Source organism: Salvelinus namaycush, chromosome 4 (genome assembly GCF_016432855.1).
Source record: "Salvelinus namaycush isolate Seneca chromosome 4, SaNama_1.0, whole genome shotgun sequence".
NCBI classification, from domain to species: domain Eukaryota; kingdom Metazoa; phylum Chordata; class Actinopteri; order Salmoniformes; family Salmonidae; genus Salvelinus; species Salvelinus namaycush.
In genome coordinates, this window is record NC_052310.1 from 39,304,316 (window position 1) to 39,448,494 (window position 144,179).

The window sequence follows — 144,179 nt, forward strand, 5'->3', positions numbered from 1 at the left end:
GCGCGTAGCCCATAAAAATCGTCTGTCCTCGGTTGCAACACTCACTACCGAGTTCCAAACTGCTTCTGGAAGCAACGTCAGCACAAGAACTGTTCCATGGCTAAGCAGCCACACACAAGGCTAAGACCAGACACACGACTAAGACCACACACAAGGCTAAGACCATCATGCGCAATGCCAAGCGTCAGCTGAAGTGTTGTAAAGCTCAATGCCATTGGACTCTGGAGCAGTGGAAACTCGTTTTCTGGAATGATGAATCAGGCTTCACCGTCTGGCATTCCAATGGACGAATCTGGGTTTGGCGGATGCCAGGAGAATGCTACCTGCCCCAATGCATAGTGCCGGCTGTAAAGTTTGGTGGAGGAAGATTAATGGTCTGGTGCTGTTTTTCATGGTTTGGGCTAGGCCCCTTAGTTCCAGTGAAGGGAAATCTTATAGCCTACAATGACCTTCTAAACAATTTTGTGCTTCCAGCTCCTGTTTCAGCATGACAATGACCCATGCACCAAGTGATGTCCATACAGAAATGGTTTGACTGGCCTGCACAGAGCCCTGACCTTAATCCCATTGAACACCTTTGGGATGAATTGGAATGCCAATTGTGAGCCAGGCCTAATCGCCCAACACTAATGCTGTTGTGGCTGAATGGAAGCAAGTACCTGCAGCAATTTTCCAACATTTAGTGGAACGCCTTCCCAGAAGAAGGTAGGCTGTTATAGCAGCAAAGGGGGTACCAACTCCATATTAATGCCCATGATTTTGGAAATGAGTTGTTCGTTGAGGAGGTGACATACTTTTGGACATGTAGTGTGTATATACGGTCGTGGCCAAAAGTTTTGAGAATGACACAAATATTAATTTTCACAAAGTCTGCTGCCTCAGTTGTTTGATGGCAATTTGCATATACTCCAGAATGTTATGACGAGTGATCAGATGAATTGCAATTAATTGCAAAGTCCCTTTTTGCCATGCAAATGAACTGAATCCCCCAAAAAACATTTCTACTTCATTTCAGCCCTGCCACAAAAGGACCAGCTGACATCATGTCAGTAATTCTCTCGTTAACACATGTGTGTGTTGACGAGGACAAGGCTGGAGATCACTCTGTCATGCTGATTGAGTTCGAATAACAGATTTTAAGCTTCAAAAGGAGGGTGGTGCTTGGAATCATTGTTCTTCCTCTGCCAACCATGGTTACCTGCAAGGAAACACGTGCCGTCATCATTGCTTTGCGCAAAAAGGGCTTCACAGGCAAGGATATTGCTGCCAGTAAGATTGCACCTAAATCAACCATTTATCAAATCATCAAGAACTTCAAGGAGAGCGGTTCAATTGTTGTGAAGAAAGCTTCAGGGCGCCCAAGAAAGTCCAGCAAGCGCCAGGACTGTCTCCTAAAGTTGATTCAGCTGCGGGATCAGGGCACCACCAGTACAGAGCTTGCTCAGGAATGGCAGCAGGCAGGTGTGAGTGCATCTGCACGCACAGTGAGGCGAAGACTTTTGGAGGATGGCCTGGTGTCAAGAAGGGCAGCAAAGAAGCCACTTCTCTCCAGGAAAAACATCAGGGACAGACTGATATTCTGCAAAAGGTACAGGGATTGGACTGCTGAGGACTGGGGTAAAGTAATTTTCTCTTATGAATCCCCTTTCCGATTGTTTGGGGCATCCGGAAAAAGCTTATCCAGAGAAGACAAGGTGAGCGCTACCATCAGTCCTGTGTCATGCCAACAGTAAAGCATCCTGAGACCATTCATGTGTAGGGTTGCTTCTCAGCCAAGGGAGTGGGCTCACTCACTGTTTTTCCTAAGAACACAGCCATGAATAAAGAATGGTACCAACACATCCTCCGAGAGCAACTTCTCTCAACCTTCCAGGAACCATTTGGTGATGAACGATGCCTTTTCCAGCATGATGGAGCACCTTGCCATAAGGCCAAAGTGATAACTGAGTGGCTCGGGGAACAAAACATCGATGTTTTGGGTCCATGGCCAGGAAACTCCCCAGACCTTAATCCCATTGAGAATTTGTGGTCAATCCTCAAGAGGCGGGTGGACAAACAAAAACCCACAAATTCTGACAAACTCCAAGCATTGATTATGCAAGAATGGGCTGTCATCAGTCAGGATGTGGCCCAGAAGTTAATTGACAGCATGCCAGGGTGGATTGCAGAGGTCTTGAAAAAGAAGGGTCAACACTGCAAATATTCACTCTTTGCATCAACTTCATGTAATTGTCAATAAAAGCCTTTGACACTTATGAAATGCTTGTAATTATACTTCAGTATTCCATAGTAACATCTGACAAAAATATCTAAAGACACTGAAGCAGCAAACTTTGTGAAAATGTATGTTTGTGTCATTCTCAAAACTTTTGGCCACGACTGTACAGTGCCTTTGGGAAATATGCAGACCCATTGATATTTTCTACATTTTGTTATATTACAGCCTTATTCTAAATGTTATTAAAATAAAATTTTCCTCATCAATCTACACACAATACCCCATAATGACAAAGCAATAGCTGTTTATTTTTTTATTTTTTTTTTGGTCATTTATAAACATTTTTAAAAATGTAACATCAAATTTACATAAGTATTCAGACACTTTACTCAGTACTTTGTTGAAGCACCTTTGGCAGCGATTACAGCATCGAGTCTTCTAGGGTTTCTCCCATTCTTCCCTGCAGATCCTCTAAATCTATGTCAGGTTGGATGCGGAGCTTTGCTGCACAGCTATTTTCAGGTCTCTCCAGAGATGTTCGATCGGGTTCAAGTCCGGGCTCTGGCTGGGCCACTCAAGGACATTCAGAGACTTGCGTTGTCTTGGCTGTGTGCTTAGGGTCGTTGTCCTGTTGGAAGGTGAACCTTCGCCCCAGTCTGAGGTCCTGAGTGCTCTGGAGCAGGTTTTTTAAGGATCTCCTTGTACTTTGCTCGGTTAATCTTTTCCTCTATCCTGACTGTTCTCCCAGTCCCCACAACATGATGCTGCCACCACCATGCTTCACCGTAGGGATGGTTCCAGGTTTCCTCCAGACGTGACGCTTGGCATTCAGGCCAAAGAGTTCAATCTCGGTTTCATCAGACCAGATAACCTTGTTTCTCATGGTCTGAGTCTTTAGGTGCCTTTTGGCAAACTCCAAACGGGCTGTCATGTGCCTTTTACTGAGGAGTGTTTTCCGTCTGGCCACTCTACCATAAAGGCCTGATTGGTAGAGTTCTGCAGAGATGGTTGTCCTTCTGGAAAGTACTCCCATCTCCACAGAGGAACTCTAGAGCTCTGTCAGAGTGACCATCTGGTTCTTGGTCACCTCTCTGACCAAGGTCCTTCTTACTCAATTGCTCAGTTTGGCCAGGCGGCTAGCTCTAGGAAGAGTCTTGGTGGTTCCAAACTTCTTCCATTTAAGAATAATGGAGGCCACTGTGTTCTTGGGGACCTGAAATGCTGCTGACATTTTTTGGTACCCTTCCCCAGATCTGTGCCTAAACACAATCCTGTCTCGGCGCTTTCCTTACAATTCCTTCAATCTCATGGCTTGGTTTTTGCTCTGGCATGCACTGTCAACTATGGGACCTTATATAGAGAGGTCTGTGCCTTTCCAAATCATGTCCAATCAATTTAACTTACCACAGGTGGACTCCAATCAAGTTGTAGAAACATCTCAAGAATGATCAATGGAAACAGGATGCACCTGAGCTCAATTTCGAGTCCCATAGCAAAGGGTCTGAATATTTAAGTAAATAAATAATGTAATAAATGTTTTTTATTTTTAATACATTTGCAAACATTTCCAAAAACCTGTTTTCCTTTTGTCATTACAGGGTATTTTGTGTAGATTGTTGAGGATTTTTATTTATTTAATCCATTTTAGAATAAGAATAAGAATAACAAAATGTGAAAAAAGTCTAGGGGTCTGAGTACTTTCCGAAGGCACTGTACATGGGGTACCATTACCGAGTCAATGTGCAGGGGTACGAGGTAATTGAAGTAGATACTGTACAGTATGTACATAGAAATAGAGATAAAGTGACAGATAATCAACAGTAGCAGCAGTGTATGTGATGAGTCCAAAAAATTTGTGCAAAAAGGTCAATGGAGATAGTCCAGGCAGGACATTTTTATCAAGCAATTACTACAGATGTAGGATCTTAATTTAAGCCAGTTTACTACAGCAGAAGAAAAACTGCAGCAATATGAAATGTGTATTATTATTTGAATTATAATGAATGAGAAATTTGTAGGGTTTGATAGTTTTTTCGCTCGGGCAAATCAAGTCTGAAATTTTAAAGTAGAAACTACAAACTTTAGAAGCCTTTTCAATTTTAGCAGAGATGCAGAGAAGCATATTTTGTTTATTAAAACCACCAGTCAGGAGGATACAGACAGCTCCAGAGGTATGCTTAAATATGCAGAAAAATAAACATATTTTTTTTACATAGAATTAAGCATAATGATTATGGCTCTAGATTGCAGGAAAAGGCTGTTTCAATTCTTCAATTTACCGACGGGCCCCTCTTCGGACCACCTCCCGGCCATCCTCACATACTTTGTGCCCCCCTTCAGATTTTTGGTTTGCATGACACCCCGGTGCACGTAGTGGGGCCTGGCTCCCACCCCCTGGAGTGCCAGGCCCACCCAATCAGATTGAGACATTATTTGTCTTTTTACCTAAACACCATCAGATAGAATTCATAGCGAGCAGTGAGTTATTCAGACTTGATTAAATATAACAGAACAGATGAACAGGAATGACATTCACTCTCACAGGATGGGTTGCCAAAAAAACAAACTAAAAACCACACCCCCAATAAGCCACGAATATGACTGCATTAAGGCTTACTGTATGTCACTGTGCTTCTATGGCTATATGCACCATGCCACTGCCTATTTCATTTGTTCATCTAGAAAACAAGACAGGTCATAATCCAGTGCCTTTATCACTGTCAACATATATTTAAGCTTTAATTAGCTTGAAAATGTGTAATTATTCTCTCAGCCTCATGGTAAAATGTGTAGAAAAGCAAGAGGTGAGCTATAAAACTGCACATTTTCCTCTCTGCCCCATGGCAAAATGTGTATAGTTGCAGGAAATTAGTTTAGCTTTGTGTAAATATGTGCACACGCATTTGTCCTTCCACACTCGGTCCCGGCGGAGCGCGCGCCTCAGCTTTCCGCTGTGAAACTCGGCTGTGAAGTGTGGTCATGTGACGGGCTAGCGAGCCCAGGCGAAGCACAGCCACACGGTTACATGAGACCGAATGCCAGCTTCATTGAAAAAGCTCTGTTATCGAGAGTAGAGACAGGAGGGACAGACGTTTTCAGTGTGCAGACACACAAATAACAACACGCAGAAAGCTCTGGGGAACTCGGCGAAAGGGACATTTTCACAGCCTCAAGAACCTCGGTAGGAGAAAGCAGAAGACACATCGTTTTAAAAGATAAATCAAGCGCAGTGGACACAGCGGGACTAGATTATTCATTCCGATAACTTCTATAAGGGCAACCGCCGTATATTTTTGTTTTATTTTTCCTTTCATTTACTTTTTTCTTTATTTTATCACCTGTCCTCAGAAAAGCTTACAACCAGACGGAGTTGAATTGCAGTGCAGTGCGTAAAGAAATTGAACGCAACAGCAGGAGACAGAACAGCTCACCGCATTTAGCCTACCAGCAAAATACAGTATATATTTTTTTTTCCCCATCCTTGGTTCTGCTTGGAGCTGATTTTTGTTAATTTTTTGGAATATGGTTGGGGAAATGGAAACGAAGGAGAAACCGAAGCCTACCCCAGACTATCTCATGCAGCTCATGAATGATAAGAAACTGATGAGCAGCCTACCCAACTTCTGCGGAATTTTTAATCACCTCGAACGGCTGCTTGATGAAGGTAAATTTGGGATCAATGTGTGTGAATAGACAAGCGCCCTAAATTAAGGTAACATTACATGTGTGGTAGCATATGTCACAGTCTGTGCATGGATCCCACATACGTATTCTCTCATAGTGAAAGTGCTGTCTCCCTTCCTTTTTACATAGGTCGACGTTGGGAGCATTTTTATGCCTCTGTGGACTGAAATCATAAGCAATGTATTTTACAGAGACGTGAATGTGTTGTCATCATTGGAAAAATCATTACATCAATGCAGACACAGCAGTAGGCTAGTCTCCAGTTCTGAATAGTTCCCAATAGCCTGGTTTGCATTCGTTTTATGCAAGCCTCCCAACCTTCAGACGTTTCACCCGAAGAGCACACCAGTACTTGTATTCTTGCGTGCTTTAATCCCACTCATGTTGACATAAAACATTTGATTAAAAGGTGAAACCCTAGCCTACCTAAATAGAAAGAAAGATTACAATCTGTTTGGTGATTCGCGTATTCTTCAGAGTTATTTTAGAGTTAACCTAAACTAGACATCGCTTTTGGACTCGATTTCAAGGTAACACACAATGCATGAGGTGGAGGGAAAAGTCCAACATTTGTCTGCATTTAAGACATTGTTTTTTAAAAGAAATGTTTAATACTTTGTCCCTACCTACACAGCCAATATTGTAACCAATTGCACCGTTATCCTCAGAGCGCAATGAAGAGTGAAACATTTCTCACTCCAAACCGTCTTTAAAAAAATAAAAACGATTTCCCCCTGAAAATATTAGAGAATATTAGTGAAACAATAACTACATTTCGTGTTTATTTATTTGGTGTCCTTCAACAATGTATATTCTAGTTGATATAGATAGGCAATAGTGCGTGTGAGTTGGAGTGCTAGAGAGACTGTTGGGGGTTTGGTGGATGAGGCGCCAGGGGGCTCCCACCGGGTTTCGTCTTCATCTTATTTTATCGCCCATCTCTTTGGGTACCATTTTCCCCTCATTCTGCTACCTTTCACTTTTTAAATTATTTAGGCCTACTAAACTATTTTATATATATCAAACTTTTACATGCCTCATTAGACCCTGTGAGGTTTTATTTGAAGTGATGATCCTCTTTTTGAGATTGTATGATTTTCTATTAATCGCAAGGCATTGCATACCCATTCACTATGGCAGCCTGCCTTGCGTTGCCTTCATAGGCTATATGCCAGCAATTTCAGAAATATTTTGGTGAGTTCAGGAGATTTTCTTAGCGTGCATGAGGTGCCAGTGAATTCGTTTATTTGGGTTATATCCTACAGTATTGGTGGTGGGGAACGTGACAATTGACTGCGTAATGTCCACAGGTAGAATTGCGCAATTCCTAGACCCTAGACCAGGGGTAGTCAACTATATTTAGCCACGGGCCAATTTTCATCAGAGCGAATGGTCGGGGAGCCAGAAAATAATAATAATTATAATTAATTGACCACAACTAAGTCCCCCAAAATATTGTCATACCTTGATTACATTGAGAAACGATCACATGTCTCTTTTTTTATTTGTGGGAATATTTGGGGAAAGATTTTCATAAATTACACCCATTTTTAGCTGAATTATATCATTTTTGACCAGTATTTTTTTGAAAATAACAAAACTGTCACGGGACCCCTGCCGTAGACCTATACCTCCGCCTCCTATTTCAAGGGCGCGTTCAGCAGGACACAACGTTTTAGAACGTTCAGACAGAAATATGCTATTTAGAACAGTCATGAATCTCTGACATGTAGAATAAGGAATCGGCTCTATTGGAGGTATTCCTATCTGCAACGTTCCCAATTGTTTTCGTTCTGAACATTACCCAGGTGTTTCTCTCATCTTGTCACGTGAAGAAAATATTGGTATTTTTAGTGAGAGGTAAGGTTTCTAACACACCTTTAAGAACGTCTAACCGCCCACGTCAAATCTAATTTACCATATGTGTGCAAAACAAGTGCTTTCTGTAGAGTTTTGCTGTTTGTCATGTGGTCAGTGGAAGGCTATGTTATACTGCAGCTGATTCAGGGCTAGGCCGTGAAGGAGAAACACACCCAACTTAGCCAAAGTGGATGTCCCCGCATATTATTGTCAATCTGTCATGTCATATGTTCACAAATCACCATCCTTAACCATTTGATTCTCAGCTCAGACGAGAGGCCCCACAGTCTCCGCCCACGTGTTCTCGAAGGGGTCTAACTTGTCTAGTGGGCCGGGTTAATCACGGACGCTCTCGCTCACGAGTTCCTGCTTTTCGCGTTGGTTTCGGTCTGAAGCGTCGGTGCTTGATGGAGCTGCAGGCCATGCTGGTGTGAGTGAGGGGGGGGGGGGTGAGGAGCGGAGGGTTTGGGTGGTGCTGGAACGCAGCTGTGTGTGAGGAAAGCCGATCCCTCCGCTTCGCACAGCACTCCCGCTCATCTGGAAAGATTTCTGTATTTATTCCACAGGACGCACAAGAAAGAGAAACGTAGGCCTAACGTGAATACATTCCCAGGGACCATAGGATACACACACACACACACACACACACACACACACACACACACACACACACACACACACACACACACACACACCGTGTGATATTGTGTGATAGTACAGCTGCTTAAGAAGTACAATATGGCACATGTAAAGCCCCCGTAGTACATTCGAGTTTCGATGCACTGTACACTATTCTGAAGAACTCTCTCCTTCACTTCCCCTTTCACTGCATGGCTGTGCTCAATACTAGGCACTAGGATTAGAACTGAGAAAAGCGTGCCTACGGTCTCAGCACTAATTGGATGGCCAATTTACAGAGACTCTTCATCACTCAGTCGTATAGTACACATCACGCAAATCAGATCATTTCCCGTGTGCGTGCCTGCACGTGAGCGTGCGAGTCCGAGTGGGTTCGCAAGTGTACATTTGCGAGCGTTGCTGTCAGTTTGTGTCTTCCTGTTAGTCTGTTCTGTATGTGGCTGATAAGCCAGGTCTGTCTAAGTGCTGGGATGTGATGTGCAGACAGACAGAGAGATATCTGAGTCAGTGCACGCACCCTTTGGCCAGATAGACCGTGGGGTGGATTGAGACACTAGTTTCACTTCCACTAGCACACTCAGGTCTGACCTCCAATAATACCACAAATGACATGTAGCTGAGGTGTAGTTGACTCAGCCCCCCCCCCCCACACACACACACCATTCCCCTTAGCTGTGTGTGCCTGTGCAGGTGCATGTGTGTGTTCTATTTGATCAACAGGACATTTTGTAAATAATAATAATTCCAATCATCAATTGATTTAGCCTATGTTCCACGTGCGTTCACTGTATGCGGACTGGATTAGTGAGTGACGCCAACCACTGGGCACAGACGTCAATTCAACGTCTATTACACGTTGGTTCAACGTCATTTCATTCAAAAGACATGGAGCCAACGTTGATTCGACCAGTGTGTGCCCAGTGGGCAGTGTTACAGTAATAGAGTGGGATGGATTATTCCTTGCGTGATCTGGCTACACGTATGCATCTGCGGTAATGTGTACAATCGGATTTGTTATAGGGAGGGTGAATTCACCTAGTATACAATATCCTCATAGCGCCAGTCTGTAGCTGTGCTTTTCCATTGCCGGTATCAGCCGAGCGACGCTAAATCACTGGGTTTTGCACACCTCAGCGTTATGCCGCTTTCTAGAGGGGGGGGGGGGGCGGAGAGGGCTGGCGTATAAAATATCATCTACAGCTTGTGCTTGGCCGCAACGTTGATCATACGTGACGCTCCAAGTCGGTGTTTTCTTCTCTCCTCTGTTGTGATCTGCTGTGGTCTGCGGTGAAGAATGAAAAGAGATAAATGAGTATGGAAACGCAGCCGCATCACTGGTGGTGATGGAGGGCTATATCTCATCCCACAGAGGATGCGTTTGTAGGAGATGGCTGTCTGATAACCCCGGTGCACCTGTGTGCAACGGCTGTGACTGAGAACTGATAATAGATTGTGTGTGCATGGGGAGAGTGTGCGGGTGTGTGTGTGTGTGTGTGTGTGTGTGTGTGTGTGTGTGAGTCCTCAAAAGGATAGTAAAACAAGGACATTTCTAGTGTGAGGCTAGTGTGAGGCATTTCGCCAGTCTCCACAAGGAAAAAGGCTATTGTGTGTGTATACTTAGTGTACTTGCTATTAGTTTGTGCTTTTCTCCAGTGACGTTCAAGTGCGGCAAGGTAACTCATCACAGAACCACTTGGATTATTAATAATACTAGCTAGGTGTGTCCTGGGCAGGCGATTGTGGTCAGTACGTCAGTTTCAGTGACATTACTACCGAACCATGTCTAGATCGTCATGGTCAGAAAGTATCAGTGACCATATGACTCAGGTAAAAGTTGTCCCAGTCATTACTGGGTATGTGAGATGAGCCCCCTCATCTGAGCACTGAGCCCAGCCCTGAGCTGTCATCTGTGAGTGATGTGTCTGCGCGGTGGCCCAGAGCAGACGACACAGCTGCGTACTGATGCGCAGACTGATGCCGCTGTTAGTGCAGATGAATGCTCTCAATGGACCGTCAGTGCAGCCAGCCATGCAGGGCTGCTCCGCTCTGTAATAAAGGTGATGAATTGAATCACTGCTATAGGTACTCTGGTACTCTACTCTGTATGCCCCAGCCCCAATACACACTCAAATGGATGGGAGGAGAGGTTAGTAGAAGAAGGATCTGTGAGAGAGCAAGGCCAAGGAGCTTATGATGAATAACTTTTAAGGTGTGTGTGTGTGTGTGTGTGTGTGTGTGTGTGTGTGTGTGTGTGTGTGTGTGTGTGTGTGTGTGTGTGTGTGTGTGTGTGTGTGTGTGTGTGTGTGTGTGTGTGTGTGTGTGTGTGTGTGTGTGTGTGTGTGTGTGTGTGTGAGTGAGAGAGAGACCCCACTGGGTGCCACTACTGTATGTTTTGTTTAACCAAAATGAATTGCCCACATTAACTGTATCCAAAGTGTTTGACAACTCATTTATCTTCATTGAGTTATTAGCTAGCTGTTATTGTCTTTTCTATTGATATGGACCACTAGCACATGAAACGACCCTGGGAAACCACATTGAAGAGTTCATATGTTTCACTAGAGTGACGGTTAACAAGAAACAAGTTTACTTCCCCAGGATAGTTAGTGGTTCACTAGCGTGACAGGAAGAAGACTCTAACAGGGGTCGTTAAACGCACTCAGCGTCCCAGAGAGACAGGAGCTGGCTGCGTCAGGGAGTGGTAATCAACACACACAGAGGGATCATTCCAAGGTCTCCTCTTCGCCATTAAACGTTGCGGAAGGATGCAGGTTGATGGTTGATCTCAGGTGTAGTCTCCTTATATCTCGTCATGTTGTGACTGTGTGTCTGCCTCTGACTCACTGTCTCTTTCTCTCTTCTATCTCCGTCTGGCCTTATTACTCTCTCTTTTTCTCTCTCTCTCTCTTTTTCTCTCTTTCTCTCTCTCTCTTTCTCTCTCTCTTTTTCTCTCTCTCTCTCTCTCCCTCTCTCTCTCTCTCAAGCATCAAGGAGTCCCAGAGAGACCAGAGAAACCTTCCAACTCATCTCACAATTAGACTAAGTGGTTCTATTCATCACATAATTGGAGTAATTAATTAATTTCAGAAGTGAAGTAGGGTTTTGGCGGGGGGCTCAAATTCAATTGATTCAGATCCTGTCCCTGTGTTGTGGAGTAACTGTTCCGTCTCTTACGTAGGGTATGCACTGCAGCATTAGGAGGGATGGGGAGAAGGGTACCTTAGGGATAAAGATGGCGAAGCCTGTGTTTTTTCGGTTAGTTGATACGGTGTGTTGTTGTCTATGCTTGCGTCAGAACCTGTGACATCTTTTGTACATGTTTAAAAAGCACATCTCACCCTCTGTATTCAGTCTGTATCAAGAGGTTAGAATTACAGCTAGAGTACCTCAACCTGACCGCTGTGGCAGATAGACTATGTATGATATTGGCTCATCATAGATAGAGGGCAGGTCCCTACCAGGTCAGTCGCGTGAAGCGATAGAGGCTTTCCCTCATCCCTTTAAACCCCCTAGAGTCGATTGACGCACCGGTGCGTCAATCTAAGTAGCATAATAAGAAATCCACATCAAAATCCGTCAGTTTAAGTTAAGAGATCTCTTTTTTGGGGTCATTTTGGGTCATTGGTCATTCCTTCAATTCGCAAGAGGCTGAATGTATCTCACAGGAGAAAGCATCCGAGCGAGCGGAAACAGCGCCCCTCCGTCGCTCTATGTGTAGGCCATCTATCTGATGCCGTCTGGGCTTCCCCAGTTATTTTACCCATGCACCGCTACTGCTATTATGACCACTCTGAAAAGGGGAGACTCTCACGAACACAATGGTGTTCTCTATGACCCCCACAAGTGTAACATGACTCTTCTGAAGGTAACCGGTACCGGTTTAAAAATACAAACGGAAGTATGAAGGTAGTTTGTGCAGTGCCTTCGGAAAGTATTCAGACCTTTGACTTTTTTCACATTGTTACGTTACAGCTTTATTCTAAAATTGATTAAATCTTTTTTTCCCCTCACCAATCTACACACAATACCCCATAATGACAAAGCAAAAACAGATTTGTAGAGATTTTTGCAATTTCTTAAATTTAAATATCACATTTACATATGTATTCAGACCATTTCCTCAGTACTTTGTTGAAGCACTTTTGGCAGTGATTACAGCCTCAAGTCTTACTGGGTATGATTCTACAAGCTTGGCACACCTGTATTTGGGGAGTTTATCCCATTATTCTCTGTAGATCCTCTGAAGCTCTGTCAGGTTGGATGGGGTGTGTCGCTGCACAGCTATTTTCAGGTCTCTCCAGAGATGTTTGATCAAGTTCAAGTCCAGGCTCTGGCTGGGCCACTCAAGGACATTCAGAGACTTGTCCCAAAGCCACTCCTGCGTTGTCTTGGCTGTCTTCTTAGGGTCGTTGTCCTGTTGGAAGGTGAACCTTCACCCCAGTCTGAGGTACTGAGCGCTCTGGAGCAGGTTTTCATCAAGGATCTCTCTATACTTTGCTCCGTTGATATTGCCCTCTATCCCTGCTGCTGAAAAACATCCCCACAGCATGATGCTGCCACCACCATGCTTCACCGTAGGGATGGTTCCAGGTTTACTCCAGACGTGATGCTTGGCATTCAGGCCAAAGAGTTCAATCTTGGTTTCATCAGACCAGATAATCTTGTTTTTTATGGTCTGAGAGTCTTTAGGTGCCTTTAGGCAATCTCCAAGTGGGCAGTCATGTGCCTTTTACTGAGGAGTGGCTTCTGTCTGACCACTCAACCATAAAGGCCAGATTTGGTAGAGTGCTGCAGAGATGGTTGTCCTTCTGGAAGGTTCTCCCATCTCCACAGAGGAACTCTAGAGCTCTGTCAGAGTGGCCATTGGGTTCTTGGTCACCTCTCTGACCAAGGCGCCTCAGTTTGGCCAGGTGGCCAGCTCTAGGAAGTGTCTTGGTGGATCCAAACTTTTTCCACTTAAAAATGAAGGCCACTGTGTTCTTGGGGACCTTCAATGCTGCAGACATTTTTTGGTACCCTTCCCCAGATCTGTGTCTCAACACAATCCTGTCTTGGAACTCTACAGACTATTTCTTCAACCTCGTTTTTTTTTTGCTCTGACATGCTCTGTCAACTGTAGGACCTTATATAGACAGGTGTGTGCCTTTCCAAATCATGTCCAATCAATTGAATTTACCACGGGTGGACTCCAATCAAGTTGTAGAAACATCTCAAGGATGATCAATGGAAACATGATGCACCTGAGCTCAATTTTGAGTCTCATAGCAAAGGGTCTGAATAGTATGTAAATTAGGTATTTCTGTTTTTTACTTTTAATACATTTGCCAACATTTCTACAAACCTGTTTTCACTTTGTCATTATGGGGTGTTGTGTGTAGATTGCTGAGGTCTATTTTTTGAGAATACGGCTGTAACGTAACAATGTGGGAAAAGTAAAGGGGTCTGAATACTTTCCGAAGGCACTGTATTTGTAAAACATAATATATATACAGTACCAGTCAAAAGGTTAGACACACCTACTCATTCAAGGGTTTTTCTTTATTTTTATTATGTTCTACATTGTAGAATAATAGTGGAGACATCAAAACTATGACATAACACATATGGAATCATGTAGTAACCAAAAAGTGTTTAACAAATCAAAATATATTTTAGATGTTATATTCTTCAAAGTAGCCACGCTTTGCCTTGGTGACAGCTTTGCACACTCTTGGCATTCTCTCAACCAGCTTTAGCTGGAATGCTTTTCCAACAGGGGTTGAAGGATTTTCCACACATGCTGAGCACTTATTGGCTGCTTTTCCTTCACTCTGGGGTCCAACTCATCCCAAACCATCTCAATTGGGTTGAGGTCGGGTGATTGTGGAGGCCAGATCATCTGATGCAGCACTCCATCACTCTCCTTCTTGGTCAAATAGCCCTTGCACAGCCTTCAAGGTGTGTTTTGGGTCATTGTCCTGTTGAAAAAAAAATGATAGTCCCACTAAGCGCAAACCAGATGGGATGGTGTATCGTGCAGAATGATGTGGTAGCCATGCTGGTTAAGTGTGCCTTGAATTCTAAATAAATCACAGACCGTGTCACCAGCAAAGCACCCCCACACCATCACACCTCCTCTGCGTCTCACAAAGACACGGCTGTTGAAACCAAAAATCGCACATTTGGACTCATCAGACCAAAGGACAGATTTCCACCGGTCTAATGTCCATTGCTTGTGTTTCTTGATAAGTCTCTTCTTATCATTGGTGTCCTGTAGTAGTGTTTCTTTACAGCAATTAAACCACGAAGGCCTGATTCATGCAGTCTCCTCTGAACAGTTGATGTTGAGATGTTTCTGTTACTTGAACTCTGTGAAGCATTTATTTGGGGTGCAATTGCTGAGACTGGTAACTCTAATGAACTTATCCTCTGCTGCAGAGGTAACTCTGGGTCTTCATCTCCCATTTCATGAGAGCCAGTTTCATCATAGTGCTTGATGGTTTTTGCAACTGCACTTGAAGAAACGTTAAAAGTTCTTGACATTTTCTGGATTGACTGACCTTCATGTCTTAAAGTAATGCTGTACTGTCATTTCTCTTTGCTTATTTGAGCTCTTCTTGCCATAATATGGACTTGGTCTTTTACCAAATATGGCTATCTTCTGTATACCACCCCTTCCTTGTGTTAATTGAAATGCATTCCAGGTGACTACCCCATGAAGCTGGTTGAGAGAATGCCAAGAGTGTGCAAAGCTGTCATCAAAGCAAAGTATGGCTACTTTGAAGAATCTTAAATATGTTTAACACTTTTGTGGGTTACTACATGATTCCATATGTGTTATTTCATAGTTTTGATGTCTTCACTATTATTGTACAATGTTGAAAATAGTAAAATAAAGAAAAACCCTGGAATGTATTCAACTGAAATTTGTCTTCCGCATTTAACCCAACATCTCTGAATCAGAGAGGTGCGGGGCTCTGCCTTAATCGGCATCCACATCTTCAGGCACCCGGAGAACAGTGGGTTAACTGCCTCGCTCAGGGGTAGAACGACAGATTGTTTACCTTGTCAGCTTGGGGATTCGATCTAACCTCTTGGCTACCTGCTGCCCCATGAGTATGTGTGTCAACTTTTTACTGGTACTGTGTGTATATATATATATTTCCTGTGTTTTCTTATATCTCCTAGATTTAGGACACTTCAAAACCTTGTTTCTTATGATAGATTTTTTTGACTGTCCTTTTTGCCATTTACGTCTTAGATTCTAAAGAATTACAGAGCGACTGCCTTTAACAAACGAATCCAACTTAAAAGTGATGACATACAAAAAGTGAAATACTTTTTTTTATTTTTTTTTATTTTTTTTTACTAAAGAAAGATCTATAAATGATCACTCCGATCTTAAGACCTTGGATCTACCCACAACAGCCAAAGGTCACTGGGTCAACGTGCTATTAGTTTAGTTATCCCTTCACAAGACTAAACACTCATCTCACGAGACAATCAATCTCTCTATTCCGTAGAGGAGACCGCTTCGGCTTTAGCAGCTCTCTGTATTAATGCGCATCATTATTCCGTTCTCCCTGCGATGCCAGCATTATGCGAGAATACATCAGTGTGTACTTCTATAATGCGTTCACATTTCTCATTTTAAAATCACTCTCTGCAATTGAAACCCCTTTCTACCACGGAACGTTGAGTAAGTAAGTCATCCGCAGGGTTACAGTATTACGGCTGTGTGGTGGGGGGGAGATGTGGAGGGATGGGGTGGAGGACTAAGGGGTGGGCATGAAAAAGAGCATGTGAAAAAAAATGGATGAAACCTATTTATTGAAACGTGAAAAAGTTGAAATGCTCAGGCAACGTGTGACCTCATTTTTTAGCTTATGTCAAATGATGGCTCGCTGTCTACCCTTGCTTTTCAAATCAAAGCGCATAAGTTAGACTGGACCACCTGTACGGATACTGCAATGTTAATTACCCTGCTGTAATTCATTTCAAAAGCCAATAAAGAATAGCGCTGTAAAACTGTGAGTGCTTCAACCTTTCAAGACTGTAGGTCTTCTGCGTCAGCCTCTTTTGAGCACGGGCTATTTTTCTTCCACTTCTCGACACAAAGTTAACGCTTCAACACATTCTGGAATTGTTGTTTGCTTGTGGAATCTAAAAGATTGATGTGTTTCCCCTCTGTCAGCAGCTCAAAGTTCAAGGTGTGGTAGGAGTTGGAGGTTCCTTATTTTCTCATTTGAATCTCATCACTTTCTGAGGTGATTTTGAAATGTTCTGGGCTGGTGCCCAAGTCCACTCTAAAGGACATTCAAAGGTATCCACCTAATGAACCATCTATTAGACCGCCTAGTTTAATGCTGATAAAGAGCACCAAGACCCGGCTGTGAAAAATGAGCAATCCTTGACCTCAATTATCTCGGCTCACTAAGGGCTCAAAGGAGAGAGAGATGATTCTTTACTCTTTTGAAGGTGGATTATAAGTGTCTTAAATTTTGGCTGCAAGATGTTAGATTAGTTGAAATACTGTAGGCCGATCTTTAGTTGGAACATTGAGGTTGAGAAGTGTGAATGATCTCTTTTGGATGTGTTAAGCTGAGTTCTCATACTGCTCACAACATGTGATTTCGGTCCTGAATTTTTATTTTTGTCCAGATGTGCAACACTAAATCGTTTTATTTAGGCTCTGAATTTTTGAATCTTTTTCTTAGAGCTAGCTGATAATGTTTGCCGATAATTTGGACGGATCCTCCGTCCGACCTCCCATCCTCAAAACATGTGATACCTGCGGCCACTCATTAACAAGCATTAAACCATTAAAACCGCATGTCTCGTGACAGCCCAACCCAATTATGTCAGCCTAAGCCAGAGCATGCAGAACAGCGCAGGAACTGGAGTTTCATCAGTATGTTGCTGTGTTCATCCAGAAAGGAAATCACTGAGCGCAGTTTGTATCTCGTATATTTGCCTTAGCTGTGTGGCTAAATCGGACCACGTTCCAGCATAACTGCCTACTAATGTTTGTGCAAGCTTCAACCATAGTTGTAAATGAACCAAATGTGGCCTGTTCAGTATCTCACAGTCTCGCATTTGCTCAGTGTCTCTCTGAGTCTCTTACATTATCTCATTGTCGCTGAGCGTCTCGCATTAGCTCAATGTCTCTGAGCGTCTCGCATTAGCTCAATGTCGCTGAGCGTCTCGCATTAGCTCAATGTCTCTGAGCGTCTCATATTAGCTCAATGTCTCTGAGTGTCTAACATTAGCTCAGTATCTCATAGCATCAGTGTCTTACTCTGTCTCAGTGTCTCTCAGTATCTCAAATCAAATCCTAGTTCACTGGTCACGTACACAGATTTGCAGATCTTATCGCAGGTGCAGTGAAATGCTTATGTTTCTAGCTCCAACAGTGCGGTAATGCCTAGAAACACAAAACAATACACACATAATAATAAAAAACTACAAAAGAAAGAAATGAATTAGCAATGTCAGAGTCCGGAATATGAATATATATAATTGTGTGTTTATAGACAGTACGGACAGTATGTGAATAGAACAGGTGTGTACAGCAGTAGTTCTATAGAATGAACCATGACTAGAATACAGTATATACATATAAAGTGTGTAAAACAGTATGTCAACATTAGTAAAAGGAGCAGTCTCTAAGGTACAGGGTAGAGTAGTGGGTGGTAGCCGGCTAGTCACAGTGTCTAAGGTTCAGGGCAGAAGCCAGCTAGTGGTAACTGTTTCACAGTCTGATGGCCTGGAGATAGAAGCTGTTTATCAGTCTCTCATTCTCAGCTTTGATGCATCTGTACTGTCTCCGCCTTCTAGATGGTAGCGGGATGAACAGGCCATGGCTCAGGTGTCACTCTAATTCAGTGTCTATCTGTGTGTCTTTCCTCCAGTTTGTTTTTGCCCAGGCCTGTAGAGAGATGGCAGTGAGCCCGTCAGGCCAGCCCCGGGGCATGTGGCATCCATGTCACTGTTGCGCTGTGTCCATATGCTTCCCTCCATGCTCAGCCCAGCACAATCCTCTCTGCTGGCCCACATTAGCCATCACCACTGAGAATCATAATTTCCTTTGTGTTAGCACCTCCTGAGGCAGCAACTGCTCAAAAGCAGCTTGCTACAGTATACCTGTCACGTTGGTATGAATGATTCGGGAGACAGGCGCAGGAATGCGTAATAGGTTATTTGAGAGAACCTATTCCCCATCAGGAGACTGAAAAGATTTGGCATGGGTCCTCAGATCCTCAGAAAGTTCTACAGCTGCACCATCGAAAGCATCCTGACGGGTTGCATCACTGCCTGGTATGGCAAATGCTCGGCCTCCGACCGCAAAGCACTACAGAGGGTAGTGCGTACGGCCCAGTACATCACTGGGGCCAAGCTTCCTGCTATCCAGTGCCTCTATACCAGGCGGTGTCAAAGACTCCAGCCACCCTAGTCATTGGCTGTTCTCTCTGCTACCGCACGGCAAGCGGTACCGGAGCACCAAGTCTAGGTCCAAGAGGCTGCTAAACAGCTTCTACCCCGAAGCCATAAGACTCCTGAACAGCTAATCAAATGGCTACCCAGACTATTTGCACCCCCCCACCCACTACGCTGCTGCTACTCTCTGTTATTATCTCTGTTATTACATAGCCACTTTAACAACCCTACCTGCATGTACATAATTATCTCAAATATCTCAACACCGGTGCCCCCGCACATTGACACATTGACTCTGTACCGGTACCCCCTGTATATAACCCCGCTATTGTTATTTACTGCTGCTCTTTATATATTTTTTTCTTCTCTCTTTTTAAAAAAACCTGTTGGTTAAGGGCTTGTAAATAAGCATTTCTCTGTTGTATTCGGCACATGTGACAAATAAAATTTGATTTGATTTATTCTTGTAACAATAATCGACAGGACAATGGTAAACCAAGGGCACACTTATACAATTACTAATCACTGGGAATAGGGGTCAGGTGTGCGTAATGAAAGTTCCGGAGGGATCCGTGACAATACCCATGCACTTACACACATACAAACACATTCAATACTACCTTATACATACAGTGCATTCGGAAAGTGTTCAGACCCCTTGACTTTTTCCACATTTTGTTACGTTACAGCCTTATTCTGAAATTCTGAAAAATTGTATTTCATCCATCTCCACGCAATACCCCATAATGACCAAGCGAAAACAGGTTTATAGAAATTTTTGCAAATGTATTACAAATAAAAAAACACATACCTTATTTACGTAAGTATTCAGGCCCTTTGCTATGAGACTTGAAATTGAGCTCAGGTGCATCCTGTTTCCATTGATCATCCTTGAGATGTTTCTTTAACTTGATTGGAGTCCACCTGTGGTAAATTCAATTGATTGGACATGATTTGGAAAGGCACACACCTGTCTATATAAGATCTCACAGTTGACAGTGCATGTCAAAGCCATCAGGTCGAAGGAATTGTCCGTAGAGCTCCGAGAGAGGATTGTGTCGAGGCACAGATCTGGGGAAGGGTACCAAAACATTTCTGCAGCATTGAAGGTCCCCAAGAACACAGTGGCCTCCATCATTCTTAAATGGATGAAGTTTGGAACCACTAAGACTTTTCCTAGAGCTGGCCGCCCAGCCAAACTGAGCAATCAGGGGAGAAGGCCCTTGGTCAGGGAGCTGTCCAAGAACCCGATGGTCACTCTGACAGAGTTCCAGAGTTCCTTTGTGGAGATTGTCCAGAAGGACAACCATCTCTGCAGCACTCCACCAATCAGGCCTTTATGGTAGTGGCCAGACGGAAGCCACTCCTCAGTAAAAGGCACATGACAGCCTGCTTGGAGTTTTCCAAAAGGCACCTAAAGACTCTCAGACCATGAGAAACAAGATTCTCTGGTCTGATCAATTCTTATGTAAATGTGATATTTCAGTTCTTATTTTTTCTCTCCATTTACAACATTTTCTAAAAACGTATGTTTGCTTTGTCATTATGGGGCATTGTGTGTAGATTGATGAAGGGGAAAAAAACAATTGAATCAATTTTAGAATAAAGCTGGAACGTAAACAAAATGTGGAAGAAGTCAAGGGGTCTGAATACTTTCCGAATGCACTGTACATATTGCATATACCGGTGCACAAACTGACCTGGAATAATTGTCTGAGCTCCTGCCCTAATCACGGTACAGTGTATCACACAGGCACCAGCCTTGCTATATTACTGTAGATATTATGTGTGTGTGTATGTGCGTGCTTGTGTATCCATCTGTGTGTGTGTGTGCAGTCGCTGCTGTCTGTGATTAGGCAGCAGGGTGGATGATGAGATCTGTCAGCCCTGTCTCCCTGATCAGACCGTGCATGGCAGCCGTCTGCACCAGCGTACAGGCGCTTTCAGAAATACTCCACTGGGTCTGCTACTAGGCTCTGCTAGCTCCACCACTCCGCCACACTGAGCTAATTGAAGTGGGTATGTGCCAGAGCAGGCAGTGCAGAGTAAGCATCCCCCCCCCTCCTCCCCCCTCCTTTCTCTTCCTCCTTTCTCCTCCTCCTCCTCCTCTTCTCTTCTTCGTGACAGGGATTTCCGCTGCTCGAGTGTCCCTGCTCATTTTCGGAGCGTGTGACGGCAGAATCGGAGCGAGGGATTTCAGGAGGCTTTCATTAGGGCACAGCTGGTTTGCGCCCAGCGGGCCCCAGAGTCAACAGCGACAGTGGGATATGAGCTGCTGCCCGATGTTTGGGCATCTAAATATGGCACCTCGTGCCCCAAAGAAACAGACCCCCGAGATGTATCTCCCTATTTGTCGTCGTCGTCGTCGTCCCCCCCCCCCCCCCCCCGAGATGGCATCATCACATACCACTGGAGCTGAAGTCCAACTTGTGATGGGTTGATTTAGCTGCGATCAGACCTCTGTAGGTGGACACAAAGCAGGTACACTGTAGAGAGAGGGAGGGAGCGAAGGGTGAGAAGGAGGAGAATTATTATTCTGCAGAAAGCGCAGTTCCAGATGGCATCTCTGTTTGAGCGCTCGCCCCCCCCCCCCCAGACTGAACCTTCACTCTCGATGTGGTCGCCACTCACAGAGCCCCGTAATTACTAACACAGAAGGGTGTCGGGACGATACTCTCTCTGTCTCTGTCTCGCACTCTGTCTGTATCTCATGCTCTCATGCTCTCGTTTTCTCTCTGTCTCAGTGTCTCTCACTTCCTTCTCTTTTCTGTGTGCACATCTTCCTCACACTTGTTTTTTTTTTGTGGCTTTTTTGTCTTTTTTTGCCTTTCTCCATGTCTCTGTTTTATCTCCTATCTGGACGTGTGTGTGTGTGTGTGTGTTGCCCTTCTCATAAAGGACAGAGATATCATATCGTATCAATCTTGTGAAGAACGCGACCCGCGTAGGGCGCCAGCTGATTACGGACACACACACATGCACACGCACGCGTGCACACACACACACACAATGCATCTGATAAACTGATCTCACGTACTGGGGATCAGCTGAGAAGCCCCACGTAGTCTCAGTTAAAGCACGGTAAACTCACCAGCTGCTTTTTCAGTAATCTGATCAATCGCATGGTACAAGTTGGCGTGTGTCCTCCAGGCTGCTAATTGAACAGAGGCATTCGCAGCTGTTGATGTTTCAGTTTGACGTTCACCAGGACCCTATATTTATTTATTTATTATTTTATTATTTTGCTTTATTCTGTTTATTGAACGAGCAACTGTTTAAGGTGTTTGATGTGGTGAGATGGTTAAGGGTTTGTGGATGAAAGCTTGTGCCTGTGAGAGTCATTTGTTCTGAGGCTATATAGGCTAATAGTTTGTGATGTTCAGGAAAGCTGAGGCTGATTGCCGCCGATATATGTGGCAGATGGTGTTGAATTGGAGGGTAAATTCATCTGGGTGTATTGATTCGGCGTAGGGTTACTCAGCTTACATCTCTCTCTCTCTCTCAGGATCACTTGGATGTGCATCGCAAAAGTCATCATATCCTTGTCAGATTGGCACTGTTCCTTAGTAGAGAAAATGTAACGTTACCTTCTTGAACTAAATGTGTGTGTGTGTGTGTGTGTGTGTGTGTGTGTGTGTGTGTGTGTGTGTGTGTGTGTGTGTGTGTGTGTGTGTGTGTGTGTGTGTGTGTGTGTGTGTGTGTGTGTGTGATTGTGTGTGTGTGTGTGTGATTGTGTGATTGTGTGTGTGCGTGAGCATGTGCGTGCGTGTGGTCACAAGTGTGTCTGTGGGCGCGAGCTAAAGTGTGTGTGTGTCCACATAGGCAGGTGGCAGCGTTGTGTGCTCAGGAGTGCAGTAGGAGTTGCCCTTCAGGCCATAGCAGGAAATTGATTGAATTCAGAGGGGTTTAGAAAGCTGACAAATCACAAAAAGAAAAAACTGGTTTAAAACGCTGTAATAACGCTGTCCATAAATCACCAGTGACAGTTTAATCATCCTCAGGACTGTGGCCTAGTCTGACCACTGGACAACACTCAGGAACTGGCCAAAAGAAAGTACAACCAAACATACACACACAATTCATTCACACCGATGTATGTCTCATAAATCAAGACATTCCTAGCATCAATAAACATCTGCTCACGGTCAAATATGAATCTGACAATTTAATTAAATTACCCAGCATGCTTTTTATAAGAGCACATCGTTTCCCTCAAATCATCCATTAAAATGAACTTAGAAATATTTTGTCCCTACATTTCCCCTTCCACTTGCATTAGCTGGGGTTGACTTCTTATACGGCCCTGAGCTCTATTTCATCTGAGAGCTTGAAACAGCAGTGCTGTGTGGCGTCCATGGTAGGGAGAAAATAAAAGCTGAAAGGGAGCCAATGTATCGCCTTTCTGCATGTTTCAGCCCTTACCCCCCCCCCCCCCCCCCCCCTCCATCTCAAGTGTTTTAAAGGCAGTAGTGGCATGCCAGAGGCTGGGTGGGAGAAAAACATGATTGTTATTTATGTACATAACAGACAAGCCCTATTCAGTGTGACATTTCACATGTAGGACTAAGCTATGTGTATAACTACGCCGGATGATTTACTAAGATCATTTGGTTTGGAATCCCCCCAGGCTCTGTCCCAAGGCCCCTTGGATTTGAAATTCTTTGCAATGCTCTAAAGTTGGTTTCCTTTCCCTCTTTAACAAATGCCTCGACAATACCCCTTACACCACAACACATCTAAATGAGCTTTCTTTCTTTTAGGTGTCTATATGTTACTGTTACTCCCACACGTTACAGTGACTTGTTGTGTGTGACATCTCCCAAAATGAAGCCACAGCAATAATCGCAACAATACCAAGTGCAGCCATTCCATGAGAGCATTCATGAGACCTGAAATACAGATGATTCCTAGTCAATACCACTTGCTTGAGCCAGTGCTTTGTCTGAAGTGGTGTAGAGTAGAGAAGGGTTTCAGTGTTGTACATTTGTGTACATTTTAGCCATTAACAGACACTCTTGTCCCTTATTCAGAGGGACTAACAGTCGGTGTTGTATAATTTACTCCTCTGGATCCTCTTGAAGGAAGTTTTCTCTGAGGGCTGTTTTCTCCCACAATGCTAAGCTTTGACCGTCCCAAAAATCACCTTCCATTACAATAGGCTCGTATAGCTCTCCACCAGCTGCAACCCCACCCTGCCATCACACTGGGCTCCCCGACATACAGGATGATGATGGGCCTCTGTACAAGGACCATCCTGCCACACTGGTCAAGGCTGAGGCTAAATGAGGAGGCATTTGTACCTCTGTGTGTGTGTGTGTGTGGGGGGGGTGTATCTATGTGAAGAAACCAATAAGTCATGGGATGTTGTGAGCGTATCAGTGTATCTATGTGAAGAAACCAATAAGTCATGGGATGTTGTGAGCGTATCAGTGTATCTATGTGAAGAAACCAATAAGTCATGGATGTTGTGAGCGTATCAGTGTATCTATGTAAAGAAACCAATAAGTCATGGGATGTTGTGAACGTATCAGTGTATCTATGTGAAGAAACCAATAAGTCATGGGATGTTGTGAGCGTATCAGTGTATCTATGTGAAGAAACCAATAAGTCATGGATGTTGTGAGCGTATCAGTGTATCTATGTAAAGAAGGCATGGCAATATGGCAGGCAGCCATCTCCATTGTAATTCCATCTCTCCCTCCTCCTTGGTTTGCCCCTGAGAATTGCATCAGAGGATTCATCTGTAATAGAATTAGCCAGTGTGTGTGCCGCAGCAGCAGCTAGGGATGGGTATAGTTCATGTCTTTTATGAAACAAACAGAGTTGGTCGTTTTAATTATCCTTTCCATCTTATTATAAAGCTCTCTCTCTCTTACTCTATCTCTCTCTTTCTCGCACTTTCTCCATATCTCTCTCTCTCTCACTATCTCATTCTATCTCCATCTCATTCTCTCTTCTCTCTCCCTATTCATCTCTCTTTCTCTCTTTTGTCTCTACCTAGCTTTTTACCTTCTCTCTCTCATTCCTCCACTCTCCCTCTCTCCTTTTTCTCCTCGGGGATAATATCCGTTCGTTTAAGAAATTGAGAGTTATTACCCCCTTCATTAAATGACAGAATGGATCTAAAGTCATTGACTGTGATTATCTGTCCTCCATCTCCCTGCTTCTCCTTTGCGGCGCACACAGACCAGGTGAATGACATATAGCTCCCACCGTTTGTTCCGATGTGCCTATTTTTCTCCTTTTCTTTTTCACAGTCTCTCTCTTTCTCCCTCTTTTTAATTGCTCAGTTTCTCCCTCCCCTCCCTCTGCCTGTCTGTCTGTTTGACTGTCTGTCTGTGTCTGTCTCTACGTCTCTCTCTCTCTCTCTCTCTCTCTCTCTCTCTCTCTCTCTCTCTCTCTCTCTCTCTCTCTCTCTCTCTCTCTTCTCCCCTCTCTCAGTCAGCAGTACTACAGTATTGACTTTCTGGCATCTTTCTTTCTGCCACAGAGAGTTTCTGAAACGAGGCCCACAGGCCCAGCAGTTAGACTTGTTTATTGAGGTCATGCCAGAGGTTACATGACTCCCCAGTCTGCTGTCTATTGTGAGTTTCGGTATTGCTCTGTAGCCTTCAAGTAAGCTTCTCAAATTGCTGTATATGTCATTTTTTTTTATGCCTCCAACTGTTGTTGGCACCCAATTCCTTAAACGTGTGTGTGTGTGTGTGTGTGTGTGTGTGTGTGTGTGTGTGTGTGTGTGTGTGTGTGTGTGTGTGTGTGTGTGTGTGTGTGTGTGTGTGTGTGTGTGTGTGTGTGTGTGTGTGTGTGTGTGTGTGTGTGTGTGTGTGTGTGTAATAGACACCCAATTCCTTACACTTGTGTGTGTGTGCCATTGACACCCAATTCCTTAAACGTGTGTGTGTGTGCCATAGACACCCAATTCCTTAAACGTGTGTGTGTGTGCCATAGACACCCATTTCCTTAAACATGTGTGTGTGTGCCATAGACACCCAATTCCTTAAACGTGTGTGTGCGTGCCATAGACACCCAATTCCTTAAACGTGTGTGTGTGTGCCATAGACACCCAATTCCTTAAACGTTTGTGTGTGTGTGCCATAGACACCCAATTCCTTAAACGTGTGTGTGTGTGTGCCATAGACACCCAATTCCTTAAACGTGTGTGTGTGTGCCATAGACACCCATTTCCTTAAACATGTGTGTGTGTGCCATAGACACCCAATTCCTTAAACGTGTATGTGTGTGCCATAAACACCCAATTCCTTAAACGTGTGTGTGCCATAGACACCCATTTCCTTAAACATGTGTGTGTGTGCCATAGACACCCAATTCCTTAAACGTGTGTGTGTGTGTGTGCCATAGACACCCATTTCCTTAAACGTGTGTGTGCCATAGACACCCAATTCCTTAAACGTGTGTGTGTGTGCCATAGACACCCAATTCCTTAAACGTGTGTGTGCCATAGACACCCATTTCCTTAAACATGTGTGTGTGTGCCATAGACACCCAATTCCTTAAACGTGTGTGTGTGTGCCATAGACACCCATTTCCTTAAACGTGTGTGTGCCATAGACACCCAATTCCTTAAACGTGTGTGTGTGTGCCATAGACACCCATTTCCTTAAACGTGTGTGTGTGTGCCATAGACACCCATTTCCTTAAACGTGTGTGTGTGTGCCATAGACACCCATTTCCTTAAACGTGTGTGTGTGTGCCATAGACACCCAATTCCTTAAACGTGTGTGTGCCATAGACACCCAATTCCTTAAACGTGTGTGTGTGTGCCATAGACACCCAATTCCTTAAACGTGTGTGTGTGTGCCATAGACACCCAATTCCTTAAACGTGTGTGTGCCATAGACACCCAATTCCTTAAATGTGTGTGTGTGTGTGCCATAGACACCCATTTCCTTAAACATGTGTGTGCCATAGACACCCATTTCCTTAAACATGTGTGTGCCATAGACAACCAATTCCTTAAATGTGTGTGTGTGTGCCATAGACACCCATTTCCTTAAACATGTGTGTGCCATAGACACCCATTTCCTTAAACATGTGTGTGCCATAGACACCCAATTCCTTAAACGTGTGTGTGTGTGCCATAGACACCCATTTCCTTAAACGTGTGTGTGCCATAGACACCCATTTCCTTAAACATGTGTGTGCCATAGACACCCATTTCCTTAAACTTGTGTGTGCCATAGACACCCAATTCCTTAAATGTGTGTGTGTGTGTGTGTGCCATAGACACCCATTTCCTTAAACATGTGTGTGCATATTAGACACCCATTTCCTTAAACGTGTGTGTGTGTGTGTGTGTGTGTGTGTGTGTGTGTGTGTGTGTGTGTGTGTGTGTGTGTGTGTGTGTGTGTGTGTGTGTGTGTGTGTGTGTGTGTGTGTGTGTGTGTGTGTGTGTGTGTGTGTATTTTTGGATTAACTGATGTGGTGGATTGAAGTTATCTAATCTAAAATATGTCTGTGTGAGATTGCATACATGTATTTCTTTTCGGTAATAGGGTTCCAAATGGCAGGCTTGATAGGTGACAGCTCTGATGACTTGGTATGCATTGTTTTGTTGTTGTTTTCATGCTCTTCTTGAACGTTTCCACACTCGTTGTAGATGGATGACGGTGGAAAGAGATACTCAATAATTCATTCGGAATCAAAGTCATTTCATACTCTTTAGAGACGAAAGCCACCCAGTGACGTTGCAACCATACATATGCATTTTAAACCTGTTTGTGGCCAGCTGTCTTCCTGCAACAGTGTATTCTTTCAGGCAGACTGTCACAGATGTGTTGTTTATGCGTGTTTGCCCATGGTCTTCTCATCATAATGGCCTTTAATCTGTGACCAGAGGTGTGTAGGTGAGAGCAGATGTGGTAAGATCTTATGTCTGTAGACCAGTTGGAGGTGGCTATAGGAGGTGGCTATGGGAGGTGACTATAGGAGGTGGCTATGGGAGGTGACTATAGGAGGTGACTATAGGAGAAGGCTATAGGAGGTGGCTATAGGAGGTGGCTATAGGAGATGGCTATAGGAGGTGGCTATAGGAGGTGGCTATGGGAGGTGGCTATGGGAGGTGGCTATGGGAGGTGGCTATAGGAAGTGGCTATGGGAGGTGGCTATAGGAGGTGGCTATGGGAGGTGGCTATGGGAGGTGGCTATGGGAGGTGGCTATGGGAGATGGCTATGGGAGGTGCTTGTCCCTATACCTCTCATACGGATGTCCTAAAACACTTGCATATTTCCTTGCTGCCACAGATGATGTAGTTGTATGAGCGAGTCTATGCCACAGATGGTGTAGTTGTATGAGCGAGTCTATGCCACAGATGATGTAGTTGTATGAGCGAGTCTATGCCACAGATGGTGTAGTTGTGTGAGCGAGTCTATGCCACAGATGATGTAGTTGTATGAGCGAGTCTATGCCACAGATGATGTAGTTGTATGAGCGAGTCTATGGCCCCGTTTTGGTCCTTCTTTGTTATGGTGTGACTGGTATCCTTACCAATCTGCCTTGCACTGTGTTGCGGAGTCTGCGTGCCTACAACGGTGTTGTACAGTACCAACTTTGTTCTGCCTATCATCTGACTGACGTGTTTGCTTCTCCTCCTGTCCGCCAGAGATCAGCCGGGTACGGAAGGACATGTACAACGACACGCTAAACGGCAGCACAGAGAAGCGGAGCAGTGAGCTCCCAGACGCAGTGGGCCCCATGGTGCAGCTCCAGGAGAAACTATTTGTGCCTGTGAAAGAGTACCCCGATGTGAGTACAATCTTTTGTCTGATTACACACACACACACACACACACACACACACACACACACACACACACACACACACACACACACACACACATACACACACACACATACATACGAAGATACTCACACACGGGTATCTCCCCACTGCTGCTAGCAGGGAAATACACACACACACACACACGCACAGGCACGCCTGAAGGACCACCACAAGTCTACGATGAAAAATGTATGTTTGCGTCAAGGCACTTTCCCTAGATGAATATGAATAATATAACTGTGGGTAAACTGGGTGTGGCTGCATTCAGTATCAGTCTTATAGGATTACCAAGTTCTTACAAGTCCTGGTGATCAATGTCCAAGTTACTGATTGGGTTAAGAGTTCTGGGTGCAGTGGGATTCTGACTGGGCACCGTGTAAACCCCGGCGGGGGGGGGGGGGGGGGGGGGGCTACTGTTATTGGACTGATCCGTCCACATGTGAAGAATAGTCTCGGCTAGCTATTTATTGACATGGGGTTGCATAATGGCACTCAACCGGTACTCCCAGCACTACATTGTTGAAAGATACAGTTTATATCAACCCATAAAGTTGCGAAAGTTGCGTTCTGTTTCGGTACTTAATATATTATTTCTGAACTGCTGTGCTGTTTCTTTACCTCCGTATTACTAGTCATGTAAACGTGTCGTGTCAGGAGAAATGAAGAAACAACAGAAATGCATCAGGCAGTGGGCACTAGGCGGAAGATTGCATCATCTACGCAAGTCCCCACTTTGAACTTACCTCAACCGCGCGCGCATGTTCTACCTCGCACCTGAAACTATCCGCCTCGTAGTTAACAAATCTTTTAAGCAATCGCCCTCAGATCGTGCTCGCCTTAAGCCTGGCCCAGGGGGAGCGAGCCGAGCTCCGAGCTGATTGATCCCAATTAACTTGTTCCTCTGAGTGGCTGATTGTTGCGTGGGCAGCATTAATGGAGTTGAGTCATCGGAGGTTTAAACACACAGCTCCAGTCCGGATTCGTCTACTGTATTTCTGCTGAGGTTTTAAGGCTTTTCAAAGGTTGTTTATGCCACCGTTTTTCACCTGGGGGAAAACAGTAATAGTTAAGTCAGTGTACACAGACCACCCATGATACAGACTGCCTCCTACTGACCACCTACTGGACAAAAACTGGCTGAATCAATGTTTTTCCCACGTCATTTCACCCCCCCTCCAAAAATTCAATGTGATGACGTTGAATCAATGTGGAAAACGGATTGTATTTGCAAAAGTTATAAATGTAAGGGAATTTCGTCTGTTTTTCACCCAACGTTTAACCTAAATCCAACGACATGGTGAATTTGTTGGTTGATTTCACGATGAATTCCCGTTAGTTGACAACTCAACCAAATGTATATCAAAACTAGACGTTGACGTCTGTGCCCAGTGGATTTTGTACAGAACTGCCTTTTTTGTTGTTGTTGTTGCATGTTATGAATTCACAGTAGATTGGGAATATGGATGGCTATAGATGGTATGAGATAATAATGTGTCTCTGCAGTCTGTCTGCCTGTATTGGATGTAGGTGGTGTGTGAAAATGTTGTCGATCTCTTGAGTCTCTCTCTCTCTTTCCCAGTCAGTGTTTCTTGGCTTGCTCTTCTAGTCTCCGGTAAAGGACAGCAGCAGCAGAGTGAGTGTCGATGCTGGTTGTCCTTGCTGCTCTGAAGGACCGGGAGGATCATTATTACTGAGGACAGGTTCATTAGGAACACTGAGAGATTATATGAGAGGGCTTCAAATAGCCCCCAGCTGAGAGTGCTGGAGCCGTGTGTGCGTGTGCGTGTGCGTGTGTGTGGTTTTGCGTACATGCTTATCATTACTGATAATTATCATTACTGACAATAAGAGTTGATAGTGTTCGTGACCGGGAGGATCAGTTGAAATGGCGCCGAAGAGGATGGCTGATGTTTTACATGCTCCTTACCAACTGTGCTATTTAGTTAGTTTTTTTGCGTTGTTTGTAACTTATTTTGCAACTTATTTTGTACATAATATTGCTGCTACCATCTCTTATGACCGAAAATAACTTCTGGACATCAGAACAGCGATCTACTCACCTCGAACTGGAAGAAGCTTTTTCCTTTGACGAGTCCGACGAGAAGAATCTACTGCTCTCCCGGGAACAGGCCCAAATCCCCGTCATTTGTGTGAAGAAAAGATGGAGGAAAACAGGGCGCAGATCGGGCTGCCTTCTGAGAATCCGTAGGCAAACTCCCACTGCCATCCGTTCTACTGGCTAACGTGCAATCATTGGAAAATAAAATGACGATTATAGTACCAACGGGACATTAAAAACTGTAATATATTATGTTTCACCGAGTTGTGGCTGAACGATGACACGGATAATATAGAGCTGGCTGGATTTTCCATGCACCGGCAGAACAGAGAAGAAGCTACGTCTGGTAAGACTAGGGGGGGCGGTTTGTGTCTATTTGTCAATAACAGCTGGTGCGCAATGTCTAATATTAAAGAAGTCTCAAGGTATTGCTCACCTGAGGTAGAATACCTCATGATAACCTGTATACCACACTATCTACCAAGAGAGTTCTCATCTATATTATTCGTAGCCGTCTATTTACCACCACAAACCAATGCTGGCACTAAGACCGCACTCAACCAACTCTGTAAGGCCATAAGCAAACAAGAAAATGCTCATCCAGAAGCGGCACTCCTAGTGTCCAGGGATTTTAATGCAGGCAAACTTAAATCAGTTTGACCAAATTTACCAGCATGTCACATGAGCAACCAGAGGGGAAAAAACTCTACCACCTTTACTCCACACAGAGAGATGCATAAAAAGCTCTCCCCCGCCCTCCATTTGGCAAATCGGACCATAATTCTATCCTGCTGATTCCTGCTTACAAGCAAAAACTAAAGTAGGAAGTACTAGTGACTCGTTCAATACGGAAGTGGTCAGGTGATGCGGATTCTACTCTACAGGACTGTTTTGCTAGCACAGACTGGAATATGTTCCGGGATTCATCCAATGGCATTGAGGAGTATACCACCTCAGTCATCAGCTTCATCAATAAGTGCATTGACGACGTCCTTCTCACAGTGACCGTACGTACATATCCCAACCAGAAGCCATGGATTACAGGCAACATCTGCATCGAGCTGCCGCTTTCAAGAACGGGACACTAATCCGGACGCTTACAAGAATTCCCACTATGCCCTCAGACGAACCATCAAACAAGCAAACCGTCAATACAGGATTAAGATTGAATCCTACTACAGCGGCTCTGACGCTCTTCGGATGTGGCAGGGCTTGAAAACTATTACAGACTCCAAAGGGAAACCCATACGCGAGCTGCCCAGTGACGCGAGCCTACCAGACGAGCTAAATGCCTTTTATGCTCGCTTCGAGGCAAGCAACACTGAAGCATGTACGAGATGACTGTGTGATAACGCTCTCGATAGCTGATGTGAGCAAGACCTTTAAACAGGTCAACATTCACAAAGCCGCGGGCCCAGACAGATTACCAGGACATGTACTCAAAGCATGCGCAGGCCAACTGGCAAGTGTCTTCACTGACATTTTCAACCTCTCCCTGACCGAGTCTGTAATACCAACCTGTTTCAAGCAGACCACCATAGTCCCTGTGCCCAAGGAAGTGAAGGTAACCTGCCTAAATTATTATCACCCTGTAGAACTCACGTCGGTAGCCATGGAGTGCTTTGAAAGGCTGGCCATGGCTCATCAACACCATTATCCCAGAAACCCTAGACCCACTCCAATTTGCATACCACCCCAACAGATCCACAGATGACGCAATCTCAATCGCTCTCTACACTGCCCTTTCCTACCTGGACAAAAGGAACACCTATGTGAGAATGCTGTTCATTGACTACAGCTCAGCGTTTAACACCATAGTGCCCACGAAGCTCATCACTAAGCTCAGGACCTTGGGACTAAACACCTCCCTCTGCATCTGGATCCTGGACTTCCTGGCGGGCCTCCCCCAGGTGGTAAGGGTAGGCAACAACACGTCTGCCACACCGATCCTCAACACTGGGGCCCCCCAGGGGTGTGCACTTAGGCCCCTCCTGTACTCCCTGTTCACCCACGACTGCGTGGCCAAACACGACTCCAACACCATCATTAAGTTTGCGGACGACACAACAGTGGTAGGCCTGATCACCAACAACGATGAGACAGCCTATAGGGAGGAGGTCAGAGACCTGGCAGTGTGGTGCCAGGACAACAACCTCTCCCTCAATGTGAACAAGACAAAGGAGCTGATCGTGGACTACAGGAAAAGGCGGGCCGAACAGGCCCCCATTAACATCGACGGGGCTGTAGTGGAGCAGGTCAAGAATTTCAAGTTCCTTGATGTTCACATCACCAACAAACTATCATGGTCCAAGCACACCAAGACAGTTGTGAAGAGGGCACGACAATACCTTTTCCCCATCAGGAGACTGAAATGATTTGGCATGGGTCCCTAGATCCTCAAAAAGTTCTACAGCTGCACAATCGAGAGCATCCTGACCGGTTGCATCACCGCCTGGTATGGCAACTGCTCGGCATCTGACCATAAGGCGCTACAGAGGGTAGTGCATACGGCCCAGTACATCACTGGGGCTAAGCTTCCTGCCATCCAGGACCTATATAATAGGCGCTGTCAGAGGAAAGCCCATAAAATTGTCAGATTCCAGTCACCCAAGTCATAGACTGTTTTCTCTGCTACCGCACGACAAGCGGTACCGGAGCGCCAAGTCTAGGACCAAAAGGCTCCTCAACAGCTTCTACCCCCAAGCCATAAGACTGCTGAACAATTACTCAAATGGCCACCAGACTATTTACATTGCCCCCCCCCCCCCCCTCCATTTGCTGCTACTCGCTGTTTATTGTCTATGCATAGTCACTTCACCCCTACCTACATGTACAAATTACCTTGACTAACCTGTACCCCTGCACACTGCATATGTGGGAACTCCTTCAAGACTGTTGTAAAAGCATTCCAGGTGATGCTGGTTGAGAGAATGCCAAGAGTGTGCAAAGCTGTCATCAAGGCAAAGGGTGGCTATTTGAAGAATCTCTACATGATTCCATATGTGTTAATTTATAGTTTTGATGTCTTCACTATTGTTCTACAATGTAGAAAATAGTACAAATAAAGAAAAACCGGTGAATGAGTAGGCGTTCTAAAACTTTTGACCGGTAGTGTATATTTTTTAAATTACAGATGTATGGATCTCGGTGTCCACATATGTAGCTACGACCTTGGCAGTTGTCATGACAGCCCAGTAAGATGGAGTCGTAGCTTTATTTCTGCAGTACCAAGGCAAAGCAGCAGATATGCCACATCACTTCACAGTCTTTAAAAACAGCCATTTTCAACAAACTAGACTAGACAATAAAAATCTAAGTAATGAAAAAGTTAAAATAATACTTTTCATTGTCGTCGTCCCCCTCCCTTTTTGAACACTGCTGCAACTCGCTGTTTATTATCTATGCATAGTCACTTCACCTCCACCTACATGTACAAATTACCTCAACTAACCTGTACCCCCGCACACTGACTCGGTACCGGTACCCCGTGTATATAGCCTTGTTATTGTTATTTTATTGTATTACTTTGTATTATTTTTTACTTTTAGTTTATTTGGTCAATATTTTCTTAACTCTTCTTGAATTGCACTGTTGGTTAAGGGCTTGTAAGTAAGCATTTTGCTGTAAAGTCTACACTTGTTGTATTCATCGCATGTGACAAATAAAGTTTGCTTTGATTTTGATTTGATTTTGACCTAGTTGAGAGGTGTGAGCAAAGCTTCTTCATTTTAACTCGGAATAAGGAGTACGGGAAAATGACATTCTATCATTTGGAGAGTAGTGTTTTGGTTGAGGGTGCAGCACCTCTTTGCTAATTGCTATCAGCTCTATGGCTCATCATGGAACTGCTTCAGAAGCACTCCAATTCTAGCACCAGGTGGCATGGGAGGGGGTAGAGAGGGATGGTGCGTGCGTAAATGTAGGGGAGGGGGGTTACTGAGGGATACCCATTACCTCCACCTGGGGGGTAATGGTTAAGGGCAGGCATGGGGTGCTACCCTGATGAGGGAGGAGGGTTAGAGGGAGTAATGGTGGGGTTTAAGGAGGGAGTGGAAGTGTCACAATCAAGGATAGGGTGGGAGAGGTGTTGATGTTTGTATTTATTATGGATCCCCATTAGCTGCTGCCAAGGCCGCATCTACTCTTCCTGGGGTCCAGCAAAATTAAGGCAATTATACATTTTAAAACAAATTAAAATGACAATATATTCATAACAGATTTCACAACGTAGTAAGTGTGTGCCCTTGATATGAGGGAACCTACCTCTTCAAAAAACATCTCAAATTGTGTGTGTGTGTGTGTGTGTGTGTGTGTGTGTGTGTGTGTGTGTGTGTGTGTGTGTGTGTGTGTGTGTGTGTGTGTGTGTGTGTGTGTGTGTGTGTGTGTGTGTGTGTGTGTGTGTGTGTGTGTGTGTGTGTGTGTGTGTGTGTGTGTGTGTGTGTGACTACTGGATTGATGAGTATCTGCTGTATCTCTGTTCTCTCTCCGTCACCTACTGTGAACCGTTTAGAAATTACAGCACTTTTTGTACATAGTGTCCCCATAGTAGGGGATCAAAAGTATTTGGACAAATTTACTTATGTGTATTAAAGTAGTCAAAAGTGTAGTATTTGGTCCCATATTCCAAGCACACAATGACTATATCAAGCTTGTGACTCTACACACTTGTTGGATGCATTTGCGGTTTGTTTTGGGTCTGGTTCAGATTATTTTGTGCCCAATAGAAATGAATGGTAAATAATGTATTGTGTCATTTTGGAATCACTTTTATTGTAAATAAGAATAGAATATGTTTCTTAACACTTCTACGTTAATGTGGATGCTACTATGATTACGGATAATCATGAATGAATCGTGAATAATGATGAGTGAGTAAGTTAGAGGCACAAAGATCAAACCCCCAAGACATGCTAACCTCTCGCCATTACAATAACAGGGGAGGTGAGCATTTTTGGCAGGGTATGATATTTATGCCTCTGTAACTTTCTCATTGAATGTTTTTCATAATTTATCTGCAGATAATCGCCAAAACGGAGCCTACCAGTATGCAAATGGAGGAGCCAAAAGAACGGCTCGCTCACCGATGCGATTCGGTTTCCGTTCACCGAAAATATCTGTTCAAAAAGAGCCGTTTGCCCATCACTAGGCTACACTGACGAGTCACTTTCACGGGAAAGGGGGATACAACCGAATGCATTCATGTGAAAATATGTTTTCCGCGTTTAACCCCAACCCCCTCTGAATCAGAGAGCTGCGGGGGGCTGCCTCAATCGACATCCAGGTCATCGGCGCCCGGGGAACAGTTCTTGTTGGGGGTTAACTTGTTCTGAAGCGCTACCGTGGGCATATAACTACGTCGTATGATTTATGGATCGCAAAGGAATATAGGAGATTGACTTTATTTCGGTCAGTTCGACACCTTTAATACACTCGTCAACGCAAGCTGTCAATCAAAGAACAGCAAATAGGCTATGCACCCTGACACTGTGACTGACTATAGGCCTACGAAACAGGCAAAACAAAAGAATAATTCACAACGAAGTGGATTTCAACTCGTCGTTACTGCTTACATTACACGGGGCGTGTAAATTCGCTCACGGGAGACGATGAAGCATCATGCTCTTCCTCCGTGGAAGAAATTCGACTGCAGCCAACCACAGTGCACAACGATAACACACGTACCGAGAGGCGGGACCGACAGCATTCTGACAAACCAGCAGTGTTTCCCTGTCATTGCTCGCTTTGTGATTGACAAGCGCCTGTCCTCTCCGAAGATCACTAGACGATGCATATTGTTCATTCTAGCGGGAGAAGGCTATAAGGACTTTTCTGACCCGCGAATTGAAACGTTTAAGTGAAAAGAAGCCTAGTTTAATTAATGAATTGGGGAAAAAAGTAGCTTACGGAGAACCCTGTTTCATGTTCAAACACACTTAAAAGATATTTGAAAGGTCAATTATGATAAGGTCAATAATCACACGAACATTCCCACACACACTCACCTCTTGAAAGAGCTATCTGGCCTTTCTTCCTGCACGCTCGCCCTCTGGTCCTCCGTAATAATGAAAACAAAAGACATCCTGCAGAAGGGAATTAGAGCAGAGTGCTATTAGAAGTCAGTAATTAATTTGCCTATTAAAGTAGCTCGTTTATCTTCATAAAACAATGAGATCAGTGTGAGTGTGTCCCGATCGGTCCAGCATGCTCTCGGTTTAAAATGGTCCTAATTACTTTCGGTTTTTATTGCAGTTGATGGAAAACATACTTAATCTCCACTGCCCAGATTGGATAAATAGGGCGAGTCCTTTAAAAGCAGATATTAGACATTCCATTAGCTTCAATGGATTTTCTCACTCTCCACTTCCCTCTCTCTCTTAGTTTAGGGGGAGGAGTGGAGGTGGGTTGTGTCGTTGTTGGGGCCACTGACTCAATCTGTCTCTGTCCTGTTGGCCTCTCCAGCTGGCTGCTCTGATCAATACTATGGATGGGGGTTTGGATCCACCATTTTACTGCAATGATTTGAACTTACTCCATCCACCCGGTCCAGTGTCCACCCGTCCACCCTAGAAATGTCGGAAATTGTGCAGTTGGGCCGAGAGACTTGCTTTATAAATACATGGAGGGTGGACACACATAAATACAGTATGTGTTTGACCCCAGTGCACCTGCTGCGGCCCTGTGTTGGTTCTTTAAAAGGAAGAGAATGCCCAATGTGATCCTGAGTGAGCTGCAGCTGCCATGTGGATCACTCGACGTCTGACAGAAAAGGTTAAACACAGGAAGTTAAGGCTGGGACGATACCAGTATCACAATAATTTTTTTCCATGGCATAAATGAGAACACAAAGCAGACCAAACTCTTTGGTCCCTTAAAAACCTGCTGTGTGTCAAATATAGTGTCCTGTAACTTTGAAAATAAATAAATGTGACTATGGATGACGACATGTCTTCCTAAAGAAGTGAAATTGTGTGTTTTGTTTCCTTGCCACGATACTAACGAGTATTTGCGATACTGGTATCGTCCCGGCCCTACTGGAAGAGGGACGTGAGGGGCAGGGGGGCACCCTCCACAAAGACTATTCCTGTCTGAAACACACTAACCCTACCAATGCTGATAACCTTCACGCAAATCCCCTCTCTCACATTGCCAGTCACTCGCCCAGATTTCACCTGACAAGATGGGAGATGGGATTCTAATTCTGCCCTTTTTTATTCATCTCGTCTCAAAACACACACTACTGTCCTCTCAACACACACACACACACACACACACACACACACACACACACACACACACACACACACACACACACACACACACACACACACACACACACACACACACTACTGTCCTCTCAAAACACACACAGCCTCACAATCTCCAATTCACCACCTCAAAACTACTCTGAGGCATTCATCACTGCCAAATGCATCAAAGTATTGTACTTGGCATGATGGGTTAGGAGACTTGGAACACAAAGCTGTGCAGAGGAGGAGAGGAGAGAGGGATGCTCCTAAAGGAGGGATATCAACATGCAGGTGACAAAGGCAGACCGGAGGGAGACCAGAGGGGGTTGAGAAGTGTTGCTTCGAGTCCACCTTTCACCTTCATGCTGTCACTTGCACTTTTTGTTGCGCCGGGTTGTGTCACTATGAATAAGTCAGATGCTCTTTCATGACCCGTTTTTTTTTTACGGAGGAGGGGATGTTTGACTATGACAATGCATTTGACCTTTCATGCTTTGGAATACTAGAAGGATTCCGACGGCTCAGATATTTTGTTGAAACGTCGTAGGTAGGGAAATTACAGTTTATTTTTTATTTTTTTAGTAGATGGTCATCGTCTACGTGACGATGGTGTTGAGGTTGATGGTGGCCTTCATCATCATCATGACAGTCAAGATGTAAGAGAGAGAGAGCCTTGCCTCGATGCGGAATCTCCTGGCAGCTGCGCCGATGGGTGTCCTCTGAATTGTAGGCTGAAAGAGATGGTTGTTCCGTGGCTGGTGTCTCTGTATTGCACCGAACACTACAGCATGGTACAGAGAGACCTGCGTCAGAGAGTGGAGATAACTGCTGTAGCCTGCCTTTTTGATTTCCCTTCCTGGTGAATTTGAGCCGAGCTGTACTTATGGAAATGAGGAAGTCCTGTGGTTCCTATGATTGTTCAGGCTCAAAAGGAACATCTTTTATCCAGGAGACAAGGACGCGTGATTGACTAGAACGACACCACTGACTGAGCTCTCGAAGCACCGTCATGCAAAAACCTGTATAGCTCTGTGATGCCCAATCAAAGTGAGATCGCAAAAGTGAAATTGTCTTAAATGGCAGGCATTGAGGATTATGCAGAAAGATGTCTCTATGGAGTGACCTGTGTCTCTATGTTGAGATATTGTCTTTGTTATTTCTTCTCGTTGGGGAGTGGTGTGTGTGTGTGTGTGTATTGTGTATAGGGACATAGTGCATGGCCGAGCAGCAGAATGTGCCCTTTTCAACCATGCCAGGTGCAAACTCCTCACTTTGGCAGCTGACAAACGGCTAAAACAACTAGGCTTTCAGCGAGGTGCTGAAACACAGAAGGACAGCATGGGGTCTGTTTATTCTGTACATCTCAGTTATTTAGAGGTTTGGAGGGTGAAACTGGAGATTCCACAATGTTTGTAGGCATTTCTTGTACATTTTGTACTTTCTTTCGGGTTCGTATTCAAAGATAAGCAAATGGATCTTCATGTTGCCGATGGACAGAATTTCCATAGCGAGGGAGAGACGAGAGGAAAAGGGGGAGGGAGAGAGCAAAATTAAAAGAAGGGCAGAGCACACGATAAACATTGCTCTTGCTCATCGCACAGTACATAACTTTGGACACGAGAGCCGCAGAGCCAACAGAAAGACAATATACACTGAACAAAAATATGAGCGCAACATGTAAAGTGTTTCATGAGCTGAAATTAAAGATCCCAGAAATTGTCCATACGCACAAGAAGTGTATTTCTCTCAAATTTTGCACTCAAATTTGTTTATATCCCTGTTAATGAGCATTTCTCACTTGCCAAGATAATCCATCCACTTGACAGGTTTGGCATATCAAGAAGCTGATTAAACAGCATGATCATTACACAGGTGCAGCTTGTGCAGTTTTGTCACACAACACAATGCCACAAATGTCTCAAGCTTTGAGGGAGCGTGCAATTGGCATGCTGACTGCAGGAATGTCAACCAGAGCTGTTGCCAATTGAATGTTTATTTCTCTACCATAAGCCGCCTCCAACGTTGTTTTAGAGATTTTTCCAGTACGTCCAACCGGCCTCAAACCGCAGACCAGGTGTATGGCGTCGTGACCAACATATTCATATCTGTGTTCCCAGTCATGTGAAATTCATAGATTAGGGCCTAATGATTAGGGCCTAATGAATTTATTTAAATTGACTGATTTCCTTATATGAACTGTAACTCAGTAAAATCTTCCGGACCTCATTTTAATGGATTGTCGATACTTCAAGCTCAATTATTTGTGTTGCACAGCACTTTGATAGCCACAGAGGAGGGAGTAACCATAGTAGTCCATATGTTTCCCACAGCTCTTCGTCACTCACATCCTGTAGTGTCAAGTCGACTCTGATTCAAAACAATGTCAAAGTGAATGTACAGATGTAGGATCTTAATTTGATCACCCTGTTGCAGGAAAAAAGTGCAGGAAATGTAAAACTTGTGGTGTATTTCAGCATTTTACACTTTTTACAATTCTAACTTGATTTTCCCCACACGAAAAATGTATCAACCCATTCACAAATGTCCATTCATTATAATTAAAAGCAAATCAAATTTTATTCGTCAAATGCGCCGAATACAACAGGTGTAGACTTTAACTGTTTTCTTTACCGTTAAGTGCTTACTTATGAGCCCTTTCCCAACCATTCAGAGTTAAAAAGTATAAAAGAGTTAAAAAGTATAAAAATAGAAAATAGGACCACTATAAAAAACAATAATGAGGCTATATACAAGGAGTACCGGTACCGAGTTCACATAATAATTCAAATTTCCTGTTGCTGCGGGATTATTTTCCTGCTGTAGCAAACCGGCTCAAATTAAGATCCTACGTCTGTATTGACATGAAGTGATCAGCGGAGATAATGGTGAATGCCAATCTTTAAAACCTTTCATTGTTCTTGCTCTGTTTCGTTTGAATCCAGTAGGTCTTGTTGCTATAAACTTGGCCAGTCAGTCCGTCTCTCTTGTCCTTTAAGGCCCAGGACCTGTCTGTGTGTCAGTCTCAGTCCCAGCTCATCGATATGCAGCAGCCCTCATGAGTCTTGACTGACAGGCAGTGTAAAGTCCAGTGAGGAGAAGAGCAGAGAGGAGCTGCTGATCGATGGGCGAACGATTGCTGAGCCTTATCTTGTCAGCGGCGTCTGGTCGCAAGACACTCCCGATATCGGCTGCTTTTCAGCCGCCATCGAGCGTCATTGTGTAAGAGCGCCAGGCGGGTGATGAGGGCGTGAGATTACAGCGAGGTGGGAGGGTCAAGCGACGGGCTACCTCGTCTCCATCATCGCCTTGTTTTCTCGTTCTTTCTCTGTGTTTCCATATCTTTGTATCTGATCCCGCTCTCTTCTCAACATGTCAGGGTTGAGAAAATCAGTTAACGTTTCCATTACAGATATGTTTCAACTGTCTACTATGTCCTCATACATATCAATGATAAAGTGTCCTGTTGTCTGTGTTGAAGAACTGCTCTGGTTCTAAGCCCAGGTTCTAATTTGTGTGTGTGTGTGTTTGTGTGTGTGTTTCTCTTGCAGTTTAACTTTGTGGGCCGTATCCTGGGACCACGGGGGCTGACAGCCAAGCAGCTGGAGGCAGAGACAGGATGTAAAATCATGGTGCGTGGAAAAGGCTCCATGAGGGACAAGAAGAAGGTAAGGCGAGCACACACACACAACCACACACACACACACACACACACACGACCACACACACACACACACACACACACACACACACACACACACACACACACACACACACACACACACACACACACACACACACACACACACAACCACATACACTCGAACCCAACCACACACACACACACTTGTTTGCTCTTGGGGACCTAAAATGTATATCCATTTAAAATCCTATTTCCCCGAAACACCTAACCTTAAACCTAACCCTAACTTTAACCTATAATCCGAACCCCAAACCCCTAACCCTAATTCTACCCGTAACCTTAAAATGTCCCCACAAGGGATAATTTTCTTGTTTTACTATCCTTGTGTGGACTTTTGGTGATTTCAGGCCACCACGAGGATGGAAGAACAAGACCACACACACACACACACACACACACACACACACACACACACACACACACACACACACACACACACACACACACACACACACACACACACACACACACACACACACACACACACACACTCAGGCATTATAAACTCACCCTCACACACAGATTGCTATTTACAAAGTAAAACCTTACTTCATTTTCTCTCGTTATCGATCATGTCAGCAATTGACCGCCCTAATCTCTTCGTCTTTTCTCAGATGCCTTCCATTGATACAGGCTCCAGTCATTGTGTAAAACTGGTAGAGTGTGTTTTCATGCTGTGTGCATGAGCAGTACTACTTACCCTCCAAGGGTGTGTCCACTAGTCTGCAGGGCCGTCTGAAGATCTCGGATATTTCCTCCTATTGGGAAACAACAATCATACCCCCAAGCTGCACTGTCGCTCTGAGAGGGGCAGGTGTTCAAACATTGTCCTTGGCCTCAGATCTGTGGGATCCAGCAGCAGTGGGGCTCGATGGGCCCCCAGTCCAGCCTGTCCCTGTCCCTGAAACGTGACCATGTTGGGGCGGTGTGATCTTCTAACCCTGGCCCCTGTAGGATGGGAGAGGAGCACTGGGAGGTGGTCTGGGACCAGGGGGACTTCCATGCTCCTCTTAGACATACATGCGCACGTGCGCACGGACACATAGACAAACACACACACACACACACACACACAGACATTTATTTATTTCCCATCTTTCTCTTTTCAGAGAAAGGTCAGTTTTTATTTCCACTGTATAAGCAGGGCCCTGCCTTCTATTTGGACAAGTGGTGTTAGTGGAGATTGTTATCTGAGCTCTTCCACAGAGTCCCAGTGGGGGGCGCTGGCAGAGAAAATAAAACAAGTGTCTCTGATATCCATGCTGTGGTCTCCTGCCCCCTTCCACGTCTGCTTCAGTTCGCCGTCCTGCAGAAACCCAGCTGCTCTATCTGTATCATATCTCCCACCACAGAGCGGGGTGAGGCTCTCTTTTTAGTTTCACCACCATGGTGTTAGTGATGAACTGTACTACAGGCTAAATCAAAACTACTGGTCTTCCTCGCATCATAAAGCACAGTCAATGACCCCCTCTTGTCCTTCCTCTGTTCGTCCATCTCTCCCGTTCCCAGGCTCTGTCTTCCCCTCCTTCCCTGTTTCGTTTTCTGTCTTTTCTCTCCGTCTCTCTCCGTCTCTCTCCCCCCCCCCCCCCCCCCCCCCCTCTCTCTCTCCCCCTCTCTGTGACTGAAGGGCGTTGTTGTTGCAGTGGTTATCGGGTTCCTCGCTACCTGCACGTATTTTATTAGATGACCGAGCAGCGCAGAGCGCTGGTGTCCTTGTCCTCTGCGTACTGTCTCGTGCCACGTACACACTCCTTAAGTGAAACAAATGCCTGCCGACACAGATTGGGTCTTGTGGAATGCGGAAGGCGGTGTGGAAACACAGCACCACCACAGCAGCCAGCCAATAGATAACCATTGAGCAGCAGCGTTCCCACACTAACTCACGCAACCATAGGATGTGTGTTAGGAGCTCCAGTTCTAGCAGGGCTACGCGAAACCACACAAAACATTTATACGCCGGAGTGGGGCTTTCTCAGTTACGACAGAACGTCCTGCTATATTAAAATTGAAAGTACCAAAGTTGAATTCTGAGAATAGGAATATAGCGATCGTTGGAGAGCTTGGTGTAAAGTCAGCCCGGGAAGTGGAGAGATTGGTGTAAGGTCAGCCCTGGAAGTGGAGAGCTTGGTGTAAGGTCAGCCCTGGAAGTGGAGAGATTGGTGTAAGGTCAGCCCTGGAAGTGGAGAGCTTGGTGTAAGGTCAGCCCTGGAAGTGGAGAGATTGGTGTAAGGTCAGCCCTGGAAGTGGAGAGATTGGTGTAAGGTCAGCCCTGGAAGTGGAGAGCTTGGTGTAAGGTCAGCTCTGGAAGTGGAGAGATTGGTGTAAGGTCAGCCCTGGAAGTGGAGAGGTTGGTGTAAGGTCAGCCCTGGAAGTGGAGAGCTTGGTGTAAGGTCAGCCTTGGAAGTGGAGAGCTTGGTGTAAGGTCAGCCCTGGAAGTGGAGAGCTTGGTGTAAGGCCAGCCCTGGAAGTGGAGAGCTTGGTGTAAGGCCAGCCCTGGAAGTGGAGAGCTTGGTGTAAGGCCAGCCCTGGAAGTGGAGAGCTTGGTGTAAGGTCAGCCCTGGAAGTGGAGAGCTTGGTGTAAGGCCAGCCCTGGAAGTGGAGAGCTTGGTGTAAGGCCAGCCCTGGAAGTGGAGAGCTTGGTGTAAGGTCAGCCCTGGAAGTGGAGAGCTTGGTGTAAGGTCAGCCCTGGAAGTGGAGAGCTTGGTGTAAGGTCAGCCCTGGAAGTGGAGAGCTTGGTGTAAGGTCAGCCCTGGAAGTGGTGTGATGTTTGAGTCAAATGGTGGCACAGCAGGTGGTGTCTACAGCCTTGGAGTGGGCGGGGTCTCAGCAGCGCTGGGCAGTGATTGCCTCAGTGTCTCTCAGTGTGACAGACATTAGTGCTCTGTTGTGTGCTCTGGTGCTGTGGGAAGGAGGCTCGCCAGGTTAGCTTAATGAATTGTGCGTCCATGACCAGTGGTAAGAAAGGCAGCAGACTATAGGACGGGGGCCAGATGAGGGCTGCACTGTGTGTCCCTGGCAGCAGTAGCAGCACTGCCGCCTCCTCGTCCTTCTGCTGCTGCTGGCACTGTAAGCTGGTGAAAAATATCACAGATACATACACCTACTCTACACATTCTGTTTGCATCTCTCTTTCTCTCTCTCTCTCTTTCTCTCTCTCTCTTTTTCTCTTTCTCTCTCTCTCTCTCTCTCTCTCTCTCTCTCTGCTTTACACACGTACATGAGCACACAAACATAACCAACCACACAGGCCGTTGTCCTTACAATAGCGTTCAGACAGACTCCGTCTTCAACTGCTCGAGGCCCTCTGGCTATTACAGTTATTATGGCTGTCAGAGTGGCTTCACACAGATCTACTCTACTCTAGTCCCATACCCACACTGCCTACTCAACTCGCACAGCACATCGCTTCTACAGTAGCTCCCCTTCTCTAAGACACTGTGTGTGTGTGTGTGGCTGTGTGTGCGTATCTCTCACTCACACTCTCTCTCTCTCTCTCTCTCTCTCTCTCTCTCTCTCTCTCTCTCTCTCTCTCTCTCTCTCTCTCTCTCTCTCTCTCTCTCTCTCTCTCTCTCTCTCTCTCTCTCTCTCTCTCTCTCTCTCTCTCTCTCTCTCTCTCTCTCTCTCTCTTTCTCAGTTCATTAGAGTCTGGGAATGACTTTCCAAGTTGCTCTGTTAAAGCAACACTGTGCATAGTACACATACATATCAGTGTTGTTTGTTGCATCAGTGTTGCCGCAGGTCTCCAAGCGACACTAGAGTAGCTAACCGTGCAGCTAACCTTGAGCTCATTGCTTAGCGGTTTGAATTAGTGTGCTGAATCTTAAGGTTCTCCTTAATTACTGTCTCCTCTTAGCATATATTCTGCCAGACAGCATGTCTGGCTCAGCAGGGACAATACTGAGCCAACCAAAATTGGTTCTGTGAAAGTTCCCAGAACATTTGTTAGGTTGACAAATGTTCTCATAAAACATAAAACTGTCCAGTGGTGCTGATTATGCACGTTTGTAAAAACATTTGCCTGTGGTTGCAAGAACGTTCCCAGAGCACGTTCCTTCTGTTCTTTAAAGGTTCCCAGAATGTTTCATTAGGTTGTGGGAACGGTCTGGTGGGAACACAAAATATGTGTTCTCAAAACACAGAAACTGTCCAGTTGTGTGGATACAATGTGTCATTAGGGTGCAGAAAACATTCACCTAATGTTACAAGAAACACTTTTTTTGAATGTTCTTTAGAGGTTCTTAACACATTTATTTAGGTTGTGGTAACATTGTGGGGATATGACAAGAGACAAAACACAAAAACTTTACAATGGTTCTATTAGGTTGGGAAAATATGTTGCAAGAAGATTCCCAGAACACTTTTTAAAAATGTTCTTTAGAAGTTCCTAAAACATTTCTTTAGGTTGTAGGAAAATAGTGGGGATATACAGTATACACTAGGTTGCCAGTCTATTAGGTACACCCATCTAGTACCGGGTCGGGCCACCTTTGCCTCCAGAACAGACGAAATGCTTCGGGGCATGGGTGTACAAGGTGTCGGAAACATTCCACAGTAATGTTGGTCCATGACATCAAGCAGTTGTTGCAGATTGGATGGCGGTACGTTCATGTTGCAAACAGCCAAATCCATCTCATCCCAAAGATGCTCTATTGGGTTTGGTCAGCAACAATGTTCAGATAAGCTGTGGCGTTCAATCGTTGCTCAATTGGTATCAAGTGACCTGACGTGTGCCAGGAAAACATTCCCCACACCAGTACACCACCACCACCAGCCTGTACCTTTGACACCAGGCAGGATGGGTCCATGGACTCATGCTGCTAACACCAAATCCTGACCTTGCCATCAGCATGACGCGACAGGAACCGTGATTAGTTGGACCAGGCAATGTTTTCCCACTCCTCAATTGTCCAGTGTTGGTGATCGCATGCCCACTGGAGCAGCTTCTTCTTGTTTTTAGCTGATAGGAGTGGAACCCGGTGTGGTGGTCAGCTAAAATAGCCCATCCATGACAAGGATCGACGAGTTGTGCGTCCCGAGATGCCGGTCTGCACACCACTGTTGTACTGCGCCATTATTTGTCTGTCTGTGGCCCGCCTGTTAGCTTGCATGATTCTTGCTATTGTCCTTCGACCTCTCTCTTCCGACTGAATGTTTTTTATTTGTCGCATCATTCTCGATACACCCTAGACACTGTCGTGCGTGAAAAGCCCAAGACGGCAGTCGTTTCTGAAATACTGAATCCAACGTGCCTGGTACCAACGTGCCTGGTACCAACGTGCCTGGTAGCAACGTGCCTGGTAGCAACGGTCGTGCCACGCTCAAAATCGCTTAGGTCACTCGTTTTGCCCATTTGAACGTTCAATTGAACAGTAATTGAATGCCTTGATGTCTGTCTGCTTGCTTTATATAACATTCCAAGGCCATGTGACTCACTGTAGGAGCGATCAGTTTTCGTGAACGGGGTGGTGTACCTAATAAACTAGCCACTGAGTGTACACAACAGGACAGATTTTGATGCCATTCTTCCCATAATGATAATGTGTTATCTTACTGTTAAGGAAGTTAATTGCACAACAGTCCATGTAGCAACAGATATGGGCAATTATCTGGAATCACATAAACATTTACTGTACAAACATATTTTTACCATATTTTGTTGACAGTCACAAGCAGGGATTGAATCTGGGAGTTTATAAGCATTATCCCTGGAATGAATCCGTTGCGTCACTGGGATGGGACTAACAAAAATATAAAGTTGTTGACAGCTTTACACTGACTTTCAGGTCTTGGTCTTTGTCTTTGCAAAGGAGAGGGTAAGTGAATGTATAAAAATAAGTATCCTGTATTATTTCTTACTCTATCAGTCTTCTTTATATACTGTAATGTTGGGATGTTTTGACTTTTATTTTCCCCAAAAAACTTGACTTCAAAAATCATGTTAAGTCATTGCCTTGTCGATTGCGGTTAGGTCCACATAGAGTGCCTTCAGAAAGTATTCACACCCCTTGACTTTTTCCACATTTTGTTGTGTTACAAAGTGGGATTAAAATGGATTTAATTGCCATTTTATGTCAACGATCTACACAAAATAGTGTGTAATATTGAAGAAAAATTCTAGTATAATTTTTTTTTTACATGAATATATCTTGATTACGTGTTAGAATCCCCTTTGTCAGCGATTACAGCTGTGAGCCTTTCAAGGTAAGTCTCCAATAGCTTTCTATACCTGGAGTGCAACATTTGCCCATTATTCTTTTCAAAATTCTTCAAGCTCTGTCAAATTGGTTGTTGATAGATGCTCGACAACCATTTTCAGGTCTTGCCATAGATCTTCAAGCAGATTTAAGTAAAAATTGTAACTCGTCCACTCAGGAACATTCACTGTCTTCTTGGTAAACAACTCCAGTGTAGATTTGACCTTGTGTTTTAGGTTATTGTACTGCTGAAAGGTGAATTCATCTCCCAGTGTCTGGTTGAAAGCAGGCTTGAACCAGGCTTTCCTCTAGGATTTTGCCTGTGCTTAGCTCCATCCCGTTTCTTTTTTATCCTGAAAAACGATTATAAGCCCACCCATAACATGATGACATGATGCAGCCACCACTATGCTTGAAAATATGGAGGGTGGTACTCAGTAATGGGTTGTATTGGATTTGCCCCAAAATAACACTTTTTATTCAGGACAGAAAGTGAATTGCTTTGCCACGTTTTTTTTGCAATATTTCTTTAGTCAAATCAAATCAAGTTTATTTTATATAGAAACCCAGCCTAAAACCCCAAACAGCAAGCAATGCAGGTGTAGAAGCACGGCGGCTAGGAAAAACTCCCTAGAAAGGCCAAAACCTAGGAAGAAACCTAGAGAGGAACCAGGCTATGAGGGGTGGCCAGTCCTCTTCTGGCTGTGCCGGGTGGAGATTATAACAGAACATGGCCAAGATGTTCAAATGTTCATAAATGACCAGCATGGTCAAATAATAATCAGGAGTAAATGTCAGTTGGCTTTTCATAGCCGATCATTAAGAGTATCTCTACCGCTCCTGCGGTCTCTAGAGAGTTGAAAACAGCAGGTCTGGGACAGGTAGCACATCCGGTGGACAGGTCAGGGTTCCATAGCCGCAGGCAGAACAGTTGAAACTGGAACAGCAGCAAGGCCAGGTGGACTGGGGACAGCAAGGAGTCATCATGCCCGGTAGTCCTGACGCATGGTCCTAGGGCTCAGGTCCTCCGAGAGAGAGAAAGAAAGAGAGAAGGAAAGAAAACACAGGACACCGGATAAGACAGGAGAAGTACTCCAGATATAACCAACTGACCCTAGCCCCCACATAAACTACTGCAGCATAAATACTGGTTTTACATAAATAAGATTTAGTGCCTTGTTGCAAACAGGATGCATGTTTTATTCTGCTTCCTTCTTTTCACTCTGTCAATTTGGTTAGTATTGTGGAGTAACTACAATGTTGTTCCTCATCCTCATCCTCAGTTTTCTCCTATCAGAGCCTTTAAACTCTGTAACTGTTTTAAAGTCACCATTGGCCTCATTGTGAAATTCCTGGGTGGTTTCTTTCCTCTCCGGCAACTGAGTTAGGAAGGACGCCTGTATCCTTGTAGTGACTAGGTGTATTGATACACCTTCCAAAGTATAATAATAGCTTCACCATGCTCAAAGGGATATTTAATGTCTGCTTTTTTTATTTTTACCAATTTACCAATTATTGGTGCCCTTCTTTGCAAGGCATTGGAAAAACTCCCTGGTCTTTGTGGTTGAATCTGTTTGAAATGCACTGCTCGACTGAGGGACATTACAGATCTTTTTATGTGTGGGGTACAAAGATGAGATAGTCATTCAAAAATCATGTTAAACACTATTATTTCACATAGAGTCCATGCAACTTATTATGTTACTTGTTAAGCAAATTCTTACTCCTGAATTTATTTAGGCTTGCCATAACAAAGCGGTCGAATACTTATTGACTCAATTAATTTGTCAAATATCTGAAAACACTTACCCACTTGGACGTCATGGGGTATTGATTGTAGGCCAGTGACAAAAAAAATCTAAATGTAATCCATTTTAAATTCAGGCTGTAACAAGGAGTGTGAATACATTCTGAAAGGCACTGTAGATGTGCATGTATACTAAGACACACTCTGAGTGTACAAAACATTAGGAACACTTGCCCTTTCCATGACATAGACTGACCAGGTGAATCCAGGTGCAAGCTATGATCCCACCAATCAGTGTAGATTGTGGGGAGGAGACAGGTTAAAGAAGGATTTTTAAGCCTTGAGGCATTTGAGACATGGATTGTGTATGTATGCCATTTAGAGGGTGAGTGAGAAAGAGAAAAGATTTAAGTGCCTTTGAACGGGGTATTGCAGTAGGTGCCAGGTGCACCGTTTTGAGTGTGTCAAGAACTGCAATGCTGCTGGGGTTTTCACGCTCAGCAGTTTCCCGTGTGTATCAAGAATGGTCCACCACCCAAAGGACATCCAGCCAATTTGGCACAACTGTGGGAAGCATTGGAGTCAATAGGGGCCAGCATCTCTGTGGAACGCTTTCAAGACCTTGTAGTCCGTGCCCCGATGAATTGAGGCTGTTCTGAGGGCAAAAGGGGATGCAGCTCAATATTAGGAATGTGTTCCTGATGCTTTGTACAATCAGCGTATAGCCATTGATTGGATCATAATTGGAGGATTTCAGTACAAAGTAGCCTACAAGGCTTGAAGATAGCAGATCGCAGGTTCAAATTTGCTTGGCTACCATTCTTTAAAAAAGCTATAGCAATGTTTGGACAATACCCTTATAAAATATAATGATGTAAGACCATGGAGATGCCATTTCTTTAGAAGTTTGGCAACTTCATCTAATAATGTCACATTACACGTCAACATTGGCAGAACATTGCAGCAATGCTTTCAGAACTACTTCCGTTTATCGTCGAAGTATGTTTGTAGAGCAATTCTGTATCGTCGTGTCATAACCTTACAAAACTTGATAATAGTCTCGTAGGAATGTTTGTTGTTATACAGTAGGTGTTAGTAGTAATATCTCCATCAACATTAACGGAATATTCCAGGAATGTATTTTTTTTTAAATAACTCCAGGTAACGTTATCAGAACCGTCATGTCATAATTGTTACGCTCGTTGATAGATGAAGACCAAGGTGCAGCGTGGTAAGGCGTACATTTTACTTTATTTTCAAATGACACCGAAAAACACGAAACGAACGTAAAGCTCTGTAGCGCTAAACAGCAACTATACAAAGACAAGATCCCAATGATTCCCAATCAGAGACAACGATAGACAGCTGCCTCTGATTGGGAACCATACCCGGCCAACAAAGAAATAGAAAACTAGAATGCCCACCCAAATCACACCCTGACCTAACAAAATAGAGAAATAAAAAGGCTCTCTAAGGTCAAGGCGTGACAATAATGTCACAACTATAAAAGCAAAGAAGAGCTGCGTAATCTAGGAGCTCACATGCAATAATTGAATAGCCAACGTTTCGACAGCCAAGCTGTCTTCACACTATAACTTTATGAGACCATTGGAGGAATATTCCCTGCTTGGTGTTTTTGAGTAACATATCCATCAACATTAGCAGAACGTTCCTGCAATGTTTCGTCGGAACCACTTCTCTTGCTCCAACATCTTGTCGCGGCAGTATGTTCTATGAACATCACCGGAACGTTGTGTTATTACATTCCCAGGCAACCTAATAAAAACATGATAGAAATGTTTGTGGGACGTTATCATCCTAATGTTAGCTCCAAACCTAACTAGAACATAATGGGAAGGTTAGCTAATGTTCTGGGAATGTTCCCGGTTTGCTGGGCTGTTTGTTGTTGTCAATATACGTCCTTGGAATGGTCTCTATTCATTCTCTTGGGTGTTATTCCTACGGTGTAGAAGGCGGCCCTTGTGTTCTCCTGCTCCACAAAGGTGGCGATCCCTGAGATCTTAATGATTATCGTCCAATCTCAAAACATTCACGTTTAGCGAAAATATTTGAATTCTCAGCTGCAGTCTTTTTTAGATGGGTAATGTATTCTGAATGCTCACCAGTCAGGCTTTCGACCAGGCCACAGCACCATCTCGGCTGCTTCTCTAGTCATAAATTACACAGTTAATGCGCGAGACAGGAAACAGCACTGCGCTGCCCTTCGTATTGATCTGTCGAAAGCATTCGATACGGTTGATCACGCACTCCTGCTACGGAGGCTATCCAAAATTGGTGACCTTAATTCATCAGTCTGGTACAACGGAGGAGCGAAAACCCACAGACACTCGGCCCTCCGTGGAATGAGGTTTGACACGTGGTCTAGACCAAGCGGCCTGCGGCTGGTTAAAAATGACCTGCACGACAAAAGTCAATGTACATCTGCTGATGGAGTTCAGTCTAAAGGAGTGCCACAAGGCTCAATATTTGTCCCTTTACTGTTCACTATTTACATAAATAATTTGTCCCTGAATAATAATAATAACTGGTACCTACATTTCTATGCAGATGACACAGTTATTTATTCCTTTGCGCCCTCAGTGCAGCAGGCCAAGATCTTCAGCTTGGCTTTGATTCAATTCAGGAATCACTCACTGATCTTAAATTAGTGCTAAATGTTGATAAAACCAAGTTTATGTTGTTCTCCAGGTCTTGTGAAATTGACCCTAAAGATCTGTGTCGCTGCACCTTGAAGGGGGCCCAAATTGAGCAAGTCCCTCTTAAGTATTTAGGTATTTGGACTGATGATGAGCCGTCTTTTAAAGCACACATTGAAAAACGAACAAAGAAGCTGAGAATTTAGATCGGTTTCCTCTATAGAAATAAATCTTGCCTTACTTTTGAGACAGGAGGAAGATTGTTCAAGCGTTGCTCATCCCAGTACTTGACTATGGTGATATCATCTACATGCACGCAGCAGCCTCTGTTTTAAAACCTTTAGATTCAATCTATCACTCAGCCCTGCATTTTGTCATTGGAGAAAATGTTTGTACACGTCTTTGCTTTTTATATACTTCAGTTGGCTGGGAGTCTGACTACCAGAAGGGCCCAACATTGGCTGCTATTTGTTTATAAAGCAGGTCTCCAGAAACTCCCTAACTACCTCACCTCACTTCTTAATTGGAAATCCAGCCACCACCAGACTCGCTCTCAAGACTGGCTGGTTCTAGAAGTCTCCACAGAGTCCGGGAAGATTGGCTTTAGTTATTGTGCCCCTAGTGCATGGTATAACCTGCAGGCCACTTTGAGGCTTGACTCTCTGGTCTCGAAGGGTCAATTCGGGACTTTGATTATGAATGTGGTGAAGGAGAACTGCATTTGTTTTGATTGATGTTTTGATGTGATATTTGGTTTGTTGAAATGTGAAATTGTGAATTGATAGTGTTGTTTTGATACTGATTATGTTGGTTTATTGTTCCCACGGCAACCTTGAAAATGAGACCCTGGTCTCAATGCATTTCCTCCGGTTAAGTAAAGGCAACAAAAAATACATATAAAAAACAAATTTGATTGGTTGTTATGGCCTGTACAGGATTTTAATTTGACCACCAAGTTGCAGGATACATTGTCCTGCCTGGTGTATTCAAGGTTTAAAAATGCTTTAAAAAGTTGTAATTTCCACTTTAAAATGTCAGACTTGATTTGCTCTCACGGAAAATGTATCAACAATGTCCATTAATTATAATCCACATAGTCATTCACATTTCCTGTTGCTGCAGGATTATTTATAAAATGAAGAGCCTATTCCTGGGTAGATGTCTCGGATGATATGTCCATTAATGTTAGCGGAACGTTCCAGTAATGTTTTCTCAGAGCCAATTTAATTCAACCCGGACATGATTTGCTGAAGAATGTTTAAGGAATGTTATTGGAGCAATCATGTCATAACGTCACACTATAACTTTGCGAGAGCATTGTGGGAATGTCCCCTGCTTGTTGTTATGGGTGTTTTGAATAACATTTCCATCAACATTAGCAGAACGTTCCTGCAATGTTTTCTCAGATCTATTTCTATTTGCTCTCACATTTTGTTGCGGCAGTATGTTCTACAAACATTACTGGTGCGTTGTGTTATTACGTTACCTGGAAACCTAATGAGAACATTTGGAGAATGTTCTGTGGTGGTTGTTACAGATGTGCTCAACATTTTTTGTGAACGTTAGGAGGACATTCCAAGGATATTTATTTTTTTTGTTATTAGGATATTAGAATTTCTGATGTTAGATAAAACCCTAACTATAACTTCATGGGAATCGAATGTTCTTGGAATGTTTCCGGTTTGCTGGGCAGGGACAAAAGTCAAGTTTGTTTAAGCTTAGAGAGTATGAAAATACGTGTTTTGTTGTGTCTGCCTTTCCATAGAGAAGTAAACTGCTATGTACACATCCTATGCACACTGACTTTCATCTGTCTTCACAAGCCAACTGGTAATGTGTGTTTGCATCTGTGTGTTTGTGTGCATTCTGTGTGTAGACGGTTTGTGTGTGTGTGTGTGTGTGTGTGTGTGTGTGTGTGTGTGTGTGTGTGTGTGTGTGTGTGTGTGTGTGTGTGTGTGTGTGTGTGTGTGTGTGTGTGTGTGTGTGTGTGTGTGTGTGTGTGTGTGTGTGTGTGTGTGTACATTCTGTATGTAGACGGTTTATGTATGTGTGTGCGGGGGTATCGTATGGGAGTGCAGTGGGGAGGGGTAGGGGGGTATAATCCTCATTGCGGACAGAATTCCGATTCTGTGCTGGAATGTTGCAAACGAGAGTGCTGGAACAATAGCCACACAGCCTGACCCTGGATGTGTAGTTCCTCCTAAATCCTTTGACAAGGAGCCTTTTTACACAATCGAGAAGTCATCCGGAATTCAGGAAACAGCACATTCTTATGCTTCTAACTTTATGCCCTCAACCTCATATCCCTGCCCAGTGTGTGCGCGCGCGCTTGCGTGTCTCTGATTGGACATTGGAGTTGGGCTCCCCGAGTGGCGCGGTGGTCTAAGGCACGGCGTCTCAATGCTAAAAGCGTCACTACAGACCTGGTTCGATTCCAGGCTGTGTTACAACCAGCCGTGGTTGGGAGTCCCATAGGGCGGCGTACAATTGGCCCAGCGTCGTCCGGGTTTGGCCGGTGTAGGCAGTCATTGTAAATAAGAATTTGTTCGTAACTGACTTGCCTAGTTAAATGAAGGTTAAATAAAATTTTAAAAATTGTAATTTAGCGGACGCTCATATCCAGAGAGCGAGAGATGGCTCGTGTAGAAGAATGTTCAGTCTTAAAAGCTTTCAACAGTAGCAGGTTGAACCGGCTTGAACTGCGCCATGTATCCGGAGTTGTACATTCCTTTTCTTTTTGAAGAAAACCCACTGCCTTTAAACCGTTGACACTGTTACACTGACATGAGGAACCCAGTCACTGTTAATCTCTCTTCTCGTTTCTCCGCCCTCACTTTCCCTGACTATTACAGATGCCGCCACTCACTGCAATAGCTCCCAACGTTGCTTCAGAGTGGAGCTGTTTCACCTTGACGAGGCTTTCTGTATAGTATACTCCCTCGTTGTGGAACTAGAGACCCGTCTTTACATCTCATTATTCTACAGCACCCTCGGCGGGTCATCAGAAACCGGGTCTTCAACCTAGCTTCCGTTTGAGCCTGCTGTGTTCGGTTTCTTCACAGTGACTCACTGTCGGAAATAAGTTATTAGGAACGGTGCCAAGAAGAGATAAGTAATGGAATGGCTTTTAGCCGTCCACATGCCAGTGCGCGCACACACACACCTAGTCACATAGTAATATGCACGCTTACACACACAGGCGCATACACACACACTCGCACTTGTACACGCACACTTTTTAAAACCAGGATATACCCACCAACCCACCTTCCTAAGTAGCCTGTACCACCCTCTGAGTTCCCATAGACCCCCGCCCACCTCCCTCCTCAGTTCCCCTGTCTCCACTCTACCCAATTAGTCTTCCTTTGTGCTGTCATATTGGCCCGCGCTACTGTGTTCTCCCGCACTGTTCTTTTGTGGGGCTGACTGATTCCTTCAGGGGAAGCATTATTGCCTGGGTTAGGATTACAAAAGAGCTGGCCCATGGATTTATGGTAATTAATTATCTTCCAGGTCCGTGGCAGTGGTTAGAGAGAGGAAGGGAGGAAAGAAAGAGAGAGAGAGAGAGACAGAAAGAGAGAGAGGGCAGAGAGAGAGGGCAGAGAGAGGGCAGAGAGAGAGGCTGAGAGAGATAAACATGAAGGGTCACACAGCTGGACATGCAGGCATTTAAAAGGGCTAAGAGAACGTCACCTTGAAGGCTGCCATGTCATGTTGTTTCATACTGGTGTGTGTGTGTGTGTGTGTGTGTGTGTGTGTGTGTGTGTGTGTGTGTGTGTGTGTGTGTGTGTGTGTGTGTGTGTGTGTGTGTGTGTGTGTGTGTGTGTGTGTGTGTGTGTGTGTGTGTGTGTGTGTGTGTGTGTGTGAGCCGACTTCCACCGGACTCCTGATGTACCCCGTGTCAGATCCAACCCCAGCACCCCTACACACACACATCCGTCCACCCCTCTGAACCCCTTTTGGTAGTGTTGCTCGGACTTTTCCTGGATGTTATTGATGGTGTGTTAGTGGGTGGGCTGGTCTGTGACAGCTAGACGCTGGGGATCCATTTCTTTGGTGCTTGTAATAGGAGATAAATCAAGTCGGGAGAGAGTAGATATCCAGAGAATATGAGGAGGAAATCTTATCAATATTGTCCTTTGTACGGTTTATTAGCTCTCGGTTGAGATGGATTCCTAGATAATCACATAATATGTGGTTGATGTTTAGTTGGGTGTTCATGATCGGGGTTGGAACTATGGTCATCCAAGCGTTCAATACCTTCCGACTGCATTGAGAATGACTACGTAGGCCATAGTTTGCCGGCCAGCGGGTTACAAGAAGCCTATCACACTTTCTAATATAAAACCCCCTCCTCATGGTCTTTCTGACGACACATTATCCACACATGGCATTTCAAATAAGTGATTCTCGGCCAGAGCCATTGGATTCCTGAATCAGGGCACTGCACAAAATACAGGGGCAGTGGGACCCACTCACTGACCGCAAGTCATCAATTTCCCATTTGAGGCTACAGTGAGAAACATGATTTGTTGTATCAATCAGATCTTGATTTTTCATTTTGGGGAAATCACAAATATTTTACTAGGCGCCTCTTTCTTCTTTTCATCTTTCCTTCTCCGTTTCCCTACTTTCCCCTGTTTAAAAGGTGGGAGATGAAAAGCTGTAGTCATGGCGATGGCCTTTATCGACATACAGCCCCCCCCCCTGTCTCGTCAGAACTCCCTCTCTTTCTTTAAACAGTGGCATCTTTAATTCACGTGTAAATCAAAGCATTTTGACACCTATAATTTCCGGGGGAGATTTATAGTATGTACAGGCACTGTTGCTACTGAGCTGAGAAACAAGGGGGCGTCAGTTTAGATTTCTATTGAAACATTTTAGTGTATACCTGTTCGTATACTTCCACCCTATTCCATACTCCAAAATACCGCGGTCCACGTACGATTCAAATTCCTCTTCCCTGAACATCGATCACTTCTGTACTAACTTGATGAGATCGAAAAGACAAATCTGATTAACAAACCAAATCGAGGTCCTTTTTTTTGTTCCTGTCGGCTCACACACGACGCTCCGGGAGTCTCTCACACGTCAGACACACGTCAGACACACGTCAGACATGTCTGTGTTCAGAGAACCGTGTGTGTCTGTGTCAGGCTGCACGCTTCCTCCCAGTTCAACAGAGAAACAACCTTGATCTGATATTGCTCTCTCTCTCTCTCTCTCTCTCTCTCTCTCTCTCTCTCTCTCTCTCTCTCTCTGTCTCTCTTTCTCTCTCTCTCTCTCTCTCTCTCTCTCTCTCTCTTTGCATGCTGGGAGTGTTTGGGAATTGTATGAGCGAAGGAGCGCGTGTGTTGTGTAGAGTTAGATATTCAGAATTCTTTCTTTCGGTTTTTTCTTTCTTGGTGGCATTCTTTGGTTTCTTCTGTGCATGATTAAGATTATTATATACTTTTTTTTTTTGGTGTGGTAGAATTAAGTATTTGGGTTTTTTCGTATCGAAATTACCTTGATTTTGGCGGGGATGGCTTCCAGAATTGGAATGCCGTCCCTGTCACTTCGGCACGGCTTTAGGTGTGTTACTGAAGCTACTGTCACGGTGGAGGAGTTTCTGGTCGCCGTAGGAGAGAAGGTAGGATACGATAATGTTGCTTATGCGTCACGGATGAATAAAGCGATGGTGGTATTTCTTAAGGAAGAGCGCCTTGTTGATCGTATGGTTGAGCAGGGCGTACTTCTTAAGGGAATGTTTATTCAAGTTACCCCGCTTTTTTCTCCGTCAACAAGGGTAACTATTTCAAATGTACCACCGTTTATTCCAAATGAGCTATTGGAGCGCGAGTTATTGCGCTTTGGGAAGTTTGCAAGCTCAATTAAGGTTGTTCCGTTGGGTTGCAAACACCCGGCGTTGAAACAGGTTATGTCGTTTCGGCGACAGGTGTTTATGTTTTTGGACTCACCGGAGCAGACTTTAGAGATATCGTTTAAAGTCAAGTATGACAATAGAATGTATATGGCGTATGCTAGTACGGGTAGTCAACGGTGTTTTGAGTGTGGGGATGTTGGCCATAAGCGACATGCTTGCCCGAAAAGGGAGAAGGCAGAGGGAGGGGCGCAGGTGGTCACCGTAACGCCTGGGCCCACTGATGTAGGGAGAGGTGGGCTGACAGTGGTTGAGCAGCCACAAGCACCTGTTGCCGAGGAACAAGTTATCCGTGTTGAGGCCACGAGTTTGCAACTTGTATTAGAGGGAGATGTTATGCAGCGGAAAAATATTGTTGTAGAAGGTAAGGATGGATCTGAAGAGCCAGTTCCTCAGACTGGTGAGGAGGTGCCCAGTACGAGTACTGGGGCACAGGAGGGGGTTCATATGGAGTTCATCTCCCAGGTAGTGGAGGAGATGCCCACTACGAGTAATGGAGTACAGGAGGGGGTTCATGTGGTGCTAATCTCCCAGGTAGTGGAGGAGATGCCCACGACGAGTAATGGAGTACAGGAGGGGGTTCATGTGGAGCTAATCTCCCAGGTAGTGGAGGAGATGCCCACTACGAGTAATGGAGTACAGGAGGGGGTTCATGTGGAGCTAGACTCCAAGGGAGTGGAGGAGATGCCCACTACGAGTAATGGAGTACAGGAGGGGTTTCATGTGGAGCTAGGCTCCCAGGTAGTAGAGGAGATGCCCACTACGAGTAATGGGGTACAGGAGGGGGTTCATGTGGAGCTGGGCTCTCATGTAGTGGAGGAGATGCCCACCACGGGTAATGGGTTTCAGGTGGGGCTAGTCTCCCAGGTAGTGGAGGAGATGCCTGGTACGAGTGATGGGGTGCAAGTGGGGAGTGTTGAAAGGGATGTGGTAGAGGGGAGTCAGTGGTCTATGGCCTCAGCTGAGGAGGATCAGGAGAAGGATATGGATATCTCTTCTGATATGACAGCAGCTGGTGAGGACTCAATTTATGATCTAGAGGAGGTAAATGGGTTTCTGGATCAGACTTTTGGGAAATCTGTCAAATTGGCAGAATATTTTGATGTTGATAAGTTTGTGAGGTCAGCTGTGATGTTACAGAAGACGGTGGGGTTAGACCAGTTGAGTGAGAAGAAGCGGTTTCGCTTGAGGAAATTTGTTACTGCTGTTACAGCAGCAAAAGGTGGTGGGAAACGTGGTCAGGTTAATAAGAAAAAATTTAAATAATGATGATGATCATGCTTCATAGGGTGTCTTCTTTCTCTTTGGTTTCTCTGTGGTATCTTCTGCTTTTCCTTTCTCTTTTCTACATGGAGGTACTAAGGGTAGGCTCTCTCAATATTAATGGGGGAAGGGACAGGAATAAGAGGGCTTGGGTATTAGAAGAAATAAAACAGAAAAGGCTTAATGTAGTTTTCCTACAGGAGACACATAGTGATGAGGATAATGAGGTTGACTGGGGAATGTGGTGGGAGGGGCAGCATATACTCAGTCATGGTACTAATTTCAGTGCTGGGGTGGCCATCTTGTTTTCCTCAGGTTTAGGGGTGACTGTGATATCTACAACAGAGATTGTCAAGGGTCGGGTTCTATTGGTCAAGGTGGATGTTATGGGGTTTTTGTTTGTTTTTTTGAATGTTTATGCTCCTAATGAGGGTACAGAGCGTCTTGTTGTGTTTGATAAAATAAAAGAAACCTTAAGACAGTGTGACCAAGAGGGGTGTATGGTTTTAGGGGGGGACTGGAACTGTACTGTGGATTTTACTGTTGATCGCAACGCTGAAGAACCTCACCTGCGGTCAGCCACTTTCCTGTCTGGCCTATTAACTGAGTTAGAGCTTTCTGATGTGTGGAGAGTAAGGAATGCAAAAGTTAGGCAATACACATGGTTGAAAGTGAATGAAGGTCGTGTCAGTGCAGCAAGGTTAGATAGGTTGTACGTATCTGATCAATACTGTAGTAGGGTTGGAAGGTGTGCCATTACTCCTGTGGGTTTCTCTGATCATCACATTATAACTGTTGATATTCACTTGTCCTGTCCACGAAGGTCATCACCTTACTGGTATTTTAATGTTAAATTGTTACATGATGTCAAGTTTTGTGAAAGGTTTTTGTTGTTTTGGGAAAAATGGAGGGTTACAAAAGGGAATTTTGAGTCCTTGAGACAATGGTGGGATGTTGGGAAGGCCCAAATACGAGTATTTTGTCAACAGTATACTGCTTTGTCTCAAATTGAAGTTAAAGAGACTATCAATGCCCTTGAACAGGACATCAAATCAATTGAATTGAAGCTGCTCACTCAGAATGACCCTGGACTAGTCATGAACTTACAGGACAAGAGACATGAACTGAGGTCGTTTCTGCATGAAAGAGTGAAAGGTGCCTTGATTAGGTCTCGTTTCGCTTCCCTCAAGGATATGGATGCTCCTAGTGCCTTTTTTTTTAACCTTGGACAGTCAAAATTACAACGTAAACAGATGGTCTGCCTTCGTCTCGCTGATGGGAAGGTGACCACGGATGACAGTGAAATGCGTCAACATGCCGTGGATTTCTACTCTGCCCTCTATAAGGCGGAGGATTGTGACTCTCTGTGTACTGAACAGTTGTTACATGGTCTTCCTAAATTGGGACCTGAACAGAGAGTCGCATTGGACTCTGACATTACACTGCAAGAGCTGTCCACAGCAGTTATGCAGCTCTCAACAGGCCGAGCCCCTGGCATTGATGGTTTACCATCTGAGTTCTATAAGCACTTTTGGGGGTCTATTGGGGAGGATTTTTATGAAGTGGTGTGTGAATCTTTTCATGAGGGTTCTCTTCCGGTATCCTGTCAACGTGCGGTGCTTTCACTGTTGCCAAAAAAGGGGGATTTGGCTCTCATAAAAAATTGGAGACCTGTTGCTTTGCTGTGTGCAGAATATAAAATAGTTTCAAAATGTCTCTCAAACAGGTTGAAAGAGTATCTGGGATTGTTGGTCCACAAGGACCAGTCCTACTGTGTACCTGATCGCTCAATTGTTGACAATTTGTTTCTGATAAGAGATGTTCTAGACATTTGTAAACTGTCTGATGTAAATGTGGGTTTACTTTCTTTGGATCAGGAGAAGGCTTTTGACCGAGTGGACCACCAGTATTTGTTCAAAACGATGAAAGCCTTTGGGTTTGGGGATGTTTTTTTGTCTTGGATGAATTTACTGTATGCTGGGGCCTCGTGTATGGTGAAGGTGGGGGGTGGTTTGAGTTGCCCCATCCCTGTCCAAAGGGGTATCAGGCAGGGATGCCCAATTTCAGGGCAGTTATATAGTCTGGCGATTGAACCAATGCTTTGTTTTTTAAGAGCGAAGCTTACTGGTTTCTCTGTGCCAGGTGTAATGAAGGGTCCCACGATAGCACTGTCTGCGTATGCAGATGATGTGACAGTTTTTATTACAGGGGCTGAGGATGTTAAGGTTCTCTCAGACGCTTTAATGGTGTATGAGGGTGCCTCCTCAGCTAGAGTCAATTGGGGAAAGAGTGAAGCGCTGTGGGCAGGTCAGCTTCAGATAGGGTCCGCTCCACGGTTACCAGGGGGGCTTCAGTGGGGCAGAGATGGGATGAAGACATTGGGTGTTTTTCTAGGCTCTGATGTCTTTCAGAAAAAGAACTGGGAGGGTGTAGTGGAGAAAGTGTGTGCCAGACTGTCAAGATGGAAATGGGTGCTACCCCAGTTGTCTTATAGGGGAAGGGTACTGGTAATTAATAATCTTGCTGCTTCTACCCTGTGGCACAGACTAATGATTTTGCAGCCACCAAAGGGTCTGATACAAGAGCTTCAGAGGACCCTTGTCAATTTCTTCTGGTCTGGACAACACTGGATCAAAGCTGCAGCTTTGTACCTGCCACTGCACGAGGGGGGGCAAGGCCTGGTGGACATTTCCTCTAGGATCATGGCTTTCCGGCTTCAAGCAGCCCAGAGACTGTTGTACAGTGACGGTTCTAGCTGGGTTGACACAGCCTACGCACTGATGAGGAGAGCAGGCTGTTTGGGCTTAGACAAGCACCTTTTCCTCTTAAAGCTGGGGGGGGGTGAGTTGAATGGCCTGACTCCATTCTATGAGTCTGTTATGCAGGCTTGGAGGGTTCTGGTCAAGTCCCGTAAGGCCGGCACGCTACCAGGGATGTGGCTTTTTGAAGAGCCTCTTTTTTATAACACTGCCATCCAGTCCAGTGCTCTGGGTTCAGCCAGCCTGCGTTCATGCCTGTTAGGTGTCGGGTGCACCAAGCTGGGTCATCTGATGCAGAGCAGGAGCAGATCGTTGGAGGAGCTGGGAGAAAGAGCGGGGATCCGATCATCTCGCCTACTGAGGAAGGTCGTCGCTGAGGTCTGTGACTCCTTGCCAGTTCTTCATCGTCAGTATGTGACTAACATTTCCAATTCTGATCGGTGGAAGGAGGGTCTGGATTATGTGTTCCCTGCACTGATTGTTAGTGCTGCGGTGGGGGCATTTGAGGAGGACGTGGGGATGCTGCTTTCCTTCGATACCCCGGAGCTGGGGGATTTCAAGGAGGTGGGAAAGAAGGCCATGTACAGAATATGTGTAAAGGTGTCCCATGCCTCTTCCCTGGAAGGGGTAAAATCGACGAGGTGGGCGGGTGTGCTTGGTCCAGGTGCTTCCCCAAAAGGCTGTTGGCGATCATTATACAAACTGCCGATTGATAAGAGGACAGCTGACCTCCAATGGAGGATCATACATGGAGCTATAGCCACCAACATGCATCTGGTACATCTGGACCCTACTGTTGAAGAAGGGTGTCCATTCTGTGCAGAGTCTGAAAGTCTGGCACACCTGTTTTTACTGTGTCCCAGGTTGGTCGGGATGATTGACCTGATCACTGACTGGTTCTCAACGTTGGGAGAGGTTTTCTCTTCCCAACTGTATATATTTGGGCCAAAGTACAGGTTCAGGCAAAAGGGTGTCGTTGTGTTGCTTAATTTTGTATTAGGGGCAGCAAAATTAGCGATATGGAAGACCCGAAAGAACAGTATTCGGGAACAGGGGTCTGTGGATGTGGTGGGAATGCTGGAGGGAATGGTGGCAGCGAGACTAAGGGTTGAGTTTGCCTATTATAAACTTGTCAACAATATTGATCTGTTTTTGAGTATATGGGGTATTCAGAGGCTGTTGTGTTTAGTTACTGTGGAGGAGGAGTTGGAGTTGTGTTTTTAATTGATGTGTAACTGTGGTTTTGTATGAGTATTTATTGTGTGGTGGGCTCCCAGACCCAATAAAGAATATTTAAAACTCAAAAACTCTCTCTCTCTCTCTCTCTCTCTCTCTCTCTCTCTCTCTCTCTCTCTATCTGTCTCTCTCTCTCTCTCTCCCTCTCTCTCTCTCTCTCTCTCTCTCTCTCTCTCTCTCTGTCTCTCCCTCTCTCTCTCTCTCTCTCTCTCTGTGTCTCTCTCTCTGTCTCTCTCTCTCTGTCTCTCCCTCTCTCTCTCTCTCTCTGTCTCTCTCTCTGTCTCTCCCTCTCTCTCTCTCTCTCTCTCTCTCTCTCTCTCTCTCTCTCTCTGTCTCTCCCTCTCTCTCTCTCTCTCCCTCTCTCTCTCTCTCTCTCTCTCTCTCTCTCTCTCTCTGTCTCTCTCTCTCTCTCTCTCTCTCTCTCTGTCTCTCCCTCTCTCTCTCTCTCTCTCTCTGTCTCTCTCTCTGTCTCTCTCTCTGTCTCTCTCTCTCTCTCTCTCTCTCTCTGTCTCTCCCTCTCTCTCTCTCTCTCTCTCTCTCTCTCTCTCTCTCTCTCTCTCTCTCTCTCTCTCTCTCTCTCTCTCTCTGTCTCTCTCTCTCTCTCTCTCTCTCTCTCTCTCTCTCTCTCTCTCTCTCTGTCTCTCTCTCTCTCTCTCTCTCTCTGTCTCTCTCTCTCTCTCTCTCTCTCTCTCTCTCTCTCTCTCTCTCTCTCTCTGTCTCTGTCTCTGTCTCTCTCTGTCTCTCTCTGTCTCTCTCTCTCTCTCTCTCTCTCTCTGTCTCTCTCTCCCTCTCTCTCTCTCTCTCTCTCAATTCAATTCAATTCAAGGGGCTTTATTGGCATGGGAAACGTGTTAACATTGCCAAAGCAAGTGAGGTAGATATTATACAAAAGTGAAATAAACAATACAAATTAACAGTAAACATTACACATACAGAAGTTTCAAAACAATAAAGACATTACAAATGTTATATTATATATATACAGTGTTGTAACAATGTACAAATGGTTAAAGCACACAAGTTAAAATAAATAAGCATAAATATGGGTTGTATTTACAATGGTGTTTGTTCTTCACTGGTTGCCCTTTTCTTGTCGTAACAGGTCAAAAATCTTGCTGCTGTTAGCACACTGTGGTATTTCACCCAATAGATATGGGAGTTTATCAAAATTGGATTGTTTTTCAAATTCTTTGTGGGTCTGTGTAATCTGAGGGAAATTTGTGTCTCTAATATGGTCATACATTGGGCAGGAGGTTAGGAAGTGCAGCTCAGTTTCCACCTCATTTTGTGGGCAGTGTGCACATAGCCTGTCTTCTCTTGAGAGCCATGTCTGCCTTCGGCGGCCTTTCTCAATAGCAAGGCTATGCTCACTGAGTCTGTACATAGTCAAAGATGTCCTTAATTTTGGGTCATTCACAGTGGTCAAGTATTCTGCCACTGTGTACTCTCTGTTTAGTGCCAAATAGCATTCTAGTTTGCTCTGTTTTTTTGTTAATTCTTTCCAATGTGTCAAGTAATTATCTTTTTGTTTTCTCATGATTTGGTTGGGTCTAATTGTGCTGTTGTCCTGGGGCTCTGTGGGGTGTGTTTGTGTTTGTGAACAGAGCCCTAGGACCAGCTTGCTTAGGGGACTCTTCTCCAGGTTCATCTCTCTGTAGGTGATGGCTTTGTTATGGAAGGTTTGGGAATCGCTTCCTTTTAGGTGGTTGTAGAATTTAACGGCTCTTTTCTGGATTTTGATAATTAGTGGGTATCGGCCTAATTCTGCTCTGCATGCATTATTTGGTGTTCTACGTTGTACACGGAGGATATTTTTGCAGAATTCTGCATGCAGAGTCTCAATTTGGTGTTTGTCCCATTTTGTGAAATCTTGGTTGGTGAGCGGACCCCAGACCTCACAACCATAAAGGGCAATGGGCTCTATGACTGATTCAAGTATTTTTAGCCAGATCCTAATTGGTATGTTGAAATTTATGTTCCTTTTGATGGCATAGAAGGCCCTTCTTGCCTTGTCTCTCAGATCGTTCACAGCTTTGTGGAAGTTACCTGTGGTGCTGATGTTTAGGCCGAGGTATGTATAGTTTTTTGTGTGCTCTAGGGCAACGGTGTCTAGATGGAATTTGTGGTCCTGGTGACTGGACCTTTTTTGGAACACCATTATTTTGGTCTTACTGAGATTTACTGTCAGGGCCCAGGTCTGACAGAATCTGTGCAGAAGATCTAGGTGCTGCTGTAGGCCCTCCTTGGTTGGTGACAGAAGCACCAGATCATCAGCAAACAGTAGACATTTGACTTCGGATTCTAGTAGGGTGAGACCGGGTGCTGCAGACTGTTCTAGTGCCCGTGCCAATTCGTTGATATATATGTTGAAGAGGGTGGGGCTTAAGCTGCATCCCTGTCTCACCCCACGACCCTGTGTGAAGAAATGTGTGTGTTTTTTGCCAATTTTAACCGCACACTTGTTGTTTGTGTACATGGATTTTATAATGTCGTATGTTTTACCCCCAACACCACTTTCCATCAATTTGTATAGCAGACCCTCATGCCAAATTGAGTCGAAGGCTTTTTTGAAATCAACAAAGCATGAGAAGACTTTGCCTTTGTTTTGGTTTGTTTGGTTGTCAATTAGGGTGTGTAGGGTGAATACATGGTCTGTTGTACGGTAATTTGGTAAAAAGCCAATTTGACATTTGCTCAGTACATTGTTTTCATTGAGGAAATGTACGAGTCTGCTGTTAATGATAATGCAGAGGATTTTCCCAAGGTTACTGTTGACGCATATTCCACGGTAGTTATTGGGGTCAAATTTGTCTCCACTTTTGTGGATTGGGGTGATCAGTCCTTGGTTCCAAATATTGGGGAAGATGCCAGAGCTAAGGACGATGTTAAAGAGTTTTAGTATAGCCAATTGGAATTTGTTGTCTGTATATTTGATCATTTCATTAAGGATACCATCAACACCACAGGCCTTTTTGGGTTGGAGGGTTTTTATTTTGTCCTGTAACTCATTCAAGGTAATTGGAGAATCCAGTGGGTTCTGGTAGTCTTTAATAGTTGATTCTAGGATTTGTATTTGATCATGTATATGTTTTTGCTCTTTATTCTTTGTTATAGAGCCAAAAAGATTGGAGAAGTGGTTTACCCATACATCTCCATTTTGGATAGATAATTCTTCGTGTTGTTGTTTGTTTAGTGTTTTCCAATTTTCCCAGAATTGGTTAGAGTCTATGGAGTCTTCAATTACATTGAGCTGATTTCTGACGTGCTGTTCCTTCTTTTTCCGTAGTGTATTTCTGTATTGTTTTAGTGATTCACCATAGTGAAGGCGTAGACTCAGGTTTTCCGGGTCTCTATGTTTTTGGTTGGACAGGTTTCTCAATTTATTTCTTAGATTTTTGCATTCTTTATCAAACCATTTGTCATTGTTGTTCATTTTCTTCGGTTTTCTATTTGAGATTTTTAGATTTGATAGGGAAGCTGAGAGGTCAAATATACTGTTAAGATTTTCTACTGCCAAGTTTACACCTTCACTATTGCAGTGGAACATTTTACCCAGGAAGTTGTCTAAAAGGGATTGAATTTGCTGTTGCCTAATTGTTTTTTGGTAGGTTTCCAAACTGCATTCCTTCCATCTATAGCATTTCTTAATGTTACTCAGTTCCTTTGGCTTTGATGCCTCATGATTGAGTATTGCTCTGTTCAAGTAGACTGTGATTTTGCTGTGGTCTGATAGGGGTGTCAGTGGGCTGACTGTGAACGCTCTGAGAGACTCTGGGTTGAGGTCAGTGATAAAGTAGTCTACAGTGCTACTGCCAAGAGATGAGCTATAGGTGAACCTACCATAGGAGTCCCCTCGAAGCCTACCATTGACTATGTACATACCCAGCGTGCGACAGAGCTGCAGGAGTTGTGACCCGTTTTTGTTGGTTATGTTGTCATAGTTGTGCCTAGGGGGGCATATGGGGGAGGGAATGCTGTCACCTGCAGGCAGGTGTTTGTCCCCCTGTGTGCTGAGGGTGTCAGGTTCTTGTCCAGTTCTGGCATTTAGGTCGCCACAGACTAATACATGTCCCTGGGCCTGGAAATGATTGATTTCCCCCTCCAGGATGGAGAAGCTGTCTTTATTAAAGTATGGGGATTCTAGTGGGGGGATATAGGTAGCACACAGGAGGATATTTTTCTCTGTTAAGATAATTTCCTTTTGAATTTCTAGCCAAATGTAAAATGTTCCTGTTTTGATTAATTTAATGGAATGAGTTAGGTCTGCTCTATACCAAATTAGCATTCCCCCTGAGTCCCTTCCCTTTCTCTGTCTCTCCCTCTCTCTCTCTCTCTCTCTCCCCCCCCCTCTCTCTCTCTCTCTCTCCCCCCCCCCTCTCTCTCTCTCTCTCTCTCTCTCTCTCTCTCTCCCCCCCTCTCTCTCTCTCTCTCTCTCTCTCCCCTCTCTCTCTCTCTCTCTCCCCCCCCCTCTCTCTCTCTCTCTCTCTCTCTCTCCCCCCCTCTCTCTCTCTCTCCCCCCCCCTCTCTCTCTTCCCCCCCCCCCCCCCCCCCTCTCTCTCTCTCTCTCTCTCTCTCTCTCTCTCTCTCTCTGCGTTGTCATGGATTTAGGCAGATCAAAGTGGAGTCTTTTTCGGATACGCCGTGTTTTTGTTTGTTTACCATGTTTTTTTGTCCTTCGTTCGGTAACGGGCGGTTGTTGTTTGTTCTGGAGTGTTGGGCTGGCGAGGAAGCAGAGAAGGAAATGTCGGAGTTGTATTGTGACATTTTATGCTAATATTGAGGCTGGAATTCAATGAAACCCCACTCACACGCACTTCTTATTTTAAAAGCTGGAAGCATATTTATGTTGGGGGGGGGGGGGTCTACCTAGTATTTATGGTAGTAGTTTTTTACTATAGCTAAAACGATGATGTGGTTTTCCTTCACCAGAGGAAAGGAGCCGCTGCGTTTGATACAACAATTTGAGTTCTATTGCGCTGAGCCCTGAGACTCAGCAGTGCTGCAGGTCCGTAGAGTAAAGAGGGGAAATGATCGAGAGTAAAAGCCACCAGTGACGTTGCGTAACCTCCTGGCTGTCTCCAGTTTAACCTATGGTTTGAACCAGACAGTCCTTTTTAGTCTGTCACGTGGAGCCACTGCGGTAACGCTGGCTATTTTTGCCTCGTTTTGAACAGATTAGCTCTATTGAATAAAGGAAAAAGAGGGAAACCGTTCCACTCTCAGTGAAGTCTCGTGAAGAATGTGGGGAGTTCAACGAGTCCGTGGATCTTACATGCCTCCTGACATGGAGGATTTACTTTGGGATTTCTCGAACTCTTCGGGCAGTGGTACATGTCATGAAAACCATACCTAAGGAGATGTATTTGTTTATTATCATATGATATTTTGGAGTGGGTAAATTGCCCATACATGCATATTGACATAAATCATTGATCATTGATCATATTTGACCCTTGATCCCCATCAAAACATATATGGGGCCTGTTTCTACCGACATGTACATATTACCTCAATTACCTCGACTAACCTGTACCCCCGCACATTGACTCTGTACCGGTACCCCCTGTATATAGTCTCGCTACTGTTATTTTACTATTGCTCTTTAATTATTCGTTTTTTACATTTTCAAATGTTTTACTTATCTATTTTTTACTTGGCACGTATTTTGTCTTAAAACTGCGTTGTTGGTTAAGGGCTTGTAAGTAAGCATTTCACTGTAAGGTTGTATTCGGTGTGTGTGACAAATACAATTTGATTTGATTTGATTCCCAGACACAGTCTGATTCCCTAAACCTAGTCCTGGACTAAAAAGCTCTTCTCCATTGAGAAGCTGTTAGTCCTGGATTAGATTTAATCTGTGTCTGGGAAACCGGCCCATGAAGTACAGCCTCTGTCTGGACTAGTTTTGAACTCTTTTCCTCCATTCTCTCCACCCCCCCCCCCCCCCCCCCCCCCCCAGGAAGAGCAGAACCGCGGCAAGCCCAACTGGGAGCACCTCAACGAGGACCTGCATGTCCTGATCACGGTGGAGGACGCACAGAACCGCGCCGAGATCAAGCTGAAGAGGGCCGTGGAGGAGGTCAACAAACTACTGGTGCCTGCGGTGAGTCAGTAGCCACGTGTCACTTCCTGTTGCTGAGGGCCCGTAACGCAGGGCTGAGAGGAAGCTCTCAGAGATGTCCCCCAATCAGACGTGTTTTTATTTAAAGACCTTAGATTGATGTCATAAGTGTTCATATATTTAGGAAGCAAACATCAAGTGGTTAAAAACGGATTGGTGTTAGTTCCCTCCAGACCACATTTCTGTGCTAACAGAGTCATGTGCCGTAATGCGCGTGGAAAGATGGTCATCACACTTGCGGTGAAATGTTGTTTAATATTTATAGCTTAATAGCTTACTATTTCCTTCAAATGTGCTGAGCTTTATAGAATCAGCTCAAAAGTAATTGCACGGCTGATTGTACATGCAAGCAGTCAGCTATATGTCAGTGACTACAGATACTGTACATGACTACAGATACTGTACATGACTACAGCATATCCTCAAATCAATAAGCCACGTGTAAACATACATCGGTTTCTTTTACAGAGAAATCAATACCGAAGATATTGCTTTTTCGATCATGTTCATTTGTTTGTGTGTGCGCGAGTGTGTGCGTGAGTGTGTGCGCGAGTGTGTGCGCGAGTGTGTGCGAGAAAGAAAGAGGAAAGAGAGGGAGAATGAGAGAGAGATAATGGGGAATGGTCCGTTTTTTTTGCTGATCCACACGTTCTCCCTTTCATTTCCTTTTTTTGTCCCCTGAAATAGGAAGTGAGACTCTCCATTGGCGAAAAGGGGAAGTTTAGGAAGGAGCCTGTAGGATGGGGTAATCGTCTCGGTCTACCATCTCACTAGAGCAGAGACTATTTCAGTTTGTTCAAGCATGGCTACTTAAAGGATACGAACTTGCTTTTTTTTGTCAGACTGCCCAAATGACTGGTGGTTGAAGTAAATCTGTGTCATTGGCAGAGGGATTGAATGATGATTAGATAGTGTTGAAAGAGGATCATGGGTGAATTAGTCAGCCTGTACATTCACTCTTGGAGGAATCGTTGTATCATATTGCATGTGTCCTTCTCTGAGACCCTCCCCACGGTAGACGAATGACCAATGCTGAATGTGTGGCAGCCTACAGTATGCTTAGTTGAATGTATCAATACATAGCAACTAGGCAGGCCAGTTCATACACAAAGTCCTCAAACCCACCTGTTGGTGTTTCTTGTAAATGAACAGTGGTTTCCTGTCTGTGTCTCTCAGGAGTCCGTTTAGGAGAGCATGACATTGGAGGACCTCCATAAGATCATGTGATTGGCCGGCTGGCTGGCCCCTATCGGGTCATGGGTGCTCTCTGGGTTATGAAAGCTGTCGTACACAGATCCTGACAGGCTGCTAACACAGAGAGCATGGCCAGTGTAGCTGTCCTCGTTCATCAAATAACCACTCAAAAATTAATGAAGAACACAAGACGAGCGAGGCCAGGCATCTGGGGGACCTGTGTGTGTGTGTGTGTGTGTGTGTGTGTGTGTGTGTGTGTGTGTGTGTGTGTGTGTGTGTGTGTGTGTGTGTGTGTGTGTGTGTGTGTGTGTGTGTGTGTGTGTGCGTGTGCGCGAGGGGGCAAGCAATGTTGTATTTACTGTTGGTCGGAGCTGTAATGTTGTAAAGTTTACATACACTTAGGTTGGAGTCATTAAAACTCGTTTTTCAACCACTCCACAAATTTCTTGTTAACAAACTGTAGTTTTGGCAAGTCGTTTAGGACATCTACGTAATTTTTTCAACAATTGTTTACAGACAGATTATTTCACTTATAATTCACTGTATCACAATTCCAGTGGGTCAGAAGTTTACATACACTAAGTTGACTGTGCCTTCATTTGAGTCAATTGGAGGTGTACCTGTGGATGTATTTCAAGGCCTACCTTCAAACTCAGTGCCTCTTTGCTTGACATCATGGGAAAATCGAAAGAAATCGGCCAAGAAATCAGCCAAAAAATAATTGTAGACCTCCACAAGTCTGGTTCATCCTTGGGAGCAATTTCCAAAAGCCTGAAGGTACTACGTTCATCTGTACAAACAATTGTACGCAAGTATAAACACCATGGGACCACACAGCCATCATACCGCTCAGGAAGGAGACGCGTTCTGTCTCCTAGAGATGAACGCACTTTGGTGCGAAAAGTGCAAATCAATCCCAGAACAACCGCAAAGGACCTTGTGAAGATGCTGGAGGAAATGGGTACAGAATTATCTATATCCACAGTAAAACGAGTCCTATATTGACATAACCTGAAAGGCTGCTCAGCAAGGAAGAAGCCACTGCTCCAAAACCGCCATAAAAAAGCCAGACTACGGTTTGCAACTGCACATGGAGACAAAGATTGTACTTTTTGGAGAAATGTCCGCTGGTCTGATGAAACAAAAATAGAACTGTTTGGCCATAATGACCATCGTTATGTTTGGAGGAAAAAGGGGGAGGCTTGCAAGCCAAAGAACACCATCCCAACTGTGAAGCACGGTGGTGGCAGCATCATGTTGTGGGGTTGCTTTGCTGCAGGAGGGACTGGTGCACTTCACAAAATAGATGGCATCATGAGGTGGGAAATTATGTGGATATATTGAAGCAACATCTCAAGACATCAGTCAGGAAGTTAAAGCTTGGTTGCAAATGGGTCTTTCGAAATGGACAATGACTCCAAGCATGCTTCCAAAGTTGTGTTAAAATGGCTTAAGGACAACAAAGTCAAGGTATTGGAGTGGCCATCACAAAGCCCTGACCTCAATCCTATAGAAAATTTGTGGACAGAACTGAAAAAGCGTGTGCGAGCAAGGAGGCCTACAAACCTGACTCAGTTACACCAGCTCTGTCAGGAGGAAATGGCCAAAATTCACCCAACTTATTGTGGGAAGCTTGTGGAAGGCTACCTGGAACGTTTGACTCAAGTTAAACAATTTAAAGGCAATGCTACCAAATACTAATATAGTGTACGTAAACTTCTGACCCACTGGGAATGTGATGAAATAAATAAAAGCTGAAATAATTAATTCTCTCTACTATTATTCTGACATTTCACATTTTTTAAATAAAGTGGTGATCCTGACTGACCTAAGACAGAGAATTTTTACTAGGATTAGATGTCAGGAATTGTGGAAAAACTGAGTTTCAATGTATTTGGCTAAGGTATATGTAAACTTCCGACTTCAACTGTAGTTGGAAGCAGGGCTGATTTGGAGGAAATGAATCACTCACTGCAAATGAGGGACAGATTAGGAGATGACGTGACGTGATCATCATCACACGCCAGAGAGTGAGAGTGTGTTTTAGAGTTTTTTTAAGTTTGTGTTTGAAAGTTTTCAAACCACAACATTTTGGATTTTTTTCCCTCAAGTACAGAAACCTTTCAAGCTTGTTATAGGCGTTGCACTGAAAAGGATAAGAAGTTTGCTTGATGGCCAATGTATTTCATTTTTTTTCTTCAAAATCAAATCAAATCGAACTTTATTTGTCACGTGCCGCGAATACAACAAGTGTAGACTTTACCGTGAAATGCTTACTTACAAGCCCTTAACCAACAGTGCAGTTCAAGAAGAGTTAAGAAAATATTTACCAAGTAGACTAAAATAAAAAGTAATAATAAAAAGTAACACAATAAAATAACAATAACGAGGCTATATACAGGGGGTACCGGTACCGAGTCAGTGTGCGGGGGTACAGGTTAGTTGAGGTAATTTGTACATGTAGGTGGAAGTGAAGTGACTATGCATAGATAATAAACAGCGAGTTGCAGCAGTGTTCAAAAAGGGAGGGGGACGACGACAATGAAAAGTATTATTTTAACTTTTTCATTACTTAGATTTTTATTGTCTAGTCTAGTTTGTTGAAAATGGCTGTTTTTAAAGACTGTGAAGTGATGTGGCATATCTGCTGCTTTGCCTTGGTACTGCAGAAATAAAGCTACGACTCCATCTTACTGGGCTGTCATGACAACTGCCAAGGTCGTAGCTACATATGTGGACACCGAGATCCGTACATCTGTAATTTAAAAAATATACACTACCGGTCAAAAGTTTTAGAACGCCTACTCATTCACCGGTTTTTCTTTATTTGTACTATTTTCTACATTGTAGAATAATAGTGCAGACATCAAAACTATGAATTAACACATATGAAATCATGTAGTAACCAAAAAAGTGTGAAACAAATCAAAATATATTTTATATTTGAGATTCTTCAAATAGCCACCCTTTGCCTTGATGACAGCTTTGCACACTCTTGGTATTCTCTCAACCAGCTTCACCTGGAATACTTTTCCAACAGTCTTGAAGGAGTTCCCACATATGCAGAGCACTTGTTGGCTGCTTTTCCTTCACTCTGCGGTCCAACTCATCCCAAACCATCTCAATTGGGTTGAGGTCGGGGGATTGTGAAGGCCAGGTCATCTGATGCAGCACTCCATCACTCTCCTTCTTGGTCAAATAGCCCTTACACAGTCTGAAGGTTTGTTGGGTCATTGTCCTGTTGAAAAACAAATGATAGTCCCAAGCCCAAACCAGATGGGATGGAGTATCGCTGCAGAATGCTGTGGTAGCCATGCTGGTTAAGTGTGCCTTGAATTCTAAATAAATCACAAACCATGTCACCAGCAAAGCACCCCCACACCCGGTTGGAACCAAACATCTCCAATATGAACTCATCAGACCAAAGGACAGATTTTCACCAGTCTAATGTCCATTGCTCGTGTTTCTTGGCCCAAGCAGGTCTCTTCTTATTATTGGTGTCCTTTAGTAGTGGTTTCTTTGCAGCAATTCGACCATGCAGGCATGATTCACACAGTCTCCTCTGAACAGTTGATGTTGAGATGTGTCTGTTACTTAAACTCTGTGAAGCATTTATTTGGGCTGCAATTTCTGAGGCTGGTAACTCAAATGAACTTATCCTCTGCAGCAGAGGTAACTTTGGGTCTTCCATTCCTGTGGCGGTCCTCATGAGAGCCAGTTTCATCATAGTGCTTGATGGTTTTTGCAACTGCTCTTGAAGAAAATTTCAAAGTTCATGAAATGTTCCGTATTGACTGACCTTCATATCTTAAAGTAATGATGAACTGTCGTTTCTCTTTGCTTACAAATTAACTTTTGAGAAGGTACACCTGTTATTGAAATTCATTCCAGGTGACTACCTCATGAAGCTGGTTGAGAGAACGCCAAGAGTGTGCAAAGCTGTCATCAAGGCAAAGGGTGGCTATTTAGAGAATCTCAAATACAGAATCTGAAATATAAAATATATGTAGATTTTTTTTTTTTACACTTTTTTTCTTACTGCATGATTCCATATGTGTTATTTCATAGTTGTCTTCACTATTATTCTACAATGTAGAAAATTGTACACATAAAGAAAAACCCTGGAATGAGTAGGTGTGTCCAAACTTTTGACTGGTACTGTGTATATACAGATTATTCGGGATCTCAATTTACTGTTGAGAATTAGAATAGTAGAATACACAAGTTGCAATTTACGAGACTTGGCAGTGCATCAGCAGTTTCCCTCTTGTTATATGTCACTCACTGACAGTCGCTCAATCAGGCCTTGTCAGCTAACATTTTTTAGATTGGTAAATTAGTCTAGTTAGTCTAGCCTACTATCTAAACGTGTAGTAATCATGGCTGAATTACCGACCGGGAATACAGGGGCCCTGACCTCCAGGGGTCCTCCACTGATTTTTTTTTGTTAGTCACCCTCACTCAGATGTCATAGTAACATGTGTAGAATTGCGGGAAATTAACTTGAAAAGGTGATGTTTTTCTCTCCGCCGTCAAGTGGTTTGCCCGCCCGTCCAAAAATGATTTGCCAGTGACAAAATCTCGCTTAGGCTTGTTTGCGTGTGTGTGTGCGTAAGTGTGTGTTTGCGTGGATATGTGCGTGTGTGCTTGGGTGCTTATGCCCGCGTGCTTGTGTTTGTGTGTTAAAAGGGCAAGATATCAGATATTATAACACTTCAAAGCCAGTGTGGGATATTTTTTTTCTCCAAATATAGCGTTTTAGAGTTTTTAAATTGTATAGAAGTGCAGTAAACGAGCTTCAACTTCAACGTCCGGACTAAAACATAGATCCTGGCAGCCCTCTGGCCACCTCCAATAGAAATGTCATCTCCATCTGGCCCCAGGCTTCCACCACAACAGACATTAGTGTTCTGGCTATCAGAGTAGAGATACCAGCATCCTAAAGGTAAAACCACGGTCTCTGTTGCCCCCACGGCTCCGAAGCCCACCCCACCCGCCTGATGGTATCTCTACCCTCCACTTTCTCCTCTACCCTCTCATCTCCGCTCTCCTCAAGCCCCTAACCCCCCTTCCCCTTCTCCTCTTCCCTCAACCCCTCTCCCCTCTTCCCCGTCTCCTCTTCCCTCAGCCCCTCTCCCCTCTTCCCCGTCTCCTCTTCCCTCAGCCCCTCTCTCCCCTTCCCCGTCTCCTCTTCCCTCAGCCCCTCTCTCCCCTTCCCCGTCTCCTCTTCCCTCAGCCCCTCTCTCCCCTTCCCCGTCTCCTCTTCCCTCAGCCCCTCTCTCCCCTTCCCCATCTCCTCTTCCCTCAGCCCCTCTCTCCCCTCTACCATTTCCCTTTCCCCTCCAAATAGCTTGAAATCACATCACCTGCTGAGAGCCATAATAGAACATCTCTATGCTGAGAACATCATCATCATCATCAGTAGTAGTCCGTGTGTGCTTGCAGCATTCAGTGACTAGCACCGGTGGTAAGGGTAATTATCAGCACTAGCATTGTAGCATGAATAAGACCAGTCCACTGTGTGATTATGCCAGTACCACTCCCTCTGCAGTTTGCCACGGAGCCATACAAAATGAGGGAGACATAATCGCGTGTGTGTGTGTCTGTGTGTGCGTGTGCGTGCGTGTGCGTGTGTGTGTGTTTGCGTATGCTCAACGTTCTGACTTACTCATCTGCAACAGATTGTTGCAATTAAGATATTCCTCAAAAGTCTTTGACTCCAATTCTCTGGAGAGAGAAAGCTCCGATCTAAACGCACCATATACTCAGAAAGTGCCTTCAGTGGTACATATGATGTGTAGGGACATTGTGTCTTTGGACTGTGTCCTCCAGCCTGTCAGACCCCTCTATCTGTCCACTGGTTGCATTAACCTTCTACACTGACCGTAACCATGTGAATCATCCCCATCACTTTCATGCATTTAACCCTTAAACCGCCTCCCTTAAACCAGCGAATCACAAAGACTCGCGTGCTCAATTCCCCGGACAGTAAATGGGAGGAAGTGCAACTTCAGCACTAGGCTGTGTGTGTGTGTGCGCCAGATAAGAAAAAAGTCGACATCATAGGTATTAAAAGCACTCATGCCAACAGCAAACTCTGCCATCTTCTGCCACCTGCTGTAATCAGTCCCTGCAGGATTGCAATTTTTTGAAGTACGTTGATTGGTTCAAATTGCGAGCCCTCTTTTTGTAGTGCGGTGGTCAGACAGTTTTTTATCCAGTAATATTGCAGTGATTTGATTGTTATATGCGGTAATAGTGCGGGGATTGGTCAAATTTGCAAGCCCTCGTATAATATGCAGGCAATTGTTGATTTTGCACGCCAAAAAAAAGGGGTTTGTGGAATTGCTAAATCCTGGAGGGACTGGATAATGCTGTCACAGATAGGAGTGGAGGCTCTCTCTGCTGCCTGTCTCTCCCTGTGCATCCCCAGTAGTAGCAGCAGGAGCACAGCATATTCAGAGCCTAAACCGTCAGGTGCTGAGGGGACCAGCTTTAATTAAAGTCCTGTCTATCAGCGGGGCCCCGCAATGGCTCCTGGCCCCTACCACTCTGACAGATAGAGACAGGCTCTAATTGTCAGGGCCCAAAGATAAAGTGGAATTCAAATGGTGTGTGTCTGTGGGGTGGTGTGTGTGTGTGTGTGTGTGTGTGTGTGTGTGTGTGTGTGTGTGTGTGTGTGTGTGTGTGTGTGTGTGTGTGTGTGTGTGTGTGTGTGTGTGTGTGTGTGTGTGTGTGTGTGTGTGTGTGTGTGTGTGTGTGTGTGTGTGTGTGTGTGTGTGTGTGTGTGTGTGCGTGTGCCCCTCCCCATAGGCTTGACCAGCTGTGCAAGTATAGTGGTTGAGCAAACACACACACTATGTCTGGGACTCAGACCTCCTGCTGCCAAGCCCAGCCTGTCAGTCATGTCACCTCCTTAGCTCCTAGCCGAGGAGGAATACTGTATCTACACTTGACAGTTTTTATTAAACACTTTTTTTGTCTCGAGGGAAACACTGAGCGCTTCGCACCATTTCTTGGTTTTGTCGCCTTTTTCTTCCCCCCACGTCTTCCCTTTCCCTTTGTCTCACTCGCTCTCCGTTTCTCACTCTCACTCTGTCACACTCGTTTTGAAACTCACATACACCACTCTGTTCATAAACTGTAATCTTGCGCCCGCACACACACACAGACACACACACACACACACACACACACACATCTATACACACGTGTTCTCTTGTCTGAGAAGGCCTTGAGTGCTGCTGAGAATCTAGGAGGCTGGGTGCATCGGTCCAAGGCCCTGGCCACTTGTGAATTTGAGTCTGCATCTGCAAGTTTCCAGCGGAGGGATTTCCCAGCATGTTCCATTCCATGGGGGTTAGTCACAGACAGCTGACACATTGTAGACAGGATTAAATACACTCTCACTAACAGATACTTTAAAGGTGGCTGGATATGCATCTGCAAATCCCGCACATCCTTAGGGGGTTGGGAACTTGATTCAAATCAATTGAATGTACAAGCCAGGCCAGGGGAGAATCAGCCATGTGTTCGGTGAAAGAGGCAAAGGAAGCAGAGGGAAGCAGAGGTATTTGGGCTCTTGTTATAGTATGTGTGAAGAGAGAGCGGTGCAGAATGACTGAACAAAAGCCCACTGGTTTGTGGGAGTTCCCATCTGTTCCATCTGCAGCACAATAGACCCTCTCTTGCATGACATGTTTTTCTGCTGCTCACGGTTACTGAGAGTGCAGAGCCCCGGCCCACGACCCAGGAGAGCGGGCCAGCCCAGGACCCAGGAGGGCGGGCCAGCCCAGGACCCAGGAGGGCGGGCCAGCCCAGGACCCAGGAGGGCGGGCCAGCCCAGGACCCAGGAGAGCGGGCCAGCCCAGGACCCAGGAGGGCGGGCCAGCCCAGGACCCAGGAGGGCGGGCCAGCCCAGGACCAAGGAGGGCGGGCCAGCCCAGGACCAAGGAGGGCGGGCCAGCCCAGGACCCAGGAGGGCAGGCCAGCCCAGGACCCAGGAGGGCGGGCCAGCCCAGGACCCAGGAGAGTGGGCCAGCCCTGCTGAATAGAGTTCAGATGTGCCTGAGACTTGGTTGCTGTGTGTGTTTGGGGGTGGGGGTAGGTTGTGGGTGGTTGGGTGGTGCGCGTGTCTGTGTGCGTTTGTGTATGCCTTCATTCACGCATGTAGGTGTACAGTATGTTTATGTATGTGATTGATCTGCAGTCTAAAGATGTGTGAGCGTGTGAGTGTGTGAGCGTGTCAGTGTGTTTGCGTGTGTGCGTGGCTCTGGTGCTTGTATGTGTGAACAGCAGGGACCTCTTCTCTGGTCACATGATTGAGTAGTCATCTAGGTCTTTGAGGCTGAAAGACCATCAAAAGAGCCTTTGTTTACAACTGGAGTGTAGAAATCCTGAGCTGGGCTTTCTTCTCCTGTGGGGCTGGATAATGCTCTCTGTGGGGCTCTCCTCTCCCCTTCCCTTCCAAACTTTACTTTGGGCTCCTAAATAGACAGAGTTCATCTCTCTCATCTCTCTCACTGTCTCTCCGTGTCTTTCTCTCTCTCATCTGTCACACACACACGCATATTCACTCACTCACTCACTTTCATTTCCATTCACTCTCATTCCCTTTTTCTCTCACAGACTGACATTCTCTCGTTTTCTCTCTCTCGCTGTCACTCACTCACTCACTTTTCCTTTCATTCACGTTCATTCTCATTCTCTCTGGGAAACAAAGGCGCACATTCTGTCCCCCGCTCTTTCCCTCTCTGTTAAATCATTTTGGAGAGTTGAGTATGTCTCGCTGAATCAATACAGTGGAAAACCCACCCTGTCCTGGGTAAACAGCCATGTTTGGGAACGCACCCAGCAGCTCCCTCTCTCTCTCTCTCTCTCTCCCTCTCTCTCTCTCTCCCTCCCTCTCTCCTCCCCTCCTTTACATTGAGGATCAGGCCGAAAAATCAAGGACTCTGGTCAAAGGGGGTAGAAAATGCATCTCCGTGGCAACCTGTTGAGTGGCCCTCGTCCCGGGCCTTCAAAAGAGCCCGAGCCATGTGACTGTAAATAGAGAGGCTTGAATTCCTCACGGACTGCCCGTTTTCAGACAGCAAGGACCCCCCAAGCTCTGGGAAACAAGCTGTCCGTCTCCATCCTCACCCCATTGCGTATTTCTCCCCCTCCTTTTCCTCCTCCGTCTCCTCCCCTCTGGTAGTGAGGGATCCTTTTTTGTTGTTGTTGACATTTAGAAAGTTCACTTAGAAAATAGATGCGACAGTTGCCTACTACGGTGTGCGTTTCCATTTAGCGATCTTGTGTCGGTAGAAACAGCTGGACGTGATGACGTCACACCTAGAAGATATATATTTGTTATATATTTGTTATATATATATATATATATATATATATATTTGTTCCGCAAAAACCGACAGTGTCCACTGACCATTTAGGCAAATTGCACATTCATTAATTATAAATTTGGCGACAGCCTGTATGCCGTCCCACCAATCTGTTTCATGTCTGAGGTAGCCCGCGAAAGCCAGCATGGATAGAATGCCTAACTAATACTAATAATATTTGACATATTCTATGAATTCTCATTCTCAATTCTATGTATCGCCACGGTAAAACTTACACCCCTTTAGATATATATTTTTAACTATGCAAGTCAGTTAAGAACAAATTCTTATTGATAATGACTAGGAGCAGTGGGTTAACTGCCTTGTTCAGGGGCAGAATGACCGATTTTTACCTTGTCAGCTCGGGGATTCGATCTAGCAACCTTTCGGTTACTGGCCCAACGCTCTAACCACTAGGCTACCTGCCGCCCTTATTGGACAGTGAAACCAGAAAGCAAATTAGAAGCAACTCAGGCATTCTTGAAAGTCAGGACAATCCTTGTCCTGCAAAGAAACATCATTTTATAGTTGAACATTTGGATTTTGCAAGCAGTAAGCGTTTAGAATGAAATGTGGAGTGGAGCTTTATAGTTACATCACATGCCCCACATACATCATTTATTTGAAAAACACCGTTTTCATCATCATGTCTTGCAATAAAGAAGAATCCAGCCCTGTCGAACCGATACAATTTTTTGTCGATCTTTAGAAAATGTCTCCTGTATCTGCCGCTTCCATTACACATGTCAGAATATCTTTTATTGCGACATTACTCTTGTGGAATCAACCTGGGTCAATGGAAACCTGCCCGGTGTTTTGAGAGTAGACGGACAGACCGAAAAATGAATCTAGCTCTGCAGTGCTGTTTCGCTTAGATGTAGCATTTCACCAGATAGCTGCCTGCCTGCCTGCCTGCCTGCCACCCTGAGGCATGCGTGAAATGAAATGTCACCTCTGAAATAAAGGCCTGCTTCTGTCACGAAAGCATCTCATTTCCCACATGCAGGGCTGTTACTGTGTAATGGCACACTTGACTTCAATGCTATTACAGACCTTTGTTAAAAAAAAGGCACCGATGTCTTTGTGTGTGAGAAAGGATGGCAGCGGTGTTTATTGAAGACTGAAATGGAACCGATCGTACAGCACCCTGCAGTGGCTTCAGAAATGTTTTGCAAATCAAGTAAGAATGAATTATTTGACTTCCGTGCGTTTTTGTTAGAGGTCTATCCAATTGACATGTTAAGTCATTTGGAAGACTATTTTTCCAAGGGCTTGATCATTATGAGCTAAACACTTCTACATTGATCCTATGCACAGAAGCCTTTCACTGTTGCCTAAAAGCTCTCATGCCGAACCCAAGGTCTCTGGGTGTCACGATCGTCGTCAGGGTGGAAATGACCGGACCAAGGTGCAGCGTGGTGAGCGTACATTTCTTTTTATTTGAATGTCGCCAACAGAAACAAGAAACAACAAAAACTAACCTGAAGCTGACTAGGGCTATACAGGCCACTAACACAGACAACTACCCACAACTAAGGTGGCAAAACAGGCTGCCTACGTATGATTCCCAATCAGAGACAACGATAGACAGCTGTCCCTGATTGAGAACCATACCCGGCCAAAACATAGAAACAGAAAACATAGAAATAAAGAAACTAGAATGCCCACCCTAGTCACACCTTGGCCTAACCAATAGAGAATAAAAGCCTCTCTATGGCCAGGGCGTGACACTGAGACACACTCAATGAACGTTTATCATGATCCATGTATCCCTCTGAATGCATAACATACTGTAGCTACATGCAGTGAAATATCACCTCCACAAGAGGTATTTCCACCAGAGTATTCTCACAAAAATCTCTACATCAATACGCTTCTTCACTATTACAATCCAGATTGTTTGGCTCTGACAATGATGGAGATAAGACCCTTTTTTGAGAGCGGATAGCAATTCCAATCCACCGCCAGACCACCAATTAGAATACAGCCTGTAAGATGAATAATGGACAAGGACATACATTTTTTACACGAAAAAATCCTCAAATCTATTTTTCATAAAGGAAGACAGGCCTGTAAGTTGGCCTCTTTTGGAAGATTAGAGAACGTTGAGATGTGGAGAGAGACTATTTTCCCCGCCGTATGTATCTCTGAGGTACGGGCACAGAGAAACAGGCAGACAGATCGGGGAGGAAGTGACATCGCTGTGGCGGTCTTTGAGTGTGTCGTGAAAGCTGAGTAATGTCTTCTAAAGGGAGATAAGGGCGCTGGGGCACCGCGGCAGGGTGATGCCCGCCCTGCCCGCTGTTTAACTGGCATGTAAACCCCAGTTTGTGCCAATGGTGGGAAAACAAGCCACTGTAGAGAGAGCGAGCCCGCCCGTCTCTGCCACTCCAAACACTCAACTGAGTTTAAAGGGAGACTGCTTGCGTTTGTGAAATGTCCATCCTTTTCAAAGCTGTATATTTAATGAGTTTATGCTCCCCTCCTGGTTTGATCTGTATTCTGGTAGGAAGAGGTGCCCTGCATGGTGGAGTAACCCACTGTGTGCCTTTGATCGTAGGGGTGCGTGTGTGCGTGCGTGTGTCTGTGTCTGTGTGCAGATTCTAGCTGTGTGGCTTGCAGGCATAACTAAATGAAACCTCGGAAAGGTTTCATGCACCATCCATTCCTAATGTGCCCAGGAATGGAGATCACTCTCTCCGTTTGTGTCACTGCTCTTTGCTCGTCACCCAAATCATGTAGTTCAAGTCATAACACCCCTTCCATTACTGGATTTGTGTATAAATCCTTCTCACCTTAGGGACAAGGAGAAGTAGGAAGGCTAGCGGTCCCATTTCAGTGACCTATAGCACCAGGGTTATTCTTTCAGACTTGTGGGAGGGAAAGGGGCCACATTAATACTGTCCTATTTTAGAGGATAACTAACCTTAATAACAACATTACCGTAATAACCAACCTTATCACTGTAATTGCACTAATAGTAATACGGATCACTACACACGTGTTAGATAGAACTACTATCCATCGAACTGTATCATATTTCAGGCTTGTGTTTATACAGCAACTAGTGATGCACGATATATCGGTGAGCATATCGGAATCGGCCGATATTAGCTAAAAATGCCAACATCGGCATCTGCCCGATGTCTAGTTTAACGCTGATGTGGAAAACCGATGTCATAGCTGACCTGCATACCTATTTAACGTAGGTAGATGACGTAATGACACCACGAGCCCCGGTACACACTACCAAGTAGGTGCTATTTTTCAGATGTTGCCCTACCGGAGTTACACATTATTGTTGAAACGCACATCTCTGAGCTATTTGCTATGGGCATCACTGCTATTAGCTTCACGACTGACATTTGAACCAGCGACGTCAGCCCCATGAGCATGCCGAGTCTGACAGCACAGCGGGTCGACGAGGATTTTGTACTGAGGAAAGCCGTATTGCATGCTCAAGAATGTGCTGGTTCTCATACCGCTGCTGCCATTTCAATGGCATTTGAGAACATGTTTGAAACTCGGAAACATGAACACACTAGCTAGCGCCATTCAAACAACGACCTTAAGAGATAAGCTCATCAACTGCGTCCGCAGCAGACGTTACACCCTCTGTCACGGCATTGAAACGCCTGCTCAACAAAACTGGCGACACAGACCGTGGGCTTAAAACTTGCAAAAGTACTCGAGGCCGTGAACAAGCGATTCGGTGGCATTCCCTCTGAGCTTCTTTACTCTGTCGCCACCATGCGCGATGCTAGGTTCAAGGATGCAGACAAGAAACAGGGTTTACGTGAAATGTTACATACGCAGCTGGAAAAGATGGAAATGAACACAGTGACAGTGACGCACCGAGGAAGAGAGGCCACGGACAGACAGAGCTGAAACTTCACTGCTTGACATGTATGATGAAATCCTGGTTGAGAATGAAACGACTGAACAAAAGAACAATGAAACAGCACAGCAAGTAAGTGAAAGAAATAGGTTTTGATTATGTTTTACTGGTAATGGGGACATATGTAAATGACAACAAAATAACTTTTTGGTCAGTGTGGTGTGTAACCTTTATTTAACTAGGAAAGTCAGTTAAGAACAAATTCTTATTTACAATGACGGCCTACCCCGGCCAAACCCGGACGATCCTGGGCCAATTGTGCGCCGCCCTATGGGACTCCCAATCACGTCCGGATGTCATACAGCCTGGATTCGAACCAGGGACTGTAGTAACGCCTCTTGCACTGAGATGCAGTGCCTTAGACTGCTGCGTCCATGTGTGTGTGTTAACTATTCAACTGTACTACAATGCTTAAAAGGCGCTAACATTTAAAAATCGGTTATCGGTATCAGTTTTCTGGGGAAAGGAAAATATTGGATATCGGTATCGGCCAAAAATGTCATATCGGTGCGTCACTAACAGCAACTCATGCAAAAAGCCTCAATCATACAGTCTTTGCTATGTTACCCTTAGTTCAATTCAACCTTCACGTGTAGTCACACATGTAACCTGCTAACGATGTGCATTATAAGCCATACAACTGATGTACTGATATTGACCGATTCTGCTAATACGGTATTAACCTTGATCAAATCGTGTTAGAGTCACAACACTAGCCCGTCCTACATTCTTTCTCCGGGACAAGTGTCTGGCCGTGATGCAGTCATGTCTAAGCATTCTATCAGAGCAGCCTATTAACATTGCAGAGATCACACACAGTAACCTCATGCACTGGGGACACCACTACTCCGCTCCCTCCCTCCCTCACTCTCTCTTTTGCCAAAGCCAATTAACATGAAAGCTCCATGCGCCTGGAGCAGCGCAGGGAACTCTCAAAGATTATCAGGCGAGATGCTGAAGGCTTCCTTAAGTTCCCCCCCCCCCCCTCCCGTTTACTTCCCGTGACCTACCATGACTTTGAATTCTCACCCAGTTTTGAGAATGTGTGCGTGAGAAAGCACACGGTGGCTAGTTACCATACACAGTACACATAGACACACACACAGTTGGACAAATATACTTAGCTAGTACTCATCAGTGAGTACACACTACGCAGGTGCATGTACATATGCAAACACATGCCATTGCCAATACTCCAGGGTTGTTGTGGTAGATGAAACAAAATGTGTAATTTAAAGGCACGCACATACACAGACACACACACACACACACACACACACACACACACACACACACACACACACACACACACACACACACACACACACACACACACACACACACCTATTTCCCGACCAGGAAACACTTTTCCCCCACCCAGCCCTGGACTGTTCTCAGAATAACCCCGTGGTCTCATTGTACCCTCCTCATCTCTCCTCATTGTGCGAACCCGGAGACAAAGGAGAGACGGCCAGGGTATGCTGTTTGAGCCTTACATAATCAAACCTCTTATTGGTGTTTGGACATTGAGTTGCACTAAGTTGTGTAACGACTTGTTGACTCTTGAAGGCCCCCTATTCTCTCTGACGCGTCAGCATGTGTAGGATCTGAAGTCAAAGATCCTACACATGCTGAATAGGGTAAATATAGCCTTTGCTACCATGGCCTCTGGTCTCGTTGGTGGGTAAACATGGACGGTGTTTGCGCTGTGCATTTTAACGAGTGTTCATCTAATTAGCCAGCTAGGCCAATTAAAAGGGGTGCTACAACTCTAATTAACATATATATTGGATTAAGAGCCAATTACACTGATGAAGCTGTAATGCTGAGGCTTACATGAGTCTTTATCTCTCTCTCTCTCTCTCTCTCTCTCTCTCTCTGTCTCTCTGTGTGTGTGTGTGTGTGTGTGTGTGTGTGTGTGTGTGTGTGTGTGTGTGTGTGTGTGTGTGTGCGCGTGTGCTAAAACGAACAGGAAACAAGGCTTTTCCACAGAATGTTTTCTCTGTACTGATCAGCAGCATCTCTGTGTCCTGCCTCTGTCTCAGCTGAAAGGAAAGGGCGGGGCGTAGTGCTGTGTGATGTTCAGCTCTGCACTCCTGCCTGTCTACAGCTGCACTGTAATTAATGGGGACTGTGTCTTTGGAAGGAAAAGCTCTGGCTTGCAGTTAACTAAACTCCCCGGGCCAAACTTTCCCTCGTCAGAGCCTCTCAAATGGCTGATCTCATTAGCTGTAGTTCTTTCCCCTCTCTTGGCTCCGGTGCAAGTGGCTCTGGTGCAAGTCGAGATGGGTCGTAGCTGGATTGAAAGTTTGGGGGAGAAACTGGTTGTTGGGAAACTGGTCAGCGTCCGCGTGGTTGTGGAGAGACAGGAAAGGCATGAGTGGATGAGGCGACGCCGTGGCTGGCTGCCAGGACCGAGGAGGGAAGAGAGGGGGAGTAGAGGGGCGATGTTCAGAGATGGCAGCTGTACTCGGTGGGAGTGGGATGAGTTCCTGGAGAGAAAGAGAGGGGGGGAGAGAGAAAGAGAGAGAGGCGTCTGTTTTCCTCATCCACCCCTGTCCTTCTCCGTGTCCCACTCCAGCCAATTAGAGCGCGACCCTGCCCGTCCTCCTCCTAAACAGCCAATTGGAGGGGCTGTCTGAGTTGACAGGCGCAGGCCCTCGCCCTTGAGAGGGGGAGTTACATTGTAAAACCTGCTGTAATGTTGTAATGGTCACTCCAGACTCACTTTTACCACTGTGTTAATCGGTTTTATTACCGTCGTCACTCTACTTTGCATTTGTTTCATGTCATTTACCAGAAATATACAGAGGACAAGAGCCGCAATTGAATGAGAATTCCGACCGTAAATGTTTATTGGAATTTGTTCTGTAAAATATGAGAAAGCGATAGGTGTTTCCTGATCATATTTAAGTCCAAAGTTAGAGACAGAGATCAGAGACAGAGATAGACAAAGCAAAAAGAAAGAGTGTAAGAGAGAGAGTGTAAGAGAGAGAGAGAGAGAGAGAGAGAGAGAGAGAGAGAGAGAGCTTCAGTCTGACAGGCTGTGATGGAAATGGGGTAGGCTGGCAGTCATTGTGCTCCAAAGGTCATAGTGACCCCAGCCTGAATAGCAGCGGAATAATTCCTCTTTATGCAAACTGACATAAAAAAAATTCCACACGGCGTGACCTGAGAAGGCTCCCAAAGCGGGCTGTGCCACTGGACACGCACACATAGACAGACAGACAGACAGACAGACAGACAGACAGACAGACAGACAGACAGACAGACAGACAGACAGACAGACAGACAGACAGACAGACAGACAGACAGACAGACAGACAGACAGACAGACAGACAGACAGACAGACAGACAGACAGAGGTCTTCTGCTCATCACATCAACAGCTCAAGGGAAATAAATGGCCGACACGTAGACAAAGGAAAATCAAACCTGCAAATCTGAGAGCGTTCATTCTCTTCACTCACTTCCCCGATTACATCTAATGAGTCATTCTGATTGGGTACAGGATGACAAGATTGTATTTACCGTGACACACACACAGAGAGAGAGAGATAGCAGTCTGTCTGCATTGGCATTTGCTCTACTAATATCTCAATGGATGTGAAATGACATCTTTTCTGCTGGGTTTTTCATCTTGTCATTGTGTTCTGTTCAGTAGATATGGAGATAGAGTTAGTCGTCTGGGGAGCTTTGACCGTGAAGCACACACGGTACACCATTTGCAATGTTCCCTCCACTAAACCAGGAAGTAAGGTTCAGTGATGCATGACAAGCGAGAGTTGTATCTCTCTTGAACATCAGAACAAGGCATGATGATTGAATCTTCTCTGCATCATCTATTTCATTTTCCCCACATGCTTTTTCCCCAATGTAGACTGGATCACATTTGAACATGCATTCACCACTCCAAACAGCCGACGAGGACCAAGTCTAATGGAAATGGCATCTGCATTTAGCATAAATCGGTCTTAACTAAAGAGGAAAAATCAAAGACTTGAGGGATCTGTTGAAAGGGGTTAAGAGTTAACTGCTAGGAGGTACGCTGTTGCACGGCTAGGCATGTTAGCATGGTCATGGATTAACTGCCGCTGAATTCATGGGTTCTAAACTCCTGTCAAATTCTGTAATACATAGCACTCCAAACTGTAGGCTCGCTGCAGGTGCCGATAGGGACAGATAGGAAGGAATAATGAAAAACCAAGAAGCAGATTAAAAGGGTTTATCGTCTGGAGCAATTGGATTTGGCTGAAATCGACCTTATTGATGTTTGCTGCAAGTTACCAGAAACTAAGCAAGTGTGAACTGTAAAAGCACACATCTAAACACACACAAAAACACACATACACACACACATACATTGGGTTCTATTTTAGCAAACCTAACGCAATGGTGTGTCAGAAATATTTTTGTATAATTTCACAACCGGAATTATGGGCACAGTGGCTGGCGGTGGCGTGAAAGGGCTGGGTTTTGATGAATAAACAAGTTGTAGGTGTGTCAAGGCTTGACCCCTCACTGGCCAATGAGAATATGCTCCATAGCAAAATGTTTGGTTGCTTCAAGTTGTTTATTTACGCTATTGTATGTATTGCGTTGTCATCAACTCCAATTTGAATGTTAGTCCGTAATAGCCTAGTTTGTTAAATAGCCTACAGAAACAAAATAACAAAATATATGTAGGCCTAGCCCATCTTTGCTAAATATGTTGAACATGTTTGCAGTCAACATTGTAAGAAGCCTAATTGTATGGCTTCAATATGGAAATACAGTGCACTCAGAAAGTATTCAGACCACTTGACTTTTTCCACATTTTGTTGCGTTACAGCCTCATTCTAAAATGTATAAATTGTTTTTTTCCCCTCATTAATGTAAATACAATATCCCATAATGACAAAGCGAAAACAGTTTATTTTAATTTGTACAAATGTATTATAAATAAAAAGCTGAAATATCACATTTACATAAGTATTCAGACCCTTTACTCAGTATTTGTTGAAGCACAGGCTTGTCACACCTGTATTTGGGGAGTTTCTCCCATTATTCTCTACAGATCCTCTCAAGCTCTATCAGGTTGGATGCAGAGCATTGCTGCACAGCTATTTTCAGGTCTCTCCAGAGATGTTCGATCAGGTTCAAGTACGGGCTCTGGCTGGGCCACTCAAGGACATTCAGAGACTTGTCCCGAAGCCACTACAGCATTGTCTTGGCTGTGTGCTTAGGGTTGTTGTCCTGTTGGAAGGTGAACCTTCACCCCAGTCTGAGGTCCTGAGCACTCTGCAGCAGGTTTTCATCTCGCTGTACTTTGCTCCGTTCATCTTTGCCTCTATCCTGACTAGTCTTCCAGTCCCTGCTGCTAAAAGACATCCCCAAACAATGCTACCACCACCATGCTTCACCGTAGGGATGGTGCCAGGTTTCCTCCAGACGTGACGATTGTCATTCAGACCAAAGAGTTCCGTTTTGGTTTCATCAGACCAGAGAATCTTGTTTCTCATGGTCTGAGATTATTTAGGTGCCTTTTGGCAAACTCCAAGCTAGCTATCATGTGCCTTTTACTGAGGAGTGGCTTCCGTATGGCCACTCTACAATAAAGGCCTAATTGGTGGAGTGCTGCAGAGATGGTTGTCCTTCTTGAAGGTTCTCCAATCTCCACAGAGGAACTCTAGAGCTCTGTCAGAGTGACCATCGGGTTCTTGGTCACGTCCCTGACCAAGGCCCTTCTCCCCCGATTGCTCAGTTTGGCCAGGCAGCCAGCTCTAGGAAGAGTCTTGGTGGTTCCATTTAAGAATGATGGAGGTTACTGTGTTCTTGGAGACATTTTTTGGTACCCTTCCCCAGATCTGTGCCTCGACGAAATCCTATCTCAGAGCTCTACGGACAATTCCTTCGACCTCGTGGCTTGGTTTTTGCCCTGACATGCACTGTCAACTATGGAACCTAATATATACAGGTGTGTGCCTTTCCAAATCATGTCTAATGAATTGAATTTACCACAGGTGGACTCCAATCAAGTTGAAAAAAGGATCTCAAGGATGATCATTGGAAACAGGATGAACCTGAGATCAATTTCGAGTCTCATAGCAAAGGGTCTGAATAGTTATGTAAAATAGGTATTTATGTTTTTATATTTAATACATTTGCAAAAATTTCAAAAAAACTTTGCTTTGTAATTATGGGGTATTGTGTGTAGATTGTTGAGGAATTGTATTTATTTAATCCATTTCAGAATAAGGCTGTGACGTAACAAAATGTGGAAGAAGTCAAGGGGTCCGAATACTTTCTGAATGGCACTGTATTGTTAAACATAGTATTCACACTGATATAGGGGCTAGGCCTACTGTATATTGCATAATGTCTGCCATGTCTGAGCCAAGGACATGCCAAACATTGTCAATAAACAAGATTCAATTCACTATTGATAAGACTTAAAAAGAGAGTGAATAATTTGAATCAAAATGAAACAACTTGTTTTAAATAGGCTTTGTCTTAATACAGTTACAGGCACCATATTTGCTCCCTGTGGGTATATACTATTAAGGTGGATTATGGTGGCTTTTACACACATCCAAAATAATAACTGGAGCTGGCAACAATAATCATAAAAAGGGGATGTCCGCTCACTGTGTTGCTGCTCTCAAACTTGATCTTTTAATAAAGCTTTGGTGATTCATATTTGTTTCAAAGCAGTCTCACGAGCCAAACACTATTTGAGAAATGCATTGGGCAGGACAAAAACAAAAGAAAACATTGAGTGGAGGGGAGGCTTGGTTTTTAATCAAATGAAACGAAAAACAAACAATCTGTTTTTTTTTTGTTTTTTTAAACAACAACAACATTTCGAAATAGGACGGGGTCAGAAGCATGATATCATAAGTCACTTCTCTCGTTCGATGGCACTATGTGCACATTCGGGCCTAAATGTCTTTACGCATAACATTCGCACGTCTACACAAAATACTAGGCTCCTGTCAATTGTATCGTTGCCTTTGTGCGAGGCACATTCTCCAGAAAATGTGCAGTTGATATGGACTGAATTAGAGGACTGAATAGTTTAGAGGAGCGAGTCTTTGGTAATCCGACGAGAGGCGCTCTTTGAAAATGGGGATGGATAGCCTATTTGAACAAGAGAAATGAAGTAGGCAGGTATGTGAATTGTGAATAATGAAAAAGCATGAGGGCAAGAAAACCTCCAATATTTCAAGTCACTCTCAGTAGACTATTTAAAACCCCTTTATTCATAGGCTACTTGGACAATGGCCAGGATAAACAAGACTAAGGGGAGGGTAGACTATGCTTCGGTTTTAATCAAATTAAACAAAATGGGGGGGGGGGGGGTTCTAAATACGAGATTCACTAGTACAAAAGGCACATCTCTCCTTCCATGGGCACTATGCGTCATGGCTGCATAAGCTCCTCTTCTGCACCCAAAATCCATTCCACTACCAACTGTGTTACTGATAACACCTGCTTTGGATGGGTCTTATAGAACTTCCCATTAGCGCTGCATGAAATTGTCACTTTTGTGCTTGTTTTTAAAAGACCCCCCATAAAATATTGCCACCTCTCCCAACTCAGCGCGAGCCTGCTGATGTTGGACAGGTCAATTGCAGAACCTGGCGTAAGCCAGTGCGCCAGTTTTCACAATGACGAAATTGCATACTAACGTGCGTTTGACACTTGCGCCTCCTTAGCTCCACCTGGAAATAGAACCCATGTAAACACAAATGGGTACTCGCACTCGCGCACACAATACATTTGTTTAAGACACAAACACACACACACACACACACACACACACACACACACACTGAAAAACACACGCTCCAGTGTCTGTGGCCGGCTGCTGAATTGTGCCGGCTGCCAATTGTGCCGGCTGACTCACACAACTGTGTGAGTTGTGCAGAGAGAGACAGAGAGTGGCCCTTTTTGTGTCTGCGCTTGGCAGCGTTTAGCTGTGGGAGCGGGAAGGGCCCACGGCAACACTGTCACAGCAGAGGGGGAGGTAGAGAAGAGCGAAAGCTACCATGTGTTTGATGTGTTTGAAACCATTCCACAGATTCCGCCCCAGTCATTACCACGAGCCCGTTCTCCCAAATTAAGGTGCCAGCAACCTCCTGTGATATTCCTAGCTGGGAGATTTAAGAAGAGACACACATAGGTTAATGTGAGAACATGACTCGTGGACTACTGCCATTGACACTGACAGCTAAAGTAGAGGGCCAAGCAATCACGGTCAACAGACTCTCACACGTGCATCCCTGACCAGAACCACATAACAGCAGTATACAGACTGTAACAGTGGAGATGTTAAGAGAGCCCTACTGGACTCACTGATATGAGTGACAACACAGCACCACTCACTGGCCCAGGCCAGCAACTACAAGCTGAAGGCAGACTAGAAACCAAACATACCAAGAGTCATCCATTGGTGTCCATTGTCCAAGATCGAAAAGCTTCCACACCTCCCTACCGTATAATCGGAGAGGAATGTGCAGAGGATGACACTGTATTGTCCTTAAACACTCCCAAAAACGCACACACACACACACACACACACACACACATTATATCGATGCTACGCTGCTGCTCAAAGAGAATTGAACATAACAGTACCACTCAAGGACAGAACTAGACAAAGGAGGCTGGTGGGGCGGGTCTATAGGAGGACGGGCTCATTGTAACGGCTGGAATGGGATGAATGGAAAGGAGTCAAATGGGGGTTTTCCATATGTTTGATGTGTTTGATACCGTTCCACTCATACCATCCCAGATCTTATATACCAGCCTCCTCTGGAACTACAGTAGACTCCGTTGACTCAATACAGAGTCAGAGTGATTTATTCCTGCAGTGCCTTCTCTTCATAGGCTATTAATCACTGCAGTCTTCACTTATTAAAAAGTATTGATGTTTACAGTAGATACAGGAGCCCTTTGAGCGTTTTGTTTTTGGCTCCCGAAGGCTTGGCTCAGAGTGTTTTCTAAAAGTACGTTTACTGTGATTCTGTAGACGACGCGAACACACACACACACACACAGTATGGGGCTTGAGAATGTACCATGTCAGGTCAATGCCTTTTCCCCGCCCCCTCATCTTCTCAACTTCACCGCATTTCCCCAAAATCAAAGTTGTGATCAAGTTCTGTCTCATTGCGTTACGTTTTACAAACGTATTGTTGCTCTAGGCGTGGAGATGAATCATCCCAGTGATGTGAAAAAGTTTGACTGATGAACAAAGTGTTTCTCCTCCCATTCGTTACTCTGGCAGATGAGGCGATTAAGGGCTGATGTAAATATCAAAGATGCTGTGGCAGATTGGATACCCTGCTGCTACTGAATCTAGATCTGGGCTCCTGCTGGATCTTTTCAAACTGCCAACCAAATCGCTTCAGTAAATAATTGCTGATAATTGGTAGGAACGTTTGTGTGTGTGTCTTTCGGTGTCTGGCAGGATCGGATGCCGTTCGGTTGCTTTGTTGATTTGGATTCTGTCTGTGTGCGTGTGTGTGCGCGTGTGTGTGAGAGAGCTGAGTGTCTGTGTACTGATGTGAGACAATCATACAGTGTGTCTGTGCTCCAAGTCTTATGTGCAGACGTGAGTCGCCGTTCAACATATTCTGCTCTCTGTGTGACTGTTCCTGTGTCTATGTGTGACAGTTCCTGTGTCTCTGTATTCCTGTGTCTCTGTGTGACTGTTCCTGTGTCTCTGTGTGACTGTTCCTGTGTCTCTGTATTCCTGTGTCTCTGTGTGACTGTTCCTGTGTCTCTGTGTGACTGTTCCTGTGTCTCTGTATTCCTGTGTCTCTGTGTGACTGTTCCTGTGTCTCTGTGTGACTGTTCCTGTGTCTCTGTGTGACTGTTCCTGTGTCTCTGTGTGACTGTTCCTGTGTCTATGTGTCACAGTTCCTGTGTCTCTGTATTGCTGTGTCTCTGTGTGACTGTTCCTGTGTCTCTGTGTGACTGTTCCTGTGTCTCTGTGTGACTGTTCCTGTGTCTCTGTATTCCTGTGTCTCTGTGTGACTGTTCCTGTGTCTCTGTGTGACCGTTCCTGTGTCTCTGTATTCCTGTGTCTCTGTGTGACTGTTCCTGTGTCTCTGTGTGACTGTTCCTGTGTCTCTGTGTGACTGTTCCTGTGTCTCTGTATTCCTGTGTCTCTGTGTGACTGTTCCTGTGTCTCTGTATTCCTGTGTCTCTGTGTGACTGTTCCTGTGTCTCTGTGTGACTGTTCCTGTGTCTCTGTATTCCTGTGTCTCTGTGTGACTGTTCCTGTGTCTCTGTGTGACTGTTCCTGTGTCTCTGTGTGACTGTTCCTGTGTCTCTGTGTGACTGTTCCTGTGTCTCTGTATTGCTGTGTCTCTGTGTGACAGTTCCTGTGTCTCTGTATTCCTGTGTCTCTGTGTGACAGTTCCTGTGTATCTGTGTTCATGTGTCTCTGTGTGACTGTTCCTGTGTCTCTGTGTGACTGTTCCTGTGTCTCTGTATTCCTGTGTCTCTGTGTGACTGTTCCTGTGTCTCTGTGTGACTGTTCCTGTGTCTCTGTGTGACTGTTCCTGTGTCTCTGTGTGACTGTTCCTGTGTCTATGTGTGACAGTTCCTGTGTCTCTGTATTGCTGTGTCTCTGTGTGACTGTTCCTGTGTCTCTGTGTGACTGTTCCTGTGTCTCTGTGTGACTGTTCCTGTGTCTCTGTATTCCTGTGTCTCTGTGTGACTGTTCCTGTGTCTCTGTGTGACCGTTCCTGTGTCTCTGTATTCCTGTGTCTCTGTGTGACTGTTCCTGTGTCTCTGTGTGACTGTTCCTGTGTCTCTGTGTGACTGTTCCTGTGTCTCTGTGTGACTGTTCCTGTGTCTCTGTGTGACTGTTCCTGTGTCTCTGTGTGACTGTTCCTGTGTCTCTGTGTGACTGTTCCTGTGTCTCTGTGTGACTGTTCCTGTGTCTCTGTGTGACTGTTCCTGTGTCTCTGTATTCCTGTGTCTCTGTGTGACAGTTCCTGTGTCTCTGTATTCCTGTGTCTCTGTGTGACAGTTCCTGTGTATCTGTGTTCATGTGTCTCTGTGTGACTGTTCCTGTGTCTCTGTGTGACTGTTCCTGTGTCTCTGTGCTCCAGGCGGAGGGAGAGGACAGCCTGAAGAAGATGCAGCTGATGGAGCTGGCCATCCTCAACGGCACCTACCGAGACGCCAACATCAAGTCACGTAAGGATGACATCACCGCGCCCCTCTCTCTAGGGGGGGGGGGGGGGGGGCAGGCACTGACTGACACGGTAGAACAGCCCTTTGTGTGTCCGGGAGCAGTGTAATTCAAACTGCTCCTTTTCGCTCACGACAAGCCCAGGAGCGTTGTGCGGTGCCATGCACAGTGGCTGAATTGAACAGAGTGTGCTTTTGGCTTGCCACATTCAGCGTTCCCCTCAGTGCATTTTTCGTTGTTTCTTTAGTTACTTTAGTTTCCCTGCTGTCCTATTGGGTGGCACTCGGTCGAGTTCTTTTCAAGGAGGAAGAGAGGTCTGGCTCTGACTGGGCGTCCATTTTGTGTCGCTGAGGGAGATGCGTGCCTCATTCCAATCGCATGGTGTTTGTGCCGAACAGATCCCAGCCAGCACTGTTGTGCCAGAATCGAACTCAGTGCTAGAGATGAATGGAGGCAATCCTTAAAGACCTCTCTTATATTGTGCTAAATGTTGTGTAGTGGAAGCTAAGGCCAGTCTGTCGAACAGTTTGTTTATGTAGCTTTTTCTCCGGTTCCTGACTTATCTGATATTCTTTGAGTGTGTCCTATGATATGTGTGATAGATGCTAACTTGTGTTTTTGTATCCTCCTTTTTCTTCCACTTCTCTCCACCTCTCCTCCCCCTCTGGTCTCTCCACACACCCCTCCCTCTTCCTCCTCCTCCACCTTCTCCTCCCGTGTTTCCCGCTCACTCCAGCTGCCCTTGCCTTCTCTCTTGCAGCGAACGCCCAGGCGCCCCGCATCATCGCCGGCCCCGCCGCCATGTCCCAGAACGCCCTGCGCACGTCCACCCCGGCCGGCCCCACCCTAATGCCCCTGATCCGACAGATCCAGACCTGCATGCCCAACGGCTCGCCCCACCCGGGCGTCATGACCCAGGGTCCCGAGTCGGGCCTCATATACGCGTCGCCGTACGATTACCCCTACACGCTGGCCCCTGCCACCTCCATCCTGGAGTACCCCATCGACTCCAGCGGGGTGTTAGGTAAGCATGCTTGCCCCTGCGATTGCCCCGCAGCCCCCCACCAACACCACCACCCCCATGGCCAGTGGAATCCCGCCCCCACGCTGATCCTGCGCCACTCCTCCTAAATACCCGCCCCCCCACCCCCATTCCCACTTTTGTGACGACCCCCCCCTCAGAATAATACCACACTCCCTCTTCTCTCGCCCGCCCCAGCCTCCCAGGAGATACCACTGAAAGAGAGGGGTCAGCAACAGAAAGAAAAAACATTCCAGCTCTTTATTGCATCTTTCTTTTCACTATCATGAGACAATTCTCTCCTCTAAAAAGCCCTTTAAGAAATGTGTGCATAAATGAACTGGAAGTTAAGTGCTCGACTGGCTCAGTGATTTATAAGAGGAAGCGGTTTCATTCGGAAAAGGGTCCTTACCCTCCTCTCTCCCAGTCCCTGCATACACACGCAGCCCTATGGCTTTGAAAAAAAGCCACTTTAGAAAATATCATATTACAAACGCGACTTGACTCCATTAAGACAGACTGTACCCAAAGGCACATTGTAAATCTGAACTGTTACCAACGCACCAAAATGTCAACAGCAGCTTGTCCAATTGGGTTGAGCACATTCTAGACAGCCAGGGTGTGCCCTGTCAGCCATTAGCAGCCAGAGTTCCGCCTAACCAAGAGTTCCGCCTAACAGAGTTCCACTGGACCAAGCCTCCAACTGTGTGTCTGGGTGAAGGGAGAGGGGATTCAGTGAGTGAGTGAGTGAGTGAGTGAGTGAGTGAGTGAGTGAGTGAGTGAGTGAGTGAGTGAGTGAGTGAGTGAGTGAGTGAGTGAGTGAGTGAGTGAGTGAGGGAGGGAGTGAGGGAGTGAGTGAGTGAGGGAGTGAAGCTGGGTGAGGCTGGGTGGGGATGTTACTGTGAGGGGGGGGGGTCGAGGAGCGGCGGAGCCCAGTGAAGATTTCACCCTGTCTCTCTCTCTTGTGTGACCTATACAGCGTCCTCAAAGGCCGAAGAGCTGCCCCTCTACCTGGGGTTTCAGACCTGTCACTTTCCCATCACTGTGCAGCGAGGAGAGCCCTCCAACCGGCCTCCCTTTTAAAGAAACGCCACTTCCCTCCCTCTTTCCCTCCATCCCCTCAAACAACACACACCCACCTCCTCATCTCTCTCCTCCCTCCCCGCCACCACACGCTGGACTGGTTGAGGATTGGCCCTCTCTGAGCAACCACAAGCCACAAGGGGAAGCCTCGGCCCTTCCTCTTTTAATGTCTGTTCAAAGTGACGTGTGTGTTACTGATCAACCCTTTTTGATTTCCTGTCCCGATGATGATGATGATGATTAAATATTTGTGTATGATGGTGAGGGAGAACTGAGCTCCACCTTGCTGCAGACCCCCCTTGGGGGCGCCCCCCTCTCTCTGGGTGTGGCTTGGGGGCGTCCTGAAGGGTAACATGAGGACGGTGAGGGGTCAGAGGGGGTCGACAGAGAGGGGTTGCGGAGCCAATGGGGGAGATGGTGTGTGTTGGCGATGGGGCACCTGCAGTTAAATCATCTAGGCATGACAGGCTTTATTCACAAAGGGATTTGAGGACATTCTGTCCCGACACTGACAGTCTTAACTTCACTCTTATGAAAAATATTCACAGAATGAGACTTTCAGCGCAAGTGTAGCCACGCCAAATGACAGTCAGTGAGTGAACAACATTTCCCTTTTGTATAACGCATTTTTGCATCGACTCAAACGGAGGACAGACATGAACTCCTGGCACTAATTCCTCGTTCCCTTCCTGTATTCTATAGGTGTGGCTTTCCCCACGAAAGGCTAAAAGAGTTTCTCGGATCCTTACTGAGCCCCTCATCTGATCTGAGTGTTGACACACATGCGCTTTTGTTTCACAGCTGCCTTTGAGTGTAATGAACCAAGAGCCGGGCATATAGCAGTCAGACAGGCAGGCAGGCAGGCAGGCAGGCAGGCAGGCAGGCAGGCAGGCAGGCAGGCAGGCAGGCAGGCAGGCAGGCAGGCAGGCAGGCAGGCAGGCAGGCAGGCAGGCAGGCAGGCAGGCAGGCAGGCAGGCAGGCAGGCAGGCAGGCAGGCAGGCAGGCAGGCAGGCAGGCAGGCAGACAGACAGACAGACAGACAGACAGACAGACAGACAGACAGACAGACAGACAGACAGACAGACAGACAGACAGACAGACAGACAGACAGACAGACAGACAGACAGACAGACAGACAGACAGACAGACAGACAGACAGGCTCCCTCACTACTGATGTTTACACCGGCCAAACCTCCCCAAAGAGGCACGGGCCTTAACGCCATGCATTATGTGTGAGTGTGTACGTGCATCCTGTACACACATTCATATATGTATATTTTCGCAGACCTACGGTATGCGACTGTTCCACTGACTGCTATGTCTGGGATTGAAAATCTATACAATACTGTCACGCTTTACTAATCACTTAATTCATTGCCTTTTATTCTACCTATTCTTTTTATTTTTTATTTTATAAGAGATGTTCATTTTTTTTACTACTGCAAATGTGCCTAAAAGCTTTCATCTCTGGGCTTTAACCAGAGAGTGAGTGATCAGTATTATATTTAAAACGAATAACTGAAGAGATGCACTTCCTGATGCTCAACCTGAGATTATGTGACTAGTAAAGCTCCCCTCTGTGTGTGTGTGTGTGTGTGTGTGTGTGTGTGTGTGTGTGTGTGTGTGTGTGTGTGTGTGTGTGTGTGTGTGTGTGTGTGTGTGTGTGTGTGTGTGTGTGTGTGTGTGTGTGTGTGTGCATAAATGCCTAATTTCTGCAAATTTGTAACAAGGACTCAAGAAAACAATGGATCCTTACAGTCAAGGTTACTCCATAGTCACGAATGATACTATGTCCAAGATTTCTCCTTGTTACGATGAAGTATATGAGTATAATTTGTGCCTTAACATGTATTTCTAAAGATTTTTCCTAATTGTGTTACATGTGTTTGGTCGTATAAACCTTGATGATATGACGAATTGACTTGATGGAAACGGCGAAGGAGGAAATGACCTAATCCTTGTTTTGGTCATGTTGTTGCAATCCGAGCAGGTGCAGTGACTACTAAGGTTCGAAGGCACGAGCTGCGGGTCCATCCTTACCAAAGGATAGTGACCGCAGACAGAGGTTAGTTTAGCTCTTATGCATTTGTGTTTTATTGCCAATGCCTGCTCACTGTTGGTCCTGATCTGTTTTGCAACATGTACAAATTGTTCAGCTAGTCGTTCCGGTTTGTGATGTGATGCAACATACTGCACACCCTTCCTAGTCTTGGCCTCTGAGAAACATTTATTTGGAATACATTTGTTCTCAGAGTGCATACGTGGAGGGCTGTACAAGGTGATTCTGAGAACTAGTGACCACAACACAGTAGCCTAATGATGCTTTTGCTATCTAGGTAGAGACACAAACTTACACACAAACTACTCGACTCTATTATTTCGATGACTTTATGCATCTGACATGATGTCGATGACAAATAATGGACTATACCCCTTCAACAACAAAAAAAAGAAGATCAAATTACCTGTGTTTTAGTTTCCCCCTCCGTTCAACGAGAAGGTTTCAATTTTATTTCAAATGCACTTAAGTCTTCAGCTTCTTACGTGGATAATGTAACGTTTTAATTGATAAATTATGTCCATTTGTGTTTATTTGTTTGCGGGAATTTTTTTTTTGAGAATCTGACCCATTGTATTGTCAAGGACAACACAGAAGTGGTTGTAAACACGTCATGTCATATTTGGGGGGTTTTCACTGTCTAATTGGACTGCAGTATCTTCCCATTTTTGCTACAGTATTTTTTTTAAGTCTCAACAACGACGTTATAAGTAAAGAGGGATGGACACATGGTAGGCTATAGACTGGAAATGGTTTTATTCTGCAGATTGGTAAAACAAGCACAACAGTCAGACCTTTTACTCTCTAAAGTCTACACATGTCACACCTTCTCTTCTAAGTCCATACAGAACAGATACTCCCACTGAATATTGAGAATAATCGAGGTCGTAATTAGAGAAGAAACCATTTGTGAAATGACGCAAGCAACAAGGAATTTGCAGGATCTGTTCTCTATCAGTGCCTTTTCTCTGTTTTATCCTTATACCCTAGTGCTTAATACACCAAGTGTGCCTTGTACATACACCCACACTGTGTATCATCACATTTCACTACAGATAATTACTTGTACACAATCAAGTGAATGTTTGCAATGTGCCAGAAAATAGGATGCAAATGCCAATTAAAAACTGCCGACATGCAGACATTGTTTGATAAATCAACCTACATTTTAGTACATACATTGAAGTTGAAAACCCAGTGAAATTGATTAAATTGTAATATTGTTTATATAACTCCAATTCATGAATCACTTTTTTTTGCTGCTAGATGATGTGGAACAATTAACATATATAATTAACAGTATATACAAACTGGGTCTAAGGATATTCAGGTTTCGGCACTGTAGCTCTGTCTGTGAATTGCCTCTGAAAACTTGATAGCTCAAATCTGCCCTAAAACAAATAAATTAATATAAAAATAACTGTAATATGGCGTTACTTAAGAAGTGCATATTATACAAAGGGTATTATTACTAAAAGGTCAAACCTTAATCCATAATGATAATAAATGATAATTATGGTAACGGATAGGTAACACTGACAAATTTAATGACAAACCAACATCCGATGAAATTGCACAAAGGCCTATATTCAATCTACCTCTTCATAGGTTTGGCTCCCACACTGATGAACAGTTTTACACCATTAAAACGTTGGTTTATCCAAACATGACGGTAATACAACATAATATGATTGACGTGTCAGTGCGGTTTGGGGGTTGAACCATGAGGCAGGTGGATTGAGTGCAGGCCAAACGGTCAAGCCTGTGTGTAAGAGGCAGACTGACTCTGGGTGAAGCAGGGAGGAAGCTAAGATGGCGTCTGAAATGTGGGCCTTTTTATCAGCTCATATTGGCAAAGATGTTGAACGGTCTCAAAATAGTAAATACACTATCAAATAAGTACATCAATTGGGGTCTAGAGATTTACAGTGCCTTCAGAAAGTATTCACAGCCTGAATTTAAAATGAATTAAGTTGAGATGTTGTGTAAGGTGATGTAGACAACACCCCATAATGTCGAGCTGGAATTGTTTTTAGAAATGTTTACAAATTAAAAATGAAAAGCTCAAGTCTTGAATCAGTAAGTATTCAACCCTTTTGCATAGTAAGCCTAGTGATAATATGCTTAACAAGTCACATAACAAGTTGCATGGACTATGTGTGCAATAGTAGTGTTTAACATGATTTTTAAATGACTACCCCATCTCTCTACCCCACACATACAATTATCTTTAAGGTCCCTCAGTCGAGCAGTGAATTTCAAGCACAGATTCAACCACAAAGACCAGAGAGGTTTTCCTATGTTTCGCAAAGAAGGGTACCTATTGGTAGACGGGTAAAAAAAAACAGACATTTAATATCACTTTGAGCATGGTGCAGTTATTAATTGTACACGTTTGATGGTGTACCAATACATCCAGTGACTACAAAGATACAGGCCCCCTCCCTAAATCAGTTCCGGAGAGAAAGGAAACCTCTCAGTGATTTCACCATGAGGCTAATGGTGATTTTAAAACAGTTACAGAGTTTAATGGCTGTGATAGGAAATAACTGACGATGGATCAATAACATTGTAATACAAACACAAATGACAGATTGGAAAGAAGGAAGCCTGTAGGAAAAAAATATTCCAAAACATACATCCTGTTTGCAATAAGGCAGGCACTAAAGTAATAGTGCAAAAAATGTGGCAAAGAAATACATGTTTTTTCCTGAATACAAAGCGTTATGTTTGGGGAAAATCCAACCCAACACATCACTGTGTACCACTCTTCATATTTTGAAGAATGGTGTTGGCTGCATCATGTTATGGGTATGCTTGTCATCGGCAAGGACGAGGGAGTTTTGTAGGATAAAAATAAATGGAATACAGCTAAGCATAGACAAACTCCTAGAGGAAAACCTGGTTCAGCCTGCTTTCCACCAGACACTGGGAGTCAAATTCACCTTTCAGCAGGACAATAACCTAAAACACAAGGCCAAATATACACTGTTGCTTACCAAGATGATATTGAATGTTCCTAGTTCAATTTTTGACTTAAATCGGCTTGAACATCTATGACAAGACTTGAAAATGGCTGTCTAACAATGATCAACAATCATCTTTTTAGTTATTTATTTAAAACCGGTAAGTTGACTGAGAACACATTCTCATTTACAGCAACGACCTGGGGAATAGGTTCAGAGGAGAGGATGGGGGGATGAATGACAGCACACTACACAGATCAATGTCCCCAATCACTGCCTTGAGTTATTGGGATATTTTGGGGGGGGGGACAGAGTCCAAGGACAGAGTCCAACACCACTTCCAGCAGCATCTGGTGTCCCATCTAGGGACTGACCAGGATCAACCCTGCTTAGCTTTTGAGGCAAGCCAGCGGTGCGATGCAGGGTGGTATGCTGCTGGCAAAATGCTCTGGTGGTATCTTGACAGAGCTTGACACATTATTTAAGAATAATGGGAAAATATTGTACAATCCAGGTGTCCAAAGCTCTTAGAGAAAAAAACTCTTACCCAGAAACTCAAAGCTGTAATCGCTGACTCAAACATGTATTGACTTGAGGGGTTGAATACTTATCTAATCAAGATATATTACTCTTTTATTTTCACTTAATAAATAACAGAGTATTTTGTGTAGATCATTGACAATATTTTTTTCAATTAAATCCATTTGAATCCCACTTTATAACACAACAAAATCTGGGAAAGGTAAAAGGTTTTGAATACGTTCTGAAGGCACTGTATACAGTATATCCTATTTTGATTTTCCTCTGGACACTTTACAGTGCATTAGAAAGCATTTTACAACAGCTACGATACAGTTGTTAAGCTCTTAATACAGTAAGATTTACAATATGTTGTCAAATCTGGTAAAGAAGCCTTTCTTTTCTTCTTTACATCTGTTTGACTGTTGCTTCATTCGAAAAGAGAGACTACGGCACAAATCTTTTTTTGCACTGAATGATTTTAAAAAGTTAAAAGCATTCTTCATCTCCTCTGCTGCAGTCAGAAGGTCAGAACCTCAGACGATGAAATGAAACATATGATCTAAGCTGCATACGTCTTAGACGGACCACTGTGGAGTGGACGGAGAATCCTAGGGTCCATTTTGGATGAGAAATTGCCAGAGTAGGAATGCATTTACCAGAAATATTCCACTTGAGAATTTTTTTACAAATATTTTACTGTAAGCTTCTTTAAATGTTTTGTTGTTGCAAAGAAAATAGTATTTACTTGTGGCTTCTTGAAATATATATATAAATATATATATAAAATATAAAGCAGGAATGTATATGAAATGTCAGAAATAGCAAGGATTATTCTATAGGGCTATTTGTAGGAAAGACAAATATGCATCATAGCAGCTTTATAGCACCTCTTTAGAAAATGTCCTCTATTTTTGAATATATTTTAGGGCTTTATACAAAAGACAGGACCTTTTCAGTGTTTATATGCAAGTGCATTTTATATTATGTGTCCTGTGAATTGTATATTGTTTCCTAGGCTGAGGGCACTGGCTGAAGTGACGGCTTTAGCATGCTCACAGCTTAAACTCTCATGGCTAGTGTGCTATTCTAGAAAATACCATGTAGTGTTGCTTTGTATCATTAAAGCAAAGATTTTCATGCTTGTTGTAAATAGAAAACATACTTTGAAAAGGCAATAAAAAAATGATATTGAGTAAAAAAAAAAATGACAAACACTGTTTTGGCCCCAAAATTATTTTTTCACCACAACGATGTGGTCTTCTTGAATTTCTCACTGTATCCTCTCTAAATTAATTTATTCTAAAACAATGAGACTTATTAATATTCACGTCCACCACTACTAGCCGCTTGACTCATGAACCTCTGAAGTGCTCTAATAATGTTGTCGACGACGCTACCTTCCTCCATCTCATTTGGATCTTTCCCTCTGCCTAGATTTACTGTCCATTTACTTGACTGCTACTAACCATTAGAACTACTGTAATTGTCTTTTTTCATTTCCTCCTTTTTAACACGTGAGCTGAGGAGACGGGACTGTCTTTCACGTTATGTAAAACCATGCTTTCATGACTTTACGACATTGTAAAGATATAGATGAGTAGCTCTTCCTGAACTCTTGGATTCAATCAACCCATCATATGAATTGTCCTTTATCTATACAAACAGAAGAATGCATGAATTGTTTTCATTTCTGACACAGCGTTTTGCGTCCAGCGCTCTGGCTTCGGTCAAAGCGAACATGTTGTGGAAGATATGGAAACATATGGTGACACGTTTAGATTGGTCGGTCACAGTTGTGGCGAAATCGCATGGTGGATTGAATGGATGCATGGTATAGCTCTGATTAGTTAAGCCATGTTTTCATCCTGCTGTCGCTAGCTGAGACTAATCTCCTCTCTATCTTTTTTCTTTCCTTTCATTTTTGTTTCTCTCCTTTTATAATTTTTCTCTCTTTTCTGTTTGTTTGTTTCTTAACCCCCCCAGCCGCCACTGGCAACTAACCCCTGACCTTCTGACCTTCTGAAATCTTCAACCAATGACGACCTGGCCATTGCCCGCAGATCAGTTCTTTGGTAGAAGGGGAAAAAAGCAGCCTTGGCTTGTTACAGTCAGTCAAGGCACAGCTTCTCATCACCTGACTAATGGACACACTACAATGGCTTGGCAGCCACCTCCTGCCTGCCCAGTCTGCTTATTAGGGGGACAGATACTGGCTCTAGACCTGCACTGAATCATTGTTAAGCAATAAGGTCTGATATGCCCCCTCTTATCCTCCCTGACCGAGTCCCCGCCAAGCAAACCCCAAACACACCACACTCTAAAACACCCTGGTAACACCCGGTTGGTCGCCTCCTGAAGATCAAGAAGGATGCAAACCTCCACTCCCCGACCGCCCAAAATCACCGTACCCCCTGATCCTGCCACATCGCCCAGGTAACCTTCCCACTGTCATGGTAACTGAGCTGACTATGAATGTATAGCAGCGTGGTGAGTCCTGCCGAGTGCATGCATGCACTTCTCTCTCTCTCTCTCTCTCTCTCTCTTTCTGTCTCTCTCGCTCTCTGTCTCTGTCTCTCTCTCTCTCTCTCTCTCTCTCTCTCTCTCTCTCTCTCTCTCTCTCTCTCTCTCTCTCTCTCTCTCTCTCTCTCTCTCTCTCTCTGTCTCTCTCTCTCTGTCCATCTATCCCTGCCAACTGATGACCCATCTCTCTTCACTGACTATGAAGTCCTGGGTCTTTTATGACACGGAGACTGAGGAGGGTTCATTTAAGCAGGACTTGAAGAGAGACTAGGGGCTCTATTCAATCAGACAATCTGCATAGTGGTTGTTTTGGCTGTGTGTCAGAGGTGAAACTGCGTTAGAACTGTCAAATCCACAAGTGGTTCCTGGCATTATAAAGCGGACATTGCCATTGGCTGCAAGGAGTCACATTAAGAGAAATTCCATGCAGCCTTGATTACAAGTTCAAACGCTGGAATATGAGATGTAATCTACACCTAGATTAGGCTGATATTTCTATATAGCCTACACTTTCTTCTCCTGCACTTCCTGACGCGAGTGGGATGGGTGTGGCTTTGTGACAATGATCAAGAGCAGCTGCTCACCAATTTGAGAGCTGCAATGCAGTTACACCTCCAACACCGCCAAAACATCAGCTGTGTTGGGTGTCGGCTATCGCCGGTTAACGCTTCATCTGATTTAATCTAGGCCCTAGGGTCAAACAGAGAGTTTCAAGCATATAGAAGGAAAAGTACCTGCCCCGTTACCTGGCATTGTCGCTGTTGTTTTTCTGCCATAAAGAAATATCTTGCAGTCAACTGTTTCTTTGAGGATGTAAAAGCCATGCTTGCCTACCTGCTGTACAAATGTATTGAAATTGTAGATACATGTGTAAAAAATGGGGGAGAGCACCAATGTAAAGAAAATAGACACTTTTATTATACATGGGTGCTCATGGGAAAGAAAAAAAAATCTATTTTTCAAAAACATAGTCTTTTATACCTTCGACTATTGTAAAGAGACATTTGTAATGAAACCCTTTATGTCATGAAAACAATCCTGTTTTCTTTCTGTGGATGGAGAGTGAAGACCAAAACAACCTTTCATTTTAATTCGGGGTTGAGGATTTAACTGAAGTGTAAAAAACGACAAAGTGCCTTATTTTACTCATGGTTTCTGATATCTGAATGTGTCATCAGCCTTTAAGCTGCACAGGACAAGTCAGTGCACACAGTCTGTCAGCCACTGAGAGATGCCCCGAGACGGAGTCAGTCACCTCCGCCTTGTTGTTACACTAGACAGACACAGTTCCATACATACATAAGAGTGCTTTTTGGTGGCTCCATAGCGCAGAAGGCCGGTGGCAACTTAATTGGGGAGGACGGGTTCATAGTTATGGCTGGAATGGAATAAATTGAATGGTATCGAACACATCAAACACATGGTTTCCATCACAGGAGGCTGCTGAGGGGAGAACGGCTCATAGTAATGGCCGGAACAGAGCAAATGGAAAGGGATCAAACACCTGGAAACCATGCGTTTTGATCTATTTGATACCGTTCCACTGATTCCGCTCCAGCCGTTACCACGAGCCCGTCCTCCCCAATTAAGGTGACACCAACCTCCTGTGGTTTCCATGTGTTTGATACCATTCCATTTACTCCATTCCAGACATTATTATGAGCCGTCCTCCCCTCAGCAGCCTCCTGTGCTCCATAGAGTAGGAATATCAGTAGTATACCCAGGGCCGGCTCCAGGCATAAGCAACATAAGAAGTCCAACTCGTGCCAGCGTCGCCGTGGGACTCATTTGGTTAATATGGGCAAAATATGTAGAATTGCAGGAAATTAGCTTTAAAACTGCAACAATTTCTCTCTACACCATGGTAAAATTGGTAGAATTGCAGGAAATTAGCTTTAAAACTGTAAAAACAAATAAATCTCTCTGCCCCAATGGCATAATGAATAGAATTGCCTGAAATGTTTTATGAAATTGAAAAACATTCTCGCCGCCCCATAGCAAAATCTGTAGAACTGCAGAAAACTTGCTTTAAAACTGCAACATTTTCTCTACACCCCAGGGCAAAATGTGTAGAATTGCAGGAAATGTACTTTAGAACGTACATTTGTCTCTCCATTATCAAGAGGGCGGCCACAAAAAAAATGTGCCCGCTTGGTGGGGGGGCCCCCAACCAAATCTCTCTTGGGGCCCTCAAAATGATAGAGCCGGCCCTGAGTATACCAATACTGTCTGAGTCAGTGTCTACACAGTCCTATCAATGTCCTAAAGGGACAAATAGTATTATAATGATTGTAAAACAGAGCGGTAACATGTCTGATTGGCCTTCTTATTGTATTTCACCATGAATCTTCTGAGACCGGTTGTCTTTGTGGATGAGGTCCTCAGCTCAGAGTTGCCCAATTATTATATCCAGTAGTAGTAGCTACTCATGCCAGGACAGTCCCAAGGTTTTTCTTGACATTCTCCAGATAGTCGAGCATGTCTTTACCTTTCCTTGAGTGGAGGGTCTGTGGTTCTTTATAAATAGACTGTGTTTTACTGTTATAAGTGCTGTTCTGGACTGCCTTATGTAGGAGTTGTCATTGGCATAGACATCCCACTACCCGTAGAGCTGAGCTCTCTACCATGATGTAGTTCTCTATCACCTATCACATGAGATGAGGACTTGTCTTTTTTTGCCCTCCTGATTTACTTTCTATAGAGGAGTATTGGGTCGGTAGTCTCAGTGACCAGACATCTGCTGACTCGGCATCTGCGGTAGTTCTAGGTGAAGGGTTTATGTGGTTGTGGTAACGAGGTGGTTGACTGTAAAGCCTGCGTGTAAATCCCAGTCTACACCAAAACATCCCTCCACATCCCCTTCTTTATTTACTATGCAACAGAATGGCCTCTAGTGGTTTATGGAGAGTTTCTGTGTCTCAGATTGTGTCTTAATGTATGTGCCGTTTAGTTTCAGTCTCAGTATTATGTTTCAGAAATTGTTCTGTTGTGCAATTGCATATTATTCTGATCAGTTATAAATGATGAATTAGTATGCATTCTCAATAATGATTATGATTATGATCATTGTCATACCTATTATTATCATTGTTATTGGTCATCTTATTATTATTTAAGATAATGGATTGACTTTGAAGTAAGACTAATATTTTACATAAAATGTTATTGGTGATAAAATAATGGTGGCAAACAAATGGTTTTATTGGTTGTGAGTGAAAACATATCATAACCAATAAAGCATGGCAATCCCATCCCTTAATAACGTGCATGTTATGCTATTATCAGAGGTTTTTATTTGTGCTATTTTGACAGCATTATTCTTGATCTGGTGTTTTTTTCTGAGTGTGCAAATCAAGCGTGTTATAGGACTCCATGCTGTCAAACTCAACTGATTCTGTTAGCATTTACTCCATGAATTGTGTGTAACCATCCCCAAATTATTGCCTACGAGAAAACAGTATGTCTATTTGCAGCCATTGTTCTAAGTTTATAATGTATTTTTATATCTTATTTTCTATGTGTGTAAGACAAAATATTAAATTACTTCTTTACAGATTTGAATTATTAAAATGACAAAATCAGCTACATTATTTGTTTCATTTGAGATTCTTTGTAGTTTATTAAATCAGTGTTTCATAATCCTGGTCCTGCTAATTAGAGTTTTTGCCCTAGCACTACACACCTGATTCCACTAATCAACTCATCATCAAACCTTTGATTGGTGGAATCAGTCTGGTGCTAGGGGAAAAACTCAAATGTGCACCCTTTGGGCACCCAGGACCATGAATAAGAAACACTGCATTAAATTAACTCCTTGACAAAGCCTTATCTCTATTACTGATTCCGATCGTTTAAGTTTTTCCTTTCCTCACATTTAGGGATGTTTGGTTGTGGCATGTTTGATTTAGCCAGTATTATTTTAATAAATGTTTCCAAACAGACATATTAACAAAGAACACTTGTTTTATTACCATCCTGAGGGCACTACTTAACTTTAGAGAGTCTGCCTCAAAAGGCTATAGGAGTTATTACCATACATCTGTATAATGCGGTGGCAATTTTCAGCTATGAAACACTAGATGACACATACATCTAGCTATGAAGTCCTAACCCTCTTACATCATTGGGCCATTTGACTCAATCAAACATACCAGATGCTTATTTTATGAGCATGTTGTTCTCTCAATAGTTACTGATAAAATGACCTTACATTTCAGAGTACTTGAAATAGATTTGAACAATCATGTTTTTAAAAAATTGTTGCAAACTCTTTGATAGACTTCTCATTATCTTTTGCCAAAGTATTAATCTGTGTTTTATTTCAAACCCCCATAAAATACCCAAGTTTGAAGTAAATTTGAGATGCATCTACGGTCAATGTTTTTCAGGGTGGCGTTATTGACTTGAGTTTTGTACAGTAACAATGGCTACTCCCCTCTGCATCTAGGGTAAAAGATTAAAAGATTGACCATAGTTTGTTATGGAAACGATGTAGCGTCATGAAGGTTTCATATAGAATCCTAGAAAATTGGGACATCCCGGAGGAAGAACGATTTCATTGGCCTAGAAATCTGCACTATTCTGAGGAGTTTATGGAAAAGTATGGGAGGAAAATACAAGCGGTGGGAGGCACAATTTCAGTAGGTACAAACCCTAAAGTTCAAATGAAATGAAACTTGAAACTTGAAACAAATTAAACTTGAAAATATCTTACTTGAAGAACTACATCGTAGCGTACCGAGAAACATTATAGTCCACAACACTGGCTTAAACTTGAAGAACAGTGGGAAAGGAGCCTGGTGATTTGACAAAGTTGTGTTTGTGTTGTTTACTTATGCAGTGTGGTTTATACAGTGAAGTACACCACAAACTAGGCTTGCGAATGGGTTGTAAAATGACCCCTGATCACTGATACAGAAGCAGAGAGGAACACAGTGTGGTACAGAGGTGGGGTGGGATGGCCAATCAATACCCCCTTTCACACTTTCTGGCACTGGAAGGCATGGATGGACATGTAATTGGGAATTGTGGGATTACTATCTGCGGTTATCTCCACAGCATGAAGCTATAGTCAGTGGAACATTCCTCAGATGCCCAAATGGCCACCGGTCGTCTCTACTCTCATACACACAACAACAACAACACCACCTCTGGTCTAGCAACCTGCTGTTATGAGACACACGAGAGCTGTTAACATTTTCCATATACAACCAATTCTCAGCATGGCAACTAGGCTACAAGACTCCCTCCATCACAAGCACACAAATACGTTGTCCAAATCCATACTTCCCCACCCCTCACCCTTTCTGGGTTATCATTCCTTGTTTCACTCCTCATTCTCTTTTTCCCCTCTCCTCGTCCTCCATTCCGGAGCTTTCTAGGGGAATTGCTATGTTTATCACAGGGCTTAAATTGCCTGGGCTGCAGCGGCCCGCTGCTATGTGCTGATAAGATGTGCTGGGGGCCCCGGCGGCTGTTTGGGGGAAGAAATCACATCTTGTGTCGCCACCAGGTGTTGAGCCACGTAAGTGTTTGTTTTTGTAGAAGAAGAAAAAAGCTCTGCTCCCAGATCTCTGATTGGGTTGTGAGATTCTGAGTCTCTCTCTCTCTCTCTCTCTCTCTCTCTCTCTCTCTCTCTCTCTCTCTCTCTCTCTCTCTCTCTCTCTCTCTCTCTCTCTCTCTCTCTCTCTCTCTCTCTCTCTCTCTCTCTCTCTCTCTCTCTCTCTCTCTCTCTCTCTCTCTCTCTCTCTCTCTCTCTCTCTCTCTCTCTCTCTCTCTCTCTCTCTCTCTCTCTCTCTCTCTCTCTGGGGACAGAGGGGGAGTCAATTATGAAGAATGTTAAAGTAGATGTGATTCTCTCTGGGCGTCACATTTTAACTCCTGGGGAGGAGAAATGAGAAGTGAAATGTTCAAGTTTACCCTGCCATAGATCAACAGCAGCCATAACAGCAACACTGCCATGCCATGGGGTAGAGGAGGAGGAGATGGTTGGAGCAGAATACTGGAGTCTCCGCTGTGCGGATTGATCTGTAAATTGCTTCTGCCAGACTGCCATGCCCGGCAGAAACCCACATGTTATGCAGAAACCATGCTGTGATCATAGCAAAGCCGTGTTCTGTTGTTATCAGGGTCAATGGTACTTTTTCATTGTGTACATTGTTCTTCCCTGCCATCTATTCCATTCAGGAGAACAGTACCAGACTCTGGCTGTGATACATCCAATATTCTGCCCCGGAGTGGGGATCAATCAGAGAGAAGTACTCATCCCTCTCCTGCTCCGAATCTGCATGAGAGAGAGAGAGTGGTTGAATAATGTTCCCCCTGAATTGTAATCTGCAGACCACCCCCCCTCCCACCCTTCGACTCCTATCCCCAACTTGGAGTATGCCCCCCACCCCCACCCTCCCAGTCCTCCTAATGTAACATAATGCAGTGGGGGGGGGGGGGGCTAATGAGTATGTAAATGTCCTTAAGGGAGGGTAGGGAGGGGTAGGGAGTCCAGTACAGGCAGTGAGGATGAAAGCAGAGCTTTCGGGGACTGGGTAGAGAGTCCTGGGAGGGCGTTCAGCCGCCACACAGGGATCACCTTAGGAAGGCGCAGAGCACTTGTGACCTTCATGTCGACGCCGGCTGGGATCTTGGTCAGCTTTCTGGTGGCGGCTGAGAAAACTGAAAAGTGATGCATTGCGGCAATACCATAGTACCATTACCAATCCTTACCTCTGTTATCTTATGTGATGGACATACAGTGTCTTTGAAATGTGTCCCCTGGATGCTCTTTTAAAATAAAGTTGAACGTTATGGCAGAGATAATGTTATTTTAACGCAGCAGTCTTTTCAATATTCTCTGTATTCAGTTCACTTCAGTATTTTATAATGATTTCCTCTCCGTCTGTTGTTGCCCTTCTTCACTGCCTTTGTGTTCTCCAACCAAAGCAAATGAAACACATCTGAGTGAAGAGGAAAATAATGCCATGAAACACTGTTACCAACAGTCGTGGTCAAAAGTTTTGAGAATGACACAAATATACATTTTCACAAAGTTTGCTGCTTCAGTGTCTTTAGATATTTTTGTCAGATGTTACTATGGAATACTGAAGTATAATTACAAGCATTTCGTAAGTGTCAAAGGCTTTTATTGACAATGACATGAAGTTGATGCAAAGAGTCTGTAACGATCGTCTAATGGAGGAGACCAAGGTGCAGCGTGGTACGTGTCCATATTTATTTAATGAACACTGAAATAACAAAAATAACATAACAAAGAGAACGACCGAAACAGTTCTGGCTGGTGCAGACACACAACAGAAAACAACTACCCACAAACACAGGTGGGAACAGGCTACCTAAGTATGGTTCTCAATCAGAGACAACGATTGACAGCTGCCTCTGATTGGGAACCATACCAGGCCAAACACATAGAAAAGGACAACATAGAACAAAACATAGAATGCCCACCCCAACTCACGCCCTGACCAAACCAAAATAGAGACATAAAAAGGATCTCTAAGGTCAGGGCGTGACAGAGTCAATATTTGCAGTGTTGACCCTTCTTTTTCAAGACATCTGCAATCCGCCCTGACATGATGTCAATTAACTTCTGGGCCACATCCTGACTGATGGCAGCCCATTCTTGCATAATCACTACTTGGAGTTTGTCAGAATTTGTGGGTTTTTGCTTGGCCACCCGCCTCTTGAGGATTGACCACAAGTTCTCAATGGGATTAAGGTCTGGGGAGTTTCCTGGCCATGGACCCAAAATATCGATGTTTTGTTCCCCGGGCCACTTAGTTATCACTTTTGCCTTATGGCAAGGTCCTCCATCATGCTGGAAAAGGCATTGTTCGTCACCAAACTGTTCCTGGATGGTTGGGAGAAGTTGCTCTCGGAGGGTGTGTTGGTACCATTCTTTATTCATGACTGTGTTCTTAGGCAAATTGTGAGTGAGCCCACTCCCTTGGCTGAGAAGCAACCCCACACATGAATGGTCTCAGGATGCTTTACTGTTGGCATGACACAGGACTGATGGTAGCGCTCACCTTGTCTTCTCCGGACAAGCTTTTTTCCAAACAATTGGAAAGGGGATTCATCAGAGAAAATGACTTTACCCCAGTCCTCAGCAGTCCAATCCCTGTACCTTTTGCAGAATATCAGTCTGTCCCTGATGTTTTTCCTGGAGAGAAGTGGCTTCTTTGCTGCCCTTCTTAACACCAGGCCATCCTCCAAAAGTCTTCGCCTCACTGTGCGTGCAGATGCACTCACACCTGCCTGCTGCCATTCCTGTACTGGTGATGCCCCGATCCTGCAGCTGAATCAACTTTAGGAGACGGTCCTGGCGCTTGCTGGACTTTCTTGGGCGCCCTGAAGCCTTCTTCACAACAATTGAACCGCTCTCCTTGAAGTTCTTGATGATTTGATAAATGGTTGATTTAGGTGCAATCTTACTGGCAGCAATATCCTTGCCTGTGAAGCCCTTTTTGTGCAAAGCAATGATGACGGCACGTGTTTCCTTGCAGGTAACCATGATTGACAGAGGAAGAACAATGATTAAACCAACCTCCTTTTGATGCTTCCAGTCTGTTATTCCAACATTAATCAGCATGACAGAGTGATCTCCAGCCTTGTCCTCGTCAACACTCACACCTGTGTTAACGAGAGAATCACTGACATGATGTCAGCGAGTCCTTTTGTGGCAGGGTTGAAATGCGGTGGAAATGTTTTTGAGGGGATTCAGTTCATTTGCATGGCAAAGAGTGACTTTAAAATTAATTGCAATTCATCTAATCACTCTTCATAACATTCTGGAGTATATGGAAATTGCCATCATACAAACTGAGGCAGCAGATTTTGTGAAAATTAATATTTGTGTCATTCTCAAAACTTTTGGCCACGACTGTACATGTGTAGAGTGTGCTGAGCAGAGCTCCCCTTCTCCGTATTTAGCCAAGCTTTTGATTTGAATGTGGCTGCAGGGAGATGTTGTAGCCTAAACATCACCTAAATGAGAGGGAATAAGTTCCACTTAATTGTGAGAGTGAGTAATGAGCTATTTACATATCTAATAGTTTTTCCTTTTGGCACTTGCTAGTTTTCACCTCATCCGTATCGCAGAAGTTTAGCGTTACAGCGTGATTGAAATGTAAAGTCAATGTTCCCGCGTTAGCGCAGACTGCATTCACGGTAAACGCTGCATATGTAAGGTCAACCCGGAAATTACCTTGAAATTTCCATCGCGCAATATGTAACGTTTCAACGATACAGACAGAATAGAGCCATAAATATCAGGGGTTGGCACAATGCACCGCCACCTATTTAAGTAAGCAAATAAAACGGGGGGTAATACAGTTGAAGTCGGAAGTTTACATATGCCTTAGCCAAATACATTTAAACTCAGTTTTTCCACAATTCCTGACATTTAATCCTAGTAAAAATTCCCTGTCTTTGGTCAGTTAGGATCACCACTTTATTTTAAGAATGTGAAATGTCAAAATAATAGTAGAGATACTGATTTATTTAAGCTTTCATTTCTTTCATCACATTCCCAATGGGTCAGAAGTTTACATACACTCAATTAGTATTTGGTAGCATTGCCTTTAAATTGTTTAACTTGGGTCAACGTTTCGGGTAGCCTTCCACAAGCTTCCCACAATATGTTGGGTGAATATTGGCCCATTCCTCCTGACAGAGCTGGTGTAACTCAGTCAGGATTGTAGGCCTCCTTGCTCGCACACGCTTTTTCAGTTCTGCCCACAAATGTTCTATACTATTGAGGTCAGGGCTTTGTGATGGCCACTCCAATATCTTGACTTTGTAGTCCTTAAGCCATTTTGCCAGTATGCTTGGAGTCATTGTCCATTTGGAAGACCCATTTGCGACCAAGCTTTAACTTCCTGACTGATGTCTTGAGATGTTGCTTCAATATATCCACATAATTTCCTCATGATGCCATCTATTTTGTGAAGTGCACCAGTCCCTCCAGCAGCAAAGCAGCCCCACAACATGATGCTGCCACCCCCGTGCTTCACGGTTAGGATAGTGTTCTTCGGCTTGCAAGCATCCCCCTTTTTCCTCCAAACATAACAATGGTCATTATGGCCAAACAGTTCTATTTTTGTTTCATCAGACCAGAGGACATTTCTCCAAAAAGTACGATCTTTGTCCCCATGTGCAGTTGCAAACCGTAGTCTGGCTTTTTTATGGCGGTTTTGGAGCAGTGGCTTCTTCCTTGCTGAGCGGTCTTTCAGGTTATGTCGATATAGGACTCGTTTTACTGTGGATATAGATACTTTTGTACCTGTTTCCTCCAGCATCTTCACAAGGTAATTTGCTGTTTTTCTGGGATTGATTTGCACTTTTCGCACCAAAGTACGTTCATCTCTATGAGACAGAACGCACCTCCTTCCTGAGCGGTATGACGGCTGCATGGTCCCATGGTGTTTATACTTGCGTACTATTGTTTGTACAGATGAACGTGGTACCTTCAGGCATTTGGAAATTGCCCCCAAGGATGTACCAGACTTGTGGAGATCTACAATTTTTTTCTGAGGTCTTGGCTGATTTCTTTTGATTTTCCAATGATGTCAAGCAAAGAGGCACTGAGTTTGAAGGTAGGCATTGAATTACATCCACAGGTACACCTCCAATTGACTCAAATGATGTCAATTAGCCTATCAGAAGCTTCTAAAGCCATGTCATCATTTTCTGGAATTTTCCAAGCTGTTTAAAGGCACAGTCAACTTCATGTATGTAAACTTCTGACCCACTGGAATTGTGATACAGTGAATTATAAGTGAAATAATCTCTCTGTAAACAATTGTTGGAAAAATGACTTGTGTCATGCACAAAGTAGATGTCCTAACCGACTTGCCAAAACTACAGTTTGTTAACAAGAAATTTGTGGAGTGGTTGAAAAAACGAGTTTTAATGACTCCAACCTATGTGTATGTAAACTTCCGACTTCAACTCTGTGTTGTTTGTTTGTTCTTCCTGCCTGTAAGGGTATTGAGTTGAGAGTGGGGAGTGAGCCAGGTTAATGGGGAGACAGGTTTTGCATTATTACTGCAATCACACCATGCAGACTTGTTGATGACACGGAGGAACAAAGAATGGATGACGGTCAGAAGTATAGATAAATACAGGTCAATGGAAAAGATAAGGAAAATACTGCATGTCAGTCATTGCACACATCAAAATGAGGAGACTTTTATCTCCCTCAACAACTTTAAACATCTGCTATCTGAGCAGCTAACCGATCGCTGCAGCTGTACATAGTCCATCGGTATATAGCCCACCCAATTTACCTACCTCATCCCCATACTGTTTTCATTTATTTACTTTTCTGCTCTTTTGCACACCAGTATCTCTATTTGCACATGATCATCTGATGATTTATCACCCCAGTGTTAATCTGCTAAATTGTAATTATTTGCTCCTATGGCCTATTTATTGCCTACCTCCTCATGCCTTTTGCACACATTGTATATAGATTCTCTTTTTTTCTCTCTTTTTTTTCCTACTATGTTATTGACTTGTTTATTGTTTACTCCATGTGTAACTCTGTGTTGTTGTCTGTTCACACTGCTATGCTTTATCTTGGCCAGGTCGCAGTTGCAAATGAGAACTTGTTCTCAACTAGCCTACCTGGTTAAATAAAGGTGAAATTAAAAAAATTAAAAAATGATTAAAGAAGTGCTACAAGACAAACTCTTTCAGCTGAACGTGTCCAGCTCCATCTGTCAGTGGACCACTGACTTCCTGACCAACAGGACGCAACACCTGAAGCTGGGAAAACACCTTTCGGACTCTTTATCCCTCAGCACCGGAGCGCCGCAAGGATGCGTGCTCTCACCTCTACTCTACTTGTGCTACACCAATGACTGCACCTCCAACAACGCATCTGTCAAACTTCTCAAGTTTGCAGATGACTCCACTGTGGTCGTTCTCATCACCAATGGCGATGAGTCCATGGGCCGTGGAGAGGTCGCCCGGCTTATGGCCAGGTGCAGTCTCATCATGGTGGTTGACTTCAGAAAACGCCCCCTCCCCCCACCATCTCTCCCCCTCGAGATTAATGGCTCAGCTGTTAGCATGGCTGAATCGTTCAAATTCCCCGGGGACCATCATCTCCCACAACCTCAAATGGGAGGACAACATCACAACGGTCACCAAGAAGGCACATCAGCAGATCCTGATCCGGTTTAACGCATCAATCGTTGAGTCCATCCTCACCTCCTCCATCACCGTCTGGTTTGGGTCTGCACCTGCCCGCTGCAAGGACAAGCTGCAACAGATTGTCCGGTCTGCAGAGAGGGTCATTAGTTACAAACCTGCCCTCCATCGAGGTCCTGCACTACTCCAGGGCAAGGAAGCGTGCAGGAACGATCATCGCTGACCACTCCCATTCCAGTCACCCCCTCCTCCAAAAATGTACTTCTGACCAAAACCTCCCGCCAACTGGCCGTCTGGCCCATAGAGACTAAAGGACTATGCACTCTATGCTGGACACCACATCAAGCCATCTCTGAACTGTACACAAAATAACTGCACTATAGTGCATTGAACTCTGTATATCAACCGTATACCCACTATAGAGTGTATATCTGCTCATTCTCTAATAGCTCTGTGCTCACTTTACCTAGTTGTATATAATGTATGTACACTTTGTTGAAACTCCGCTGTCTGTATTCTGTCTGTAAATGTTGTCGATCACTAGCAGCACCATATCACCTAGTAAAATATGTGTATTAAATGTACTTGTTGATGTAAAGGGGATTATGATTCAAAAACATACATTTTCTGTTTCTCTACTGTCATGTGGTAACAAGTAGAATTCAGTATTAAATGAGGGAAGTGAATGAATAGGTCTGTCTGTATACCACTCCACACCGAGCCCTGAGTGAGCACATGCTGGATCTGACTTAAAACTCTTTTGTTTTTAAGAAAAGGCCCATAAATGAGGGCTTACAAATTTGTTTTCAAGGTGTCCAAATTCTTGCTGATCCGACCCCCTCTCTCTCTCTCACACACCCTCTCCTCCTCATGTCCTCCACAGTGGTCTCAAAGAGGAACTGACGACCTACAGCACTGTGTTCCCGTTTCCATAGAGACCGTGCCTCACTGGGGTCCCAGGGACTGGGCTTTAACTTTCTTTTTTTTTTTCATTGGTCGGCTCCCAATAATGAGACAGGAAGGGAACAGTGGGGTGGGGGGGGGTTGGGGCAGAGAGACGAAGCAAGCAACAAAAACATTCAGAAATGCATTCATAATGACATCACTACCATTTCCCACAGCCGTTCTCATAGAGGGAGCCCTCTGCCTTCATTCATTGGCTCGGAGTTGGCTTTTCAGGAGCCCGGGAGGCCATCTCTCCCCTCGTCTCAATGCCCTTTTTGTTTGCGGAACAGAGAGCTCGTTTCTAGGCCCACAGAAAAGCCTGGGTAATTTAGTTTGGGGTTGCCAGGAAGTCTGAGTCCTCTAGCCTGGCAACAATGGCAAATGTTATTGGCTCACTTTGAGGGCCCAGAAACTCCACAGCTGCAAATCCTGAATTCTAATAGAAACTCTTTTTTCCCCTCCCACTCTCTCTCTCTTTCTCTGTCCTTACAAATTCCTTCACCCCTCCATCTCGAGTGATTGTAGAGTAGCCAGACAGAAAAAGAGGAGGTACTCTGGGCTGTGTGGGTCCCCTAGAGGTTTAAGTGCGCAAAAGTTGTTTGATTTAAATTGCTGTCTGCCTGCTAAATGTGACAGAGGTTGTTGTCTGATAAGCTGTGCCCATATATAAATACATACACTTTTACTTAATATTTATGTAACAGACATGAATCTACAGTGCCTTCAGAGGGTATTCGCATACCTTGACTTTTTCCACATTTCGTTGTGTTACAGCCTGAATTTAAAATGGAGATGTTTTGTCACTGGCCTACACACAATACCCCATAATGTCAAAGTGGAATTATGTTTTTCAAATTTTTTACAAATGAATTAAACATGAAAAGTTGAAATGTCTTGAGAAATAAGTATTCAACCGATTTTGTTATGGCAAGCCTAAATAAGTTCAGGAGTTAACATTTGCTTAACAAGTCACATAAGTTTCATGGACTCACTCTGTGTGCAATAGTGTTTAACACGATTTTGGAATGACTACCTCATCTCTGTACCCCACACATACAATTATCCGTAAGGTCCCTCAGTTGAGCAGTGAATTTCAAACACAGATTCAACCACGAAGCCTCGCAAAGAAGGGCACCTATTGGTATATGGGTAAAAATAAGAATATATAAATGAGAATTTGTTCTTAACCTTAAATAAAGGTAAAAAAAAGCAGACATTGAATATCCTGTTGAGCATGGTGATGTTATTAATTACACCTTGGATGGTGTATAAATATACCCAGTCACTACAAAGATACAGGCGTCCTTCCTAACTCAGTTGCTGGAGAGGAAGGAAACTGTTTAGGAATTTCCAATGGTGACTTTAAAACAGTTACAGAGTTTAATGGCTGTGATAGGAGAAAACTGAGACTGAGAATGGATCAACAACATTATAGTTACTCCGCAACACTAATAATTGACTGTAAAAATATTCCAAAACATGCATCCTGCTAGCAACAAGGCACTAAAGTAATACTGAAAAAAAACGTGGCAAAGCAATTAACTTTTTGTCCTGAATAGAAACTATTATGTTTGGGGCAAATCCAATACAACACATTACAGTTGAACTTTTATTTGTATTTATTTCATTGAATTTCAAAACATACAATCTTCATGCAGTGAAGCCGCTCAACATTTACATTAGGGAAAGGGAAAGGGGGATACCTAGTCAGTTGTACAATTGAATGCCTTCAACTGAAATGTCTTCCGCATTTAACCCAACACCTCTGAATCAGAGGTGTGGGGGGCTGCCTTAATCGACATCCACGTCTTCGGCGCCCATTACATTCAGTCATCTAGCAGACACTCCCATCCAGTGCGACCCACAGGAGCAACCAGGGTCAAGCGCCCCACCCAAGGGCACAAGGACAGATTCTCCACCCAGTCGAATCGGGGACCCAAACCAGCGACCTCTCGGCCACCGGCCCAAGCTCCCAAACGCCAGGCGACCAACTATCCAAGATCCCCCATCAGTTCCCCTTGAGAGCTGCCCCTCAACCATCCAAGACCCCCCCTCCCCCCCTCCCCCACCTATCTCAACCCATCCCACCTATCTCTGCTGGCCACCCTCTTTGGATTTCTACGCACCATATATGTTTCAACTATGCTGTGATGTACACTACCGTTCAAAAGTTTGGGGTCACTTAGAAATGTCCTTGTTTTTGAAAGAAAAGCACATTTTTTGTCCATTAAAATAACATAAAATTGATCAGAAAATACAGTGTAGACATTGTTAATGTTGTAAATTACTATTGTAGCTGGAAAAGGCATATTTTTTATGGACTATCTGCATAGGCGTACAGAGGCCCAATATCAGCAACCATCACTCCTGTGTTCCAATGGCACGTTGTGTTAGCTAATCCAAGTTTATAATTTTAAAAGGCAAATTGATCATTAGAAAAACATTTTGAAATTATGTTAGCACAGCTGAAAACTGTTGCTCTGATTAAAGAAGCAATAAAACTGTCCTTCTTTAGACTAGTTGAGTGTCTGGAGCATCAGCATTTGTGTGTTCGATTACAGTCTCAATAGGGATGCTGGTCTTCTAGGCAGAGCTCCTCTGTCCAGTGTCTGTGTTCTTTTGCGCATCTTAATCTTTTCTTTTTATTGGCCAGTCTGAGATATATCTCTTTCTTTGCAACTCTGCATAGAAGGCCACTAAATATTTGTATGAACATAACAAGATTCAACAACTGAGGCATAAACTGCACAAGTTCCACAGACATGTGACTAACAGAAATGGAATAATGTGTCCCTGAACAAAGGGTTCAAAATCAAAAGTAACAGTCAGTATCTGGTGTGGCCACCAGCTGCATTAAGTTCTGCAGTGCATCTCCTCCTCATGGACTGTACCAGATTTTCCAGTTATTGCTGTGAGATGTTACCCCACTCTTCCACCAAGGCACCTGAAAGTTCCTGGACATTTCTGGGGGGAATGGCCCTAGCCCTCACCCTTCGATCCATCAGGTCCCAGACGTGCTCAATAGGATTGAGATCCGGGCTCTTCGCTGGCCATGGCAGAACACTGACATTCCTGTATTGTAGGACATCACGTACAGAACGAGCAGTGTGGCTGGTGGCATTGGCATGCTGGAGGGTCATGTCAGGATGCTGACACACCGCCCCAGACCATGACGGACCTCCACCTCCAAATCGATCACGCTCCAGAGTACAGGCCTCTATGTAACGCTCATTCCTTCGACGATAAACGCGAATCTGACCATCACCCCGGTGAGACAAAACCGTGATTCGTCAAAGAGCACTTTTTGCCAGTTCTGTCTGGTCCAGCGACAGTGGGTTTGTGCCCATAGGCAACGTTGTTGCCGGTGATGTCTGGTGAGGACCTGCCTTACAACAGGCCTACAAGCCCTCAGTCCAGCCTCTCTCAGCCTATTGCAGACAGTCTGAGCACTGATGGAGGGATTGTGCGTTCCTGGTGTAAGTTGTTGTTTCCATCCTGTACCTGTCCCGCAGGTGTGATGTTCGGATGTATCGATCCTGTGCAGGTGCTGTTACACGTGGTCTGCCACTGCGAGGACAATCAGCTGTCCGTCCTATCTCCCTGTAGCGTTGTCTTAGGCGTCTCACAGTACGGACATTGCAATTTATTGCCCTGGCCACATCTGCAGTCCTCATGCCTCCTTGCAGCATACCTAAGGCACGTTCACGCAGATGAGCAGGGACCCTGGGCATCTTTCTTTTGTTGTTTTTCAGAGTCAGTAGAAAGGCCTCTTTAGTGTCCTAAATTGTTATAACTGTGACCTTAATTGCCTACCGTCTGTAAGCTGTTAGTGTCTTAACGACCGTTCCACAGGTGCATGTTCATTAATTGTTTATGGTTCATTGAACAAAAATGGGAAACAGTGTTTAAACCCTTTACAATGAAGATCTGTGAAGTTATTTGGATTTTTACAAATTATCTTTGAAAGACAGGGACCTGAAAAAGGGACGTTTCTTTTTTTGCTGAGTTGAGCTTGTACTAGTCTGTTTAGCTATCATTCCACTCCTTGCCATGCTGAACATGTTTGGTAATGACACAGAGTACAAGGAGTGGAATATAAGCAAAACAGGTTATAGATTTCAGGCTGTGTGACAAATACCTTGAATGCATCTTTTTATGGCCCTGTGAGATATTCTGGGCAGCAGATAAAGAAAAGTGGAGTTAGGGCTCGATCCAATCTGTAAAGCTGAAGCGTTACAGATTCCGAGATAGAAATGTAAAGGGAATTCCTAATTGAGCCGACATATGCAGTGTTTACCATGAATGCAGTCTTTCCTAAAGTGGAAACGTTCCCTTTAAATTTAAATGACGCTGTAAAACTGAATTTACACAATGCGGATTGAATAGTGCCCTTAGTCAGTAGACCAATCACAATTTTTATGGATTGTCTTAAATGTGAATAGATGACCCGATAAATAAAATCTGTGCAAAAAACAATTCTAACAATTTAATTCAATTTCTTAAAAAAGGAAGATAACTCTTCAAAACATTGACAAGTCTTCCGTTTCTGTAACAGGTCATGCTGTGTGGTGATTTGAAGTGTTTTGCTGCCATCTAGTGGGGGACTTTAAAATCACATGGTGAATTACCAACAGCAACTGGACAGTTGTACTTTATTAATAGTCTCGCTGAAGTCAAACTACAACTGAATAGTGGTAAAGCACAATTGAGTTGTGATCACTTTACTGATTTAGCAGTTCCAATATTCTGAAATCCACCATAGGCCTACACGTTCTCAAAACAGATCCAGGACATCATGGACCATTTTTTTCATGAAAGGTTTATTACCAAAACGCAAGACAAAACATGTCAACTGTATTCTAATGGCAAACACAATACAAAAAACATACACCTCTCTATAGGATGTAGGTCCGCTGCATCAAAAAATGAAATAATGACAGCGAAAAAGAAAACAATATGAGTTTCAGAATTCAAAAAGCTGAGATTGCTGAAAAATAAAAGAGAGAAGAACATTTGCCATTGGAGAAAAAGGCCAGAACCACAAACAAAAAATGCAAGACTATTTAACCCGACTCAACTAAGGTTTAAGTGAAACAGGAGAATCTAGCTCTTCAAAAACAAACAAACAAAAAAACATTTACAAACAGAAATACAGGGAAAGTACCAAGCCTTTATCATAATTGTTCCATCTTCAATTATCATTGTGGGTGCAATAGACTGGGTCTGTGCTTGATACATGCCACTACACTTTCCCTATGTGTCATTTTCAAACACTCAAAGAAATAGAGGTTAGAAGTCACAAATAAAAAAACTATTCAAACAGTAAATGGTATTCACAAAGTCAAGTGTTGATCATTGTTCAGAGTACCCTGGTTGTGCTTAAAGCAAATGCAAAACATAGAACAGGTGACTAGTTAAGCACTTTCAACAGATTATTGAACAGTTTAGCTAGAAAAGAACATCCATCTGGCTATGCATGTATACAAGCATTATGGAGATACACAGTAAGTAGTTGACAGCACTTGATAATATTTCTGTGAATGGTAATCAATTTTGAAAAGGTACACCTGAAAAGGTGGAACTTTGGGGGCAAATGCAGAAGGTGTTGCACCTAAAAGGTGTTTTCAGCGATGGCCATTGACGTGAATCACATTCACTACCATTTAAATTGCACCTTTGTTCCCAATTCATAAATAAGTTGTGCAGTTTCCCCTACAACCTCAATAAACAAATACTTGAACAAAATATTAAATCCCTAATCCCAGGAATATTTGAATGTTTTTGTCAAAATGCACTGCACATATTATTAAATATCTCAATTATTCTCACTTTCACAAAAGCAATGCTTTACACACACAGGAACAGCAGATGTAAAAACGACATATATTGTAAACTATTCTCATGTTATATTCATCATGCATACATATATATGGAGTCACAGTTGTATACGTTGTGGTAATTGCAGTATATGTTGACAAATATCAAATATAGCATATTCAAGTTCTAAGGATCTCACTGGACTTAATATTTGGACAAATCCTTAAATCAACAATCTGAACATTCATCTGAACACTGTGTAGTAGAATAAAACTAATTGAGAACTTGGTTGATCACTCAACACTAGCAGTTTTCAACAACAAAAAAGATACAAATCAATTATCCCAAACATGTAGAAATAAATATTGTCTTTTCATTTCACCACTGTGTGTCATTAAGATCGTTAATCAAGTGATGTTGAGTAGGGGACGGGAAAAGAACGCAGTTTTCTAATTAATAATTAGCGATGCCTGGATTCAATCAAGCTTCCTTTGTTTTTTCCTCAAAGTTCTTCATCGTTTTGATTGTTGTTTTTTCAGCATCAGAGATTACTTGAATGAACAGATACAAATTGGAGGCTAAACCATAGAAGCTTGATTGAATCAGGGACTGTATGTGGCGTAGTGCAGACATCAGATTAATCCCCTGAGGTCAAATCCGGATTTAGTTTGATGGCAAGGTTTTCATTTTGACCCTTTGTCACATCAGAGATAAAAAAAATAAGATTACATACAGAAAAGGGGGTATACTCGATATCAGAAGCATTTTATAGCAGTTTTCTGATGTGTGTGTGGTAAGGGTGATATCTTGACATGGCTGATATACTACACAGCTGGCGAGACTCTAGCAACACTTTTACCCTAAACCTGTAACTAACCATGGCCAAAAGGGAATTTCAACTAAATAAATCAAAATATGTTTTGCATGAGCAGCAGAGGACAACATTGTCAGTGCAATTTAGGTAAAATGTGTATGTGTGTGAGGGGGAAGGGGGTGAGGAATCTCACTCAAAATGAACCCAAATTCCTAACCCCATCCCAAGATCCAATTTGCTGATACCATACAAACATAAGTCATTACACACTTTATATACTCAGAGTAAAGCCAATTCCAGTCCCAAACAAAATCCCCCCAAAACTCCCAACCCCTGAAACCCAGAGTTTTGACAGCTGTGTGTGGGCAGTCAAGAGCAGACCACGACTGCGCTCACTCAGAGTCTGAATCAAGTGGCTCCATCTCATCTATGCCCTTCCGCTGGCGGGCCTCCTCCTCTGCGTGCTGCCGCTTGTGCCTGGAGTAGCTGGACGAGTGCACAAATGTCTTGCTGCAGGTTGTGCATTCGTACTTCCCCCCTGTGGAGTGAGATCTCTCATGGTGGTGGAGGTTGGACAACCTGGTGAAGGTCTTTTTACAGTAAGAGCAGCTGAACTTGTTGTCTCCCTTGTGCATTTGCTGGTGCCTGGCGAGGCTCTGCACTTGGCTGAAGCGCTTGTCACACTGCTCGCATGCATATGGTCCTTCCTCTTCCTCAGAGACCGATGCTTGGCGCTGGCGCTTGGCAGCTCTTGATCGCTTGTTCTTCTTACAGAGGGTGTAGAAGTTGGGTTTGTCCCTCGAGCACAACTTGAGGCGTATTTTCAAGTCAGAGGACTTGGTAAGACCGTCTTTACCATGGGCATAGTTATTAAGTAGGTCCTTGACATGAGAGACCTGGTGTTTTGAGAGGCCAATGGAGTTCTTGAAGGTCATATCACATTGTGTACACGCATAGAACTTCTCTCCAGAGAGGTTCTTCCTGATAGGGAACTTCTTTTCGCCAGGGATCTTCTTCTCAGCCTGCTTCTTCTTATTCCTGCTGCCAGGTGGGCGGCGGACATAACTGATTTCAGCAGGTATGACACCAGAGGGAATACCCTTCCCTTTTTTGTGGATGAGCCTATGACGTGACAAGCTGGAGCTGTGGTTAAAATCCTTCCCACAGATGTTGCATGGGTAAACTCTCATGCCCCGATGTGTTCTCAGGTGAGTTCCGAGAGCTCGTCTGCTTTTGAATCGCATTGCACACTGCGTGCATTTGTATTTGTTCCCCTCACCTGAGCCTGTATCTGTTTGCTTGTTTGGGGGTGGGGGTGCCTTTCCTGTGTGCAATTGTTGGTGTCTTGATAGGCTTGAGGAATGACTGTAGCATTTCCCACAGTAGTTGCAGCTGTAGTATCCCCCTGGTGAGATATATTCCCATTTCTCTGAGCCCGAATCAGAGCCATCTCCAACAGGAACCAGCTGGCTACTCCCTGGCTCAGTGTGGTCATCCTCATCCGAGTCGTCTGTCTTTACTACAACACTCTGTTCTGCTATCTCACAGCCAGTGAACTCCTCTTCATACTGGGCAAAGAAGGGCTCGTCTGGCTCTGCCTTCACATGCTCCAGATTTAGGCCAGACCCCTCGTCCGCCTCCTTTTTCACACAGGATATTGTGAACTTGGACCCGACCTCGGCCCACTTGACAACATATTCTATGGGTTGGGTATCCAATTCCACTGTGATGAAGTCTGCCCCAAGTGCATCCGGTTCAGACGAAGTCAAGTCAGTCTCAGAGCCCTCCATTGGAGCAAACCCCAAATGTCAATGTGTGTAACTTTTGGTCTCGTTGGAATTACAGGGTCAATGTAACAATAAGACTCCACCACGCCTAAAAGAAAGAGAGAAATAAAGTAAAAACTGTTTTTTGACATCATAACAAATGAACACCACATCCAATAATATTACACAAACAAAATACCTTTGAAAATCACAGATAAAAACATTGACATACTTGTACTTTCACTATCGAAACGTGGAGTTGAATTGTGTGCAAATGAACCGAGGAAGTGCTTTGCATTACGTTGACTGGAGAAAATTAAACAAAAAACGACATTGCTTCAGTAGGAGTGGTGCTACGTTAAACGGTTGTATGAGCTTGAGCAAAACACCAGAAATTATTAGTAATTAGAAAATGTGAGTAAATATACTACATTTGAGGACGAAAGAAAATTACCAGACAAAGCAGCAACAATAAACAGGAAATACAGTAGGGACTGGGATGAGCACAATGCATCATGGGAGGGGATTAAATGGGCTGTAGCTAAAAGGCCGCCTACAACAGACAGGAGACAGTATGTATTGTGTCTAAAATACTCACAAATCCCAAAATGACATCTCAAAACTACATCGACCAAAGATATTTGCTAGTACAATGTATGTTTTATTCATTCTCTAGGATTATCTAAGGCGGCTCTCTGGCTAAAACGAATTCATTCTGCCCGCCATAAAAATAGCGCTGAGCATAAACCATGTTTTTTCCCCCGTAATCGTGCATTATTCTATAGATTTTCTCAAACAAATCTTTCTCTATCGACCAAGGTGCATAGTACTGATCATAGAAAGCATAATACATTAAACAATGTACATGTCTAGTCACTGATCATGTAAATCTTGGCGGGTTGACAGGGTCAAATCCAGCATCGATGACACATGCAGCTTGAGGAGGGCATAAAACGAGAGCCAACGCTCCAGGGCTGGCTTCATAGGATTGTCCACAGCAAATTCTTTCATCATTAGTACCCTCGTTACGAGATGGACATTTGTTAATTTTTTTACAGGAATTACCATCAAACCGTGGCTGAGCACATCACCCGGCATAATATGTTCAATAGATAATGGCAAGCTGGCTATATTTGGCATAAATAACCAAGACGTTATTGTATTGTCGGTGTTGTGATTATAAGGCAGGTTATGTAGCCAAATTTGACGTATGAACAATTAGCTATAGCGAATTAAGCGATGGCGCAAGCTTAATGGTCTCGAGATTAGTATTTACCGGGCTTTTATCCTTTTAGATTCGTTGTCTTGACCCTCGACGAAATGAGTCGATTCTGCCGCACCTCTGTCAGTTCACAACCAGCGTCCTCATGAATGTCGAGCCTTGGCAATGGCTGCGTATCATCACTGATTTTAAATACTGTGGATTGTCTTAAAGCGTTGAAGGACAGTGTGTGACTAGCTAGCTAGCCACATGCATTTTAAATCGATGCGCTATACCGCTCCTGCGCAGCATGCAAATCTCGAATTTCATTGGGCAATGCACCAGAGAGGACCAATCACTGGACAGGACATAGTTACCAAGCACAGGGTGTCGTGAAAATTGTAGTGAACAGTTTATCTAAACTGTCGAATTATTCGTCTACTGTCCATTACGTGCAAAGATACGATTTCAAAGTTCGATTGTTAAATAAGAGTAATTGCATTCACCCTTTCCATTCTAACCATTTAATTTCAGATTTATTGTCGATCCAAACACAGGACGTCGTTCTTGTCTTTACGACTTTTTGAGTGATGATGTGTCATGTTTTGGATGTCAACAACAAGTATGCTACTAGCTAGCTGTCACTGTAACGACATGTAACTTATTTGACTGGGTCGGAGTTGAGAAACCAGTAGTACACCGAATGTCAAAGCAGCTAACTATTCAGTGCTACTCAGATAGAAGCTAATTAACTAACGTTAAGATAGCCAGAAACAAGACGAGGTAGTGCTAGCTAATCAATATAGCTAGTTAACAAAGCCTGGGTCACCAGAATCGCTGGTTTATAGGCTAGTCATCCGTTGCAAGCCACCTAGCTACCTTTTCCTAGCTACAGTAGTTGCGCTAATAATTCCTTTAAAGTACAGTTAAAGTAGCTAGCTAAGGAAGGAAGACAGTCTCACACAAGTTTAGAAAACATGGACAAAAGTCAGCTGATGCTCATGGCCACAAGACAGCTCAGTTTGAATTGCATAATTTGTCCATAGCAGGTTAACAAACGATTTACAAGGGACGCCGGGGTCCTGCGAGTTCAGTGTTTGAATATTTAGGGAATCAGGTGGATCAAGGAAGATTAAGGGAGGTTTTAGCTAAAACCACCCTTACTGGATCCACCTGTTGATGTTCCTGGTCATCAAGTGTATCCCGTATAGGTGATTTTAGCATATTTAGTGGAGCCTCGCCAGAATATTCAAACACTGAACTCGCCGGTGTCCCATGTAAATTGTTTGTCAATCTGATATGGACAAATAATACAACTCAGTCTGAGTTGTTTGTTGTGGCCATGAGCACCAGTTGACTGTCTGTTTTTTTCTTTCCTCGGGCAGTAACTGGTACGTGGATCCAATATATCTTACACACGTGAGTTCCAGTTAGGATGAATTCATCTAGCTTTTTTCACCCTTGGAGGCTGTTGTATTACAGTGGAAATCTTGTTTTGTCTCCTACTCTCGTTATTGAGCCTGTATGAATGTGCTCTCTCGTCAGGACACTGTTGTTCAGAGAAACTAACCAACAACACATCTAACAACTTCAAACTGAAGTTGGAAAGACTGCAAATATCTGCACTTCGTTTCGACTTTTTTTCAATTCATTTCTTTATATATCCATAAAATGATGCCAACTGATTCATGATTTCGACTGGCTGAGAAACGCTGCCTGCCTCTCTCGTCCTGACCCCTACACGTTCATTACTATGGGGCAGTTGGAGATTTTAAAATTGAAACAATGCTGCAAATGTCGGAGACAGACAGTAAGGTTTATACAAATCTCCGCTGCTAAACTAAATGTTAGTCTAAAAGAAATGTGAGATGATGCTTTTTTTTAATAGTGGAGATCAAGTTAATAATGTCCCTGCCTGGGTTGATGAGACAGTCGATTGCGCAGTCAAATGGAACAGAGTAAATAGGCATTTATACGTCATAGATTTAGCGGATAGTAATTTGTGGAATAGACACCGGCTGGGATGCGTTTTTAACCAATCAGCATTCAGGATTGGACCCACCCGTGTATAAAATACAACAATGACTAATATTCTCAAAGGACCCTGATGATTTCATTTGACCGATTTGTGCCAACTAAACCACAGGCCGATTTGAACTAGCTTGTTTTCACCCTTGGAGGCTGTTGTATTACAGGGGAAATCTTGTTTTGTCGCTTACACGCTCTTGAGCCTGTATGAAATGTCAAATAAAATTGTGTAAAACAAGTTCTTGTTTGTTTTGCTTCTCAAGTGCAGCGTTTGGAGCTCTCACCGGCCCGCATGGGACTATCAGAGACCAAAAACATGGCTTGGTCTAAACCACTCAATGTACACCGATTTATCGACTCGGGCTGTGATTAAGTTGGATCTCCTTCATATATTATTTCTGGTTTTGAGACACAAAGCAGATTAATAGTTCTATTCATCTCAATCCCTTTTTCAGTAGAATTGAATTACTCATTCAGGTATCAACCAGCAGAGGGCAGTCTCTACCAATTTGTTCAGATTACGTCAAAGGATTTCAGATGGCTGGTTGATAAATCTCCAATTTGTCATGCCCGGCATTATGATTGGGGTGGTACAATGATTTCAAGGGTTCTATTTGAACTTTCTAAATATATATAAATGTATCTATATGGGTAAAAATGTTTAAGTAGTAGGATTTTGGCCCAACTCAATCTTCTTATGGGTTGCTTGAGCAATCTGCAATCTTTATTGATTTAGTAATAACTACAAAAGGATAACCACCTGAAATGTTAGTCTTGTCTTGCCCTTACAGATATGAGGCCATGACTTGGGATTTAAATCTAATCAAAGTATACTTAGCTTTTCTTTTTTGTGTGGCGCAAAGTCATCTGCATACATAATCTGACCAAAGGAGGACGGCTCATAATAATGTCTGGAACGGCGCGAATGGAATGGCATCAAACACGTGGAAACCACTAATTCCGCTCCAGCCATTACCACGAGCCTGTCCTCGCCAATTAAGGTTCCACCAACCTCCTGTGAATCGGACTTGACATGGTATGACATGAATCCATGATTCATGAATCCATAGTGAGGATCTCACTGATCCAAAGTTACACTACTGATAGCATTAGACCAGTGTTAGAGGGGTGGGAGAAGCACTGAATTATACACTTTTGAATTAGCTGAAATTGATTCTCACAAAACCTGTTGGCTGAATTTATAATGCTGATATGCAGCACCATCGTTTTCCCCAATCGGTATCAGAAATAACACAACATTGTTCCATGGAAAACTGGAAATAGTAGGCCAATATGATGGGGTTATGTTGTAAACCCCTACTACGCTGTTGCTTTCACTGAGATTTTGTTTTGTCATGTTCACACATTGCCATTGAATGACCCTGTGCTCAAACACACCTGTGTTGACACACCTGACTTCTCAGTGCTGTAACACAGCTGAGGATGTCAAGGCCCAAAAACCTAGCTGTCCCTGCCAAGGGAGAAGGGCAAAGTCTGCCTTGGCCACGGGCACATTGTGTTCACTGTGTAATGCTGGCTACAGTTGGAATATTGGTTTGACCAGGATAATTATTTTTCAGCTGATTATTGTTATAAGATAGCACTGCACAACGTGCCACTGTCCGTCTATCTTACTGTTAGTGAATGTCTAAAGCTGAATCAGATAAATCATGATACATTATGATCTGGCAGGCTGTTTACACTTGGCCTGATGATCTCATCCACTCAAGGATAACAGTTTTGGATTTCCATATAAACTGAAGCAAGTCTTGTTTGGCGATGCAGCAGGCATGTATCAGTTTTTCCAAATATGCAGCACTTTTACTAGAACCCCTAACTGTAAATCAACCCTTGTGTCCCATTGAAGTTGGGTGAGTCTCTGTTGACTGTAGATGTCTGTGTTTTAATGGATATAATATCCTTCCTCACTTGCCCTCTGTTTTAGGATCCTGAATCTGGTGACCGGCCAAGGAGCGACATGGGCGAGCACACTTGGGTCAGTGGGTGAGTGCCTGTCATTCCCCACCAGTGGATTGACGCAGATGTCCTTTCAGCAGTGCCACACATTGGTATACTGTTATTGTCTCAATAGAAACCAAAAAACAATGTGACATTTATTCACCTGTATGCTTGCTTGTCCTCAGCTCTGTTGTAGAGTGTGTCTGGGGTGGCCATCGCGAAGACCTGAGGAGCAGAGGATGACATCAACACTGTTGTTGCCAGGACCATGACAGGCATGCTGTACAAGTCCACAGGTTAGTAGAGGATCTGAGATCATATGATGTTGAAAGCAAAACAGGAAAACTTTAAGTAAACAGGAAACCACTCACCCAGAGGCGGCGCTCCTAGTGGCCGAAGACTTTAATGCAGGGAAACTTAAATCAGTTCTACCAAATTTCTATCAACATGTTTAATGTGCAACCAGAGGGGGAAAAAATCTAGATCACCTGTACTCCACACACAGAGACGCGTACAAAGCTCTCCCTCGCCCTCCATTTGGTAAATCTGACCACAACTCTATCCTCCTGATTCCTGCTTACAAGCAAAAATTAAAGCAGGACGCACCAGTGACTCGGCCTATAAAAAAGTGGTCAGATGAAGCAGATGCTAAACTACAGGACTGTTTTGCTATCACAGACTGGAACATGTTCCGGGATTCTTCTGATGGCATTGAGGAGTACACCAGATCAGTCACTGGATTTATCAATAAGTGCATCGAGGACGTCGTCCCCACAGTGACTGTACATACATACCCCAACCAGAAGCCATGGATTACAGGCAACATTCGAACTGAGCTAAAGGGCAGAGCTGCCGCTTTCAAGGCGTGGGACTCTAACCCGTCAGCTTACAAGAAATCCTGCTATGCCCTGCGACAAACCATCAAACAGGCAACGCGTCAATACAGGGCTAAGATTGAATCATACTACACCTGCTCCGACGCTCGTCTTATGTGGCAGGGCTTGCAAACTATTACAGACTACAAAGGGAAGCACAGCCGCGAGCTGCCCAGTGACACGAGCCTACCAGATGAGCTAAATCACTTCTATGCTCGCTTCGAGGCAAGCAACACTGAGGCATGCATGAGAGCATCAGCTGTTCCGGACGACTGTGTGATCACGCTCTCCATAGCCAACGTGAGTAAGACCTTTAAACAGGTCAACATACACAAGGCTGCGGGGCCAGACGGATTACCAGGACGTCTGCTCCGGGCATGTGCTGACCAACTGGCAGGTGTCTTCACTGACATTTTCAACATGTCCCTGATTGAGTCTGTAATACCAACATGTTTCAAGCAGACCACCATAGTCCCTGTGCCCAAGAACACAAAGGCAAGCTGCCTAAATGACTACAGACCCGTAGCACTCACGTCCGTAGCCATGAAGTGCTTTGAAAGGCTGGTAATGACTCACATCAACACCATTATCCCAGAAACCCTAGACCCACTCAAATTTGCATACCGCCCCAAACAGATCCACAGATGATGCAATCACTATTGCACTCTACACTGCCTTTTCCCACCTGGACAAAAGGGACACTTATGTGAGAATGCTATTCATTGACTACAGCTCAGCATTCAATACCATAGTACCCTCAAAGCTCATCACTAAGCTAAGGATCCTGGGACTAAACACCTCCCTCTGCAACTGGATCCTGGACTTCCTGACGGGCCGACCCCAGGTGGTGAGGGTAGGTAGCAACACATCTGCCACGCTGATCCTCAACACTGGAGCCCCCCAGGGGTGCATGCTCAGTCCCCTCCTGTACTCCCTGTTCACCCACGACTGCATGGCCAGGGATGACTCCAACACCATCATTAAGTTTGCAGACGATACAACAGTGGGAGGCCTATTCACCAACAACGATGAGACAGCCTATAGGGAGGAGGTCAGAGACCTGGCCGGGTGGTGCCAGAATAACAACCAGCTTAGCCTGTAGCAAGCTGCTCAAATACACCTGTGTTGACACACCTGACTTCTCAGTGCTGTGACACAGCTAAGGATGTCAAGGCCCAAAAACCTAGCTGTCCCTGCCAAGGGAGAAGGGCAAAGTCTGCCTTGGCAACGGGTACATTGTGTTCACTGTGTAATGCTGGCTACAGTTGGAATATTGGTTTGACCAGGATAATTATTTTTCAGCTGATCACTGTTATAAGATAGCACTGCACAACGTGCCACTGTCCATCTATCTTACTGTTAGTGAATGTCTAAAGCTGAATCAGATAAATCATGATACATTATGATCTGGCAGGCTGTTTACACTTGGCCTGATGATCTCATCCACTCAAGGATAACAGTTTTGGATTTCCATATAAACTGAAGCAAGTCTTGTTTGGCGATGCAGCAGGCATGTATCAGTTTTTCCAAATATGCAGCACTTTTACTAGAACCCCTAACTGTAAATCAACCCTTGTGTCCCATTGAAGTTGGGTGAGTCTCTGTGTTGACTGTAGATGTCTGTGTTTTAATGGATATAATATCCTTCCTCACTTGCCCTCTGTTTTAGGATCCTGAATCTGGTGACCGCCCAAGGAGCGACATGGGCGAGCACACTTGGGTCAGTGGGTTAGTGCCTGTCATTCCCCACCAGTGGATTGACGCAGATGTCCTTTCAGCAGTGCCACACATTGGTATACTGTTATTGTCTCAATAGAAACCAAAAAACAATGTGACATTAATTCACCTGTATGCTTGCTTGTCCTCAGCTCTGTTGTAGAGTGTGTCTGGGGTGGCCATCGCGAAGACCTGAGGAGCAGAGGATGACATCAACACTGTTGTTGCCAGGACCATGACAGGCATGCTGTACAAGTCCACAGGTTAGTTGAGGATCTGAGGTCATATGATGTTGAAAGCAAAACAGGAGAATTTTTCCTCACCTCATGTCTCCTCACCCACACAAGGAATCAGAGATGGAGCCTAGGTAGCCCTTTCCACTCACCCTGTCATCCCGTATACAGTTTGAAAATGGCAGATTTTGTCATTGATTAACACCTAAATTGGAACGCAGGGGCTGTACAGTAACATTCTATACATGACGTCAGAGTTCAGGTTCTCCACTTAGTGCTGTATGGGTTTTGACTGACGGCCGTTATAAACTTGAGCACCACGCACTACAAAAAGATGCCACCATCCCTCCCGCTAATGGGGCTACTTTTGCACATTTGTTGTTGTCTGAGTGAGGGGAAATCCTGTCAATCGAGAGGAGTCTGTGTTGTGAAAGATGAGACGTTGAGGATCATAATGAATACTGCTTTGATGTCATACAGTCAAACCACACACCCGTGAGTCCAAATGTGCACTTTACATTTCCATATGTGAAAACTCATGTCAAATCAAATGTCCAATCACATTTTATTCTTATCACGTGCTTCGTAAATAACAGGTGTGGACTAACAGTGGAATGCTTACTTACAGGCCCTTCACAACGATACAGGGAAAGAAAATGGAGAGATAAAAGGAAAGTAAAACACTCAATAATAAAAGTAATAATAGGTACACAATGAGTAACAATATATACAAAATGATATGGACACCCCTTCAAATTAGTTTCTGACAGGTGTATAAAATCGAGCACACAGCCATGCAATCTCCAAAGACAAACATTGGCAGTAGACTGGCCTTACTGAAGAGCTCCAGTGACATTCAACATGGCACCGTCATAGGATGCCACCTTTCCAACAAGTAAGTTCATAACATTTCTGCCCTGCTAGAGCTGCCCTGGTCAACTGCAAGTGCTGTTATTGTGAAGCAGAAACGTCTAGGACCACGTAGCGCGTAGAAATGGTCTGTCCTCCGCTGCAACACTCACTACCGAGTTCCAAACTGCCTCTTGAACAACGTCAGCACAAGAACTGTTCGTCAGGAGCTTCATGAAATGGGTTTCCATGGCTGAGCAGCTGCACACAAGCCTGAGATCACCATGCACAATGCCAAGCGTCGGCTGGAGGGGTGTAAAGCTCGCCGCCATTGGACTCTGGCGCAGTGGAAACTCTTAACGCTACAGCATACAATGACATTCTAGACAGTTAGGTGAAGGCCCTTTCCTGTTTCAGCATGACAATGCCCCTGTGCACAAAGCGAGGTCCATACAGAAATTGTTTGTCGAGATCGCTGTGGAAGAACTTGACTGGCCTGCATAGAGCCCTGACCTCAAACCCATCAAACACCTTTGGGATGAATTGGAACACAGACTGCGAGTCAGGCCGAATCGGCCAACATCAGTGCCCGACCTCACTAATGCTCTTGTGGCTGAATGGAAGCAAGTCTCGCAGCAATGTTACAACATCTAGTGGCAAGCCTTCCCAGAACAGTGGAGGTTGTTATAGCAGCAAACTCCATATTAATGCCCATGATTTTGGAATGAGATGTTTGACGAGCAGTTGTCCACATACTTTTGGTAATGTAGTGTAACAGTTCCTTGTTGATATGCAGGGGTATGAGGTAGAAGCTGTTCAGGGTCCTGTTGGTTCCAGACTCGACGCATCGGTACTGCTTGCCGAGCGGTAGCAGAGAGAACAGTCTACGACTTTGGTAGCTAGAGTCTTTGACAATTTTTAGGACCTTCCTCTGACACCGCCTGGTATAGAAGTCCTGGATGGCAGGGAGCTCGGCCCCAGTGATGTTCTGGATTACCCTCTGTAGCGCCTTGCAATCAAATGCCAAGCAATTGCCATACCAAGCGGTGATGCAGCCAGTCAAGATGCTCTCAATGGTGCAGCTGTAGAACTTTTTGAGGATCTGAGGGCCCATGCCAAATCTTTTCAGCCTCCTGAGGGGGAAGTGGCATTGTTGTGCCGTCTTCGCGTCTGTGTTGGTGTCTTTTGACCGTGATAGCTCCTTAGTGATGTAGAAACTTGAAGCTCTCGACCTGCTCCACTTCAGCCCTGTCGATGTGAATGGGGCTGTGCTCGGCCCTCCATTTCCTGTAGTCCACGATCAGCTCCTTTGTCTTGCTGATGTTGAGGGAGAGGTTGTTGTCCTGGCACCACACTGCCAGGTCTCTGTCCTCCTCCCTATAGGCTGTCTCATCATCGTCAATGATCAAGCCTACCACCACCGTGTCGTCGGTAAACTTAATATTTGTGTTATTATTTGTTTATTTGTCAGGGACCATGTATAACATGAAATTGCACCAGATTTCACTACATAGCAAATTTCCATCTGCAGTCCTTGGGCAGAAAACAATCAACATTAATACATCAATACTACAATATAGCACACTATTAAAATCTATCTATCTAGTGTCTATCTATCAAAATATGAACAATGGACAATATAATGCTAATATTACATCAGAGTTTAAATGTCCCTTGGTCTTACATTATCTGACTTCTTAAGAGTCAGAATGTCTTAATGTTCACATGACTGGTTTGCCTTAAGCCACCTTTTCCCGGTTTGCCTTGAAGCTAGCAAAGGTACTGCACTCTCTGACACTGGTTGGCAGGTTTTTCCATAGTCTAGACGCACCGACTGAAAAAGCTGTCTGGCCAAATTTGGTGGACCCTAAAACTGAGATGAGAAGGCTCCTCTGTTTGAAGCTCTTGTTGTCCTGGTATTGTACATGCAATATGTGACAAATTGAAGTGGCTGGGAAAGGTCAGGAGTGATCTTAATCAGCAGAGAAGTGTCGGCAAGGCATAAGAACCTGTCAAAGCTCAGTAGGTGGTATTTCTTATTGATATTGCAGTGGTGAAAGGTGTTTGGTTTTTTGTCCAGCACATTCAGAGTTTGTTTCTAGAGCTTTTGAAGTGGTTTGCTGTGATACTAGCTTGTGACCAGGTTGTGACACAGTACGAGAGATGGGACAAAATCATTGAATGCATGTACAGTTTGTTACATCTGTTGACATTTGGTTTCTGATAAATTAGACATTTACCAGGTTGCGTTTTGCTTTTCCATATACTTTTTATATATTTTTTTAAGGAAAGGTTAGAGTAAATAATTATCACTAAGTATTTAAAATCCCTATGTATTTAAAATGTGACACCACCTCGATCCCGTTGGAGTCATGCGCGGCCACACAGTCGTGGGTGAACAGGGAGTACAGGAGGGGACTAGGCACGCACCCCTGAGGGGCCCCCGTGTTGAGGGTCAGTGTGGTGGATGTGTTGTTGCCTACCCTCAACATCTGGGGCATCCCATCAGGAAGACCAGGATCCAGTTGCAGATGGAGGTGTTCAGTCCCAGGTTCCTTAGCTTAGTGATAAGCTTGGAGGGCACTATGGTGTTGAATGCTAAGTTATAGTCAATGAACAGCATTCTCACATACAGAGCATCCGGAAAGTATTCAGACCCCTTGACTTTTTCCACATTTTGTTACATTACAGCCTTAATCTAAAATGGATTTAATAGTTTTTTTCCTCATCAATCTACACACAATACCCCATGATGAAAAAGCAAAAACAGGTTTTTATAAATATTTACGAATGTATAATTTAAAAAAATCACATTTACATAAGTATTCAGACCCTTTACTCAGTACTTTGTTGAAGCACCTTTGGCAGTGATTACAGCCTCGAGTGTTCTTGGGTAGGACGCTACAAGCTTGGCACACCTGTATTTGGGGAGTTTCTCCCATTCTTCTCTGCAGATCCTCTCAAGCTCTGTCAGGTTGGATGGGGAGCGTTGCTGCACAGCTATTTTCAGGTCTCTCCAGAGTTGTTAGATCAATTTCAAGTCCGGGCTCTGGCTGGGCCACTCAAGGACATTCAAAAAATCCTGCGTTGTCTTGGCTGTGTGCTTAGGGTCGTTGTCCTGTTGAAAGGTGAACCTTCGCCCAGTCTGAGGTCCTGAGTGTTTTGGAGCAGGTTTTCATCAAGGATCTCTCTGTACTTTGCTCCGTTCATATTTCCCTCGATCCTGACTAGTCTCCCAGTCCCTGCAGCTGAAAAACATCCCCCACAGCATGATGCTGCCACCGCCATGCTTCACCGTAGGGATGGTGCCAGGTTTCCTCCAGACGTGACGCTTGGCATTCAGGCCAAAGAGTTCAATCTTGGTTTCATCAGAACAGAGAATCTTGTTTCTCATGGTGTGAGAGTTCTTTAAGTGCCTTTTGGCAAACTCCAAGCGGGCTGTCATGTGCCTTTTACTGTGGAGTGGCTTCCGTCTGGCCACTCTACCATAAAGGCCTGATTGGAGGAGTGCTGCAGAGATGGTTGTCCTTCCGGAAGATTCTCCCATCTCCACAGAGGCACTCTAGAGCTCTGTCAGAGTGACCATCGGGTTCTTGGTCACCTCCCTGACCAAGGCGCTTTTCCCCCAATTGCTCAGTTTGTCTGGGCGGCCAGCTCTAGTCTTGGTGGTTCCAAACTACTTCCATTTAAGAATGATGGAGGCCACTGTGTTCTTGGGGACCTTCAATGTGGCGTAGGGGGATTTCTTAGAAGCAGCTGGGTTAGTGTCCCGCTTCCTGAATGCGGCAGCTCTTGCCTTTAGCTCAGTGCGGATGTTTCCTGTAATCCATGGCTTCTGGTTGGGATATGTATGTACGGTCACTGTGGGGACGACTTCATCAATGCGCTTATTAATGAAGCCGGTGACTGATGTGGTAAACTCCTCAATGCCATCGGATGAGTCCCAAGTGAAATTCTTATGTTTCTAGCAGTATCAATGTTTATGATCACTATGTTTGATCCACAGTTACCAGGATGACATGCACTATACCCTGGGGTGTCCTTAAAAGAATGAGGCTATGTTTGTCGTATTATGGAGAAAAAAATTTGTTGGCAATAGAATACGCTTTCAAATGATGCCCACCTGACCCAGATTGCGATTTATAATGGAACATTTTTGGATTGAGCAAATTAAAGGTTCTTTCCTTGAGTCATTAAAGTGCATTGAAATTACTTAGGAACTGTGCACAGTTTGGAGAGCTGTGTGGCCACTAAATACCAGTTAGACCTCACTCAAACCCTTGTAATATTTATTTTTTTATATTGCACCTACTCTAAAATGTCAATGAATATTCATATGTTGTTACTGAATGTATCCAGAGTATTTTCAGTTATTGACAAATGCTGTGAAAAGTACAGAAATGTAAAATGAACAAAAATCAACAGCGTAACGTTTGGATTCAGTCTTGTGTCAGGTAAATTGTTGTGTCCTCACCTTTTGGTGTGATAATTTCCCCCATAATCTCCAAAGTGTTCTTATTAAATGTGCTACTATGGTCATGCATATGCTTTTTATAGTTCTTCTGTTAGGAACATTTCAATTTGGCCCTATCCATATAGGCCCATTTTTACACGTGTAAAGGGGTTAGCATGGCCACAAAATCATAATTATGGCTAAACCCCACCCATTTCTAAAATGTATCTAATTAAAATTGGATTCTAAACCTAACCTTAACCACACTGCTAAACTTATGCCTAACCCTAACCTTAAATAGACCAAAGAGCAAATGTTTGACTTTGTGGCTTTTATCTAGTGGAAATCCATAGCCCTGGCATTCATTTTTGCATTTCAGGTCAGTTGTGAAGAAGAAAATGCCTGTTCTCATACAGTAGAACTAGTGACTCACATTGGAAATGTGCAGATGTCTTCGTAACACAAAACAAAACTTTACGTGCTGGTATTGAACATAATAGTCAGACAACCGTGTTACTGTTTTGAGTATGGAAATACATTGTCAGCTGCAGTAAAAGTGATCTCTGGCACTTGTAATTAAACATTAACACTTCTATATTTTTCCCCTAGTGTGCTCTATTTAGAGGAAGCTAAAGGAAAATACCCATCTAGGACTTTCTGGTGTGGTTGACCAAGACAACCTGATGCTTTATGTCGGTTTTTACCAGCTTCCCATTTTTCTTGATTAGATTCCACTTAAAATTCCACCGCTCATGTGATTGAGAGAGGTCGTTGCAGACACCACTTTCTGGTTAGACTGGTTCAGTTTGTCTGGAGGGACACTAGGCCTTAATTACCAGCTGTTGTTAAATGGACAGTATCTACACAGGGCACCTCTGCTGCCAACATAAATTATCCGAGCATGCACTGCTCCGGATTCAATAAGGGGAAGTTCTTAAAAATCTGGCACTGGCCTACACTCCTCTATCACTGGGAGGGGGTATGATATCAGCCAAGGGGGTTAAGGACACTCAACTAAATACACAGTCATCGGATCCTATAAAGAGGGTGGTAAAGGTGGCCGATCATACAGTGCATTCGGAAAGTATTCAGAACCCTTCCCTTTATCCAAAAATGTTTACGTTACAGCCTTATTCGAAAATGTATTAAATAAAATATTTTCCTCATCAATCTACCCACAATATCCCATAATGACAATGCGAAAACCGGTTAAGAAATGTTTGCAAATTCAGTAAAAATTAAAAACAGACCTTTTGCTATGAGACTCGAAATTGAGCTCAGGTTCATCCTGTTTCCAATGATCATCCTTGAGATCCTTTTTTCAACTTGATTGGAGTCCACCTGTCGTACATTCAGTTGATTGGACATGATTTGGAAAGGCACACACCTGTCTATACAAGGTCCCACAGTTGATAGTGCATATCAGAGCAAAAACCAAGCCATGAGGTCAAAGGAATTGACGGTAGAGCTCCGAGACAGGATTGTGTCGAGGCACAGATCTGGTGAAGGGTACCAAAACATTTCTGCAGCATTGAAGCCCCCCAAGAACACAATGGCCTCCATCATTCTTAAATGGAAGACATTTGGGACCACCAAGACTCTTCCTAGAGCTGGCCGCCCGGGCCAAACTGAGCAGAAGGGCCTTGGTCAGGGAGGTCACCAAGAACCCGATGGTCACTCTGACAGAGCTCCAGAGTTCCTCTGGGGAGATTGGAGAACCTTACAGAAGGACAACCATCTCTGCAGCACTCCATCAATCAGGCCTTTATGGTAGAGTGGCCAGACAGAAGCCACTCCTCAGTTTAAGGCACCTGACAGCCCTCTTTGAGTTTGCCAAAAGGCACCTACAGGACTCTCAGACCATTGATCTCTTTGGCCTGAATGCCAAGCGTCACGTCTGGAGGAAACCTGGCACCATTCCTACAGTAAAGCATGGTGGTGGCAGCATCATGCTTTGGGGATGTTTTTCTGTGGCAGGGACTGGGAGACTAGTCAGGCTTGAGGGAAAGATGAACGGAGCAAAGTGCAGTGAGGTCTTGATGAAAACCTACTCCAGAGCGCTCGGGACCTCAGACGGGGGTGAAGGTTCACCTTCCAACAGGACAACGACCCTATGCAAACAGCCAAGACACCACAGGTGAGCCCAGACTTGAACCCGAAAATATCTGTGCAGCGATGTTCCTGATCCATCCTGACGGAGCTTGAGAGGATCTGCAGAGAAGAATGAGAGAAACTCCCCAAATACAAGTGTGCCAAGCTTGTAGCGTCATATCCAAGAAGACTCGAGGCTGTAATCGCTGCCAAAGGTGCTTCAACAAAGTACTGAGTAAAGGATCTGAATACTTATGTAAATGTGATATTTCAGTTTTTGATTTTTTTTTAATACATTTGCAAGGGTCGTTCACTCTTGCTTATATTCTCTCCGTCTCTGTTAAAGCCTTGCTGATCACCCCTTAGTGTCATTGGAAAGGTGTTGCTGAGTCAAATGTCAAACTAAGGCCATGTTGAGAATATCTTGCTCACTGAGGTGTTAAATGCCTATGATTGTACTCGTCCAATGTGTCCAGTGGACCTGAATCGAATGAAGAAGTGACTGTTGTTTTCAGTTCAGGTGTGTCTTGTCTAGACTAGAGTCATGTCTCTCTATCTATTGCTCTGATCTTGACCAGTGAGAACACTCAGATGGAATCTGATCGATATAATAAGAATTATGGAGTCGGAGAGATTACGATATATTTGGAATGAGAGCTTTGCATGTGTCTTTGTGAAGGTTTGTGCCTGTGTTCCCTCACACATACCTAATGTGTGCATTTGCTTGACTTGCTTATACATCACCAAACCTTTCAGGTAAACGTGTGGACATGCAGCTCATTTTTTTCAGTGTCCCATTCCTTAGGGAAGTAGGACAAACATAGCTAGGTGGACTTTTTGGCCCCTGTGTTATTTTGTTCTGTGGCTACTGACAACCAACCTGCATTGTTGTAATGTTATCCTATTGTGCTGATGCATGAGTCTGCCTCACATTCAACTTGATTTCAGACTAGTGGTTCATTTGGGAAATCTCTTAATAGTAGTGGTAGTGATTCAGTGTCATATGTGGGATATGAATAACAATCCTGACACGCAATGAAAAACAAGTAATAATTGTATGCCCAAACCTATTCCATAGCCTGTAATGAAAGGATTTAAATTCTTCAAGAAGAAAAATATATATTTCCCGGTGCTATGGAAATTGTCCAGAAGCAGTCGTTCAATCCACTGTGTGTTTTGACAATGACAGCATGTTTCGCACCCATGGGTGTGGGCTGCGCTTGTATGGACCCTACAGGGTTGGGTAAGTGGGGTGTTTTGTATTTCAAGCGGTCTCTCTCTCCCTGCCATGGTGACATAGCACCTATACTGCCATATAAACCCTTATCTTGGGGCTGCTGGTAGTGGGTGTGGGCCCTGTGACTGCAGTATGAGAGAACTTTATCAGTCTTATCCCCTGCTGCTGAATGGGGCCAGGGACAGGCATACTCCAACTGCTACTCCCCTCTCACGCTCTGAAGACTGTTGGATATGTTTGCCACTGTGTGCCCATAGCAATGGCTTCTCATTGACATGCTTTGCCATTCAAACCTGATTCCCGCACTAATCTGATCCTATGTACTTTCCCATGTATCTGTGTGAAATCACGCTTAGTGCTGATGAGCACCTCATCGTGATAGCGAAGGTTCCACGAATTAACCAGTACATATCCCACTGTTGTTGTTAGCTGTATGTACTTTCCAGTTTCCCAAGGTGTGTGTGACAATTCACACAAACAAACTGGCCTTTTACTATGCCTTTGTCAATAGTCCGTGTTGAATGTAGACTGTGGAAACATACCTCATGTCTTCTTCCTATTGTGTTTGTCTGTTTTTCCCCTGGTGGTGTGAGAGGGATGGTCAGATGTCTCTGTGGTACTAGAATTCCCCTGACTGACTGCTGACATCTCTAGTTTTGGTCACTGTTTA

The 144,179-nt window shown here is 44.3% G+C and overlaps 2 protein-coding genes across 4 annotated transcripts; one reads left to right on the plus strand and one right to left on the minus strand.

Moving 5' to 3' along the window:
• Positions 1-5,212: 5,212 nt before the first annotated feature.
• Positions 5,213-101,554, plus strand: LOC120046507 (protein quaking-like). Of its 2 annotated transcripts, XM_038991800.1 has the most exons (7): positions 5,213-5,882; positions 28,438-28,580; positions 41,471-41,587; positions 69,361-69,504; positions 95,103-95,190; positions 95,922-96,209; positions 99,281-101,554. In XM_038991800.1, exons 1-7 carry the CDS (start codon positions 5,741-5,743, stop codon positions 99,358-99,360), a joined length of 1,002 nt encoding a protein of 333 aa, XP_038847728.1. In that variant the 5' UTR covers positions 5,213-5,740; the 3' UTR covers positions 99,361-101,554. The 2 variants fall into 2 exon arrangements, with proteins under 2 accessions (XP_038847728.1, XP_038847727.1); XM_038991799.1 differs by lacking the exon at positions 99,281-101,554 and having other exon boundaries at positions 95,922-96,932.
• Positions 101,555-123,268: 21,714 nt separating this feature from the next.
• Positions 123,269-128,271, minus strand: LOC120046508 (zinc finger protein 501-like). 2 transcript variants are annotated; one of them, XM_038991801.1, is made up of 2 exons: positions 128,144-128,271; positions 123,269-126,976 (listed from the first exon to the last, which is right to left on the minus strand). In XM_038991801.1, the coding sequence occupies exon 2, from the start codon at positions 126,889-126,891 to the stop codon at positions 125,494-125,496; it is 1,398 nt and encodes a 465-aa protein (XP_038847729.1). In that variant the 5' UTR covers positions 126,892-126,976; positions 128,144-128,271; the 3' UTR covers positions 123,269-125,493. The 2 variants fall into 2 exon arrangements, with proteins under 2 accessions (XP_038847729.1, XP_038847730.1); XM_038991802.1 differs by lacking the exon at positions 128,144-128,271 and adding an exon at positions 127,100-127,316.
• Positions 128,272-144,179: the final 15,908 nt, after the last annotated feature.

Excerpts from the sequence above, each read along its gene's own strand:
- LOC120046507 (XM_038991799.1), top strand. The coding sequence starts at position 5,741 with ATGGTTGGGGAAATGGAAACGAAGGAGAAACCGAAGCCTACCCCAGAC. Across the intron at positions 28,581-41,470 it reads CTGTGAAAGAGTACCCCGAT|TTTAACTTTGTGGGCCGTAT; the intron begins GTGAGTACAATC and ends TTTCTCTTGCAG. Across the intron at positions 69,505-95,102 it reads ACAAACTACTGGTGCCTGCG|GCGGAGGGAGAGGACAGCCT; the intron begins GTGAGTCAGTAG and ends TCTGTGCTCCAG.
- LOC120046508 (XM_038991801.1), bottom strand. The coding sequence starts at position 126,891 with ATGGAGGGCTCTGAGACTGACTTGACTTCGTCTGAACCGGATGCACTT.